General features: G+C 34.8%; 5 protein-coding genes and 1 long non-coding RNA gene across 35 annotated transcripts; 5 read left to right on the top strand and 1 right to left on the bottom strand.

Moving 5' to 3' along the window:
* Positions 1 to 8,577: 8,577 nt before the first annotated feature.
* LOC128238457 (trophoblast glycoprotein-like) lies at positions 8,578 to 14,172 on the bottom strand. The gene has a single exon (XM_052954394.1). It carries the CDS (start codon positions 13,853 to 13,855, stop codon positions 12,662 to 12,664), a length of 1,194 nt encoding a protein of 397 aa, XP_052810354.1. The 5' UTR covers positions 13,856 to 14,172; the 3' UTR covers positions 8,578 to 12,661.
* Positions 14,173 to 17,868: 3,696 nt separating this feature from the next.
* LOC128238602 (uncharacterized) lies at positions 17,869 to 50,201 on the top strand. 2 transcript variants are annotated; one of them, XM_052954697.1, is made up of 17 exons: positions 17,869 to 18,148; positions 18,709 to 18,749; positions 20,804 to 20,925; positions 26,372 to 26,448; positions 27,779 to 27,854; positions 28,797 to 29,033; positions 30,069 to 30,177; positions 32,086 to 33,647; positions 35,010 to 35,138; positions 35,900 to 36,085; positions 36,938 to 37,149; positions 40,486 to 40,674; positions 41,847 to 41,900; positions 42,620 to 42,730; positions 43,507 to 43,609; positions 45,598 to 45,767; positions 47,187 to 50,201. In XM_052954697.1, the coding sequence occupies exons 4-17, from the start codon at positions 26,380 to 26,382 to the stop codon at positions 48,765 to 48,767; spliced, it is 4,788 nt and encodes a 1,595-aa protein (XP_052810657.1). In that variant the 5' UTR covers positions 17,869 to 18,148; positions 18,709 to 18,749; positions 20,804 to 20,925; positions 26,372 to 26,379; the 3' UTR covers positions 48,768 to 50,201. The 2 variants fall into 2 exon arrangements, with proteins under 2 accessions (XP_052810657.1, XP_052810655.1); XM_052954695.1 differs by lacking the exons at positions 17,869 to 18,148; positions 18,709 to 18,749; positions 20,804 to 20,925 and adding an exon at positions 25,259 to 25,437.
* Positions 50,202 to 57,259: 7,058 nt separating this feature from the next.
* LOC128236687 (E3 ubiquitin-protein ligase TRIM33-like) lies at positions 57,260 to 63,641 on the top strand. The gene is made up of 6 exons (XM_052951753.1): positions 57,260 to 57,362; positions 57,924 to 58,832; positions 59,119 to 59,178; positions 59,572 to 59,634; positions 61,024 to 61,086; positions 61,971 to 63,641. The coding sequence occupies exons 2-6, from the start codon at positions 57,935 to 57,937 to the stop codon at positions 62,021 to 62,023; spliced, it is 1,137 nt and encodes a 378-aa protein (XP_052807713.1). The 5' UTR covers positions 57,260 to 57,362; positions 57,924 to 57,934; the 3' UTR covers positions 62,024 to 63,641.
* An 8,273-nt stretch (positions 63,642 to 71,914) lies between these two features.
* LOC128236685 (tripartite motif-containing protein 45-like) lies at positions 71,915 to 90,112 on the top strand. 29 transcript variants are annotated; one of them, XR_008261404.1, is made up of 14 exons: positions 71,930 to 72,034; positions 72,433 to 73,317; positions 73,544 to 73,603; positions 74,232 to 74,294; positions 75,023 to 75,091; positions 76,131 to 76,199; positions 77,240 to 77,308; positions 78,293 to 78,361; positions 79,404 to 79,472; positions 81,624 to 81,692; positions 82,734 to 82,802; positions 83,844 to 83,912; positions 88,691 to 88,782; positions 89,358 to 89,373. XR_008261404.1 is itself a non-coding variant. In XM_052951726.1 (13 exons), exons 2-13 carry the CDS (start codon positions 72,444 to 72,446, stop codon positions 89,402 to 89,404), a joined length of 1,596 nt encoding a protein of 531 aa, XP_052807686.1. In that variant the 5' UTR covers positions 71,915 to 71,970; positions 72,433 to 72,443; the 3' UTR covers positions 89,405 to 90,112. The 29 variants fall into 29 exon arrangements, 28 of the variants coding, with proteins under 28 accessions (XP_052807686.1, XP_052807685.1, XP_052807691.1 ...); XM_052951726.1 differs by lacking the exon at positions 88,691 to 88,782 and having other exon boundaries at positions 71,915 to 71,970; positions 89,358 to 90,112; XM_052951725.1 differs by lacking the exon at positions 88,691 to 88,782 and having other exon boundaries at positions 89,358 to 90,112.
* A 9,224-nt stretch (positions 90,113 to 99,336) lies between these two features.
* On the top strand, positions 99,337 to 99,810 carry LOC128237885 (transcription intermediary factor 1-beta-like). Its single transcript, XM_052953464.1, has one exon. The coding sequence runs from the start codon at positions 99,337 to 99,339 to the stop codon at positions 99,808 to 99,810; it is 474 nt and encodes a 157-aa protein (XP_052809424.1).
* Positions 99,811 to 100,123: 313 nt separating this feature from the next.
* Positions 100,124 to 102,471, top strand: LOC128236692 (uncharacterized). Its single transcript, XR_008261411.1, has 4 exons — positions 100,124 to 100,234; positions 100,516 to 100,575; positions 100,961 to 101,023; positions 102,409 to 102,471. It is a non-coding gene; the product is annotated as an uncharacterized LOC128236692 (long non-coding RNA).
* The last annotated feature ends 2,779 nt before the right edge of the window (positions 102,472 to 105,250 follow it).

The raw sequence follows: 105,250 nt of genomic DNA, 5'->3' as shown, positions 1-105,250 counted from the left end.
AATATGCACACTACATCTTTGTATAAATTTGCAAAATCAAAAAAAATATAGTGTGGATCGAACCATTTCTACTTGTAATATGGTTCAACAGTGAAAAAAGGACACGTACAAATGAAAATATAACAAATCAAATAGAATATATATAAAAATAAACGGAATGATGTCAAATGCCAATTCACTTAAAAATCACGAATTTCAGAAAAATATTTAAAAACTATTTGAACATAAACGTAAATCTGCCAATGTTTTGATAGATGTTACAACATTACAACTTCATGGGCAAGTTTCATAAATACTACCATCCGTATTAATTCGTAAAAGTTTAAGTCGTATTAAAACACATATTGTTATTTATACAATTTGCTGTAAATTGGTCATTCCAAATATAAGAGTTATGTTTTAAAGTTCATACGGCTTTAATAATGTTTTAACACAAATCCATTATTCCTTTGTGTGTTTGTAACACGTTGTTATAAAATCAGATAACCTTCTCAGGTAAAGCAACTTAAATAACAAGTAAATAGAAATACTTCGACAAAAATTAAAGTATCAATATTCAACACGACAAAGCAATTTGTAGACCGGGGGGGGGGGTATTCAATATTCATCTTAAGTCAATCTTATGGTCATGCATCATTGACTTCAATCACGCTATTGGTCAGTTATTAATAACAACCAATCCGATTAGCTACATCGTTCTTAGAACCAATTAAGACCAATATTGAATACCAGCCCAGAGCCAGTATGTGTATGCCACGTCTTTGGTCTTTTACCCGAGTTTGATTGAGAGTTTAGTTTCTTAAAACACTTCGACAAACCTTTTCACAATACGGCCGTCTGACGGAGCACTGTCATAACATTATTTTGGAAACAGGTTTGTCGAAGTGTTTGATGAAACCAACCACCCTATCAAATTCCGGTAATGAAACGAAGGCTAGTTAAGCGGCACAGACTGCCTTTTGTTTCATTTACAATGGTGTAGTTAAAGAAAAGTTATCTTCAAATGATTCAAGTTTTCATTTTATGCAAAATAATCCTTCCTACGAAGCATTTGTGACGAAGTTATCACGTTGTATACACACTCTGAGAGCGGGTATAGCGTTTTTATAAACAGGTAATGGCTTTAGTCTTCGTCGATAAATCTCCTTTCAAAGTGTGTTAATGAGAATGACAGATGACATTGGCAACATATGTCCAACACATGGCGCAACATGTTATAATTGATGAAACGGGTTGTTAATAATAAATCACATGAGCAAAATGATGTCAGCAATAACAGCATTAAAAACAATGAAACAGGATTATAATAATAATAATAATAATAATAATAATAATAATAATAATAATAATAATAATAATTGTAATAATAATAATATAATTTTAATAATATTATTTTTTATTATTATTATTATTATTATTATTATTATTATTATTATTATTATTATTATATTAATTATTATTATTATTATTATTATTATTATTATTATTATTATTATTATTATTGAGGAAAACAACAAAAACAACAAAAACATTTTGATTAAATGATAGGAATTCATAACCTTATTATATATACATTTACATACAAATGAATAAAGGTATCGTTCAAGTATGAAATACACATAATGTCATAGCACTGAAAACTTGAAAACATACTCCCCAGGAAGGGTATGTTCAATATCACCGCAGTAATGAAATTAAAGAACCCTACTGTTACAACAGTACAATTAGCAGGAGATACACAGCAGGGGATTGTTATGCCAAACATTCCTTAAACTATAAAGCAGACAGTGTCGGAATTTCTCCCGATGAATGGACACAATAGATATGATGCCAACGAAGTTGTTCATACTAACAAATTTTATATTTAAGTGGTCAACATTATAGTTGTATTACCCGCTAATTGTGCCAGTCACTGTTTATATGTACCGCTTCACTTGATTAAAATCAATAACAGCTTATAGCTGATTTACTAAAATAAATGTTTTGTAAAACTTGAGCAATACTGTCTTCTCATTTTACAAAATATGATGTTGACTAGTAAAAACAAATTGTCCTTGCATCACCAAAACTGTGTTATAAAAGTACATCCGCATAGATAACACAATACAAACAGAAATGTAAGCTTCACTTTACTATGATTCATCTGCAAACAACTAATGAATGATTCAAACAGATGTATGAATCAGTGCTGTGCCCAGCATCATTATTTGTGTTTTGGGTGTGTGACAACACGGAAAAAAATGATTTCACTGCATGTATTTCAAACGGAATGTTTAAAATACGCAGCTATGCTAGCATCATCGTAAAATGCAAAAGGTATATTCACTGTATAATCCATTTATCAAATATATGGAAAAAAAACCCTTAACATACCCATATCCAGAAGTTAAAGCTGCACTCTCAAAGATTGACCGATTTGACAACATTTTCATTTCTGTCTCAGAATCAGTGATTTTGGCGTCAATACTTCCAATTTACAAAATAACAGAACCCAACTGTTTGGAAAACTGCCGAAAATTTCATTTTTTCTTAAGGCGTTAGTAACGCTTTTAGCCATAAAACATAAATAAATATTCGAACGTAAATATTAAAAACTGCGACCTGCTCTTTTGTCAGCAGTCTTATATCACTGGTGTTCAGACATTTATGCAAAATGTGAATCATTCCAAGACAAAATGATAAAAACAGTCAAAACGGTCAATCTGCGAGAGTGCACTTTTAATACGCAAATGTTCATAGTATCATAACATGTATTCATTTATTAAGTAAAACATTTCAGTGATATCAAAACGATTTAAAATATAAAACAAAATGAAATATAAACATTCATTAACATGCATTTCCTTATTCATTAAAATACAGTACCGACCAGTTTTCAAACGAATTATCATGATAATAGGATAGAAACTTGTACGTAAAGTGGTGCACCTTCATGTGTAGCTAAAGGTTATATGCTATCGTATTTCACTGATAACATTTCAAATCCAATTTATTGCCAAATAAACAGACATTGGTTTAAAGATGCACTCTTCCTCCCATGTAAGATTTACCACAATTAATAACATTGTTTTAATATTCCAAAAAGGATTAATAAATGTCGAAAACAATCATTCTTATGAAGGATACCGAGTTTAAAATGAAAGAAATTAACATAAAATACGATATTTCTACCTTATGAGACTATATATAGTAGACCACAGTAAAAGTTTGAGCATTCACCAATCAATTTATAATTTTGCGATTTCTGCATGTTTTTTATACATGTGTATGTATTGATTTTGAATAAGAGTGTCACTTTAAATCATTCATGAACTACCTACATGTGGACATGTGACTCATACGTACCACCTACAGTAATTCTTTGTTTATTGCAAAAAAACGCAATTTATAACCTCTGAATTGAACTACTTCTACACGTGATATGGTACGATATTCAAATAAAAATGTAAGGACATGTACAAATAAAAATATAACAAATGCATGGAATGTATAGCATAAACAGACATAACACTTGAAGAAAATGGAAGGATAAACATTAAAGTCACATCGTGTGACATTAAAATATGAAAGCTTCACATGATTCAATATATCAAGTATGTTTCTTAAGTAAAATGATAGCTTCTACAATAATAAATGCGATAATATAAACCATCGCCGACTATTTCTTAAACATGGCACGAACGTATGTAATTGTTTTGATAAGTGTTATATAAATATTGCATTCATGGACAAGTTTTAAAATTTAATTTTACCAGTATCAATTTACAATCTTTCAAGTCGTGGAGACAATTTGGTATCTATACAATTCGTTGTAAAGGTACATGCAAATATAAGAGTTGCGCATTGAAGTTAAACGGCTGTGAATGTTGTAAAATTCGCTGTTTATAAGTGTACTATCAATAATAATGGCTGAATTGAGGTTTTATAGCTGCACTCAAACTCCCAAATGCGTTTTACCAGATTTAGTACAAATGTTTTAATATTTCAAAAATGATGAATAAATGTCGAAATCAATGCTTTTTATGAAGGATACCGAGCTTAATTTGAAAGAAAGATGCTGTACTCTCGTTGTTGCGATGTTTGTCGATTGTACATTGCTGTAAAAAAGATTACATTCTCAGATTAAGAAACTTTTAAGAAAAATTATTAGCTCTACTTTAACAGATATCAATGTGTCAATATTCAACGTGACAAAGCAATTCGTAGACGAGCGTGCACGATAGCGTTTTTGTAATGCACCAGTCAATTATAACCACGCCTCCCCCCCCCCCCCGGCCAGGTCCGGGGAATAGCGGGGACTTTGACTTTCGGTCCAGCCAACCCTGGCTAAAATCCCCGCCCTGCGGGGACGAACACATGGTAAAATCCCCGCCAAATGCCCCGCACCCCAGGGACCCTAGGTAAGGCCTATTCCCCGCTTATTTAAAGCGAGGACAAAACCACCGCATTCACCCGGCACTGCGGGGCCACCTGAAAGGTAAAAACACGTCCATTTCCCCGACTATCCCCGGACCTGGGGGCCGTGGTTACAATTGACTGGTGCATAATCAGTACCTGACTTTAAGCTACGTCGACCAATGCCATTCAACATATACAGTCAAAACCCGTCGGCTCCATATGGCTTGACTCGATTTCTCGTTGGCTCGAACTTCATGTTAAGGAGCGATTTTGTTTTTACTCTTTTTAAGCATTACCGCTTGGCTCGATATTCGCGATGCTTGAAGTATTTTTGGTCGGTCCCTGGGATATCGAGCCAACGGGTTTCATTGCCCGTTCTGGTATTTCACTGTTTGGAATCTGATTCAAGAGTTTGCTTCACGTGCCAAAAAGACACATAACAGACACTTAAAGGGACAAGACACCAGATGGTCCAAAAACCAGCAAATACAGTATTTCCTCAAAACAATCTTAGAATTGTTAATACGAGCTAATTTGAAACTGATAATACATGTACATCACTTTACATGATGAAATGAGTATTTTGTCGCTGTTTCAGCTGAGTGTACCCGTTTAAAAAATAGCGCATAATGGTTTATCAGTTTATAGTGTGTATATTTAGAATGTGAGTCATGTGATTAGTACAAATGCATTTACATACGCTATCTTAAACTTTACTGGTATAAGCGAGGTAGACAAACCCAGTAAATTTCGAAATGGAAAAATACGCAGAAATGCGAAATATGCGTGTGTCGTAAGCGATGTGATAAATATCGATGCGTGGCAGAAAAAGATATCAATTTTATGTAAGTTCTTGACAATATTCCTTTTTTTCCGGCAATTGTATCATCTGGTGTCTGTTGGGTAGGTACTTGACAATGGTAGATAATAAATTGGACAAGGCCCAAATATCTCGAAAATATCATTTCTTAATCTCAAGCTCACCTCATGTTCTCCCATAACATGTTATGGTTTAAAAGCACTGATATTTTACTCATATTGAAAGCGCATTATTTGGTAAATAATTTTGAAAAATGTAAACCTCATCGCTCACGTTCTAAACAAAACTTTTTAAGTGTAAAAAAAGAGTAATTTTGTAACTCAAAATTAATAATTTGGACTAAAGTACAACTTTTGCTCTATAACTGTTTGTTTCTAAAAACTATTGACAAACTATTTGTATCAACAAAATTTATGAGAGCATGCGCTTTTAAAGAAAAAAATATATTATCTCCCCTCCATTCAAGGCCTGAGCGCAGGAGGTTTGGATGGTGGTCACCAAGCCGGACAAATCTTTTTTTCCGGGTACTCCGGTTTCCCCTTCACCACCAGACCACACTCTCGCACAACATCGTGCCACGAGAGTGACATAGTATAAGGTGTTATAACTTTCTTCACAATCGTTGTAAAACTAAAGGGAGTCATTTAAAAGTTTGAATCATGCTATGCGGTTATATCGCTGCCCTCCCTATGCGAAAATTTATTATATAGACGCATGACGTGTTTAGTTCGGCCAATTCAGTGAGTTGTTTTCAAGTTTATAAAATAACGTAAAAACTCATTATTATTGTTTTAAATTATAAAATTCTCATCAAGGTTTCTCTGGCTTATTGTTTCACCGTATCTTTGCAATGATTTAATCGCAAAGATGAAGCAAATTTTACAGTTCCCCGTTGCCATATAGAGTCGAACCCCGTTGGTTCGAACTCGCTTGGCTCGATTTCATCGTTGGCTCAAACTGGATTTAAAGGACCGATTTCTTAATACTGATTGTTAAAATTCCCGCTTGGCTCGAATTCCCTGAGGCTCGAGTTATTTTCGCCGGTCCCTTAGAGTTCGAGCCAACGGGGTTCGACTGTATTTGAATTTTAAGCAGTCATTTGTGTATCTTTTCTTTAACAGAATGTGATATTTGTGATCTATGTAGTACAGCCGATTGAGTCTTGAGGAAGGCACCGGAGTGACTCTAAAGAGGACAATATTTTATTCTTTAAAATCAACCGGCGCCGTGGGACTATCCAGATTTCATTAATAGCGGCATTTTGGCTTCAAAATAAATTCGTTCGCGTACATACACAACCAATCGGTGGCATGCATTTCCTTCTTTGGTGTCAACATTCAACCATTCAGTGCTCCTCGGACATTTTTATCGAAAACAACCTCGGAATGCATGCCGGTACATGAGTAGAAGTAGTTCGTAAAATTATGAAATATATTATTAATTAAATGTAGTGTTTTAGCTTGTATTTGTAGATCTAAGTTTAGATTTATTGCCAGTGAAGTGTATTATTGCAAACATAATTAAGATTCCCAAGAGTTAAGTCATTAATTTTAACTGCTAAATTGAAAATACTACGCGATCTACTTGCAGCGTAGTTAAAGTGTACTTATTTCTGACATTGTAAACCGTCCATATACATCCGAGGTTGTTTTCGTAGAAAAAGGCCAAGGAGTTCCGAATGCACATTCAACATGCCTGTGTGAAGTGGCACTGTTAAGCCATAACGAAGATGTGACTACTGGAGCGGGTAGGCCATCATTAAATCAAATATTAGAATAAGGGTTTTCGGGGGAGATTAAATAAACTTAGTCAAAGTATGCGATCGAATGTACAGTGTCAAAACTCAAGACTCTAAGTATCTATCATGTGTTTCCGGTACGGATAGAAAAATCCGACCCGAGAGCACGCGCGTAAGCCGTAAACGAGCCTTGCCGAGTTACCGGCCACGCAGCGTGCCCGAGGGTCGGATTTTCCGATCCGGACCGGATAAACATGATTAATATTTTTTCTTGCATATCTAAAATGATCAATTTGTTGAAAGAACGACGTAGAAAACGAATTTTTCTACATTTCACCAAAAAGTGCGTGCGGCTTTGTTTACTGACGTTATAAAGCGCAGTAATTTTAAATATCTAAAAATCGCGTTTTTTACGATTATGTATTTTCAATTTTAATTAAAAGTCTTGCATACATATACATTACATTGCGCTCAATTGAAATGGCATAATATACTTTTCATAAACCATACAATAAAATAAATAAGAAGTGGCGCATTGTTGCGCGTAACTGATCTTACATGGGGTATGTAAGATGGTTTTTTTTCCAGCACTGGTCACATGACCGGAAACACACGTCCGGTATGCAAGAAACTTCTGTACCGACTATTGTCATGACCGTTAACTCATTTATCTGCCCCTGAAATGCACATTATCCGAGATATTTCGTCCCCGGAAGTTGAAGTGTATTCAGAGGCATTTGAATGGGTTATCAGAAAGGACAATTCTCTGGTTTCTTAGACCGAGACACAATTTTCCTGCGACCTCACATACGAAAACTCCGAACACACTATTTATTAAGCATGACCGTTAAATGCCCCGAACAATGAGAACGACTCTTGTGATAGAACTTAACAGTAAACCGTATACAAAATTACGGAACTAAGACATAGCACTTGCCTAACACTCGTCGTTGTTATAATTCATCAAAAATGTGTAATATAGTACTTTCTCACACATAACACATAACAAGACGTAATTAGCACCACTTTACTTTGATTCGTTTGCCAACAAATGATTGATTCATACAGATCGTGTTATGGATATGTAATGTGCCTAGTCTGAAATAATAAAAGTGTTTTACGGGATTCTTCCAATCCCTAACACGTTTTTTACGGGATTCTTCCAATCCCTAGCGTCTCAACAGGTTTGTTCAAAAACAGGTGGGTTTTGAAAAATATTGAAATTGTATTTAGAGAAGTATTTTATGTTTGAAATAGATTTATATTCATATTTTATCATTTAAGTGCAAAGATATTTTGCACAAAACAAGCATTGAAGGCATTTACCTTTCCATTAAAAAGAAACTTGACTGACACAGACAACAATTATGCTAATCGTAAAAACTCGACCATCTCCGGCAAGCTTCGAGATAGATCTCGTGAATACAATCGTAACAAATTGGCCATGGCCGGAATGTTCCGATTATTGTTAAACTGTGAACCGCAGCCTTGCAGGTGCCCTTCATGTATATATCGGTATGTTTTGACAGTACGGAATGAAGAAAAACACATCAAACTCACAATAAGTCGTTGGATATTTATTTTTTGTGTACGGAACTCATATAAAATAACATAATCTGGCAATATTTCTTGTTTTTATTATATTTTATAGACGCAATATGCTTTAACCCGTAATTCCGATCGGAATAACAAGCCACTTTTGGTACAAAACAAGTTGTACGTAAAGGATTTGCCGTATAAAAAATCGTTAAACAAATCTGTAAAAGTAAAACTATTTGGACTTGCAATGCGCCCAGTACCATTATTTGTGCTTTAGGTCTGTGACAACAACACGGTGAAACATTTGATATCACAGTTTATTTTACAAGCAGAATATTTTAAATATATATCTACGCTAGCATCATTTTGAACAGGAAAACTTAAAATCATTTTATATTCCATCAATTATATATCTGAACAATACAATCAGGGCTATCATTAAAGGAAGATTGGAATTATATTACTCCCTAGGAATGGGTTAAAACTACCAAAATTGATTCCTTGGAAATACAAAAATGTCCATAATTTTGAAGAAAACTTTCCCACTTGAAAGCTTGGAAGTTTATAATATCAAAACCTTGTGTCAATATTACTTTTATGGCTGGGAGTAAGATGGTCATAATTTCAATCAGTCTTTAAGTAAAACAAATTATCATAATATAAGTCTTTGAATTTGGCAAGTTAAAAATTACTTGACTTTTAACATACTAGTTGGAAATAGTGGAAACAGATACTGTATTTGGGAGACTTAAACTTCCACATTTCAGTGAAAAACTTCCAAGATTGGTAGATAGGAAGTTCATACTGGCAGTTTCATATTTTCAAAGGCCAAGTTTAATCCTTTTTTAAGTGACCCCCCTAAAAAAAGAAGAAGAAATATCGTGCTGTGCAGTTTTGGAGGTTTTATTATAGAAATGGACCCTAAATGGCCCTGAGCCAATAAACAAATAAACAGGAAATTGGCCCCTACTGTGACATCAGTGCAATTAGCAGGAGATGTACAGCAGGGGATCATCATGCCAAACATTCCTTAAACTAGGCCTTTAATGAAAGCCCTCAGCCCCTGATGCAATGTAAACATACTTATATAGACATACAATTTATAAAAAGAAGTAAGTTTGTTTTTAAAAATTCAACTGTTGTATGTAAAAACTCTTTCGTTTGATGGGGATTATATGTATAGATTTTAAGATACGAATTTAATACGCAGATGTACAGAGTAGTATTACATGTATGTACGTAATGTATTAAAGCTGCACTCTCACAGATTGAACGTTTTGACAACTTTTTTTATTTATTTTTTTGTCATGGAACGAGCCAATTTATGTGAAAATGTATGTAAACCATTCATATAAGACTGCTGTTAAAAAATTAGTCACAAAATTAATGTTCCTTTTTAAGTTCAAAAAATGATGTTTGATGCTTTTTTCTTAAACCGTTAGTAACGCTTTAAGCCATAAAAGATTAGTTTTCGAAATGACGTATGAAAATCTGCGATCTAATATTTTGTCATCAGTATTTTATCACTGGTTTGCAGATATTTCCGCAAAAATTTGCTCATTCGGATACAAAAAAAAGAAAAAAAAGTTGTAAAAACGGCAAATCTGTTAGGGAGCAGCTTTAAATGGAAGCAAAACAATTGGAATTTTAATACAAAATGAAATATATACAATTATAAACATGAATTTTCTTATCCATAATTAGTGGTTAACATTTTATTTAGTCCGATGGTAAGGCAGTATTTCTCAAGTTTTCCAATATGTCTATTTCAGTAAATCAGCCGTTATTGGTTTGAATCGGGTAATGAATTGGTTATTATGCGACAGTCGCATCGAACCTCTTTTTTTAAAGATGCACTCTTACTCCCAAATAAGATTTACCAAATTAAATAAAGTTGTTTTAATATACCAAAAGGCATGAATAAATGTCGAAAACGATGGTTCTTATGAAGGATACCAAGTATAATTTGAAAGAAAGGTGCAGAAAACACGCTATAATCGACCTTATGAGGCTATAGTAAATCACAGTAAATATTTTAGCATTCACCAATCATTTTAATATTTTTACGTTTTCATCTTTTAAATATTTAGTTACAATTCTGTTATCAGTAAATTTTTTTTTTCATAAATGCATTTTTTGGTAAGTAGTTGAAGGTTTATCACTCAAAATTTATGTTTGTTGTTATACATGTGTATGTATTAATTTTAAATAAGAGTGTCACTTTAAAGTACACCAACCTTCAACCATTAATAAGTGTAGTTTAAAACTGGCTTCAAACGACCGTCACACTCATACGGCCAAAACCTACCATTCGGAGCTCCTTGGCCATTTTTATCGAAAACAACCTCGGATGTACTTGGACGGTTTACACACTCAAAAACGGTACGTTTAAGTCCGCTGCAAGTAGATCGCGTAGTGATTGTATTTAACAGTTAAACTTTATGTCATAACTCTTGGGAATCTTAATTATGTTTGCAATAATATACTTCACTGGCAATCAAGTTAAACTTAGATCAATAAATACAACTCTAAAACACTGCATTTAATTAATGATATAATTCAAAAATTTCCGAACTACTTCAACTGATGAACATCCGAGGTTGTTTTCGAAAAAAAATACCGAGGAGTTCCGAATGCAACACCTGTACGTTAAGTCGCGCACCCAATGTGTACACACCGGTCTCAAATATAGCAGTAAGACCGGTGTGTACACAATGGTCGCGCACCTGTACAGTTTAAGGATGTGCGCTATCGTGTTTCACTGATAACATTTCTGATCTAAATAATTGCCAAATAGACCGACATTGGTTTGAACTATTCATGAATTACATACACAAGTGTAAATGTGACTCATACGTTCTATTTACACTACTTCTTTGTTTAAATTTGCAAAATCTATCAAACCACAATTTATATTATGGATCGAACTATGCCTGCTACTAATATGTTACGATATTCAAATCGAAATGAAAGGACATGTTCAAATAAAAATATAACAAACAAATGGAATTTATAAAATAAAACCAATACATCAAAAGGAAAAAAATGGAATGATACACTTATAATCACAACTTTCAATAAAACACAGTTTTAACACGCACAAAATACATTTAAGGAATAATATTTCTGTACATGTCAAGTTCAGCCAAAAATTGTTTCCTTGGTAAAACGATAGTCACTACAATAATAAATAAAATGGTTTTCAAAAAATAAGGCACGTACTATATGTAAAATGTTCTAATAATGTTACAAAAAGATTAAATTCGGCAAGTTTCTAAACCTAATAAATTGCATCAGTAAATGTGTATAAATTTACAAAACCTCAGGTCATAAAGACATTTCGGTATTTATACAATTCGTTGTAAAGGTTAACACAAATACAATAGTTACGTAAGAATCTTTATCGGCTTAGAGAATGTTGTAAAATTCGCTGTTCATACTGTACCACCAATATAAATCCGTCTGTATAAATCGAGATTGTTGGCTCTGATCTGTAAGCAGATTATAAGGTAACATGCTTGTTACATAATCACACTCTCATTTAAGCATTGTGTGTTTGTAATACGCTGTGATAAATTCAGATTACATTCTCAGATTAAGAAACTTTTAAAGAACATAGATCTACTTCAACAATATCAATGTTTCAATATCCAACATAACAAAGGAATTTATAGATGAGAGTGCGTGATAGCGTTTTAATAAACAATACATGGCTTAAAGCTACGTCGATCAATGTCATTTAACATGTACATGTATTAATGTTAATGACAGATGGTATGTAGGAACATGTGTTCAAAACATGACACGAAATGAAATAACCAACGAAAACAGTTGTTAATAAGCAATGCGCAAATGAAGACAAGTCAAAACAATAAAAACAAAATTACTGAAATCACGGCTCTAAATATATCTTTACATGGGTCCGTGGCAAAAACATTTTGATTAATTGATACGAATAACTGTTTGCAACCACATAAAAATTGCAATTACAAAAAAATACAAAAGAAATGGATAAAGCTATGTTCTATTTTTGTTGAAGCGTTACCTTTACGTAATATATACATAATTTCACATCACTGTATATGTATATCATACGTCCAAAGGAAGCAGAGAGTAACTGACAATATTACCTTAATATGCAAATAAAGCGGTAAATCACAACCAATTCAAACGGTTGCTACTTCTTGCACTGTAGCATACCCCTGGTGGGAGCGGAACCGTATGCTTGGGACGCGTTTGTTCAATCGTTTAATGCATAGTCTTAATTTCTCCCTATTTACAATAATGAAGGCCACCAGAGTTACACCAACCACAGTAAATATGATGCCCGTCACAACTCGAATCCCTGTGTTACTGTGCACTTCGATCATTTGGCATAGAAAATCTTCGGGTTTCAGGTCTAAAATGCGTTTTCCTATATACGAGGAATGGTAACTGTCTCTGCCACAAAGCATCTCATTTTTGTTCACTGGACTTCTAGTTGTGTTTAGCCATTCCCAGGTAGCTATCAATTCACAATCGCAGCGGTATGGGTTATTGTCCAACTTGACTTCTTGAAGTTTGTCATAGGCCTGATGGAGAAGATCAACTTCTTGCATAAACTCAGGGCTTAACAACTTGATGTTGTTATAGGATAAGTCAAGTCTTTCCAAGTGTTGAAAACAGTCAACTTTGTTCGGCATAGACGGTTCCATGAAATAGTTGTGCGACAGATTTAACAGTTTAAGGGAAGTAAGCTCACACATTGAGTTGGAACTTTCCCTTGACAGCACAATGAACTCATTGTATGAAAGATTCAGATCCTCCAACTCGGTCATATCAGTATCATAAAAGATATGTGCCAGCTTGTAAAAAAATATTGAGCCATCTTCACCATCTTCGAACGCGTTACTTAAATCCAGATGCTTCAAATGGGGCATTGAAGTGAAGTAACCTATTTCGCTGTCACTTCTATCAATTTCCCACTGGTTGTTGCTCATAATCAATGTTTGTAAATTCGGAATACAGTGAAAGGTCTTCCCATGGACTGTCGTTATGTTGTCGTTTGACAGTTCAACATACGTCATGTCTTTAAGCACCAAATCAGGGGCGTCATGACAGGATCCAAAGAAATTCTTCTGCAACTCACTTAGATTGGAATGAGTAATTGTTAGAGTTTCACAGTGATCATCTATATCCAAGTACAGGTTAATTATATTGTGTCCGTGTAACTGTGATTCACCGTGGCATTCAACATTCTTCGTCGTACAGATGCACCTTTCAAATCGACCTTTACATGTCGTATTCTCTCCGTGTGAATATTTAAACACAGTAAAAACAAACATGAGTTTCACAAGCTGTTTCAACTTCCACGCCGCCATTTTTTGTTTGTGATGTATTTCGTATATAAATATCTTGTTAAGCCATTTGTGTTACGCTTGAATTAACGTGAACCCAAACTCGTACACACTTCGGCATAGAGTATTAAGTGTATCAACGAACAGGTGTTTCCACAGGTACAGTATTTGTATTTTACCGAAATAGCAAATATTACTCTCAAGTTCCACCACATATAAGTCAATTCACATCATGTTTAATCCGCATATATATATATACACACACAAGATATTCCGATCCAATTTAATAAACAATGCAATGTTTAAGGAGTGAATGTAAATCTTCTGAAGTTTTTATTGGTAGGTCAGGTATAACTAGTGTATTCAAATACGCTGGTCGCCGTAGGCAATATCAAATTCGATTAGCGGCTAGCCTAAAAAACAAGAGCTGTCACAGCACGCTCGACTATTCCGCCCCTTTTCAGTGTAATTAAGGATTGAAAAGTTTTGGCGAAACACGCATGGATCACTGTAAAATTAGATTAGAATGATGCCTGTGAAAATTTGTGTAAAATTCAAAAACATTCAGCCTTTAATGAAATACAGGCCTGATGGAAATAGAATGCAATACATTAAAGGATTTTAGGTTGTATACAATACTGCAAGAGTAACCATATTTTCCCCAATTACAGTGGAGCATTGTTTAAAGTTCCGATCAGTTGGTGGGATATACAATTAATTGGCGGTTATGCACCGAAAAGTAAGAATTAAAATTGATGTTCAGGAACAAAACAATAATACAATTATGCAATTTTAATAGCTATATGCAAAGAGAATATATACTGTATATTGCTGAGATGTGTGCTTACATGCAAACCCTTAACCAGAATTTCTAAGTCAAATAATAAAGGCCTATAATTTGCATTATATTAAAAAAGGTGTTATCTAACTTTATTAATTGAGTAGGTTAGATAGTTGGGAATACATATCTAAAGTTTAAATGCAGTACATGATGCTGAGATATTGTCTTAAATGTGGTTATATGCAAAACCTAGTTTAATGAACGTTTGGCATGATAATCCCCTGCTGTGCATCTCCTGATAATTGCACTGGTGTCACAGTAGGGGCCAATTTCCTGTGTATTCGGTTATTGGCTCAGGGCCATTTAGGGTCCATTTCTATAATAAACCATCCCAAACAGCACATCAGGATACTCAGATAGGAGATCTGATATGACAATTAGGCAATCAGATTAAAATCAATACACTGGGGTTGTGTACAAATACACGCTTTTTTGGTGGGGGGGGGGGGCACTTATAGAATCTATGCCTTTAAAACGCCGGACAACATCGACTAGTATTAAATAATCGAAGATGCCATACTATATTTTGTTATAAAAATAACATGTATGTATATTTTAACAATTTCTATGTTATAAATATCTCAATATTGGCCCATCACATTGAATGGCAAAACAATAAATTAAAAAAATGTGTTATTTTTATACATTCATTGCTCCAACGGAGTTAATGTTTTGACTTGACAAGCGATAATTATATATTTGGTTTCTATATACAGTAAAAAAAGAAAGATGAAAGAGTAGACATTACCATCACCGATTATCGCTAATGTTAGGCGTCCATTAAAGTGACACTCTTATTCAAAATCAATACATACACATGTATAAACTACAAAATTTTGAGTGATACACCTTTAACAACTTACTAAATAATGCATTTATGAAAAATATTAATTACTGATAACAAGATTGTAACCGTCTGTTTAATAGCTGAAAACGCAAAAATATTAAATGTTTGGTGAATGCTAAAAGATTAGCTGTGATCTATTATAGTCTCATACGGTAGTAATACCGATTCTAGGACATTTGCCCCCCCGGATGTTTGCCCCCCTTTTGGACCATCGCGGACATTTGCCCCCCCGCCGTTTTCGAGGGGGCGGACATTTGCCCCCCGCCGTTTTCGAGGGGGGCGGACATTTGCCCCCCCCCGGTTTTATAAGTTTATACCATGATATTAAAAATATATTAATATATAAAAAAAATGAACATTTTTTTCTTTAACTATTTGTTCAATTTACGTGCAAACTGCCAACCGATTTACACCAGTTTGTATGTTTGTCACTAATTACATATAAATACAGATTACACCGTTCAGGTCACACATGTGACGATGTAGGCTTAGGTAAGACAACAATGTAAATCCTTTTATAATATTTTTATTTCAAATCAGAAGTCATATAGCACATTTATAGCACTCATATATACAAGTATATACAGCAAAAAATACGTTTAACAATAAAACAATAACATATTTAGTATACATTAACAGTACATGGATATTGTTATGGATTAAGAAATAATCGTTTTGTAATTATTGACTCATTGATCGAGGTGACAATTTATATATTATTTAAATTTGATGGCTAGAAGTGTAATTGTATAATTATGTTATGCCAATAAACTGCTGCATTGAATTGAATTTACCTGAAAGGGCCGTTGACGTAGTTCCGATCGAAGTAGTCGACTACTGGCTCCAGGACTTCTGTAGTCTGGCTCTTCAGGTACGCCATTCCTTCCTTCACCTGATCCTCTGGAAGGAAGGCCAGTCCGTCCAACATTCCACAGAACTGACGAATGTCTGGGTCCTCCCTGTAGGTGGCCTGCAGTCCTTCCCCTTGAAGATACCTCCATGTTGATTGCGTCAGATGGTAGAAACATCCCTGTAAATATAACAAATGTTTCGATAATTTAACATTGAATATTTGTTAATGGATTATATTTAAAATAATTTAAACTAGAAAATGTGTCCATAGGACACAGATGCACCTTCACAAGTTCACACGCCGAGTAATACATTCAAGAAGTTTCAAGTCTGTACGATCGCGATCGAGATTGCTTTAATTGTTTCTCATTAATTAACTCTTCTTTGATATCATGCAAACAGAGGTAAATAGCGCGATCGAGATTGCTTTAATTGTTTCTCATTAATTAACACTTCTTTGATATCATGCACACATAGGTAATTAGCGCGATCGGGATTGCTTTAATTGTAGTGTTGGATCGCACTTTAATACAAACACATGTTTGGTGTTGATAGTTTGTAAGATTAATAAAGTTATCGCAAATGTCCGCCCCATCGAAAATGGAGGGGGGGCAAATGTCCGCCCCCTCGAACATTGAGGGGGGCAAATGTCCGCCCCCTCGAAAACGGCGGGGGGGGGGGCAAATGTCCGCCATGGTCCAAAAGGGGGGCAAACATCCGGGGGGGCAAATGTCCGGGGGGCAAATGTCCGTTTACCAACATGGCAATCATGGTGTCACTTTTTCTGTTCATAAACGTGATATTTGTCAACAAAAATAAGCGACGTTTACATTATTTTAAGTAGCACTTGCATTTGCCTTTCAAATAACACTATCATAATACGAGACTTGAGAACAAAAACAACAACAACAAACATTGTACATTTTACATTTAATTAACGATTGGAAACGCACTTGTTATATTTCAAAATGTAGGGCCATATGCCGAATGCTATTTAAAGCGTCATCAGGTTTGTATGACACTAAAAACAACAACAGCAACACCACAATACACGCAAGAAACAAGACATAATAATCAAAATAAGAGACTACATTTATGCAGCTGTTATAATCATGAGGGTATACTTTTTAACCATAACACATTATTTATTTTTAAATACATGTGTAATTAATGCAACTGTTAGAGTACGTGTTATAGGGGTATGCTTTATATATACATGTATATCTAAACTTCTCAGGAAATGATTACATGCTTGTTGTGTTTATAGGATTTGAAAAAGTAATATTAATTACACTAAAAATGATACCAATGATAATAAATAGATAATGTAAATATTTAATTAATAATATTAATAAGAAATGGGAAATGATGTACAAAGAATAGTGCGATTTAAAGTCTTAGTGATATCCGGATAGCACATGTTTATACGATGCATGTATTGACTCCTACTATGCACCTATCAATATTTTGCCCCAGGGGGGGGGGGGGCGGCGGGCATACACGGGACTTTAGACAGAAGACAATTCCCGACAGGCGGGAATTTGACACGCCGAATAATTCCGGGTCCCGGGTTTTAGACATAAGACGGATTTTACATCTCGGTACCCGGAGTTGTATAGACAACCGTATTTCGTATCCCGGTACCCGGAGTTTAGACAACTGTACTGTCGCACTAAAAAAATGGCGGACAAACTTTCACACGTTTCATCCTTCTCAGTTAAAGAGATGTGTGAATGGGTGGATAGCATCTCAAAAGATCTCACAACCATATTTAAAGGTACAGTATTAAATATAAACAGGAAATGTTCATCATTACTATAATTTATTTTGGCATATCGTATTAAAGTTCCATTCTATTGCCATGTGTTTTTGCGCGCGCTGTCCTTTACGATTTTGACATAAAGTCCGTTTTGATCAATTTCTTCTTTTGTCACTATGTTTTCAAATGCCCTCTGCTGCAATCTCGTCAAAAAAGCGTCTATATGAGGGAGAGGGTTTTTAAAAAAATGACCGTTTGTCATATTATAACATGAAATTTTCATGTTATAATATGACAAACGGTCATTTTTTCATTGAAAATAATTAACATGATTATCATTATAGACCCACTCATTGACCTCATTCATATTTGGATTACCTGCCCTTGTAATTGGCTATATCATAGAATATTATTGCAATTTTCGATGTTTAATACACTTGTTTGTGCAGTGTTTTCGATATTCCGCCCTAAATATACGTCTGTAGCAGGGTATTAATCTTAATAGCCCCGTAATTATAATATTTATGCATTTATGCCCATAAGAAGAATAAATCGCTTCTTTGGATATCTTTTTTCAGATTTTTTGTTATGCTGCAACAACTATATATTAACAAAAAAGGTAATTAAATGTGAACTCACAAATGGTATAATACTAGCAAAATATTTCAGTACTGTATGCTATGGTGATGGTGTGATAAAAGTAGTGCAAAGTATTCTGTGTTTCGAGCAACCTGACCTTATATACTTTCTTATTAATGAAAATGTCCAGGACTCCTAAAGCTTTTACAAATATATAGGGGGAGGCACTTAATAATACAATTGAACGTGTATATACATCCATCTGTTTATTTTATGGACTGCAAATTAGTCATGCATTGTGAAAATTTTCAAATAATGTGGCACAACTCATTTATGTTTCCAAAATGAAGACACCACCCAGATCCCTACCTAAAAGGTTTGACAAGGTCACCCTGAGACGTTAACTGTCGTCTCCTTTGTACTTTGTCACACACACACTAAGAGGTTACAGGTCAAAAATAAAAAATATGCATGTTTTTGGTGACAAAAGGGTGATGAGATCTCATTAAAAGGGCCTCATCACATCAGATAGAATTGACAGAAATAAAAAATCATGATACTTTTACCTGTCCAACTCAATGAGTCTCAAGAGAAAATGAATTGAAACCATCTACACAAAATTTTGTAAACTAGCCACAATTACCTGTGTGCGGATTTGTTTGGTTGCAGACTGCTGAAACACATGTTTTGCCTTATTTTTATATATATATGTACATTAATCCTATCCTTGCTTAGCTAGATACTAATTACATTCTGATATATGAATGGTATATATTGTAGCATGCTTTTAAAAACTATCTCTGTCTGCTAACTTGTCTTGTCATACTGAATGCTCTGCAGAAGCGCCAGCGGCCAGCAACTTTTCTGGGTATTTACAAAATGTAGCATTTTTTGCCCCAAAAATTGGCTACGTAAATTGCTCCAAAGTTGTGGACTGTCCATTTGAGGGAGTCAACGTGACACAATCATACACTTTTATGACTAAAACTTCCTAGCAAACACAAGACGTTGATACAACATCGGATCTAGGTAGGATCTAGGGTGTGACGTTGGCAACTTAACTTCAATGTCAAAACGGCTTCACATTTAATATGATGATCATCCTGTCATACCGACGTACGACACAAATACAACGTCGCGTTCATGATGTCAGAAATACGACGTCCAATCAACGTATGTTTCTGACTAGTAGACATCTGGTACTGTTCAATATCATTAGTATTCTAAATTAATATTTCTTAAATCGATTTTGAAGCCAATTTCTGTAATTCAAACGCGAACATAGAGCCGATTTATGCCGTGAAAAGTGGAGATAAGTTTAAACATTAATGTACGGTTTCCGATTGGAATTGTTCATACTTTTTTGCATACAAATGCTGTTACAATTTTTAAACATAATCCAATGTTAAAAAAAAACAACTGAACTTTTTGTCTGAGTGTCAAACAGCTTTGATCCAAATCAGACTTGCTGTCTGATCTGGATCCGAGCTGTTTGAATTATCATTGTAGCCGCAAATAGCAGACTAAGTTAATTCAAATGTACACAGTCTCATTTTCACTCATAACGATTTTTCTACAAACCAGGACTTGTCTCTATCTGTTTTCAACTCTTTAATGCTTGTATGGGACTTTTGGCTACTCTATTTATAATGTTTAATTATTATTATTCACATGGCATGGCTTACATGTAAAAATTTATTTGACCAATGTTACAGAGAACTAACAAAGATTTCATCTGCTCTAGCTGTCAATATACTTGATATTTTGATCATAGGTGGATGTCTTAAGTTTAGGATCCATATTCTGTTTATATATGACACTTTATATGTCCGATGGCTATTAAACACTTCAACTTGGAAAAGCAAGCAATATCTCATTTAATTAGCAATTGTTAACAATTAAAAGCCAGTTTAACAGTTTCTCCTCATTTCTGTTTATAATATTGTCATTATGGTTACAGGTAATTAATGTTGTTTCACATCTTAAAACCGTAAATTTGTTCATGTAAAGAATTGTCATTATTGAGTGTTCTGATTCAGAATGATACCAAAACTGTACATGCAACCTTTTAAATTGCATTTGTGTCTATTCCAGAGAATGACATAGATGGCCAAGGGCTTCTGGCAGTGGTGGAAGATGACACATTATTCAAAGAGTTGGTGCCAAAACTGGTTCTTAGGGCCAAACTGAAACAAGGGCTCTTTTCAGAAAAACGGGTAAGGTTCATTTAAGGAAACCCTGTTTAAATCTTAGAAAAGAATAATGGGGATCACCTGTCACTTCAGAAGTATCAGTTATTATGCAAAACAACCCATACTTTTGCTATTTTTGCTATTAAACTAGCTTCGAATGAAGTATTAAACATTTTTGACTTTACAACAGTTGATTGATTGATTGGGATATAACGCCGTTTTTAACAATTTCTCAGTCATATCACGGTGGCCAGTTCACCTACTCATGTGTTTCCTGGTTTTCTCACACCAGTAATTCACACAACAATCTCCCCAAGACGAATGACGTTTGTTGCAATGACTTTTTTCAAAGGTCGGAAAGAAAGTTGGCCTAGCAGGGATTCAAACTCAAAGCCCCTAAATTGGCAACCCGCATTGTTACCGACTGAGCTACTGGGACTCGACGTCTTTACAACAGTATATTTCCATAAATATTTCCTACCGTGAACTAATGCAACCCCTCGTGATGCTGCAATTGTGAATTTCGGTTATCATTCTGCCCACAAGGGTAGCTGTGGTCGAGTTGGTAAGATTATTATATGGAGCTATAATCTGTTTCTTCCATTCCCTAGCATGCATAGTTGGTTTACAGAATCGACAGATTGAGCCATAAAAAATCTAATAAATGGTCTATAATAGAGCAGTATCGTTTAAAGTTTCAAATACATTGATTTGTTTGTAATTGGGTCAATATGGTTAAGGCTATGCCGGACGCGTTTTTTCATCTTTAATGGTATATTTTTGTTTAATTAAAATTTAATTTAATCTATGTGCGCTATATTTAGGTGTTTGTTCCAAATTGATAAATGTGAATTTATTAAATGTTGATTTTGTATGGAAACAGGTTAACATTTGGTTGGAGCACCTCAACAATGTCGCTGCAAACAGAGAAAGGGGCCAGGCAAAGGCTGCAGAGACACGGTCTCTGAAAAAGGTAAAGCATTCACATCATGACAGGTACATCAAGAACAAATGTCTCAACAATAAAGAAGTGGCTTTACATTAACATGTCTGATTTGCTTAAATCGAAAACTTTTAAATTGTAAAGAGAATGTCTGTACAAACTGGAACTGAACTCTAATGGCATTTTTTCACCTCCAAACACAACACCCCATATATCTACCATTAGAATTAAAAACAACCTATTTTGTTTTATTTGTTGTCAAAATATATGTTGAAAAGTTTGGTAAAGTCATGTTATAATTTACTAAAGTTTTCTTATTAGGTAAGCTTTTGTGATCGCACGGTCTCCGTAGTTGTGGTCGTCACGGTTTTATTTATAGCAATTGCTTCAGATGACTCCTGAACCAATGGTCGAATTTCAAAATATTTTCCTTGGGTGACCCTCTACCAAGTCTCAGATTAAATCTTTTCATCTACGTTGAATAATTAAGGTCCCTAGGTCAAATCTTAAAAAAAACGTTTTATACTCTCTACATGCCACATTTAACATCCAATCCTCATGTATGAAATACGGGCAAAATGTGAGTCTACATGAAATGTAGGCTAAGTTTGAATTTGGGTTGCGTGGGGTTAAAAACTATGTATTCGGTCAAATTTTAGTAAAACCTTGTATACACTTCAAAGGCCACATTTTTCACCCAAACATACTGGTATTTTGTCAGAATGTTTGTTTCCATACAACTACCGGTACTACAAGGAACTACTGATACTGTTGCTCCTCCTCTGTCATGGGAATGTCTAAGTCTTTGTATTGTGATCTCAGGCTAGCGATATAGGGACTATTGGCTCTCTTGTTAAATAAAGCTTTGTTTTTCTAGAAAGAGTTGAGGACAGAGACAACTCCTGGTGGTGCTGCCACATCGACTGCGACTATCCATAGAAGTTCCGCTAGGAGCCCAAACCATAGCCAGGCTCAGAGTGCACCAGACAGTGAGTACCCATGCTACTCAGCTTAATAGTTATATATTTTACATATAATATTAGAATATTTATACTCCCAAAAAGTCAGAATTTTATATATATTTTTTTTTTTTTGGGGGGGGGGGGGGGTTATGTAGGAATATGTCCATAACATCTTTTCAGTGCAACTCCTCCTAAACCGCGCAATGACTTTTGTTTGAACTTTACTCAAAAGGAGTACATGATATGTAGATTTTAAGAGTTGTATTGTCTATTCAGCACTATACTTTATGTATGTATAAATATTTTAAGTTTACATAAAACCCTTTATAATACACAGCTGGAATCAAAATATACTTATAAATTACTTTTGTGCAATTGTATACTCAAATCACCATGTACTCCTGCCAAAGCATGGTTATTATCTATCCCAGGTACCACAACCTGCATACTATAAAATCATGCTTAATTGAGTAACTTCTGTTTCAGATATCATGGTAGATGTTTCGAGGTTTGGACGGAGGAGGGTACCAAAAAGATTTGATGAATATATTATGTAAAAACAATAAAAATAAAAATAAAAAATGAAGTTCACAATGTTCTATATATTTTTGATCCTAGTGATTGGTCTATTTTTAGATCACCTAGAGCCAAAGGCTCAAGGTGAGCTATTCTGATCACTGCCCACTTTCATCCAAGTTTTCACAGGAATGTTCCTTTGGTGGACCTCTTTCAAAAATGTACTGGCCTGGCACGGCTTTCACAAAGCATCTCGAGTCGATATCTTGCTAAAACTAAAATTTCAACATTGGATATCTCATTCAATTGTATTGCCACTGCACTAAATTTGTGTCTGCTTGTGAAACTCCCATGTTTCACAGGCAGACAAAATTATTAGCAATAATATTGAGGTCATTATTTGATATTGAAATTTTGAGTTTGAGCACGATCTCGACTCAAGTCGCTTTGTGGAAGACAGGCCTGGTACTGGTTTGTTTTAAATACCAGGGATCATGAAAAAGTAATCTGTTGCCGTGATATAACTGAAATAATGTTGAAAATGGCGTAACACTCACCCCACACTCCTCAAAAAAACACAACAATATTAAAAACAAACACAACAAAACAAACATTTTCTTCAAGCTCTTTCATTTAATATCAAATACAGTGGTGTTTTTGCTCCTGAACAGAGAAATAAGAAAATGAATGCAAACTATTTGTAACATTTAAAACATTTAGAACAAAAAAAAAGCCTACAGAAAAGGGTTAACCAGCTAACAACAAAAAGTTAGTGCATTTTTATACACCAAACTGTTAGTGCATTTTATACATTTATTCTTGCTTGAGGGAACCATGTTACTGATTTTTTTAAAAAGAGGTTTAGTTTCATTATTACTCCAAATGTGGTATTTATATCCCCTGTGATTTCCAAATATATGTTATAAAATTCATTTAAAGGCAAATTGCAAAAGTATCAAGGTATGAAATGCGACAAACAAATATGTGTTGGGGTTGCCCCTTTCTGTAGGACATTTTTTTTTTTTTAAACGGCGCATTCAATGTGTACTTTATCTCTTCACATCCAAATAATTTTATTGACTTTGTCATTGCATGACAGAGATAATAATTGAAGAGACCTTTCTAAAAATGTATACTTTTATATACTTTCTGACATTCTTTTTTAAGTTCCAAAATATAGCAAAGGGTAGTCATCCCTTTGAATATAAAAACAGTAATGCTGAAGTCATTTATTTTATAAAGTTTTGTTTTATTAAACCTAGGAAGTAGGTAGGGAAACGTTTTGATGTGCTTTCCATCAGAATAGATAAAATGGTGCAACTTTTTTCTCCATATATTTAAAAAGCATTGGTTGGAATGAATAAAACAACTGTCATCTGGATGACATTTCTGGCTGGCTGACTTCTAGCTCTTTCATGTCGGGTGAAAAAAAATGCTTATCTGGCAATATTGGCACTAGGTTTGCCTTCATCCATCTATCCCCGGGACATTAGATACACAAAGCATCTCCCACTATGGGGATTTAGACAAAAGTATTGGCTCCAGGGTGGGGAATTAGACACCCAAAAGGAAAACTTGTCTAATTCCCCTGGGTCTGCCCGCCGCCCCCCCCCCCCCCTGGGGCAAAATATTGATAGGTGCACTACTCAACGCAATGTAGCTTTCTGAACAGTACATGAGTTAATCATATTGCAGGATACAACAGCATGAACGTACATCGAGTCAATTTACGACAGTACAGTACTACGATGACAATGATTAAAGTTTTTAGTACTACTTTTAAAAAAAAATGTGAAGGGTGTTCCGTTTTCAAATTAATTGTGTTCTTATATACAAGGCAAAAGCTATAAAATAGAACCGAGATAAGTGTTCCGATTGTTGTCTGCTACATTTATTTTAACTGATTGTTGCTGACCAAAAAAGCTATAAATAGATATCGAACTTCTCCTCGTGATATCCGCCATTTTTGTTTATAATTCGACATTTCTTTCCGGATTGTTGTTGTAATGACCTATAATCGCAGCGTTGACAAAGAAAGATAAACAGATGCCCAGTTAAAATGCATTAGAGCCATCAGATTCGGTTCATTTTGTACTCGGATTCTTCTTTTAGAAGGTAAAATTGGTCATACGGCCTTGAGTTTTTGACCTTCTTTTTGGAGAACTAGGGACTCTTCAACAAGAAAAAGAGCGTCTGCATTAGGTTGCTAGTGAAAATAAAACTTGAAAATGCCCCATTTCTAAAAAAAATCATTAACTTTTCAGGTATCAATTCCAAACTTTTAGACTGTGTGATATTGTTAAAGATTATTCGTTCATTACTTCATTATTTTTATTTAGAAGATAACAATCCTAGTCCATAAAAACATTTCAGAGTCTTTGATGGTAGTTGTTTTCGCAACTCTACGCATCCATATCCCACTTGTTGTTTTCCTTGCAAAGAATGACAGGTCCCAGTGCTAAGTTAATTGAGTGGCAAGGTAACGCCCACCTGCTCGATAGTTCTTTAATGGCAATGCTTTGTTGACAGAAGTTGATCTGAATAATGCACCAGTCAATTGTAACCACGCCCCCCCCCCAGGTCAGGGAAACAGCGGGGACTTTGATGTTCGGTCCAGCCAATCCAAGGTAAAATCCCCGCCAAATGCCCCTGCACCCAAGGGACCCTAGGTAAGGCCCATTCCCCGCTATATTTTGCACAAAGACAGAACCACCGCATTCACCTGGCACTGCGGGGGCACCTGAAAGGTAATACCACGGCCCTATTATGTGAGTCTGTGTACTGAATAATCCTGAATTTGATTTACTGTGTACCTAGTACCTATCCTTGAGCAATGTTCTTTTGAATAGGAAAAATGGACGGTTGAAATTTATGGCAAAGTAGGCTGCTTTATTGGCTAATGGAAAGATCACCAGAAGATGACCTCTTTTGGTTGAATCTCTGACCTAATACAGAGTGACTATGTTTAGGATATATTATTTCAATTAGCAGTCTTGAAACTGGAAACCAATTTATTTTATTTTTTATATTTTATTATTTATTATTACAGATTCAGAAATGCCGAGTACCAGAAACTTAGAGAGAAAAGGGAATGAGCGTATTGTGTCTTCTGCAGTGACATCAAAGGTAGTTACTGAATTACTGTCCAAGATGTGTGAAATAAGTTTTCATAATATGGTACAGGTGTCAGTCACTTCCAAGACCAGTGTGTAAATCCTGGCTTAGAATGTATTTGCTTGTTTTTGACACAATTAAATTTGAAAAAGGTTTTCAAATTCAATTAAAAATGGTTAATTTTAGCAGGTATGTGGCAGTCTGTGCCTTAATTTTTTTTCAGCACATGTCCTTTTGGGCAAGTAATTAAAGAAAACCACTTGCCCAAACACAGTTTTACTTGCCCAAAATAACCAATTCATGCGTAAATATACGAAAGCCAATATTTCAATATAATAATAACGTTCAATCAGGATTTATGAATTGTTGAGGAAGAAGTTATGAAAATAGAGGGATCTAAATTTCAGAAAAAATGCACTTGCCCATTAGGGCAACCACCTGGGAATTTTGACTTGCCCGAAATAGTATTTACTTGTCCCGGGCTTCGGGCAAGCCAGTTACGACGAAGATTGATGTGGTTAAAACTAAACTTGCAGTGGTCGAAATAAGCACAAGCCCGCAAGCCCTGCACTGGTAAAATGTCTTTCGGGCTTGCTCAAATTCTGAATTTTATATAGTAGGGCTTGTTCAAAAATTTGATGCCAATCAATAGTATAATAATTCTGGTTTGTTGATCCAAAATTCTAATTTCGATGACAGAACTTGTTACCTTTGGATGCTACTTAATTTGTTGTCAAGCTATGGCAAGGCTTAAATGAACCTTGTGAGTGAAAAAATATTCTAGGTTGATTTAATGGGCATACCATAGTATTTATTTTTTTAAATTTTGTTTTAATTGAAATGCGTGAGAAATTACATAGTCAGCATGAAACCATGATTTTATTGTCAAATCGTAAAACTCACGGCGAAACCGTAAGACTTGACAGGTATGTTTTGTGAATAATGTCATCCAGTAAACCCGTCGCCAAAATGGTTTCAGCCCTTCAGCTGCCAGGTCATTTACATCCCTGTTTAAATATTTGCTTCAAATGAATATTTTAAATACTTTCTACATGAATATATATATATCTTGGTTTGCCATTTATTGTCCTGATAAATCAGTGGCTGAAATTAGCACCATCCGGCAAGCCCTGCACAGGTAAAATGATTACCTGGCTAAAATCTTAAGCTCTGGATATTATCGCTGGGCTTGTTCCATATTTTTGATAACGCCAAGCACTTTTTTAAGAATTCGGGCTTGTTCATCAAATTTTGATGACTTATAAATTGTTAATATTGTTAAATGTATGTATTTATAACAATTAATTGACTTTTTATGAATGCCTTTTTTTTCTACATCTAGACTGCCAAAAAAGGTACTGATGACAATGCAGAAAAAACACAGCCTGGCGGAAAACAGATGAAAAATGCACCAAGTTGTGAGTTTTGTATATATACATATATGCTTTTGCGCAGTTGATAAAGCTTGTTCCATATATGCTTTTGCACTGTTTATAAAGCTTGATCATGGAACTAAAAATGATGTTTCCCCATTTAAAGAATGGGGCGAGGGCCTTTCTGATAGAAAAAATGCATCATTTTGATTAAAATTGAGATTTCCAATATTGCTTAAAAATGCTTAAAAAGTTAGACAGAAAAAATGAAAGAATATGACAAGATTTTCTATCTTTAAGAATACACCAATTTATTCGGTGATTGGTAGTTCCAGGTTTCTTTACGAAATAAATTCGCAAAATATATTAATTAGGAATTGGGAATTATATATATTTGTTTTAGCATTGGGAAGGGGGTCAAACTTCAGACACAAATTGGTAAGAAATAAACACTGAGTCAGTACATGAATGTCAATGTGATAAATGCTTTTGTAAAGTTTTAGTTTAAACTCAAACAGAAAGATATGTATGTCACGGTTACCATACCTACACATGTGGTGAGGAGGTGTGTAAGCGGTCCGGTAGCTCAGTTGATAGAGCACACCGCGCTGATAGAGATGGGTCCCGGGTTCGAGCCCTGGTCCGGCTGCACACTTTTCTCACCCTGTGACATTTGGCACCCAACGAGGGACCGTGACTGTATATAAATTCAATATACTACCCATTTTTTCGTCGAGATCATGTTTACCTTGTTCTCAGTCTTGTTAATTCGGGGACGAATTCCAACTTGACAGGGGAGTATGTCACGGTATTGTTACCTAATCAGGTGTTGAGAAGGCGTGTAAGCGGTCCGGTAGCTCAGTTGGTAGAGCACTCGCCCTGTTAGGGAGGGGTCCCGGGTTCAAGCCCCGGTATGGCTGCACACTTTTCTCACCCTGTGACATGTAGAAAGTACATTCGAAATTATAATTGTCTTTTATTCCGCAGTTGAGGACCCTAAAATGAAAACAGCAAAGCCATGTAATAAAAGAGTGTCAACAGGCCTACATGACATTCCAAAGAAGAAACCTAGAACTGCAAGTGTTGGTGCAGTTTCATCAGCTCTGGAAGAAGCTGTAGGGATGGAGGTTTTGTCACCGAGAAGGAGTTCTCGCGCCGTCGTTCCTAACAGTCGATACAAAGATATGGTGGATCCAAGGAAGAAATTGACCCCTGCAATATTAGGTGACATTATGTTTGAAAATAATTGTTGATTGCCTATGTATTAATTATACTGCAATTGGACCCTATTTACAATTTTGAAAGAGAATACTGTGAAATTTGACCCCAGTCCTCTCCTGAAAAAGAATATATTTGTAAAAAAAATCACCTCCTTTTTTGTTTTAAATGAGCATTAACCTCTTAACATCAAACAAATGTAGCAATAAAACATACCTGTAGTGATATTTGTGACTTGTCTATAGGTTTCTTTTATTAAAGGTTAGGAAACAAGTTTTGCATTGTATAAAACCTGTTAGTATTTTTCCTTTTTTTGCCAAAACAATGTTATTTTCGCCTATCAAAGAGCCCCGCCACCTTTCCCTTAAAAGTTGAAAAAAACAAAAACACTGGGTTGTTTTTCACAAAAATATTAGCAACATTCATAAATCCAAAAATTTTGTATCATTTTTCTCTTGTGTATTTGTTTATGGACTGTTGTTTATTCATCATGCTAGACATATTTTTGCTAAAAGTAACTGAATGCAAAAGTTCTTTAAATTATTAAATTTGTATCAAGTCACTATTTTCACATTTGCAAAGGACGCTGGCCCACAACACAAAACAGTGAGAATAAACATGATTATGTGGCGATAATTGTAGATTTACCATAATTGGAGGAAATATAAATGTCAGTCTGACTGATTGATGTATTTTCTATCATTAAGATAGAAATGTACAAAAATATCATAATATCATAAACAATACAATAAAATATTTTGCATTTTTTTCAGGAAATACATTTTGTATCAAGTCTGTTTTAGTTGGGAACTTACTGAGTTGATGAAATCTGTGTTGCTAGTTGATGAGTTCAGGCAAAACCCGTCTGAGCCGCGGGCCAAGTCAGATAAAAATTAAAGTGGGTCTTAAAGAAAAATTGCCAAATTCTCTATAGACTTATATTTGAGCTAAGAACAAAAATTATTCAACTTATAATATTATTGATAGTTTATGATACTTCTGATAAGTATTTTATTTTATTCCCGATTCTTTTAATTTCAGGGAAAAAGTCTGACACATCATCAACGAAAGAGTCGAAAACACCGAAAGTCGTAAAACGGGGACAGGCACAAAGAAATTCTCTGTTGGTTGATATGAATATTGTCGAAGAGTATGTTCATTTTTGAATGTTTTCCACAGTTATAAATAGCAGGGCTTCTAAAAGTTTATCTTGTCACTTTTATTGGGGTATTTGGAGATTTGTTAATGACAAACCTTGTTTTTGTATTGCAATTTTTAACCAGTTTCACTATGTGAAAACCTGGTTATTAGAATGGCAAACGTCGTTGTTCGGGCGGGTGGGCGGCGTCAAACTCACCTATGAAACTGAATAACTTTAGTAAGGGTTGACAAACTTGGTCTATAGTAGATAGAAAGAGTTTATGGGTACCTTTCATGGGATTGTGTTTGGGGTCCCTAGGGTCAAGGTCACTGTTACTAAAAATAGAAAAACATTTGAAACTGAATAACTTTAGTTAGGGATGACATATCTTGACTTATCTTGGCTTATAGGAAGAGTTTATGGGTACCTTTCATGGGATTGCTTTTGGGGTCCCTAGGGTCAAGGTCAAGGTCACTGTTACTAAAAATAGAAAAACGGTTGAAACTGAATAACTTTAGTTAGGGATGACATATCTTGACTAAACTTGGTCTATAGGAAGAGTTTATGGAGACCTTTCATGGGATTGCGTTTGGGGTCCCTAGGGTCAAGGTCAAGGTCACTGTTACTAAAAATAGAAAAACGGTTGAAACTGAATAACTTTAGTTAGGGATGACATATTTTGACTAAACTTAGTCAATAGGAAGAGTTTATGGAGACTTTTCATGGGATTGCGTTTGGGGTCCCTAGAGTCAAGGTCAAGGTTACTGTTAGAAAAAAATTAGAAAAACAAACCTATGCTGAAGTTCTTCTGTCAATCATTTAAAACCTGGTTTCGTCGCATTGCGGCTTTTCTTGTTACAGGTTTTATAGAAAATGTTTCAAAAATCAGTCCGGCATGGTAAAAAAACGTCCAGACTGGAAAATAATCGGATTTAAGAAGCCCTGATAAATAGTATACAATAGGTAACTAGTTATGTATTATGGATTTAACTTTAACAAAATCTAAATTCTTGGTATTTTAAATTTTTCATTTAATCAATTGTCAGTGTTTTTTATTAAGGGACGAAATTGAAAAAAAAAAAAAATTCACTGATCTAAAAACTGTAATATTTTGCATCAATATCTTCCAAAGTATTGCTCATGAACTGTTGCTGTTAGAAAAAATGTCAAATAAATGTATTCTAGCATACCATTTACACTCAGCCTCATTTAACAATTATTGGTTAAAAAAATCTTGCTTTCAAGTTAAATTTATCACGATTTCAATTTCAAAATTTTCACAAGATAAGTAGCCTTAAAGGGTGAGAAATAAACTGGTATTATACCAGTATGCCTCAATGTTGAATACATGTATGCAGTGGTCAATATTAACACAAGCCCGCTAAGCTCTGCACTGGTAAAATGTCTTCTGGGCTTGCTCAAATTCTGAATTTTTTATATATCGCATGGCTTGTTCAAAAATTAGATGCCAAGTAAAAGTATAACAATTCGGGCTTGTTCATCGAAAAGTCTAATTTCATGACTGTGTATGTTGTCTTTGTTTACTATTTTACTATCGTATAAGTTTGCTAATTCACATAATTTATTACAAACAAATGACATAATGGGCCCATTGTTCAGAACTGTGTTAAATTTAAGAAGGTTGTTAAGGACATCATTGTTAGCTTTTAAAGATGAAATAGTTTATGACATGCTCATGTATTTTAATAAAGCAAGTACAGCTAAAATAGTTGTCTAAAGCATTGATTGGAATACTGCAGATCATAAGTGTAACATCCAGGGCAAAACATATTTGAAAATCAACAATGATAACATTAACAGTGTTGTTAAAGTTAACAAAGTTCTGAACGGTCAACTCATTGTTTGCATGATGTGAAAAAGAAACCCACAGTCATTAAATATTTTCAAATATTTCAGATCAGAAGAAAGTGAAATAACTGAAGAAGTTGTTACTGAAGAGACCACCATTGACCAAATGGCCCAGATGAATTTCATGGCAGAGGCACTAAAGGCACCTCCAACAGTGGAGAGTATTTCACCTCCAATAGTGAAGAGTTCACATAAAGTCGGTCTTGTACAGATTGTTAGACCTGTAGAAGAGTTAGACAAGTTATCTACAAACAATGATGCAAAATTAGGCCAATCAAATAACAGTTATTTGAAAGGGACCAATGAAGATGTTAAAATAGAATTCTTTAGTGATGAAAAGGCAGAAGTAAATGTTGTTGTTAGTGAATCTCATGCTAAAGATTTCGCAGCGTCAAATGAAGGTATCATAGAACAGTATAAACCTACAGAGAAAATACAGGAAATGACTGATGAGAACAGCTTGGAATTAACTGTTGATGCATTTACAAATGATGCCGGGACAGAAGATGGAAGTCATGATAAAAACGTGGCCCCTATCATAGTTATACCTGGTAAACCTGTTGATTACAATGAATCAAATAGCATTGCTGAAGTTAAGCTGAAATCTAAGACTAAAATTTCAAAAATGTCTGGAAAAAAGATGGTCTATCAACAGGTTTCTAAGAAGGGACAGACAATAATTACATGGCCGACACAAACAGTTGATGGGAAGAAAAGAATTATTATTTCAACACCAGGGGAGAATGATGATGATGAAGATGATGATGTTGATGATGATGATGATAATGATGATACAAGTCATATTCAACAATCTTTTAATGATTATTGTATGCCAAAGGTAGTTAGGTCAATGTCAACACAAATTTCCCCTGAGATATCTGAACTTCAGCCTACCAAAATCTCGTATGAAATTGGTACAACCGGTAGTATTGGTGGTACAAGAACAAGTCCTAGTCAAGGTTCAGCATTGAAACCAGCTCCTAGGGTTATAACAACTAGCCATATTTTACATACTGATAGAAGCAAAGTTGGGAATACTGAAACTCTAAGTTTAGGAACACATGAAAAAATAGTATCTGGTAATGCTATTATTAAAAAGCCAAGAGTGTTTGGTCGACCGAATGTTGAAGTACTCTATGTCCAAAATTTGCAGAAGCCTTTTACCGGTACAAAATGTGAGAAATCCCCGAAAGAAGTTGTTCCGACTTGCACTGCTGAAGTTTATACAACTGTTTCAAATATAAACAAATCAACAGTCAAGGACATCGTTGTTTCAACACCGGCAGATCAATCTCCTAAACCCATTGTCAGCCATTTGTGTGAAGTGGTGGAATACAAACCTCCGGTAAAATCTACTAAAGAAGGGCAAAAATCGTACCAGTATGTTATGATAGACAATCAAATGGTTCGAATGCACAAACCTGGAAATAATTTTGGTCGAATTGTTGGACCGAACTTGTCATCGGAAGACGCTAGTTCTAGTCGGACCTCAGCTCAATCCGTATTAGCGCAGTTGGTTGGCAATGTTCAACAGCAGCCCAGTATGAATGTAAGCCAAGTCCAGCAAGTGCAGAGCAGTTTGTCAATTCCAACTGGTGTATCCAAGAGAGGTATAGATTTTTAGCATTATGAAGCGTTTTTCTGCTTTAACGCAGTGCATTCTCACAGATTGACCGATTTGACAAATTGTTTTGTTGTCTCAGAATCAGCTGATTTTCGCATCAATGCTTTAAATGCAATCATATAAGATAATTCACAATAAAATAGAACTCAATTGTTTGGAAAACTGCCAAAAATTTCATTTTTCTTAACATTAGTAGCCCTTTTAGCCATAAAAGAACAATTTTTTATCGAACTTTTAAAAATAATTAAAACTGTTCTTGCTATCTAATATTTTTTTAAGCAATCATATATCACATGTTTTCAGACATTTATGCAAAATTTTGCTCATTCGAAGACAAAATACGGTAACAATAAGAGCTTGTCAAACAGTCAATCTGTGATCGTGTAGCTTTCAATATCAAATACTTAAATTAAATGTCAGGGATTTTTCACCTTTTTAACAGAGGCCTTCACCTATTTTCCAATTGAAAAAAAGTATATTTTTCCAAACTTTGTTTACACACACTTTCTTGAATTCAAATAAATGAGCTTAAGAAGAGTCTATGGGAAACCCTTAATTTTTACAAATTTCAAGTGTTTAAGCATTAAAGTTTCCCAAAATAAAAGGCTTCTACCGATTTTAAGCTGAAAAAGCCTAAGTGTAGTAGATAATTATGTACATGTAGGTTGTAGTGATGCACATTATGTCCTTAATTAAATGGTGATTCATGGCACTCACTCATGGTTAACCAGAATAACTTGGTAAGCAAAGTTGCTAAATACATGACTGTGTGCATGTTTACATGTTTATTTTATTTAAAGAAGGGTTGACAAAGTTTGATTGTGTGATAAAATGCATACAGGGCTAAGACACAAGCTGTTATTTTACAGCCCCTTAGCCATAGGTATATCATTATACATTGAAACAAGCAATTTCTCTTCTTATGATATTATCATAAGAAGCGACATTGTTTGTTTCAATGTAAGATAGCAATATATTACACACTAGGCCTAAAAAAAAAATACATTTGGTTCCAGTTACCCGACCCTACCTACGGAATAGGCGCCGACCCTAACGTTTTTATAGTCAGTTTGAAAAAAAAAAAATGAAAAACTAAAAAAAAAAAATTTTTTTTTTTTGCTTTTCAATATGTAGTTTAAAACCTTAATTGCTTATATAGAAGATAACTTTAACACCATTCTCCAATGATGAAAATGACATTCTTATATAAAGCCTAATAAAAAAAAAAAGCCTACCTACCCTACCTATTTTTGAAAAGGATGTAACCCTAACCAAACAATTTTTTTTTAGGCCTTATATTTTGCCCTTATTTCAATAAACTCAGTAAACTCTTATATTGGTATTTCAGTGGTGCACGGCCATATTGCATCCTCTGGTTCCCATTCTTCCGAATCGCAGGAAGTAATTGAGATATCCCATGATGCCTTCTCACGAGAGGTGTATGGTGACGGGGAAATCATAGTCGATCCTTTTACTGGTAAGGAAAGTTTTTCCTACATGTTATATTGATAAAAAATTACACGCACAGACACATTGCAATTCTTCAGAACCCTAGAAGTAGTTGGGGATATCCTATGATGTTTTCTCACAAGAGTTGTATGGCTGTTAATATACAGAAATCATGGTCAACCCCTTAAGTTAACTGGTAAGTCAAGTTTTTATACTAATCTTTCTATATAAACACATGCACTGACCACATTGCAAGCTCTGGGTCCAATTTATAGAACCTCAGGAAGTAGTCGAATCCAGAGATGTCTCATGATGTCTTCTCAAGAGAGGTGTACAGTGTCGTGGAAATCAGTCAACCCCTTAGGGTGTGTAAGCTTATTAAACCCCGCTCTGGTCTTGCCCATGTGGCGAGTGCCCCAATAAGATTGTTAGTCATTATAGGTTTTTGGAGCATAGTGCACAGACAGAATGTAACCCTGGTTAGAGCTACCCTGGTTCTTCAACGTGCACCAGTGTATATCACTGTCACATGGGACCCCCATTTTTTTTGGTGAACACTGTCATCTTAAAGTGTCCAAGTGCCTAATACATTTAACATTGGAATTATTATATAACTTTAACTGAATGTTCACCTCAAATATGTATCTATAGGCTTATTGAGCAATCTTTTTATGCAGTTAATGACAGATTTGCTTTCAAACTTAGCTGCATTTTACAGAAGTTTGTTAACAGTTTTGCCTTTACTCTTTTGATTGAAAAAGAAAAATTTTGTTACATGATTTATTTCAGGAGCGAATGTTCAAGCACTCTATGTCCAAAATTTGCAGAAACCTTTTACCAGTACAAAATGTGAGAAATCCCTGAAAGAAGTTGTTCCGACTTATACTGCTGAAGTATATACGACTGTTTCAAATATAAACAAATCAACAGGCGTAGAACATGGTCACCAAACTGAGGGAATAGCTGAAAATGAAGGTACCGGTATATATATATATATGTTTGTGCAATCACTTGGATCTACATATTATAATTTGTGTGATACTTGGCTTGACTTACTAATGCAAGCCCTGAGATAGAAATTTAGTTCTCTAGCAAGCTTGGTAATCATCCAACTTGTGCTAGGCATGCAAGCTTGTTTCTTATTTAAACCACTGGTACAGTGTAGAGAAGAAACTCCTCTTAAAAGGAAATGCAAATTATTGCCCTTGATTGAGTCGGAAAATTTATCAATTCACTTGTAAAAATCTATGAACAAAGTGGCTCAAGTGAGGCTTTCTTACAGACAGTGCAACAAACCTGTTCAGTTTAAATTGTAGATGGAAATGGCTTACTTAAACAGCATTAGAAATTTCGAAAATGTATGTTATGATATATAGAGAATACATGGCTGAAGCATGGATGGAAGAAGTTTTCCGTGAAAAAGATAGTTTTCATAGCAAGCGGAATAAACTTCCTTGGTCTAGGCGCTAGCCATGTATTTTATTTACCCTGCAACTTTCATATTTATATTCTATTTTCTTTGTTTTAAAATAGCATTAAATGTTTTAATCAGAAACATTTATGAGTCGTCATAAGAAGTCAGACAAACTTCTTTTTTAATGCATTAAAGTCAATATAATAATTTTTTAAAATAAATGCACATTATCATATTTATCTCATACGCCACATAACACTGCTCTACATATCAACAAGTGTATTCGGTAGGCCTCTATTTAGTCACCAGAAGGGTTAATGGAAGGATTTAAATTGTAATGTAAGTAAGAAAGAAAAAAACAATGTATCATGAATACCACATTTTTCGGAAATATTACCATTTTCTATCCACAGAACAAGACCCTCACCAGAGCATTGAAGCCACCGGAAATGAGCAAAGTACCATCGAGAATCCAGCAATTTCTGCCGACCAAGGGTCAGTCGTGTGTATCGAGGGCCTGGATGAAAACAACATTCCGGAGAACACTAGAATCACTGTGGAGTCTTTGGCTACGGGAGAGGAGGCAATTATATTCCATATTGATGACCTCGAGGAGACTGAAAAGGTAATGGCATGCCAGGAAAACAGAATGTTGGGTTACTTGTCTGCTTTTGAGAAAATATGGTGAAGCTTCATTGAATAGTCTTGGTTTTGTCTTTCTCTTTTCTTTTTTTTTTGAATGTCGAAAAAATTCTTTAATGATGGCCATTGCTGAGAAACTTTTATGGTTTAGTAAAAGTTTCATTGTTTAGTTCACCCAAGAGGACATTCTTTGCTTCTAAAAAGATAGCCCTACATGTGCTCTTTTTCAATGCCTCTTTTTATGTTCTGGAAACAAATTAAATGTGTTCCCATCAGTTACCAGCGTTCATCTCAATGAAGCTAAAACAGATATAAACTTACAAAGAAACCTTTTAAAGTGATACTCGTATAAAATTTAAACGCAATACATTCACATGTATAACAAACATAAATTTTGGCTGATAAACCTATAACTACCTAATGAATAATGCATTTAGGGGAAATATTAATTTCTGATAGCAAGATTGTAACCATGTATTTAATAGCTGAAAATACTCAAATATTAAATGACTGGTGGGTCCTAAAAGATTTACAGTGAACAACTCAAATAATCGTCTCATAAGGTAAAAATACTGCGTTTTCTGTATCTTCACAGTATCCTTCATGGTTAAGTGAAACATATTGCATATCATAAACTGAAACAAACAATTATCATTTGCATGTATATAATAAGTTTAGCAGCGTAAACAGCCTGTTATCTTTTATATAATTTGATGGTGTACAGTGGCAGATTAAATTTATTATGCCCCCTTTTGAAAAAAGTGGGGTATATTGTTTTGCACATGTCGGTCGGTCGGTCGGTCTGTCTGTCTGTCGGTCGGTCGGAATACCAAATGGTTTCCGATCAATAACTTGAGAACGCTTTGACCGAGGGACCTCATACTTGGTATGTGTATTGGTCATCACCAGCAGATGAACCCTATTGATTTTGAGGTCAGTGGGTCAAAGGTCAAGGTCAGTGTGACCTTTACATGAAAAACGGTTTCCGATCAATAACTTGAGAACGCTTTGACCCAGGAACCTCATACTTGGTAGGTGTATTGGTCATGACCAGCAGATGAACCCTATTGATTTTGAGGTCAGTGGGTCAAAGGTCAAGGTCAGTGTGACCTTAACATGAAAAACGGTTTCCGATCAATAACTTGAGAACGCTTTGACCCAGGGACCTCATACTAGGTAGGCTTATTGGTCATGACCAGCAGATGAACCCTATTGATTTTGAGGTCAGTGGGTCAAAGGTCAAGGTCAGTGTGACTGTAAGCTGAAAAAAGGTTTTCTGATTGTCCATATTTTATTTAAGTGTCCAAATCCTACTAACAATTTGGCTCCCAAGGGGGCATAAATGTTTCACTAACATCTCTTGTTGGCTATAACTTATTAAACACATATTTGTTGCAAATGGTTACAACAACGACACCACAGCATATCCTTAAACCAAACATCAGCATTGTGCCGACTAGTGATGAAACGATTATCAAGTACAATAGATAAATCGTCGCTGATATTTTGGCAACAATCAATAGTAGTCGTCCAAAATGGATGTTGCAAATGGACGTTGCCAGTGTTACTTCCGCTAATTTTGCATTGTTTTAAATGCAGTTATTTACATGTACTTGGTCTGGTATGCATCATTTTGCAACTGATATGCGATTATTATGTATGTGTTTTGTTGTTGTGTTCTTTCGTTAAGTTATTTAAGTCGGTGAATGTTTATAGGGAAATTAACTTACTGTTTCCAAAAAGCATAGTTTCACATTTACTGATTCCAGTTTGAACCATTTAAATGATCATGATGATCAAAAGAATATAATGAACTGTCAATTATTGTCCAATAGTAAATCGAAATGTATGATCCCATTTGAATTGATTATCGATAGCAAATGGAGTCTGATCTCAAAACACTAGTGCTGACTGAATTAAGGAATAAGACACTCATAACCCAACATGTTCTTTCATGCTTAGTGTCAATTTCAATGCCTGTTACCAACTGCATATTAACCTACATATGTTAGTATATGAAAAAAGCTCAAAGAAAATCAGAAAAATGCCATTTAGTTTTCAATACATAATATGCTCCTGTCTTGAAAATATGTGACAGAATTTCATCTAAAATATGCCGCTGAAATAATAATTATTTTAACACATTACAAAACCAAGATAAACACAAAAGCTAACAAACGCAATAAATACCAACAGATCATGTAATACAATTAAGTTTTCTTAAAAGTTAAAACCAACGTGTAAAGTGGTCAAAAGCTCAATAGAATCAATCAAGACTCCTGATTCAAGAGCAAGGGAGAGTAAAATAAAATAAATATACTGCAGTCTCTGAACACAGGTTGCCTCCCTTAGACTGTAAAGTCACTTTACATATCTAGTTTAAACATAATAAACATTACAATGATTGTGCAGAAAGGTATGATAACTTATGATACTAAGTCACTCTCGTTAGCAGGATGTTGTGCGAGAGTGTGTTCTTGTGTTGCGAGGGAAACTGAGTTTTCTGAAAAAACCAACTTGTCCAACCAAACTTGCATGCGACCAGGCTTGGAATCGAACCTGGGTCGCCTTGGTGAGAAGCAAGTGCGCTAACCACCACGCTAACTGGACAACATTATCTTTGACTATTCAACAAAATATGGAGGTCTATTATTCATGTACTAGTCATCATCCTCAAATCATATTGAAGCTTTAAGTCTTAAAAAAATTGTACAGGGCTTTTTCAGCAAAAATTGGGAGAAGGTCTAGCCTTTTCATTTTGGGAAATTTTAACACATGGTTGCTTTAAATTGGAAAAAAAAATCAAGTGTACCAGCTGCTTAAAGATAACCCCTGTGCAGACCTACAAACCTGTAATCTTGTTTATATGCATTAAAATATGGTTAAAGAAAGTAGTTTAAAGATCACCCCTGTGCAGGCTGACATGACGGATGGGAAAACTTGTGCAGTGTTGTAATACTGTTAACTTGTATAAAACCTATTCCATCAAATCATTTCAGGATTTAGTTATCTCCAAACTACAACAAGTCTCACAATCCTATGCTGTACCCCAATGTAGTGTTAATATCACCCCTGTGCAGGCTGACATGATGAAGGGGAATAGTGTTGTATTACTCTTAACTTAGTATTAAACCTATTCAATCAAATCATTTCAGGATGTAGTTATCTCCAAACTACCCCAAGTCCCACAATCCTCTGTTGTGCCCTTAAGCAGTGTAATGATCACCCCTGTGCAGGCCGACATGACCAAGGGGAAAACTTGTGTAGTTTTGTAATACTTTTACCTAGGTATTAAACCTACTCCATCAAATCATTTCAGAATGTAGTTATCTCCAAACTACCTCAAGTCCCACAATCCTCTGTTGTGCCCTTAAGCAGTGTGAAGATCACCCCTGTGCAGGCATACGTTGTTGAAGAAGATGAGGATGACACAAAGGGAGCCAGTGCTACCACACAAACTGAGGAGACAGACTCAGAAACAGATGACGATGAGGAGGAACCAATTGAGGTAAGACTGCTTGGGACCTGGGGACCGTTTCAATAGAGATCTTTAATAGTCAATTTAAGTCTTAAATTGAAATTGTTGAAGAGTCATAGCTTCATTATTTTGCCATAAACTTCTGTAAATTGAACTCTAGCCAACACTGAACATGGACACAAAGTTGGGGAAATACCCTTTTCATTGTATTGCCATTAATGAAATTTATACAATAACGATTTTTTTTTTTTTTATTGAAATGGCCCCCAGGGCTTGAATTCATAAAACTTATTACATATATTTCAATTCTTAACTTTAATCAATTCTTTGAAATTATCATAGTCAAATTTAAATATTTCAAATTAGAGATTTTACATAAAAGTTTTGATTAGCATTTACAATGTAAGTATATAAAAAATAAATGATTTTTATTTTTTTTTCAAGAAGAAATATCATATATCAGAAATATGACTTAATCTAGGAAAACACTTAGAATTTGAGAAAACAATATACTTACCGGCATATTTTTTTATAATCTGATTAGGAGGTATAATAATATTACCTTACATCCAATCGGGCAGCTGAAAAATCCTTGCTTAGTTTGTCTTTTTTCTGTTGTAGGTTTTTGATTTATGTTGTGCATGCAGACAATCTTTTATCCAAAATGTAAATATGTACGGTACTCTAAATGGTTAAGTCATAATGTGTTGTTATCTTATAAAGTTTGATTTTCCCTTAAATGTGGAGGCATCTATGACATGTGTTTATGCTGATATGAATGCGGCTCAAGCCCCATTTCCATGGTAGAAACAGTCCTTTCAAAGGCTTTAAAAAATTAGCCTTGCCCCCAGGGTCTCAAACCCACAATCTGTTTGGAATTTCTTTGGAACATATTTCAATTTTGCTATTACAACAGTAACCTTTTAAGCTGATATTTTAAGATTAATATTTTTTGAGATATTTTATCAGCCTTGGTGTTGTCGGCTTGCAAAAAATTTAGCCTTGGTTGTAATTCATACTCTGCTAAAAAGTTTATCACATGTAATTTAGTGTTCTTGTTGCCAGAGACAATACATATGGCCCATAACTAGAGCTCTAATAACTTTTAAGTTATGCCCCTTTCCAGCATAAAGAAAAGAACAACACTTGTGAATGCTCTTTTGTTCAAGATAATTTATCATTTCTTCATGTGTTTTTTTCAGGTTGATATGGAAGGGGGTGGCTATGAGTTGCCTGTGATAAGGCGAGGCAGAAGGGTAAGATCAACAATAATATTCATGGGTTTTGCCTCTATCCGATATTTTCATGGGTTTTCCCCTCTTTAAAATATTCTGAAGGGGATTCCCCTCATAAAATATTTTACACAGAGAAAACATCAAAGATTGGACAAGTGTCAAAGCCATGGTTAGCTTCACTGCAGTGAATACCTATACTTGACAGTTGCACCATTTGCATTATGAGGTATAACCAAGTATTCGGATTTTAACTTTATTTGCGGGTGCTATGTCCGTCCCCAAAATGACGATGTTCAAAATAGTTACTACAACAAGTCAATATGATTTTTTCTATGTTTTATTTTGATGGCACATGCATAATATAATAGGAAATGAAGTGTAAGTCTAATATTAATTTAGTTAAATAATGTGTTGGTCATTTTTTTTATTTTGACGGACACTGGTGCACTTTTAATTGGAAGATGTCATATATTATACTATAGAACAGTTATGCATCAATTGAATAATTTTTAAAACAGAAAAAGGTTGTCATACCTATATTACACAGAAGCCTGACAAAACATCCCACAGACAAAATGTAAATGTCAAATGTCAAAATGATATGGGATGTTTTGTCCATGGGATGTTTCGTCCTACATTCATATTATACTATGGATAAACATGCTCATCCGCTAGCTTTTTTACAAATTTATACACGTACACAATCATGTCAGTTTGTCATGCACAAATATTTTTTCCAGCCTGAAGGCACTGACTTACAAGAATATGTTATAGTCCAGTTACCAGAGGGCTCAGTAGTGAAAGAGCCCCAGGCTAGGTCCAGAATACCACCACCTATACAACAAATACAGGTATTGAAGAGGGGAAGGGAGGTCATTTGTGCTAGCAAATGATTCTTAATAGCTTGAAGGGACTCATTCATGTTTTGTAAAATGTTTTGTTTTTTTAAGATGACGGTAGAGTAGTGGAGTAAGATGAGAAGGTTGACAGCGGCACAAGAGGGTAGAATCAGGAGCTCTGTTTCTGAGCAGACTCTGTTGGATTTGCAAATATTGCTCGGAACATGTTTGATAATGCTTTCATTAAGTGTGGCAAATCATCAGGATTGTTAAAACTAAGATACAGACGGCTGGAACCCTTCAATAAATGTTATTATATATGCTCAAATATTGTCTTTGAAGTCCATGATTTTGAATAGTGTTAGTTACGCTTTTCAACAAAAGGCTTCAAGGTTAGATTATTCCTCAGGGAATGTAAGAATCCTTGTGGGCGAGCAGTTTTGATGTCAGTTTTTCTATTTGTTTCTTGACTGTACTGGCGTTGCCTTTGGTCAAAAATGAAACATTAAATCTTGCTCAATGAATGAAACCATTCCAGAGGTTTGATTATATCTAAGACGACTTATCAATAGTACACCACTAGTTTTTAGTCATAGAATTGAAGATTTGCTTATTTATATATAACATAACAGACTTATTTAAAACTTTTATATGCAAATTATATATTTTCCACTCTTAAGACTCTAACTTGCAAGAAAATGTGATAGTGAAGTTTCCATAGGGCTTAGACGTTAAAGAGGCATAGGCTAGGTCCGGAGTACCACAATTGTTTTTTTTTATATCTCCAGGACCCAGTCACAATGGATGATGATGGGCTGTACACGTGTGTTGACTGCAATCATAAGACGGACAAAAAAAGCAATTGGTTTAAACATAGGAGAAAGCATCTAGGTAAGGCCTGCTTTATTGACTGATAAAGTGTGTAATTTCTGTCCACTTTTTTTGCGGCTTAAAGGGACTAGACACCAGATGGTCCAAATTTTGGCAAATACAGTATTTCCTTAAAACAAGCCTAGGATTGTTAATGTGAGCTAATGTGAGGCAAAAATACATCACTTTACATTTCGAGTACAAAAACTATTTGGAGAAAACTTCGAAAGATGAGATCTTGGAAATTCAAAACTTCAAAACCTTGTGTTGATTTTTACAGTTTTTAATTAAATGAGGAGTTTAAATTTCATGGAGTTGGCATTTTATTTACAAATTATATCATATTTTGACAGAATTACTTTACAAAAATGGAGAAACTCCTACACTTGAGCTTTCATGTTGGTAGAAAAACTTCAGAACTTCCATTTTCAAATTCTTACTGGAACCCCTTAAATGTATTTTACCAAGTGAGCACCAAAAATTGTACCTTGTGAGTGGCTTTGCCATGATATATTAACTTTTGATTATCACAAGATAAAATTAAATACTTCTATCTGACAATAAAACAATTCATATTTGAATTTCATGTTTGTAATTCATCAAAATAGATAATTGATCTTTAATTGGAACATTGCAAAAAATATTAGCCAAAATGACATCATACCGGAAATGACGTTATTAAAAAAAATCCAGCACTGTCTGCAGTTACATTTTTTCCCCAGTATTATAGGCTAAAATTAGGGCTATTTCATTTAAATATATAACCCGGGGGAAAGCACTTTTAAATTATGCCACCCTTCTACAGAAGTAAAATTACCCTTGTGGGATCCAAATTAGCGAAAAAAGACACCCATAATTGCCTTAACCCCCAGTGGGTAAAATTACCCTTGTGGGATCCAAATTAGCGAAAAAAGACACCCATAATTGCCTTAACCCCCAGTGGGTAAAATTACCCTTGTGGGATCCAAATTAGCGAAAAAAGACACCCATAATTGCCTTAACCCCCAGTGGGTAAAATTACCCTTGTGGGATCCAAATTAGCGAAAAAAGACACCCATAATTGCCTTAACCCCCAGTGGGTAAAATTACCCTTGTGGGATCCAAATTAGCGAAAAAAGACACCCATAATTGCCTTAACCCCCAGTGGGTTGTATGTTTTACTGGAATAGCCCTTAGAAGTAGAACAGTGAAACAATATTTTGATAAACCTCACTGTTGAAATAGTGAGTTCATCAGGATATAATCAACTGTTATTGATAAAGAAACACCAAAGCACAGCGCTATAAACATGTGCTGTAGGTAATTTATGACGACTTCTTAAGTAAATGCTAAGAAATTTTATGAAAGCTATTATGTCTTTCATAAAGTTAGATGTAATACTTTGAAAATAAATTGATTTAAATTTTATCTTTTATTTCATGAATACTAACCTTTTTTGTATGACTTGACAGTTCATGACTTAAAAATTATATTTTGGAGTTTAAGACTATGGTAGTTTTGTGTGACATAATCCAGTTCATAAGCCCAAGGATAAATCTGGAAGCCTTTACAGTTTTGTAGTAAAATGGCCCAAACAGTGAAAGCCCTCGGGCATGTAGCAACTAGGGTTTTTGAAGTTCAGGGTTAATTTTGAAGTCAGGATAAATCCTGAAATCCGGATTGAAAGCTCTTAACATCAGTAAAGATTTTTTTTTTGCTTTGACATTTGTAAACATCAAAATAATCAGCAAGTACCAAATGACTTTGGAAACAATTTTAAAAGGAGTCTGAGCCCCTTTTCTCTGATTTTGGGCATGTATCCCTCATACTAAAACAGGCCACCGGCTATGTTTTTAGATTATCAGCTCTTAAAGAACCCCTGATCAGCCAAGAATAGATTTAACCAACCTATGAGCTTGTGGAGACTCTTATATATATTTAGAGAATATTAAATGAGGAAATGATCAAACTAGTGCCGCAAACTAGCTACAATTTGAAACTACTTATCCAATATTTTGTCCATTTTTTAGGTATAAGACCTCATGGCTGCCCTAAATGCTCGTACAAGGCTTCAACCAGCAGTAACCTGAAGAGACATATGCAGATCCATGATGATGTGAGAAACTTTGCCTGTGTACTGTGCGGGCTTCATTTCCGACAGAAAATACACCTCGAGAGGCATATCAAATACAAACATTCGGTGAGACAGCGGGTTGTATTTGTTGCATCGGAGGGATTGTTGAAAATTTTGTTAACGTTAACAATATGATTAACAACAATTTATTGTTAACTATAAAATTTGAAAAGAGCTCAAAGATTTAAAAAAATCAACAAGAACATCTGAAACCATTGTCTCAACTCTCTAGTCTTAAAAGAATAACTGCAGATTATAAGTGTATCTTTTAATCTTTCAGTGCAGTAAAGATTTGAAAGTTTATAATGATGACTTCAACAACGTTATTAACTTTGACAAAGTTCTGAACAATCGGCCCAATGTCTTGAACTTGTCTGAAAACATCTTAAGTAACAACAGGGTTTAAAGATGTACAGTTTTGTTCTTATCACAATTACAATGTAAGATACAATGGCACATTCCGTCAGAACTTTGTTAAAATCAATGTTGTTAACGTTTGTTGTTAACTTTAAAATCTTTACTGCCCTGAAAGTTTAATGGATACATTTGTGACATTCAGTGTTCAGTACAAAATTTGAGACAGCAGTTTCAGCTGTATTGTTTTATTTAAATATAATAAGCACTTTCAAATTTTCCACATTCAAAAATTAACAAAGTTCTGAACAATTGACCCATTTTTCATGTTTAATTCAAATTATTTTTTTCTGGAGAAAAGGGTGAAACATTATATATAAATGCATTCAATGCTTTATGCGGGACTAGCTTGATTTAAAGTTACATCCTCTTCATTGTGTTCATGACAGTTAGCAAGTTCTTCTTAGCAGGAATTGTCGTTCTGTAAAAAAAGGAAAACATTTTAATTGAGTAATCTAATTAGAATTCATAATAGAATACAGTACACGTGTATATTTCCACACATTACATTACATATAAAAATATATACATCAATGAAGATTTACATCAATGAAGTAAACTATAATAACCATGATCCTTTTTTGTTATTAAACATTTGCTCAGTTTTATAAAAAGAAATATATATTTTAAGTTATATACATGTTTTTACTGTCTTTGATTTCATTAAGAATAACCAAAAGATTTTAAGTGAATGAATAGTAAACTTATGATTGATTCTATTTACCAATTATATACATTCACCTATCAAAATATATTAGATTAAATGCATGTGTATCTCATTGTACATGTCTGTGTGTGTGTATACATGAATTACCAAAGGAAATCACAGAAAAGCACAATATTGATCTTTTAAATCAGTGGTCGAAATTAACACAAGGTGAAGCCTGCAAGCCCTGTACTGGTAAAATGTCTTTCGGGTTTGCTAAAATTCTGCATTTTATATCTAGCAGGGCTTGTTCAAAACTTTGATGCCAAGCTATAGTATAAGAATTCAGGCTTGTTCTTCCAAAAGTCTAATTTCAATGACTGGTTAATGATCATGTTAATTAGCCCCATGTTTATTTTTCACAGGAAAAGAGGGTCAACTGTCCACTTTGTGAGTTCACATGCTCGAGTGAAAACCCAGAACTCAAGGTTCACATACGCAAGACACACATGCCCATGGATGGAAGCATGGATGCATTTACGTGTGACATTTGTGGCCTTATGACCATCAGTAAGAGAGACCTCAAACAACACTTGAAGTTTCACAAGAAAGGGCCGGAGTTGAAGCTGTTTTGTGAATATTGTAGCTTTGTCACAGACTGTACGAGTAGGCTGAAGCGGCATTTGCTGATTCATACAAAAGAGAGGCCATTTCAATGTGGTTTGTGTCAGTACAGAGCAACTCAGAAGGAACATGTACTAAGGCATATGAGGACACAGCATAATGTTGAGGTCGAAACGCGGCAGAAGTTGAATCTGCTGGATATCAGAACGATTACCAAAGAGGATAATGTAATCATTCCGAAAGATGCATCAGCAACTCCAGTGAATTCCTCAAAATACAGACACTGGATTAGTGATAAAAGTGATGCAAAAAGTCCTGACCAAAGCTTTGGACCTTTCGAGCACTCTGATTATTCTAGCCAAGAGAAAATATTTGCATGTAACTATTGTTCAATGAAGTTTTCTAGGCTGATAAATCTATACAAGCACCTTTATGCACAGCATGAAACAGTAATGCCAAGCTCCACAGAAAGTGGCCATCAATGCGTTGTATGTGACTTTGTTACGAATTCAAAGAAGAACCTTCTGGTCCACATGAGAAAGCACAATACTCAGGATCATTCACCACCGACTCATGTTTACTCATGTGTGCTTTGTCGATATATGAACCCACGACGACGGAATCTCTTTCAGCATATGAAGAAGAAACATGGTATTGAGATTATTATGAAAGAAGATGGGTTAAATTGCTTTGTCAACATAACTTTGGACTCGAAAATGAACATTGGTGAGGGTTTTCCAATTAGTGCGACGGAATCTGGCGTAATTGCTTTGTCTGAGATAGTCAAAACTGAACCAGTGACAGTAAGCACAGATGCCTTACAAATAATGACGGATATAAATAGTGATAAGATCTCATTTCATAACATAATTTCTCTTGAAGATATAGGTACATATGCAAACGCTCACATTGAGTCACAAGGATTGATTTCACCAAGTGTCAGTGTGATGGAAAGTGATGTAAAGTCTCATGATGCTGCAGAAGCTATTGAAGGTCTTCAGGCACTCGCTGAACAAGCTGGAATACTAGAAACACAGAATGTAGACCATGATATGACATCAGAGATTATCACCACTGAAATTATGAACGAGGGAGAGATATCTATTGTTGCTGAAAACGATGACGATGATTCTCATTCGCATGTTTTGCAAATCTCTCATGAAGAAGGGGAGAATGTGACTTATCAGAATATTGAAGAGCTTCAAAGAGAGGTAATTCATGGAGGGGAAGTAACTATGGAGAAAAATGATGAAGGTCTACAGCTGTCTGTGGAGCAAATAAACGAGTTATCATCAGGGGACTATGTGGAAATAAATGGTGAGGTTTACAAGGTGGAAATTGCGTCTGGATCCAATGACAATAATATTGTGCAAAATATGTAAAAGGAAAAAAACGAAAGATGTGAAAGCAGAAACGTTCTATCTGTATCATTATTTAAGGTCAATAATGAATTAGATTAAAACTTTGCACTGTCACCCTTGAAAATGTGCTTTTTGTTTGAGTCAAACATTTGAAAGAAAGAAATAGTGTGCTGCAGAATTGTTTTGTATTATTTAATTTATTTATTTGTTATATAGCATATATAATATTTAAAAAATGGATTTCTTGTTTAAAATGAAATCAAATTATATTGTTTAAGCAGATGATTTTAAATATTGATCACACAATGTTCCTTCTTTTGAGTGTAATACAACCGGTCATAACCATATTATCTTATGTTACACTGGTGTAATATAACTTGACCTTAACCTTTTTTGCCTTACTAATGAGGCGTCAAACTATTTACTGATAAATGAATAAAATATTTATTTCTAGCTTGAAAAAAATAACCTTAAGTTACATTATGTAAATGACATTTGATACAGAATTGTATGTACAGACAACTTATAATGGAAAAGTTAAAATTTTGGCTAAAGCCTCGCTATTTTATATTAATTTTGGTTAACTTGTTTCACATTTTTTTAAAGTTTTATTAAAGAGCAATTTATGTAAGATTGAATAAACATACTGGTATATACAGTCGAAGCTCACAAACTCTGTTATCTTGATGTTCTGGTTATGTTGGACCTTTTCTTTCTCGATTATTTTCAGTTTAATTTTTCATTTCATATTTTGGTTAAAGATGCACTCTTACTCCCAGATAAGATTTACTACAATGAATAATTTTGTTTTATTATTCCAAAAAGGATGAATAAATGTCGAAAACAATGGTTCTTATGAAGGATACCGAAATTAATTTGAAAGAAATGAGCATATTATTTATTTCTACCTTTAGACTATAGTTAATCACAGTAAATCTTTTAGCATTCACCAATCATTTAATATTTTTGCATTTTCTGCTATTAAATACACGGTTACAATCTTGTTATCAGTAATTAATATTTTCCATAAACTCATTATTTAGTAAGAAGTTAAAGGTTTATTAGTCAAAATTGATGATTGTTATACATGTGTATGTTTTGATTTTGAATAAGAGTGTCAAATTAATATATCAAATGTTCGTTATCTCAAAGTATTTTCCGAGGTCCCAACGACTTTGACATAACAAGTTTTGACTGATGAAGTTCGGCCATATATTATTTCTCATTAGTCTTAGCTAAAAAAGCCTTCTGTAATAAAGCACTTGGTAGTATTGTAAGAACAGTCTTCGGTCAATGTTTTATTGGTATGTTCTAAATATCACTTGTTATGTATAGAAAAACACTAATCTAAAACATAACTGTTGGTCATGGCGATAAATAGCAAGTTTTGCATACATTTTATGAAACAAGGGAATAATGTGACTTTTCCAGAAGAAATAAAATCTAGAAAATTTGGTTCCATAATCTTTGTTAAGATATTCAATGTACACTGGTGTGAAATCCCTGATGACCCCATATCATTGTGCCATATCATTTTTTAGAGAAAAAAACATGCAAAATAAAGCTTTGAGTTTTACCAAGGGGAAGAAACTACAACATATTTTAAAAGTAGTTCTTGAAGTTGATATTTTCACTTCTTGCTTTACAGTGAAAATATCACCGTTGTTATTTTTCTTGTTAAACTCCATATCTCATCTAAAAGCATGAAATAGTTTACAAACACTCATTTTCAGCCTTCAAAGATTCCAAGTCAGATTTCAGTTGAAATAAAGAACATCAATACAAACTTTTATGTATGTTTGGTCATTTATTTTTCATAATAGTACTCTGAAACATAGGCAATTCCCTTTCAAATCATACCAAAATTATATCAGGACAGGTCATCAAGCATCAAAGTTTAGTATTAATTTATCGCCACTGGCTCAATATATTGACAGGCTTATTTGTTGATTTGAAACCTTAAATCAAGGGTATTCACCTTAAAATGTCAACGATAGCAGCAACTGGATCACGCTCAGACTTTCTGAATCAATACAGAGAGCATCGAGAAGTTGAGATTGCGGCATGGGAAGAGTTCACCATGGGGCTTATCTCAACCTCAACTTGTCAAGGGAAGAGAATTTAAACCTACCATTGTCTTTGGAGTAGGCAATTAAACTAGGACAGTCACTTATAATGAAATTGCAAAAATCATGTGCCTAAACGTGAGAAACTATCAGATTACATTTCATGGCGGTTATTATTATTATGCTGGAGTGGTTTTGTTCCGTTATTTTTCATGTCAAGGCTGGCTATATATTATGGATTGGTTATATGAAGTAAAGTTGAGACCGGTTGTCACGAGTTCCATACTAAATTTAGTGTTGACGCCCATGGCACCGCCAATGGGAACGCCGGACGGGTTCTGACTTAATCATTGAGAAAGCCAAACGACCGCATAAGTTCCATTACTAATACAATTAAAATTACAGGAATAAACCCAGGCCCCAATATCACGAAAATACTTAAGTCAAATCTCAGTCTCAACTCCTTTTTACACATTACAGTTTGACATTCATGATTAAAAATTGCTCATGTTTTACTACTTTCAAAAGCACATTCTCACATGCATTATGATGATTAACAGAATTGTTCATTATTCTAAAAAACATTTATAGAGCACAAAATGTACTAGAGTAAAACTCAAAAATAATAAATTGGACTCAAGTACAATTTTTGCTCTCATTTTTTATGCCCCCTTTTGAAAAAAGTGGGGTATATTGTTTTGCACATGTCGGTCGGTCGGTCGGTCGGTCGGTCGGTCGGTCTGTCTGTCTGTCGGTCGGTCGGTCGGAATACCAAATGGTTTCCGATCAATAACTTGAGAACGCTTTGACCGAGGGACCTCATACTTGGTATGTGTATTGGTCATCACCAGCAGATGAACCCTATTGATTTTGAGGTCAGTGGGTCAAAGGTCAAGGTCAGTGTGACCTTTACATGAAAAACGGTTTCCGATCAATAACTTGAGAACGCTTTGACCCAGGAACCTCATACTTGGTAGGTGTATTGGTCATGACCAGCAGATGAACCCTATTGATTTTGAGGTCAGTGGGTCAAAGGTCAAGGTCAGTGTGACCTTAACATGAAAAACGGTTTCCGATCAATATGTTGAGAACGCTTTGACCCAGGGACCTCATACTAGGTAGGCTTATTGGTCATGACCAGCAGATGAACCCTATTGATTTTGAGGTCAGTGGGTCAAAGGTCAAGGTCAGTGTGACCTTTACATGAAAAACGGTTTCCGATCAATAACTTGAGAACGCTTTGACCCAGGAACCTCATACTTGGTAGGTGTATTGGTCATGACCAGCAGATGAACCCTATTGATTTTGAGGTCAAAGGTCAAGGTCAGTGTGACCTTAACATGAAAAACGGTTTCCGATCAATAACTTGAGAACGCTTTGACCCAGGGACCTCATACTAGGTAGGCTTATTGGTCATGACCAGCAGATGAACCCTATTGATTTTGAGGTCAGTGGGTCAAAGGTCAAGGTCAGTGTGACTGTAAGCTGAAAAAAGGTTTTCTGATTGTCCATATTTTTTTAATGCATGCACAGATGATTGGGATTGATGTATAAATGTTTGTATAGAAATGATTTTCTTTTATGTTACTATTTTAGTTGGGCATTTATTTGCCTTCTTAAGTTATCATAAGTAAAGTGCATCTTATGCAATTTTGGAGAAAATTTGCCTCAAGCTCCTCTATCCACTAAGTGCCATGTTTGTTTCAAACTAAGATAGATGATCATCAAGGATATATTTTCTTCAGTAAAGTTTTAAAGTAAGAGTATTGTTCTGATATTTGTCTTATATAGTAGACAGTAGAAATTTATATGTCACTAAATGCATGAGTTGAAGTATCAGTTTTCAGTGAACATCTAGTTTAATTATGCCCCCCTTCGAAGCAGAGGGGTTATATAATTGCTTTGCACATGTCGGTCGGTCTGTTGGAAGACCAAAGCTTGTCCGAGTGATAACTCAACAATTCCCGGACCTATGGTCATCAAACTTGACATGAAGATTAGGTATGACCAGTAGATGACCTGCCTCATATGCATCCAATGACAAATCAGCTGTCATTTCAGTCCATGCATATTTCATTCAATTGTCCAAATATTTCTGGCAACTTGGCGCTCAGGGGGCATAATGTTTGACAAACATCTCTTGTTTTCTTTAAAATATTGACCAAATTTTATAATCAACATAATGAATGAGAGAAAGCGATTTTAAAAAGGGTAAAACATTTACATTTTTGAATCATGTAATGTTGTAATTTGATAAAAAGAGTTGAGACTGTGATTGAGATTTGACCTAAGTATTTTCGTGATATTGGGGCCAGTTGTCAAACAAACCCGGTTAAGAGGTGCAAAGCAAGCGCCCAAACGACACTTAGCTAGAGACACATACATATAAACACCACATACATCGCAATTGTTTTACGGAGTGAACTTGTGTTTCACTGACTATTCCTAGGCGACATGAGTGTATGGGGATGGGCTCATTGTCAATTATCTTAGTTATGTACCTGACTGTTATACCTGTCCAACATTTATCAATAACTACAAAACTAAAATTTAAAAAAAAAAGAATATCCAGCTTATCGGACAGTCAGTTGTAAAAACGCATCACACAAATACTGATGCTATGGCCGTGATTGATGCTAGGACGTATAAGATTTCCAGACCATTCGTTAATGTTCAATGACTATGGTCTGTCTGAATTAGCTGTGGTAAGAGCCAAGTGCATTCCATCCCGGTCAGAAAATCAATACGACATTAAAAGTGTTTTCTGTTGTCATTTACAAGTACTTTTGGGTGAGACAGGACTTTTTACGTGTACTGTTATATATACTGTTAAAAAGTGAAATATGTGGTCACACCGGCGCTTCTTTTAAGCTAGCTGAACGTCAAGCTACAGGAGTCCATCATGTACGGACTTAAATAAGGCATGTAGATGGCCAAATTCGGAGGACGGTTGATGGTTATGGTAAAAGAATGAACACATTCAAAAAACAAAACCTCTTACATACGACCAGGTTGCCGAGCTACGTGCCAGCCTCATTGACACAATACACAACACTTGACAATACTGTCCAGCTGTTCATGTGATCATCTGTAAAAGATTCAAGCATCTGTATTCAGCAATACCTGCTCTGAACATCATCAGTGAATTGCCTTGTTTGCTTGAATATGATAACGAAGCCAATTTGCTTCGGCAAAGGAAACATATGAAAACCATCGCAGTTGTTAAATAAACTAGTCACAAAAAAGTTTGACAACCCAAGAGATTTTGTAAAGGTAGCGGATGGTTTGTACAAGCCAGCTGAAAACATGGCCATTGATGAAAATGAAGTAATGAAATTACTAGATGCCAGTCTATAAATTCCAAATCGCATGATCCGAGTAATTGAGCAATAACAGTAACACAATTGTAAACAGTTACAAAATTGATCAACAAAAACAAGTCTTCGGAAGCCTTAATATTACAAACAAGACAAGACAAGCTGAAAAATGTTCCATCAGTAAAATGGAGCAGAAAAACGAACAAAAGGCAAGGCACTCATATATTATCAAGAATGGAAAATACCAAAAGGAGTTCGAAGTGAAAGATCACGGATTAATGGTGTAAGATGAATGTCATTTTATCAGGGGCAGCCCAGATGGTACCATTTCGTGCACTTGTCATAAATACACATTACCCGAGATTAATTGATTGAATGTTAACAGTGTCTGAAGGAATGTCAAAAGGCAAAATTAAGTACATTCAGAAAATCAACGAGCGTATGTCCTTAAAGGTAGATACAAGAGATGGATAGTATACATAGGCCCAAGTTTTGATGGGCATAACAAAAACTCAGAATTGCCATTTTGTTGTATGACCAACACGAGACATTGTCACAATAAATGTTTATTCTTGTAACTTGATCAAAATTGGCTTGTTCCCTTTAAATTAAATTCTTAGACAGTTACTGTATATTTATGCTTTATGAATGGCATGATTGCCATCAAGTTTCCAGTTGTCTTCATTTTTATTCTTTAAACCATGTATTGTAAATGTACATTATGTTAACATAATTGCTTCACTTGGCAAGTCATTTCAGCTTGTGTCCATGCTTGTTGTTGCTATTGGAGGTATTGAAGTGACACTCTTATTCAAAATCAATTACATACTCATGTATAACAAACATAAATATGACTGATAACCCTTTAACTACTTACTGAATAGTGCATGTGTGGAAAATATTATTTACTGATAACAAGATTAAAACCGTGTATTTAATAGCAGAAAGCGCATTTTTTTGAAATGATAGGTGAATGCTAAAAGATTTATATTGTGGTCTTCTATCGTTTCATAAGGTAGATATACCGTGTTTTATGCTTATTTCTTTCAAATTAAATTCGGATTTTTTCATAACAACCTTTGTTTTCGACATTTACTCATCCTTTTTGAAATATTAAAACGATATTATTAATTGTGGCTAATCTTTTTTGTGAGTAAGAGTTCATCTTTAACAATATGTACTTTTAAAATACTAGGGACTTACATTGTTTCCACATTTGTTTTTTATTTGTTCATATATAATATCATTGTATGTAAATATTCATTTTTTACTAATTATGGTATTTTAAGAAATTGTTTATTGGTAATTTATCTATCATTCAACCATTTATAAAAATACTGACTGTTGACACTACGATGGCTGTGTTACTCTTTTCCCCATTCTTTCTTTGTTTCATTGTGTCAAAGATTTACAAATTTCGTTTTGGGGTAATGTGAAGTAATACTTGTCATTGGAAGTGTTACCCAAAATTTGTCTAAACAGTAGAATGTGTCTGAGAGTACATCGAGGTGTTTTGATGCCTGCCTTAAGTCCAATAAATGTACTAAACTTTGTAATAAAAGTTTGCCACGCCACTTGAGCTAGGAACTCGTTAAAAGTTACAGCGTTGTAAATTTAGAAGGTATTAAGGTGACTGATGCCCAAAGCTTCTCATTTTTCCATTAGTAATAGTAAGTCAAATGTTAATGTATTGCGATCCTATATAATTTGAAAGAGTAGGACCACTAAGCCAGTGAAGATTGTTCACTCTTAGTCTTGACATTTGAACTAACCAATATTTATAAACATCCACTGCCTTTTCATTGACAACTTCAGTTTTTAAAAGTATTACGGTATTTTTATTTTCTAACAACACCCAAACACACAGTTTTCCGTAGTGACAGAGATTCAGTACTGGTTTGACTGAAAACATCGAATACAACACGGGTGGTATTCTTCATTCACTATATATTGGTCAGTTATAAATAATAAGTAATCCGATTAGCTACATCTTTCTTAGATTCATTTTAAGACTAATATTGAATACCAGCCCTGGGTATGCTCAACAGACAATCCCAGTGGATGAAAATTAAGTAGGACAAACGAAATACAGTTTACACAGTAAACGTTATTAACGAGGATAAAGCAAATACACTTATAGTTTAATATATCTAAAAAGATGAGAACAACAATTTCAATACAATCAGCAAGAAGAAATTGTTAAACTTATGTACTTTAGGTCCTTATAATCATATGTAAAATATACTGAACGTTTTTACTTCCTACTTTTCTCGGGAAGGTAAACAAATTAAATCTAATATGTTCTACAAATAACATCGTTATCAGAACGTTTACTAGTTAAATGCAAGATACAACACAATTTCGCAACATGGTGACAATATATTGGCAGATGAAAGTATGTGAGGTTGGCATATCACTGCAACAAAACTCAGCGACGAATATATGGCAATTGAAAGTTAGTGAAATATAAACAAATAACAAAAATCTGTTCCACAGTTACCTGTATATTCATACTAAATACATGCTCCATGTTGAATAGAGGCATCCTAATTTTGGGTCATGATTTTACCTTTACGGCGTAGGACTAGTGGACTTCACATAGTCATGGCCTTTGGTCTCCCAAACCGCATCTGGAAAATGCAATACACACTGCACTTTTGGTCGGCCTGGTTCAGATGTTGAATGTTGCGCCTTCTTTCTATTGTCGGATTCATACCGTTAACTTATTCCAAAAACCTAAATAGATATACAAGAAAATAAATGAAAAAGACATACCATTTCTAGTAGACAGTGTGTGTGCACAAACCCAGAGGTACTGACGACGGAGCCCACTTTGTTTAACGTTTCTTGGCTGTTTCTTGGGAAGATAATTGGCACATAGGCAGCACTCTTGGTACTGCTAGATCTTAATCCTTAAAGTGACAGTCTTATGCAAAATCAATACATACACATGCATAACAAACATAAATTTTGAGTAATAAATCTTTAACTACTTACTAAATAATACATTTATGGAAAATATTTATTACTGATAATAAGATTGTAACCGTGTATTTAAAGTGATACAGGGTACCGGATACCGGACTCTAGGACCACCCAATTTATTAAGCTTGTCGAGGGAGATCACTGCGTTGGATATTGAGTGGTTATGCTAAATAGGTCATGTAGGCAAATTCCTCCTTCAAAACTTTTGAACAATGCGGAAATGAAGTTATTGATTTAAAAGAGAAAAGGTAGGATTGTTTTTCTCATATTGCAATGCGAAGCAACCATTTGACGGTACAGTCCACTTTAATATTTAAATGATAAGATGTTTATCTTTAAAAATAGAAAACTGTTGTAAAATGTATATTTCCAAATATTTAGCAATATATGGTCTACTAGGTTAACTTGTACGAAGATTGCAAATATGTTAGGACATCACAAACACAATACAATTTTCATAATAAATAAGTCGTTCCCATTGTTAATAAACTCCGATAGAAAACAATGTATCCAGTTTTAAACTGGGTCACTCTGGGACACTAGTTTGCTTAGTACACAATTCTTACGCATTAAAGCCATATATGCATTTGATTATTGATTTAACAGATACTGTATAACAAATCTTATCTGTTACAGTATTAGTTTTCTCGTTAAGGTGTGTAAAGTCTGATCTGTTTTATATCGAATTTTTTTTTGTAAAATGTCTTCATAAATCGACTGAACAATTAACCGCAACGTGATATATGTTATATATCAATCGATAAAGTTGCTCTCGTTGCTGGCCTGAAACGAAAACATTTCTGCTATAGTTTGAATCACAATGGAGGTATCCGGTAAGAAACTCCGGTCGAATGCATCTCTGCCGTACGCGACCTACTGCCAGCCCTGCTCTAATGATGGGGAAATCCTCCCAGCCGAGGCTTACTGTACTGTCTGCAAGGAGTTTATTTGCTCTACTTGCACAAATATTCACAAGAAACAAAAGATTTTGAGGTCTCATGCACTTTTGGATAAGAAAAGCATGCCTACAGCTATGAACGTTCCGTCATTTGTACCACAAAGCACATTGCCTTGCGATGTCCATCCTGAAGAGTTTATTAAGTACTTCTGTCCAACCCACCAAACACTCAACTGCGGACATTGTCTAGTTAAAGATCATAGAACATGTCATGTTGACATAATCTCTGAAATATCAAGGGGCTTTAAAGATTGCAAGGAGTATGAAGACATCAGCAAAGCATTTTCCCAATTGTCTAAAACCCTTGAATGCTGTGCTGAAGACGCTGAACTCAAATTGAAAGTAATAAAAGAGCTTGCTGAAGATGAAGTTTCAAATTTACAGGAATATCGCGCTAAGGTAAACACATACTTTGATGAGAGGGTCAATGCCCTTATGACGATCATAGAGAAAATGAAAAATATAGATGAAGTACGTCTTCACTCCATAAAACCCAAATGCGATGACCTTAGAGCCAAGGTTGAAGAAATCGAATCCAAACTTGCAGAGCAGGAGAAAAACAGTGCCCATTTGTTCATTGAAGTCAAGAAAGCACAGAAACAGGTAGAAATTTTGCAGTTAGGCCTGGCTGACATTAATAAAAAAATGACTTTTCACCGCTACCACATACGAAAGGACCCTGCGACAGAAAGACTATTGTCATCCAGCACGGGCCTTGGTACTGTTGAAGAAATAGCGAGTAGCGGAGATAGCACATCGTGTAGGTTTTATTGGTGTATTCATTTTTATGAGCATACTTTTGCAAGTAAAAAAACACCTATGTACGTCCGTTGGGACAATTTTGAACATTATAATCAAGATACTTGGCTAAAATAAAAACATATTCGCAAAACGTCTTACCTCTTCTTAAAAATCGTTAATCATTTGAAGATACACTCAACTGTCATTTTGTAGTATAGTATTCGTCTTGTTAAACGTTTCTTAGTTTTTTTGTTATTTTTTCATTTAATGTATTTCATGATGCGATTTATATTTTATACTTTCAGTCGGCAACGATGTGAGAGGGTGTATTGGAGAAATGGTGAATCTTCATGTGTCGACAGAGGGTGAGATTAAGAGATTCTATGCCAAAATATAAAGAAAAAAATAAGGTCACATTAAAGCTTCTTATTTAATATATATATTTAGATATTTGGCTTTTGTAGTCTTATTTGCAGTATGAGTTTATATGAGCGCTTTATAGTACATGGTTAAGTTATTGTAACGAAATTATTTTAACTCTAAAACAATCCCGACCGTATGCGACCGTAAAACGTTTTACCTCTTATTACTTGAGTGGGAATTATATGAAGATATACGCAACTGTAAGTTTGTTTGCCACTTTTCGTCTTAAGCTTGAAGTTCCTCTGCCATCTCACAGGAACCTATACATGTATGTCTTAGAGTGTTTATGTTTTCATTTGTCGTATTTCATGATGTGATTTATATTTGTTTCTCAGTCATCAAAAGTTCGGATGAGTATGTTCGAAAAAAGACGAAAACTCCTAATGTGAAGAAAAATGGTGAGATTTAGCTGTTTTGAACCAAACTGTTTTTTACTAATTATAAAACAATTAAGGCATCATTCAAGCTTCCTACTTTAGATATTTAGATATTTTGCCTTTGTAGTCTTGTACATATCAGTACTAGCGCATATGAGCGCTTTCTTGTAAGTGCTATTGATAAGCTATATTGTGAAAGACCTTTAAATATTATACCAAGATCCGTAAATAACTTCTGTAACACCTTATCTAAAACCATTGGGCCATTTTCCGCCAAAATGCACATGAACGAAGGTTTCCTGCAAATAAGGTTTTGCGACCAAACACACAGGTTGATTTTACGATTAGAAGAAAAAAATTAGTCTTGTCCGAGACGCAAGCAAACCCAAAGTCCATGAATAAAACTGGTTCCCATGACAACTAGAAAAAAACAACATCATATTCTCAGAGATACAATGCCTAGACTTCTGAGCGTTGTCTAGTATAAATCACTGTACATTTTATACCAACATACGTGGTGATTGCACTTTCAAACAAAATGCATCATGAATGAAGATTCAAATTGCCGTAGAAGACATATATGTACATTAAAGCTGCACTCTCACAGATTGACCATTTTAACAACTTTTTTTTATTTTTTTGTCTTGGAAAGAGCAAATTTTTGCGTAAATATCTGCAAACCATAAATATAAGATTGCTGACAAAATTTATATCGTAAATGTTCATATTTCGGTTCGAAAATTAATGTTTTATAGCTTTAACCGTTACTAACAGTTTAAGAAAAATGCATAAACATCATGTTTTGAACTTATATATAAACATCTGCGGTCTGATCTTTTGTCAGCATTCTTGTATTACTGGTTTCCATGGATATTCGCAAAAATTGGCTCATTCCAAGACAAAAAATAAAGAAAGTTAACAAAACGTTCAATCTGTGAGAGTGCAGCTTTAATAATTATAGAAAAGAAGGCAAGGGAACATATTATGGATAGAGAAAAAAAATGATTACATAAACAATCGATAAAGTATGCACGACAAATAGTTTTCTATAACAAACATATATTTAAACTATGAAATTAAGCTATCTCTTTTAAATCCAATGCAAGGAAGTAACGAAAAAAAAAACTATATTAAAACTCATTTTAATCTTTGAGTGCATTTATTCTTTGTACGTTTATTCAGACAGTTTGGAACGTAACAAAATTATGACAGTTGACTTGAAAAAGAAACGTTTTACCCTTTCTTGACAATAATAAACTATGTGAAGATATACTCAACTAATTTTGTGTGCTGCTTTTTGCCTTAAGCTTGTTGTTCCCGTGCCTTCCCATAAGAAGTTATAACGTAGTTCTTTGTGCGTTTTTGTTTTCATTTGTCATATTTATAATGAGATCTAATCGTTTTTCTCAGTCAGCAACGATTGGGAAGAGTATGCTCGGGAAAAGACGTATACTCCTATTGGACCGATACAATGTGAGGTTTATTTGTTTCTGCTTTCTACAAAATATAATCTACTTTTAATTAATAGTCGAGGTAGCATGCTAGCTTCCTATATTAGGTATTTAGATATTTTGCCTTTGTAGTCTTGTTCATATCAATAATATAATAATATTAATCAGGTTATTTCATATTGGCACTTGTATGTGTCCGAGGTATTGGCATGAGCCCGAATATACTGCTTAATACCGAGGGCAAAAAAACTCGGCCAAAAGGAAATCACATAATTAATGAATGAGTATTTAATTAGTTAACTATTTAGTATGCGACGTCATTTTGGTTAAACCATTTTAATATCTTACCTTATTATTGATATTAATACTACGATTTCCCCGGTATCGCGTCAAATTCGTCATAGTTCATTAATAAAAGCTCATATGAGCGCTTACAGTAAACTGCTATTGATAAGCTATCTAGTGAAAGGCCGTCAAGTTTTGTATACAACCGCTTAAAAATCTTCGAATAAAATTTGACCATCAAACACACAAAAAGCCATGTTGATATGAAAACTAGAAGAAAACCGTAGTATTGCCGAGAGTTTTGGGTTAACCAAATATGAACTACCATTTATTTTATGACAGCAATACTTTCATGTTCTTACGTTCTAAAAAGCAAAATGTGTACATTCCCATTTTACATACGACTCATGATGGCGTGAACACGTTCGAGTCAATGCAAGTTAATAAATAGTGTACAGTACAGAAAGAACACTATGACATAATTATGGCTTCTTTTGACCAATTGTCGTTAAATAAGATCCCAGTAAGTGTTGCGGTGACATGTTATGATTCATCATCACTTAACCACTTTTATCGAAAAAATGATGCCGATATAAACTAGAGTATCCTTCTCTTTTCCAGACAAACACAGGCAAAAGAAACACTGGCATGACATGTATGGAGACGAATTATGATCAAAAGCAGTTGATATGTGGCTATGTTCTTTGTACTGAATTTATATGTTCTTGACAATCGGATAGAAAGTATGCACAAACTGTTTATATGTAGATATCTTCTTAGGTTGTTTCTTAGCCTTAAAACACTAGCCTTAAAACAAACCTTAGTTTCCTCTAACGTACTAATTACCTTCCCCATGCTTGATACAAAATGCTATTTTTCACCTTTATACCTTAATTGATATTTTCGTGATTCAAACTTAACAAAGTTTTATGTAACAAAATTCAATTAGCATCAATCTGACAGAATTTATGATGATCCAAATGTTGAAAATATGGCAACGTCCCGGTCATTATGGTGAAGTAGACGCTTTATATCTCCGGACACAATTTTCTATTTTTCTTATGTACTTTTACATCAAAGGTGTTCGAATTATGAATGAAAGTGTGATAGATGGACTTGTTTAAGGATAGTTGTTCAAAGTAGGTGCACACTAAATCCTGTAGTTTGATTTGACTCATATTAACTTTGTATACCTGATATTTTTACCTACGTCACGCTTGAATTGTCACAAGTATAAATAAAGCATTGGTCAATACAACAGATTACCACCCACGCACGGTGTTTCAAAACTACACTTCACGACAAAATAAAGGCTAACCATAAGTGTGCACTCTACATCAATTAGTGCTGGTACTGAGAAAAAGAGAATCGCAGCATCGCCAATAGATCACGAAGAATTTAAAAAGACTCGTATTGAATCTAATGATAGTGAATGCACCATATCTGACGATGAGTCTAAAGTTTTCCAGTTAAGCGAAAACCAACTCACATCTTTGGTCAACAGCATCGTTACTGGCGTATTATCAAGTCTCCAGCAAAAGGTAGTTTCCTTAAAGCACCTCGTGGAAAAGCCAGTACTCTCGAAACCAAAATATCTGCCCTAGAGGAAAAGATTTATATCCGTTTGAGTAAATAACGACATATCTTATCAATACTGTAGGAATAACTGCTTGAGGATAGCTGGTATCGTGGAATCTCAGGGCGAGTTCACAGACATAATCCTTGTGGATCTGATCAAAGCCACTGGAACTGAAATTTCACTTGATCAGAAAGTTCGCACTCCCATGCTTGGCAAACCTAGGACCATGGGATCCCGCCAACCGGCTTACGAACCCCCAAGGGATAATATTATTAAGTTTATATCCTACAGGTTTCACCAACAGGTCTACAAGTTGCATACCAAACTGAAGAGCGCTGGATACAAAATAACCCGTCGTTTGTTCAAGGATTGAAACACCTTATGCCTTCGAGTCTTTCAAGACGTGAAAGGTCTTAATAACTTTACTTTGCTTTGCCGTGCAGTATTCTATGTAGTACTACAGTGCAAATTATTGATCAATTTATAAACATTTCATTGAGTTGAATTTATTTATAAACATTTCATTAAGTTGAAGTTATAATTATAATTTAATCCCATTTTACGCTTTCGATATCTAACCAAACCACACGTTGTTTTCATTCTTTTATTGTAATTTAGTTAATAAACCATTCTTAATTAAGTCTATATTAAACAACGACTTGTTGGGCAATGAAGTTTACTGTATGGTATATTGACATAAAAACTTGATTTTATCATGATATTATTTTTATTGATAACATAATTATATGTTTTCTTAAACGTTGCTAAAGGACAATAGTTTCATATACTGACCATGAGCTTATTTTTACCGGTATAACTTAATTTATTGCAATAGCATTTTGCACCTTTTCGAGCATTATTTTTTCTTTTTATTAATTGTCCGGAGTTTATCCGGTAATCATACCATTATTTATGTACGATCTGCTTAGCTGTATTGTTTTGTTTTCATGCTTGATTCACTGCCCCTGTTCGTGCCTTTTGCTTCCATGTATGTCTCCATCCAGAATCATTCAAACCGTTACACAAATGGCCTTTTATCTATTGTGGATATATCTCCACCCCCTTAAATACAAATAAGTTAGTCGGAAGGCTTTAGTGTTTCGGTATTCTTGTCGGGTACATGTACTATCTCTGCCACACTGTAAGTATTCGTCTGGGTTTTTGTTAGTAATGTTAGTTCTCATTTCAGGCGGTATTCAATTAAACCCAAGCCCATCTGAACATAATGTATCTGCAAACACTCTTCTGAATCATATGCTCACAGTCTTAGTAAAGGGTTAAGCATTATGCACTTGAATATTCAAAGTATTTATGACCTAAAATTGACATTCTTGAGGTAGAAGCCGAACCATATGATATATTCATTTTCACGGAAACATGGTTATCAGATCGAGTTTCTGACTACGATTTAATGATTCCTAATTTCTCCCTACTATTTCCTAACGATCGTGTCGAATTGGTGGCGGTGTAGCTATATATGTTCGACAAGGAATCCATGCTTTGATGCGACAAGACCTTAGCATAAATGGTCTTGGAGCTAGAATGGCTTGAACTCAAAGTCGTAAATTACTTGTTGCCGTTTTACATCATATCTTTCCGGTAGGAAACAATGAGTCGTTATCTCGAATTCTTCCTCATCTTGGTCTGATGTGCTTGCGGTAGTGCCTCAAGGCTCTATTCCCGGACCTTTTCTTTTTCTCATCTATATAAACGACATGGTTGATGATATCCAAGCTAACGTTCGTCTCACGTAGAATTGCCAAATTGGGTTTAGAAATGATGATTTTTCATCTTAAACGAATTATTTTGTCTTAGTCAACATCATTTAATACAATGTGTATCTTACTTAACTCCAAAGCAGATATGCTGTAACATCACCAGAAGGCTGGTTATAGCGAACTGAATGCGCACCACTACATGCAAAATACGACAATAATTAGATGAATGGTGTCACTATTGCAGACGAAATATGCAATCTACTTACGTACCTGCTTAGCCTTATTTGATGATTCACACTTGTCCTTGTATCAAAGCATATGAATTAATTAATTTTGAAAATCTAATTACACATTTTCTGAGAAAATATTACATTCAAAAAACAAAATAACACATCAGGAATAAATGCATTTGAAGTATTTGCTATTTAACATTAGCATTAAAGAAAACACAAATTAAGAAATCAAAAACAACAATCCTCATACACTCGCTTAATATGCATATTAACAACTTACCAAAGTGTTTTAACATCGGAAATTAAGTAAATTCATAAAGTTTCGACAAATACTTGTCCCGTAAATTATGATAAAATGTCCCGTAGATTATACACTACTACACGTATGTTTTCACATATAACTTGAACCGAGAAAACAGTTCGTATTACAAAATACAACTCCCTGAATATATTTCTGATGATACAAATATGCAACAAATCTTAAACAGCAATATCCCGTAAATTAGGACATAACGACTCAAACAAACACTGTTTTGTTGTTCCATAAACAGAATAACTTCATCTGGTACCACAAAGATTCGTCCACCTTTTCCAGTCGCCTTTGGATCCTCAATTCTTTTATATATTTGATCTCTGTCAACCCAAATTTTATCAGACTTTGTCGGCCATTTAAATATCTGTACAGCTTTACCACTGCTTGTCATAAAGTTAATATGTACCGAATCATCTTCATTATCAATTTCAAGCACCTGTCCAATATAACATGTGCCTTCATATTCTGCAACAGCAAAGTCGGTCACACTGATTTCAACTTTATCCTCATCATCACCACTACGTATCTCAGCATCTTGTGGTGCTGGCAAATCAGGTGTGTCATCTCTATATTTCCTTACACAGTTAAAATTCAAAGTAACTTTGTCCCATTTACTATTGGATTCAGCATTAAACCCATCTTCTCCAAAACAATCTTGACAGACACAGCTTGTTGTTCTCATCAACAAGTGATTTTTTTTCCTTCTGAGGCAACTGCGTGTACTGACATTATACCTTTCACGGGCTTTATTTTTTTCTTTCGCCTTTCAATTTCTTTTGAGCTTACATCATATTCTTCCTGTGTTACCATCAGGTACTCAATCTCACTCTGACTACATTTGGCCCAAGCATAAAAATCATTCGCATCTTGTATCACTGCTTTCGACTGCTTTACAGCCATATCCGCATTCCTTTTCGCAGTCCCACCGACACCATCATACGCACTTTTCCCATGTCCACTCTCAAAGTAATGCCAGCTTCCCTTGCACCCGTGGGTACGTTCAAAGTTGTACACCAAATCGAAAATTGACCTATTTCTTTATTGTGATGAAGGCGAATCAGTCCAAAAATGCACAAATTCCAGTCCTGGTACTAGGTGTTTAACTGATTGTATTGTTTTCTGTATTATGGCGGAAACCATAGAAGCATTGGCTAAGCACTTCAGACACAAATACCATGCTTTTGTGACAAAGTGTGTTGTTGTCTCCGTTGTAATAGATCAGTGTGGGATGAAGGGTAACCATTGAAGAGTTCCAATATGCCGATTGTATCTCTTCAACTGACTGGCAAGTGTAATTTTCGCTGAAGTCCATTTGTATAAGTGCATGGTTTCTTGGACGGTTTTATTTCATCGTCTTCACTGAACAATACTGTTCCTTAACCTTATTTACATGTTCCTTTTATTTCATCGTCTTCACTGAACAATACTGTTCCTTAACCCTATTTACATGTTCCACAAACTCTGTAAACTCTTTCTTCATTGTGTCAACAAACTCTTGACATGCCATTTCTATATCAACAATTCGCATTCTTTCTTTTCCGGACTGCATTTTCACCCTCTTCCATTGCTGGTATTTCACCCTCTCTTGCGAAATTGCAGATAACAGTTTATCCAGCTCTTCAGGTTGACTTTTGTACATATCTACAAAGATGTCTGGACTCGTACACGATGTAACACTCATATTCTTTAGAGACCGTAGCTTGAAACTTATATTCTGGTGTTTCACACACAGACATATGCTTCTAGACGCGAAATTCAATTCACTAAAGTCAGTTCTTTAGGCCTGTGTCTGCAGAATGATGCCTTTGATATTCTATATTCGTTTTCTGCTATGAATTTCAGATGAAGATTTTGCATATAATCGTTCAATATCCTCTTTGTTTTCTTCTCTCTGCCAACAGTAACAGTATCTCCTTTGCCTGGCATTACACGGGAATTATCGCCTCTCATTAGGAATGCATATACATCACGTTTTACTTTCTCTGCTCTTGACCGCATAATCTTTGTGTTGGTTCTTTTGTTGTTGATCAATTTTCTTCGACCGAGGGCAGTCATGTCTTGAAGATATTTTCGAAGTCTATATTTCTTGACTACCTTGCCAATAATGATTGACTTTAACTTTCTAATTTCATTTGGGGTTTCAGCAATGGTATTGTTCTTGTGTTAAACATTCAGCATAGATCAATTTCAATCTTACTTCTGTGGCCTGTTCTGGGTGTATTCCACAACATTTCAATAGTGAATCTGTTTTACTTCTAGGAGTTGTCGCCTTCTTGCCTTTGGACTGTTCAAAGCGTTCAATTCTTTTCTGGGGTGTTTTCAGTTTCCTCTTTAATGTTTCATTTTGGTCTTCTAGCGTTTCTATTCGTTTGTATGTTCTTTTCAATGCGCGTGACTGCCTTTTCTTTTTAGTTCCTCGGTTACTTGGTCCAGGCATCTGTTTGTAAAACGGCATTTTTACTGTCAATACATCTTCACTTATTGTACTTCTTACACCGTTATCATCTTCTTCATTAGTCATGGCGCGATTTCCAATATTTGGACTATTTTTACTGGTTGGCGCTTCGCTAACAGTGGGCATCTCGCAGTTCCCATCACGATTTTTCTTGTGTTTGTAATAGAACTTTTTGGCATTCTTTCTATTCCTTTCACGTCTATTTTCCGCTTGTTCATCTGCTAGAAGCTCTGTAGGTTTATAGTAGATTTTGACCCTTTCCCTCTCCATTTTCAGCCATTTGTCACCTAACTGCTCTTTTTTCTATGCACTGTACTCTTTCATGCGTTCTGCCTTTGACTTAGCGATCATGAAATTGAGAGAGGAGTACTATTTTACCTTTAACCAATATAATAATAATGCAAAAAACCACATATTCTTGCCATTATTTTGTATTGTAAGATAGAATATAATCAAACGTATGCTTGCTGTATTAAATAATGTTGGTAGTAATATACTGAGGTATTATATTTGTACATTAGATGCTTATTGTTTGTTTCTAATTTACTCTAAAATTATTCTAATTTACGGGACAATGATGTAACCAGCTATATCATTACGAGTTTTCACCTATATTAATTTGTATTGATATTTCAATATTTAAAATATATTAAACTTTAAGAATAGTCTAACTTCGTGTCTAAATTCTATCTTACTAACTGCAATTCACCATGACAAACTATACACAAGCTTTGAGAGTGTGTACATGAAAATGAATCTTTAATTTTAAAATTATTATTTAATGAATTTCAGAATTTGACCGGGAATATAACAGCATTATAGCATGCAAATACCAGTTTATTGTCTGTATGGCAACCGTAATGAAAAGGAAATGTATTTTCTTAAAGCAACTGTCGATTGAATCCATGAGGGTATACACTTCTAATCTACGTGACATTTGTTCTAATCTACGAGTCCAACGTTCGGTATGAAATTACAGATAAGAATGTTTCATTTTGCATTCTGATCTTGGTATATATTTATCTACAGCATGTCAGTCAACAAACAAACATCAGAATACAAGTTTATCGTCACAAGATAATTATAATATGCAAGAACGGAACTTACCCTATTTAAACTTCCCCGAACTTGTACATTTCATCAACAATATGGCGACTGATCACGTGAAATTGTCCTCCGGTTGCTTACTAAAAGATGAAATGTGGTCTAAATAACGAAAAGGATGTAAATTAAAATGGAAATAATGAGTTTTCGAAGGGGTCTGTCTCGTAAATTATGTCCCGTAAGTTATATTTTCAAGAGAACAACAACTTTCAAATTATTACCAAGACTATATTTTCGAAACATATGGATTTCACTTACCATTTCCGTAATCAAGTATATGCAGGCGACATTTTACAGCTGGCATTGATATAAGGTGCCGGTGTATGCAAATGTTGTCATTTAAAACATGAAATTCTCGTAGAATAGAAAGCATTTTATCATTTTCCAAAATCTGAAAAACGTTGCCTATTATAAGTTTGTTATCAACGTTGGTTTAGAAAACATGTGTGTTTTCATTTGTTCCAAGTTTGAACTTTTCAAAAAACACAAAATTGACATCGGACCTGTACATGTACTACGTTTGGTATGACATTTTCATTTGGACTCGTAAATTAGACATGATTTGGCGACATATTGTGATTGAAGAAAACAAAAACGAAGTGCGGTGAAATTAAATATGTTTCTGTTTTTATTGAAGCCGCTACATCAAGTTTTTCACAAATAAATTGCAATTCAAAGCTACAACAATTCATATATGAACTGAAATATAAAACAAAATAAGAAATAATGGCTGGCGACATTTACTTTTTTAAACACTCTACACACAGGTAATGATATGTTAGTCTCTTGAAATGGCCAATTGAATGCTAACGACACTAATTGGCAATTCTACGCGAGACAGGGAAGACAGTAGAGATATGCAGATGATACTAGCCTGTACATTGTGGTCGAGACACCAGAAGCTTCAGCTGCTGTAATCGATGCTGATCTTCAGAGACTACTTGGTCAACTAAATGGCTTTTCACTTTCAATCCTTCCAAAACAGAATCAATTGTTTTCTCTAGGAAACGTGAAAGAGGGATTCCTCCCCCTTTGTTTATGCACAATATTCTAATTAAAAGTTTTCATTCTCACAAACATCTTGGTGTCGGCCTTTCTGATGATGCTTAAAGGAACGATCATATCACTTCCGTTCTCGACAATATTTATGCGAAAAGCTACAGAAACAAGCTCAGTAGCAAAAAGTTTAAACATAAACCCGGTTTAATGACACTGGGTAAACGACAAAGACATAGAACATAAAATCACAAACAAGAAACATGGAAGAACAGCACAAAACTCCACAAACAGCACAGTGCATACATATATATATATATATATATATAAACTAGGTATGTTTATCAAGTATCAAGAATTGTTAGGTACCGCCTTGGAACGTTCAGAAAAATGTAAATTTACTGGGAGATTGGGTATCATGCGTTCCCTTAAATTTATACTTTCTCGTGCGTACCTTGAAAATTGAATATTAGCTTCATAAGACCACTTTTGGAGTATGGGGACGTTCTCGAAAACAACAGCTAACTTACAGAGTGAACTCGAGGTAATTCAAACGGAACCAGCGAAGATAGTTACCGGTGCCACTAAACTGTGTAACATACAGGGTCTTATTGCTGATTTGAAGTGGAACACCCTTACAATTAGAAGAAAAAACATAGGCTTGTTCTTTGTTATAAGATGAGCAAAGGCATGCCAACCAAATATTTATCGTCGTTGATTCCCACCCAGTCTCAGGTCAGATATCTACTTAGAACTTCTGAACACGTTACCCTACCAGCGTGTCCGTCCAGTCATATGCATCAGCATTTCTTCCTGTGACAGTCCGAGATTAAAACTCCATTCCAATAGGAACAAGGCAATCGGCAACAGTCCAATGTTTTAAAAACAAATTTTAAACACACTCGACAAAACCGTCTCCACTTTACAATGTCGGTTCGCGCCGCAACCAAATCATGCATTGTCGTCTAAGACTTGGGTGTAGCTCGCTTAACCATAATCTTCACAGAAAAGTATCATTGACTCTCCTTTATGTACATGCATCGCAATTGAAAATGATTCCCATTTCCTCATGATAAGACCTTTATACTCCACCAAGAGAAAGCGATGTTTTAATGACCGTCCTTGTGCACCAACCATTTATAATTCACTTTTTTGTGACGATCGCCTATTTTTGAACAAAACAAGGACATATTTCTATGTGTACAAAGGTTTCTATCAAGTTCAAGGATATTCGATGCTTGATCGGGTCCGTTCGAATAGTGTACTGTGTCGGGGGTAGTATGTCATGCATGAGATGATAAACCTATTATGTAGCTACATGTGTTAGAAATGATAACAGCATACAAGCAAATATATCACACATCTTATTTCAAGCAATTTTCGTACACCTTGAACACACCTAACCTAGACTAACGCCTATGTATATAACCCATGTGTGGGGCGACTTTGTAGTGTTGCGAGTGTGTGTTGTTTCGACTACTGTTACCTGAAGGATCCCGAGTATTTTAATGCCATTGTACCAGCATTTGGGCTGCTATCAATTAGACAGTAAGGTGGCAGAAATGTTTGTGTAGTATGTTTCTTGAGCAACCGAAACTATATGAAACATTTTGAAAGAGGACAAAGAAACTAGGCATGCAGTTCCATATTTTGTCCAGAAACGTTTAAAGATGTCATAAGATTTAAACAATAAAGTGCGCGAGAAATGTGAGAAATTATATGTGTGTGGGGGGAGGGGGGGGCGTCGTACAGAACTTGACTCTTTCTCTTGAAATGTGTTTGTCTCGAAACCTTCCGTGTTACAAGTTGTGTTATTTTTAGGAGTTTTGATTATAGAAAGGTAGTAAATATTGGCATAACTTATAAGAAAAAGCATTTGAAATTCCATGTCACATTTACTCACATTATTAGTTCGGAACCAAGCACTTGCATTATAAGCGAATTATTATCTTTGTAAATAAATTGTGTTCTGAAAGTCATTCTTTGTGACTTTATGTATGTTAATTGACTGTTTCCTCCTTGTGGCAATCATAGTGATATACACATCATCATAAAAAGCGTAAAAGTGTCACTTATTTATTTCCTAAACCATTACTACTTCTTCAATACCTGTTTAACGAATCAATGTTATCGTATCATTTTATAAACCAACAATTCTACGTTGTGACGGAGTTGAGCCAGTGTGAGTATAAGTGTACCTGTATTGATTAAATTATAGGACAGGTAAGCAACTTTCTCTTTCAAAACTCGCAATGCAGAAATGGAATTCATGATTTAATAAAAAAAGGTATGAACTATTCTCATATTACAATTCGTAGCAAATATTCGGCTGTATTGCCCAGTTTTAAGTTTAATAAAGATATGAATTTCATTTCTATAATTAGAAATCTATTGTAATATAAGTCGTACTCATTCTTTATAAACTCAGGTGGAAAATAATGTCGAATGTTATGCAAACCTAATTTCTTACAGTAAACATGTTCGAATTAATCACGCTGTGTTTAAATTTGATTTGTTATACGTGTATATGTACGTATTTGTATATCGAATAATAACTATTCTATATCATGCATTGATAAACCGATAGTTTTATCAAACCTGTTTTAAAATTCATGATCCATTTGTGGTGTATCCAAAGATAGATTTGCTCTCGTAGTAAATAAAACGAGTGCAGTTCTACTATAGTTTGACGTACAATGGAGGTATCCGGTAAAAAAATCCAGACAGATGCCTCTGTCCTGGACACGACGTTCTGCCAGCCCTGCTCCCAGGAAGGGGAAACCCTGCCAGCCGAGGCCTACTGTACTGTCTGCAGGGAGTTCATGTGCTCTGTTTGCACAAATGTTCACAAGAAACAGAAAATGTCGAAGTTTCATGCACTCTTGGATAAGAGTTCTATGCCGACAGCTATGCAGGGAGAGTCAGATGCACCACAAAGCACCGAGGCTTGCAACATCCATCCTGAAGAGTTAATCAAATACTTCTGTCCAACCCACCAGTCACTCAACTGCGGACATTGCCTAGCCAAAGAACATAGAACATGTCATGTTGACATCATCTCTGAAATATCAAGGGGCTTTAAAGATCACAAAGAGTATGCAGACATCAGCAAAGCAATTTCCGAATTGTCTAAAGCTCTACAGCACTGTGCTGAAGAGGTTGAAACCAAATTGAATTTAATAAAAGAGCTGGCTGAAGATGAAGTTTCAAATTTACGAGAATATCGGGACAAGATAAACACATACTTCGATGACAGAGAAAATGCCCTTCTTAAGTTCATTGAGGAAATGAAAAGTATCGATGAAACACGTATTCACTCCATTAAACCAAGATGTGATGACCTTAAAGCCAAGGTTGACGAAATGAAATGCAAACTCGCAGAACAGGAGAGAAACAATACCCAGTTGTTTATTGAAGTCAAGAGAGCTCAGAAACATATCGAAATTCTGCAGTCCGGGCTGGATGACATAAACAAAGAGATGACTTTTCATCGCTACACGCTGCGAAAGGACCCAGCCATGGAACGAATGTTGTCATCAAAAACGGGTCTTGGTACGGTACACGAAGAAGGTAGGTGGCATATTTGTGTGCACGTCCATTGCTAATAATTAACAGACTAACACAAACAGAGCGTAAAATGTTTTACTTCTACTTAATGATTGTAAATCTTGTGAACATAAACACACCTTTACCTTTGTACCTCAAATTTCCCATAGGTAGGTTGACAAACATTTCTAAGTGTGTTTTAGTTTCATTTGGAATAGTTATGATGTGATAAATATTCATGTTATCTCAGACAAGACCGATTTGGGACGGTATCCCCAAGAACAGAATGAGCCTGAGGCGATGCAAAAAGGTAAGGTTAAGGACCTTCTATTCTAAATTATATTCTATAATAATATATGATAAAAAAACGAAATTAATTATTCGCATTTTGAGTCCTTTAAATTGATATATGGGCTGATTTGAGCGCTTTTAAATAGGCATAACAAACTATACAGTGACCGACCTTTATCCCTCATTCGTCGTGATTAAAAACGATGGGCAATTTTCAACCAAATCTACAAGAATGCGTTTGGTCGTTTTTGGATTACTTTCAATAAATTTTTGCCATGAAGACCATTGGTGGCTTAAGACATCATCTTTTAAGAAACCGAAAGGCCAAAAACAGAGTTATATGAAGTATAATATACCATTCTTTTTTATTAAACAGTGCCTTTATCAACTTATATACCTACTGTATTTAATATTTATGTTTTAAACATTAAACTAATGATACCGGAACTTAAAACGTGTTACCTCTGCTTAATGATTTAAAAAACCATACGAAGACATACTCAACTGTAACTTTGTTTGTCGCTTTTCGGCTTAGGCTTGAAATTTATCTTTCTTTCCATACGTAGGTGTATGATTATTATCGTACTGAAGTGTTTTGGTTTCTTTTGAAATATGTTATGATGCAATTTATATTGCTTTTCTTTCAGAGAACGAGCATTGGATTAATAAACGTCAAAATGATAAGGAGATTTGTAAGACACAAAACGAAGGTAACATGCTAGCTTCTGTTTAAGAACTTTTGTAATTTTGTATATAGATGAAGAGCTGATATGACCGCAAGAAATACAAGTAGGCATGGTCAGCTATATGGCATTCGGTTTTTATTTGTAGGGTTCAAACTTTAAAGAAAGGCAATCTGTTATTTAATAAAAAAGATGCAAAAAAGAAGCAGATTTAGCGAACCTTAAAAGAACGCAGCTTTACTCGAACTTTAATTAGACAAAAATAACGCACCTTCATATACAAATAGCGCAGCTTTGAAGAAAAGCCACAGCCTTCTAGAGAAAAAACGTAGCTTTATCGCAGCTTTTTTAAAAAAAAAACAAAGCTTTTGTTAAGCTTCTTAAAATAAGTTGCAGGTAAGCGATAGCTGCGTTTATTTTTGGCACGGGTATTATGGACAGAGTAAAATGATTACTTTTTATATGAACATAATATTTATGTATATAAATATATCTTTGTTTGTCTGTTAAAGGCAGTTTTGAATATTACATAGTTATGATAAAGGACTTTACACATAAATGGACCTTGAAACATGTTACCTCTACTAAATGATTGGAACTCATATGGAGACCTACTCAACTGTAACTTTGCTTTAAAATTAAGCTTGAAATTCTGCTGACTTTCCATACATAGGTATACGACTATTTATTTACAGAAGTGTTTTCGTTATTTTTGAAATATGTTATGATGCAATTTATATTGCCTTTTCTTTAAGAGAGCAAGCATCGGGGATATGAATCATGTCAAAAGCAAATGGAGGAGATATGTGTCATGTCACAAGCAGGTACGATGCTAGCATCTTTTTAAGAACTTCAGTAGTCTTCGAAATTGCTTTAGAGCTGATATGAGCGCTTACAAGTACGCGTGGTCAGCTATATGGTTCTCGGCCTTTATTTGTAGGGCCAAAACCTTAAAGAGAGAGAATCTGTTACTTAAAAAGAGACAGCTTGAGCTAAGCTTAAAAGAACGCAGCTTTAGCGAAACTTTAACTGGATTAATTGAACCTTCGTATACAGATAGCGCAGCTTTGAAGAAAAGCCGCAGCTTCTTAGAGAAAAATAGCTTTATCGCAGCTGATTTTAGAAGCGCAGTTTTTGCTAAGATTTTTTAAAAAAAGTAACAGCTAAGCAAAAGCTGCTCTTATTTTTGTCACGGGTATTATGGGCAGAGTAAAATGATTATACAACCGAACAGTATAGGGTGCATATACTTGATAGATATATTTTTATAAAGTCTATATATTTTACGTACAAGGCCAAAAGTTTTGAGTTTTATTTAATATACCTCTAATTCCTCCTCCATTTAGTCTCGAGTTTAGTGTTTCTTTACCCTGGTTAATACCCGATACAACAAACACACATGAACTTGAATACCGGATATCAGATAAAACACTGACGTCATTTCACCCAGTGTTTTATCGATGACGTACTCGATGACATTAAAACATATATTTACATGATGCGAAAATAGCTGTTATTCAATTCAATCAAAACGATGAAGGGGAAGTAACAAAAAACACATTTTGATAAGAACATAATATTTATGTATATAAATATATCTTTGTTCGTCTGTTAAAGGAAGTTTTGAACATTCATGGTTATGATACCGGACTTTACACATAAATGGACCTCGAAACATGTTACCTCTACTAAATGATTGGAACTCATATGAAGACCTACTCAACTGTGACTTTGCTTGAAACGTTTCGGCTTAGGCTTGCAATTCTGCTGAAATTCCATACGTTAGTATACCACTATTTCTTTACTGGTGTTTAAGTTACTTTTAAAATATGTTATGATGCAATTTTGTGTCTTTTCTTTCAGAGAGCAAGCATCGGGGATATGAACCATGTCAAAAGCAAATGGAGGAGATATGTGTTATGCCACAAGCAGGTACGATGTTAGCATCTTTTTAAGAACTTCAGTAGTCTTCAAAATTGCTGTAGAGCTGATATGAGCGCTTACAAGTACGCGTGGTCAGCTATATGGTTCTCGGCCTTCATTTGTAGGGCCAAAACCTTAAAGAGAGAGAATCTGTTACTTAAAAAGAGACAGCTTAGGCTAAGCTTAAAAGAACGCCGCTTTAGCGAAACTTTAACTGGATTAATTGAACCTCCGTATACAAAGAGCGCAGCTTTGAAGAAAAGCCGAAGCTTCTTAGAGAAAAATAGCTTTATCGCAGCTGATTTTAGAAGCGCAGTTTTTGCTAAGCTTTTTTAAAAAAGTAACAGCTAAGCAAAAGCTGCTCTTATTTTTGGCACGGGTATTATGGGCAGAGTAAAATGATTATACAACCGAACAGTATAGGGTGCATATACTTGATAGATATATTTTTATAAAGTCTATATATTTTACGTACAAGGCCAAAAGTTTTGAGTTTTATTTAATATACCTCTAATTCCTCCTCCATTTAGTCTCGAGTTTAGTGTTTCTTTACCCTGGTTAATACCCGATACAACAAACACACATGAACTTGAATACCGGATATCAGATAAAACACTGACGTCATTTCACCCGGTGTTTTATCGATGACGTACTCGATGACATTAAAACATATATTTACATGATGCGAAAATAGCTGTTATTCAATTCAATCAAAACGATGAAGGGGAAGTAACAAAAAACACATTTTGATAAGAACATAATATTTATGTATATAAATATATCTTTGTTCGTCTGTTAAAGGAAGTTTTGAACATTCATAGTTATGATACCGGACTTTACACATAAATGGACCTCGAAACATGTTACCTCAACTAAATGATTGGAACTCATATGAAGACCTACTCAACTGTGACTTTGCTTGAAACTTTTCGGCTTTGGCTTGCAATTCTGCTGAAATTCCATACGTTAGTATACCACTATTTCTTTACTGGTGTTTAAGTTACTTTTAAAATATGTTATGATGCAATTTATATTGCCTTTTCTTTCAGAGAGCAAGCATCGGGGATATGAATCATATCAAAAGCAAATGGAGGAGATATGTGTTATGCCACAAGCAGGTACGATGCTAGCATCTTTTTAAGAACTTCAGTAGTCTTCGAAATTGCTGTAGAGCTGATATGAGCGCTTACATGTACGCGTGGTCAGCTGTATCGTTCTCGGCCTTTATTTGTAGGGCCAAAACCTTAAAGAGAGACAATCTGTTACTTAAAAAGAGACAGCTTGAGCTAAGCTTTAAAGAACGCAGCTTTAGCGAAACTTTAACTGGATTTATTGCAAGTTTTATCGCAGCTGTTTTTAGAAGCGCAGTTTTTGCTAAACTTTTTTAAAAAAGTAACAGCTAAGCAAAAGCTGCTCTTATTTTTTGTCACGGGTATTATGGGCAGAGTAAAATGATTATACAACCGAACAGTATAGGGTGCATATACTTGATACATATATTTTTATAAAGTCTATATATTTTACGTACAAGGCCAAAAGTTTGGAGTTTTATTTAATATACCTCTAATTCCTCCTCCATTTAGTCTCGAGTTTTGTGTTTCTTTACCCTGGTTAATACCCGATACAACAAACACACATGAACTTCAATACCGGATATCAGGTAAAACACTGACGTCATTTCACCCAGTGTTTTATCGATGACGTACTCGATGACATGAAGACATATATTTACATGATGCGATAATAGCTGTTATTCAATTCAATCAAAACGATGAAGGGGAAGTAACACAAAACACATTTTGATAAGAACATAATATTTATGTATATAAATATATCTTTGTTCGTCTGTTAAAGGAAGATTTGAACATTCATGGTTATGATACCGGACTTTACACATAAATGGACCTCGAAACATGTTACCTCTACTAAATGATTGGAACTCATATGAAGACCTACTCAACTGTGACTTTGCTTGAAACTTTTCGACTTTGGCTTGCAATTCTGCTGAAATTCCATACGTTAGTATACCACTATTTCTTTACTGTCGTTTAAGTTACTTTCAAAATATGTTATGATGCAATTTATATTGCCTTTTCTTTCAGAGAGCAAGCATCGGGGATATGAATCATATCAAAAGCAAATGGAGGAGATATGTGTTATGCTACAAGCAGGTACGATGCTAGCATCTTTTTAAGAACTTCAGTAGTCTTCGAAATTGCTGTAGAGCTGATATGAGCGCTTACATGTACGCGTGGTCAGCTGTATCGTTCTCGGCCTTTATTTGTAGGGCCAAAACCTTAAAGAGAGACAATCTGTTACTTAAAAAGAGACAGCTTGAGCTAAGCTTTAAAGAACGCAGCTTTAGCGAAACTTTAACTGGATTAATTGGACCTTCGTATACAAATAGCGCAGCTTTGAAGAAAAGCCGCAGCTTCTTAGAGAAAAATAGCTTTATCGCAGCTGTTTTTAGAAGCGCAGTTTTTGCTAAGCTTTTTTAAAAAAGTAACAGCTAAGCAAAAGCTGCTCTTATTTTTGGCACGCGTATTATGGGCAGAGTAAAATGATTATACAACCGAACAGTATAGGGTGCATATACTTGATAGATATATTTTTATAAAGTCTATATATTTTACGTACAAGGCCAAAAGTTTTGAGTTTTATTTAATATACCTCTACTTCCTCCTCCATTTAGTTTCGGGTTTTGTATTTTCTTTACCCTGGTTAATACCCGATACAACAAACACACATGAACTTCAATACCGGATATCAGGTAAAACACTGACGTCATTTCACCCAGTGTTTTATCGATGACGTACTCGATGACATTAAAACATATATTTACATGATGCGATAATAGCTGTTATTCAATTCAATTAAAACGATGAAGGGGAAGTAAAAAAAAAATACATTTTTATATGAACATAATATTTATGTATATAAATATATCTTTGTTCGTCTGTTAAAGGAAGTTTTGAACATTCATAGTTATGATACCAGACTTTACACATAAATGGACCACGAAACATGTTACCTCTACTAAATGATTGGAACACATATGAAGACCTACTCAACTGTAACTTTGCTTGAAACGTTTCGGCTTAGGCTTGCAATTCTGCTGAAATTCAATATGTTAGTATACCACTATTTCTTTACTGGTGTTTAAGTTACTTTTAAAATATGTTATGATGCAATTTATATTGCCTTTTCTTTCAGAGAGCAAGCATCGGGGATATGAATCATGTCAAAAGCAAATGGAGGAAATATGTGTTATGCCACAAGCAGGTACGATGCTAGCTTCTTTTTAAGAACTTCAGTAGTCTTCGAAATAGCTGTAGAGCTGATATGTGCGCTTACAAGTACGCGTGGTCAGCTATATGGTTCTCGGCCTTTATTTGTAGGGCCAAAACCTTAACGAGAGACAATCTGTTACTTAAAAAGAGACAGCTTGAGCTAAGCTTTAAAGAACGCAGCTTTAGCGAAACTTTAACTGGATTAATTGCACCTTCGTATACAAATAGCGTAGCTTTGAAGAAAAGCCGCAGCTTCTTAGAGAAAAATAGCTTTATCACAACTGTTTTAAAAATCGCAGTTTTTGCTTAGATTGTTTAAAAAAGTAACAGCTAAGCAAAAGCTGCTCTTATTTTTGGCACGGGTATTATGGGCAGAGTAAAATGATTACACAACCGAACAGTATAGGGTGCATATACTTGATAGATATATTTTTATAAAGTCTATATATTTTACGTACAAGGCCAAAAGTTTTGAGTTTTATTTAATATACCTCTAATTCCTCCTCCATTTAGTCTCGGGTTTTGTGTTTCTTTACCCTGGTTAATACCCGATACAACAAACACACATGAACTTCAATACCTGATAACAGGTAAAACACTGACGTCATTTCACCCAGTGTTTTATCGATGACGTACTCGATGACATTAAAACATATATTTACATGATGCGATAATAGCTGTTATTCAATTCAATTAAAACGATGAAGGGGAAGTAAAAAAAAAATACATTTTTATATGAACATAATATTTATGTATATAAATATATCTTTGTTCGTCTGTTAAAGGAAGTTTTGAACATTCATAGTTATGATACCAGACTTTACACATAAATGGACCACGAAACATGTTACCTCTACTAAATGATTGGAACACATATGAAGACCTACTCAACTGTAACTTTGCTTGAAACGTTTCGGCTTAGGCTTGCAATTCTGCTGAAATTCAATATGTTAGTATACCACTATTTCTTTACTGGTGTTTAAGTTACTTTTAAAATATGTTATGATGCAATTTATATTGCCTTTTCTTTCAGAGAGCAAGCATCGGGGATATGAATCATGTCAAAAGCAAATGGAGGAAATATGTGTTATGCCACAAGCAGGTACGATGCTAGCTTCTTTTTAAGAACTTCAGTAGTCTTCGAAATAGCTGTAGAGCTGATATGTGCGCTTACAAGTACGCGTGGTCAGCTATATGGTTCTCGGCCTTTATTTGTAGGGCCAAAACCTTAACGAGAGACAATCTGTTACTTAAAAAGAGACAGCTTGAGCTAAGCTTTAAAGAACGCAGCTTTAGCGAAACTTTAACTGGATTAATTGCACCTTCGTATACAAATAGCGTAGCTTTGAAGAAAAGCCGCAGCTTCTTAGAGAAAAATAGCTTTATCACAACTGTTTTAAAAATCGCAGTTTTTGCTTAGATTGTTTAAAAAAGTAACAGCTAAGCAAAAGCTGCTCTTATTTTTGGCACGGGTATTATGGGCAGAGTAAAATGATTACACAACCGAACAGTATAGGGTGCATATACTTGATAGATATATTTTTATAAAGTCTATATATTTTACGTACAAGGCCAAAAGTTTTGAGTTTTATTTAATATACCTCTAATTCCTCCTCCATTTAGTCTCGGGTTTTGTGTTTCTTTACCCTGGTTAATACCCGATACAACAAACACACATGAACTTCAATACCTGATAACAGGTAAAACACTGACGTCATTTCACCCAGTGTTTTATCGATGACGTACTCGATGACATGAAAACATATATTTACATGATGCGATAATAGCTGTTATTCAATTCAATCAAAACGATGAAGGGGAAGTAACAAAAAAACACATTTTTATATGAACATAATATTTATGTATATAAATATATCTTTGTTCGTCTGTTAAAGGAAGATTTGAACATTCATGGTTATGATACCGGACTTTACACATAAATGGACCTCGAAACATGTTACCTCTACTAAATGATTGGAACTCATATGAAGACCTACTCAACTGTGACTTTGCTTGAAACTTTTCGACTTTGGCTTGCAATTCTGCTGAAATTCCATACGTTAGTATACCACTATTTCTTTACTGTCGTTTAAGTTACTTTCAAATTATGTTATGATGCAATTTATATTGCCTTTTCTTTCAGAGAGCAAGCATCGGGGATATGAATCATGTCAAAAGCAAATTGAGGAGATATGTATTATGCCACAAGCAGGTACGATGCTAGCATCTTTTTAAGAACTTCAGTAGTCTTCAAAATTGCTGTAGAGCTGATATGAGCGCTTACAAGTACGCGTGGTCAGCTATATGGTTCTCGGCCTTTATTTGTAGGGCCAAAACCTTAAAGAGAGACAATCTGTTACTTAAAAAGAGACAGATTGAGCTAAGCTTAAAAGAACGCAGCTTTAGCGAAACTTTAACTGGATTAATTGGACCTTCGTATACAAATAGCGCAGCTTTGAAAAAAAGCCGCAGCTTCTTAAAGAAAAATAGTTTTATCGCAGCTGTTTTTAGAAGCGCAGTTTTTGCTAAGCTTTTTAAAAAAAGTAACAGCTAAGCAAAAGCTGCTCTTATTTTTGGCACGGGTATTATGGGCAGAGTAAAATGGTTATACAACCGAACAGTATAGGGTGCATATACTTGATAGATATATTTTTTATAAAGTCTATATATTTTACGTACAAGGCCAAAAGTTTTGAGTTTTATTTAATATACCTCTAATTCCTCCTCCATTTAGTCTCGGGTTTTGTGTTTCTTTACCCTGGTTAATACCCGATACAACAAACACACATGAACTTCAATACCTGATAACAGGTAAAACACTGACGTCATTTCACCCAGTGTTTTATCGATGACGTACTCGATGACATGAAAACATATATTTACATGATGCGATAATAGGTGTTATTCAATTCAATCAAAATGATGAAGGGGAAGTAACAAAAAACACATTTTTATATGAACATAATATTTATGTATATAAATATATCTTTGTTCGTCTGTTAAAGGAAGTTTTGAACATTCATACCTATGATACCGGACTTTACACATAAATGGACCTCGAAACATGTTACCTCAACTAAATGATTGGAACTCATATGAAGACCTACTCAACTGTGACTTTGCTTGAAACTTTTCGGCTTAGGCTTGCAATTCTGCTGAAATTCCATACGTTAGTATACCACTATTTCTTTACTGGTGTTTAAGTTACTTTTAAAATATGTTATGATGCAATTTATATTGCCTTTTCTTTCAGAGAGCAAGCATCGGGGATATGAATCATATCAAAAGCAAATGGAGGAGATATGTGTTATGCCACAAGCAGGTACGATGCTAGCATCTTTTTAAGAACTTCAGTAGTCTTCGAAATTGCTGTAGAGCTGATATGAGCGCTTACAAGTACGCGTGGTCAGCTATATGGTTCTCGGCCTTTATTTGTAGGGCCAAAACCTTAAAGAGAGACGTTCTGTTACTTAAAAAGAGACAGCTTGAGCTAAGCTTAAAAGAACGCAGCTTTAGCGAAACTTTAACTGGATTAATTGCACCTCCGTATACAAAGAGCGCAGCTTTGAAGAAAAGCCGAAGCTTCTTAGAGAAAAATAGCTTTATCGCAGCTGTTTTTAGAAGCGCAGTTTTTGCTAAGCTTTTTTAAAAAAGTAACAGCTAAGCAAAAGCTGCTCTTATTTTTGGCACGGGTATTATGGGCAGAGTAAAATGATTATACAACCGAACAGTATAGGGTGCATATACTTGATACATATATTTTTATAAAGTCTATATATTTTACGTACAAGGCCAAAAGTTTTGAGTTTTATTTAATATACCTCTAATTCCTCCTCCATTTAGTCTCGGGTTTTGTGTTTCTTTACCCTGGTTAATACCCGATACAACAAACATACATGAACTTCAATACCTGATAACAGGTAAAACACTGACGTCATTTCACCCAGTGTTTTATCGATGACGTACTAGTTGACATGAAAACATATATTTACATGATGCGATAATAGCTGTTATTCAATTCAATCAAAACGATGAAGGGGAAGTAACAAAAAAACACATTTTTATATGAACATAATATTTATGTATATAAATATATCTTTGTTCGTCTGTTAAAGGAAGATTTGAACATTCATGGTTATGATACCAGACTTTACACATAAATGGACCTCGAAACATGTTACCTCTACTAAATGATTGGAACTCATATGAAGACCTACTCAACTGTGACTTTGCTTGAAACTTTTCGACTTTGGCTTGCAATTCTGCTGAAATTCCATACGTTAGTATACCACTATTTCTTTACTGTCGTTTAAGTTACTTTCAAAATATGTTATGATGCAATTTATATTGCCTTTTCTTTCAGAGAGCAAGCATCGGGGATATGAATCATGTCAAAAGCAAATGGAGGAGATATGTATTATGCCACACGCAGGTACGATGCTAGCATCTTTTTAAGAACTTCAGTAGTCTTCGATATTGCTGTAGAGCTGATATGAGCGCTTACAAGTACGCGTGGTCAGCTATATGGTTCTCGGCCTTTATTTGTAGGGCCAAAACCTTAAAGAGAGACAATCTGTTACTTAAAAAGAGACAGATTGAGCTAAGCTTAAAAGAACGCAGCTTTAGCGAAACTTTAACTGGATTAATTGGACCTTCGTATACAAATAGCGCAGCTTTGAAAAAAAGCCGAAGCTTCTTAAAGAAAAATAGTTTTATCGCAGCTGTTTTTAGAAGCGCAGTTTTTGCTAAGCTTTTTAAAAAAAGTAACAGCTAAGCAAAAGCTGCTCTTATTTTTGGCACGGGTATTATGGGCAGAGTAAAATGGTTATACAACCGAACAGTATAGGGTGCATATACTTGATAGATATATTTTTATAAAGTCTATATATTTTACGTACAAGGCCAAAAGTTTTGAGTTTTATTTAATATACATCTAATTCCTCCTCCATTTAGTCTCGGGTTTTGTGTTTCTTTACCCTGGTTAATACCCGATACAACAAACACACATGAACTTCAATACCTGATAACAGGTAAAACACTGACGTCATTTCACCCAGTGTTTTATCGATGACGTACTCGATGACATGAAAACATATATTTACATTTTTATATAAATATAATATTTATGTATATAAATATATCTTTGTTCGTCTATTAAAGGAAGTTTTGAACATTCATAGTTATGATACCAGACTTTACACATAAATGGACCTCAAAACATGTTACCTCTACTAAATGATTGGAACTCATATGAAGACCTACTCAACTGTAACTTTGCTTGAAACTTTTCGGCTTAGGCTTGCAATTCTGCTGAAATTCCATACGTTAGTATACCACTATTTCTTTACTGGTGTTTAAGTTACTTTTAAAATATGTTATGATGCAATTTATATTGCCTTTTCTTTCAGAGAGCTTACTTAAAAAGAGACAGCTTGAGCTAAGCTTTAAAGAACGCAGCTTTAGCGAAACTTTAACTGGATTAATTGCACCTTCGTATACAAATAGCGCAGCTTTGAAGAAAAGCCGCAAATTCTTGGAGAAAAGTATAGCTGTATCGCAGCTGCTCTTATTTTTGGCACGGGTATTATGGGCAGAGTAAAATGATTACACAACCGAACAGTATAAGATGCATATACTTTATACATATATTTTTTATAAAGACTATATATTTTAACCTTAAACTTAAGCTTTCATCTATACATTCAATACAAGACAACGAAATTCTGAAAGCATAAACTATGACCTTCTATTTATAAATGGTATCGTTGTAAACAAATGTGCATTTGTACTTCCGTTGGATCAGATTTGAACATTATAATCATAATACTGGACTTTACAAAAATGAGCCGTAAAACGTTTAACCGCTATTCAGTGATCGCAAATCATATATACCAACCTGCTATTTTGTTTGATACTTCTCAGGTAGGTGCATAACAATTTCTTAGTGTGTTTTAATGTCATTTAAATATGTTGAATTATACAATTACTTCTAAGTTTTGCAAAATGACAAATGAGCTTAAGTGAGCTCTTTCAAGCAGACATGACAAACTACTTGAGATACTTTTTCTCTCATCCGCCGTAAACAAATTCGCCGGCGAATTCGAAGTTTTACAAGAATGTGTCTTCGTCGTCTTTGAATTACTTTAAATAATGTTTAGCCTTGAAGAGCACTGGTTGTTATGACAACCAGAGACAAGCATCATCTTGTCAGAACGTACAAGGACAAAATATTTGAGTTTAATTAAATATACAAAATGTACGTCTTATTCCTTCTCCATTTAGTCTCGGTTTTTGTGTTTCTTTACCCTGGTTAATACCCGATACAACAAACACACATAAACATCAATACCGGATATCAGGTAAAACACTGACGTCATTTCACCCAAGGTTTTACCGATGACGTACTCCATGACGTTAAGGCAGATTGTCCAATTCAATTCAATATAAACGATGAGAAGAAATAAAAAAAAAAAACAATTTTTTATGAACATAATATTTATGTATATAAATATATCTTTGTTCGTCTGTTAAAGGCAGATTTGAATATTATACTTATGAAAAAGACCTAAAAACAGTAGGGTCGTAAAACGTTTTACGTCTGTCTAATGATTGGAATTCATATGAATACATACTTAACTGTAAGTTTGTCATATTTCGTCTTTGTCTTGAAATTCTGCCTGCTTTCCATACGTAGGTATACAAGATATCTTTAATAATGTGATTCTGCGCTTATTTTTGACATGGGTATTATGGACAGAGTAAAATGATTACATAAACAATCAGTATAGGGTGTGCATACTTAAAAAATGCAATTTTATTAAGTCTTTGTATTTAAACCTAAAACTAGTTATTTCTATAATTTAATACAAAAAACGAAGTTTAGGCAGTATAAAATATAACGTACTATTTTATAAATAATATCTTTGTAAACAAATGTGCTTTTGTACGTCCGTTGGAGCAAATTTGAACATTATATTTATGATACTGGACTTAATAAAAATGAGCCTTAAAACGTTAAACCGCTACTCAATGATCGCAAATCATATGCAGATATACCAACTTGTAATTTTGTTTGATACTTCCAATAGGTATGTGCATAACTATTTCTTAGTGTGTTTTGATTTCATTTAAATATGTTAAATTAAATATTTTCTTCTTAGTTTTGTTTATTGATAAATGAGCTTAAGAGAGCGCTTTCAAGTGGACATGAGAAACTACTTGACCTACCTTTATCCCTCACCCGCCGTAACGAATTCGCCGGCGAAGTTTTACAAGAATGTGTCTTCATTTTCTTTGAATTACTTTAAATAATGATTAGCCATGAAGAGCATTGGTTGCTATGACAACCAGGAGACAAGCAGCTTATTGTCAGAACGTACAAGGCCAAACGTTTTGAGTTTTATTTAATATACATAATGTACGTCTAATTTCTTCTGCATTTATGCGTGGTTCTTGAGTTCTTAACACTGGTTAATACCCGATACAACAAACACACATGACCTTCAATACCGGATATCAGATAAAACACTGACGTCATTTCAACCAGGTTTTTACCGATGACTTTCTCGATGACATTAAGGCAGATTTCCCATGACGCGATAATAGCTGTTATTCAATTCAATAAAAATGATGAGGGGGGAGAAACAAAAACACAATTTTATATGAACATATTATTTATATTTATAAATATATCTTTGTCCCTTTGTTAAAGGCAGTTTTTAACAGTATTCTTATGATACCGGACTTAAAGCTGCACTCTCACAGACAGAACTTTTTGAAACTTTTTTTTATTTTTTTCTTGGAACGAGCCAATTTTTACAAAACAACCATGGAAACCAGTTATATAAAACTGCTGACAAAAAATTGGATCGCAGATTTTTATATTTAAGATCAAAAATTGATTTGTATGCATTTTTCTTAAACCGTCAGTAACGGTTTTAGCTATGAAACATTAATTTTGCAAACGGTAATATGAAAATATGCGATCTGATCTTTTGTCAGCAATTTTTTACCATTGGTTTGAAGATTAAAAAAAGTTGTAAAAACGGTGTATCTTTAAGAGTGCACCATTAACACATAAATGGACCTCACACGCGGAACCTTAATAATTGGAACTCATCTGAAGATATAATCAACTTTAACTTTGCTTGACTCTTTTCGGCTTAGGCTTGAAATTCTGCTGACTTTCCATACGTAGGTATACGACTATTTTTTACTGAAGTGTTTTGGTTTCCTTTGAAATATGTCATAATGTGATTGTTTTTTTTTTCAAAAACCGAGCATTGGGGATATGAAAGTAAAAATTAAGCGGAGCATATATGTAATATGAAAGAAGCAGGTACGATGCTAGCTTCTTTTTAAGAACTTAAGTAGTCTTCTGAATTGCTATAGGGCTAATATGAGCGCTTACAAGTAGGCGTGGTCAGCTACATGGCACTCGGCCTTTATGTGTAAGGCTTAAACATTGAAGAGAGTCAATCTGTTACTAAACAAAGAGGCAGCTTGAGCGAAGCTTAAAATTAATCATATGTAGATATACCAACCTGTAATTTTGTTTGATACTTCCAATAGGTATGTGCATAACTATTTCTTAGTGTGTTTTGATTTCATTTAAATATGTTAAATTAAATATTTCCTTCTAAGTTTTGTTTATTGATAAATGAGCTTAAGAGAGCGCTTTCAAGTGGACATGAGAAACTACTTGACCTACTTTTATCCCTCACCCGCCGTAACGAATTCGCCGGCGAAGTTTTACAAGAATGTGTCTTCATTTTCTTTGAATAACTTTAAATTATTTTTATCCATGAAGAGCACTGGTTGCTATGACAACCAGAAGACAAGCACCATCTTGTCAGAACCTACAAGGCAACAAGTTTTTTTGTTAAATATACTCTTCCATTTATTTTATCAAAACTATACTTTGATATCTTACATACCTAACATGTTGATGCAGTTTTGAATATCTTAATTGTTATGCTAGATTAAAAACCAAAAAATATCCGTAAAACGTTTGACCTTGACTAAATGGTAATAAATGATATGAAGATGTACTTCAGTACGTATATCTATGTTTAATATTTTTCGTCTAAGGCTCGATTTCCTCTGCTTTCCAATATCTTAGTTTGCAAGTACATGTGAGTGTGTTGTTGTTTTCATTTGACATTTGTTAAGATGTATTTTTATATTGTTTTTTTTCGTGGAAAATACAAGAATAAAGCCTTCTTCAACATATCAGAGTAAGGAAATGCAGCGACCACAATACGAACATCCGAGTCTGGTTGTTCAAGACCGCAAGGCTCAAGGTTTTGCATTTTATGAAATATAATATACCATCTATATAATTCAAACAATACATCCATGTCCGCACGTTGTCATAAAAGAAGAATGTTTCAAATAATAAGTTAAAATGGTCAAGACAATAGTAAATGGATTGAGAAAAATATGAGAACATAAACAAGAAATATAGAATACAAATACATGTGTACTAAACAATATTTTTTATAAAAAAAATCTGTTAAAAAATCGAACATAAGCTGATGCGTATAAATAAATACAAAGAATGTGTGTATCAAAAATGACAATTTATCAATACAATATACAATACAATGCGGATTTACTTTATGCAATACAACCATTGTTGGAACGGCATTTACATTTCCTCTGTAGTTACGAAGAATGGAGGAGTGAGAACTTTAGAATCAATGAAAGAAGTGCAATGAAGCAACACATGCATGAACTTATGGCCTCTTCTGATCAATTGTCGATTAACCAGATTCCATTTACTGTTGCGGTGGTGTTTTACAAATGAAAATTACATTATCTTCTTACCTAATATTATTGCCTATATAAACTTTTGTATCTTTCTTTTTTATTTCAGCCAGATCCAAACGACGTAACCGAATGCGTAAATTCAATGGAGATTAACAGTGATTCAAAGCAGTTGATATGTGGCCAGAGTGTGTTTGTCTCTTTATGTATTGACATGTATTTCAAAATTTGAATCGGATGCCTGTTATTGAGCTTTAAGTTAAGCCATTGATTATTCTTCATTTTGTACGCATTTATAAAAAAGACCTTTTTCTGCAACCCTTGTCCTGTTTTTTTTTATATTCTGTAAACATGATTTATGTCGAACTCAAATTTTATAATTATCTAAACAGTCACATGTGACAACATAGTAATAATATAAACTTAATTAATCCTTTTTAAATATGAATTTAATGAAGTGTTATTTATTTCTATATAACACTTCTTTAATTGTACTTATTTGTATAGTATGAAATGAATTTTGTATGTCTGTCTTTCTAAGAGACCAGGAGCTGTGCAACAGTTTTATGATATATTGTATTTTCAGATGATGTCTTACATTGTTTCTTAAAACAATTTCAGATTAAAATTTAGTCTGTATCCTAAAAAAACAAATCTAGCTATTCAATTTTAGCATGGACATGTTTGGTGAGGCTCTTGACATCTGCATTATATTATTGTAATATATCAGGCGGCTTCGTACTCTTATGCACAGTCTCAATCAATCTGATACTGAAACTTTCATAATATACTAATTAAACACATACATATATATATATATAGCATGTTTATTTATTCTGCAAAATAAAAATGGTTATAGTTTTACCTTCTGTTATATCCCCCCACCCCCGAGGGCATGCGCCCCGTTCATCCTTTCCGGTAAACCATCAAAAGCTAATCGCTCTCACAGCAGTGAAACAAAAATGAACGAGACTCAAACGAGCAAACACCATAAAAAGACCACAAACGCATTAAAAAGCTTTACCGGTAAATGATGGCATTGATACCTTGGAATGGTCAATGGAACACGAGTTCATTGGAACACGAGTCTTCTTTGGGTTGAAGTTAGTTTAAATGGCAAAAACTCACCCTTGTCCCAACATTTAATAATAATTATAACATTGCAAGCATCATCAGAGACAGAATCAACTTGAAAACAATGACGAACTTAATATAAAAAACAGCAAATCAGACGGTCCTTGGTTCGATCCCCATTCAGAGTTTTCACTATTGACGTCAGGGAGAGCCCTTTTAAGTTATGTATGCGGACTTGGTTCTGTTTATTTATGTCGAGTGGCTTCTGAGATGTGACTTGTGACGTTAGACTTGTAAGTTGCAACTTGAACAAATGGAATACTAAATGAAAAAGAAATGGTTAGCGAGTGCTGCATTAAGTGGCATCTTCCTTAATAATCTTTGAATACTATAAAGTCACCAATCATTGTGGAATATTTAAAACAAGGGTTTAACTACAGTCACATTATTTTGTATTTTTAATGATTGTCTAAACAATAAAAGGCTACGACGGAGCATACGATATAAAATGGGGATGTATGTTTATGTTTTAGTTATAATGCCAGCAAACCTTTTGGATGAAATCCCTAGTGTATTATTTGTTAAATGATAGACTAACCTGAACCAAATTCACTAATTCAATAAAAATCAGGCTTTTATATCCCAAATGAATTATAGAAAATCATGACGTCAAAAATGGTTCCGCGCAATTATCTTTACAATTGTTCTTAAATTCTCCTTTCTTTAAAATTTGCTGTTTGAAAGTGCTCTAAAATTGCATATGGGTGCTGCAAGAACAGTTAGACATTTGTTTAATGTTTCAATCAGAGGTTTGCAAAGTAATTGTTTTCTTGGCATCAACAAAATAACGAACCCCATTGCAAATTGCAACAACATTATCTCACCGACATTTGCTAATAAGCAAACATGCTGCGTTTTGGAAAAGCAACGGCATGGTACAGCAAGAATAATCAATATACCTGTATGAACTGCTCTACCTAACACATTTCAAAATAATACTACATCGAGCATAATCAATGTACCTGAATAAACTGCTCTACCTCACTTATTTCAAAATAAAACTGCATCGAGCATAATGAATGTGCCTGAATGAACAACTCTACCTCATATATTTCAAAATAAAACTACATCAAGCATAATCAATGTACCTGAATGAACTGCTCTACCTCACACATATCCAAATACTACTACATCAAGCATATTCAATGCACCTGAATGATCTGCTCAGAAGTTGATCATTTTTCAAAATAAAACTACATCAAGCATGGTCAATTTACTTGAATGAACTTACTCTACCTCACATATTTCAAAATAAAACCTCAATGAAAATTGACGCATTGAGAAAAACAGATTCTCTGATATGCATCAATATTAGTCTTACCTCTAGTAAATGCCAAAAGGCCGGGAATCTCGTCCTGTACGCATTGGCCAGAAGCGAATTAGCTCTCCACTGTGCTGGGCAACAATTTTTAGTTGCAAAACGTTATCACACTTACAACGTTTCAGTATTAGTTAGGAGTGTGTGACTAATAGTTTTGCAGTAATAAGCGACAAAAGCAGAAACAAATCAATTTTCAGTGATGAACAAGTCATCATTTAGTTTAGGAATGGATCCGGCTTATATTGAATAGGGAACATATCGCAGCGTTTTACTCTTTAGGTGCGAACTTTCAATACGAGGAATTGCTGCTGCATGCATTACGCATTTTCCTAAGACTCTACCAACTCAGTTTAAAAAAATATTTGAAGTAACCCAAATAAACGGTATACTTGGACATATACTGTTTTGCGGACTCGTCATTGAAAAGGACCATGACCGCTTTATTTCGGCTAAGTTATTAATACAAGTAACATGGTGTTCCACTTTCGGTAAATTAATTGCGAAAATATAACTGACATCATCTGAGCCAATGTTGCTGTTGTCGAGGTATTCATATGCGCCACAAGCACGTGATTTGGAATGCGCGGAAAAGTAACAAAAGCCATAAGTTAAAATTCAAAATTCAAAATTCGAAAGCTATAGGTTATAAGTCAAAAGTATCACGTCAGGAGACTTAAATCAAAAGTATCACGTCAGGAGACCTAAGTCAAAAGTATCACGTCAGGAGACCTAAGTCAAAAGTATCACATAAGAGACCTAAGTCAAAAGTATCACATTAGGAGACATAAGTCAAAAGTATCCCGTCAGGAGACCTAAGTCAAAAGTATCACGTCAGGAGACATAAGTCAAAAGTATCACATTAGGAGACCTAAATCAAAAGTATCACGTCAGGAGACCTAAGTCAAAAGTATCACGTCAGGAGACATAAGTCAAAAGTATCACGTCAGGAGACCTAAGTCAAAATGATCACATTAAGAGACCTAAATCAAAGTATCCTGTCAGGAGACCTAAGTCAAAAGTATCACGTCAGGAGACATAAGTCAAAAGTATCACGTCAGGAGACCTAAATCAAAAGTATCACGTCAGGAGACCTAAGTCAAAAGTATCCCGTCAGGAGACCTAAGTCAAAAGTATCACTTCAGGAGACCTAAGTCAAAATGATCACATTAAGAGACCTAAATTAAAAGTATCCTGTCAGGAGACCTAAGTCAAAAGTATCACGTCAGGATACCTAAGTCAAAAGAATCATGTCAGGATACCTAAGTCAAAAGTATCACGTCAGGATGCCTAAGTCAAAAGTATCCCGTCAGGAGACCTAAGTCAAAAGTATCACGTCAGGATACCTAAGTCAAAAGAATCATGTCAGGATACCTAAGTCAAAAGTATCACGTCAGGATACCTAAGTCAAAAGTATCCCGTCAGGATACCTAAGTCAAAAGTATCACGTCAGGATGCCTAAGTTAAAAGTATCATGTCAGGATACCTAAGTCAAAAGAATCATGTCAGGATACCTAAGTCAAAAGTATCACGCCAGGATGCCTAAGTTAAAAGTATCATGTCAGGATACCTAAGTTAAAAGTATCATGTCAGGATACCTAGGTCAAAAGTATCATGTCAGGATACCTAAGTCAAAAGTATCACGTCAGGAGACCTTAGTCAAAAGTATCACGTCAGGATACCTAAGTCAAGAGAGGCCTCCCCAGCTTTCATATTATGAGTAACTCATAATTCAAAGCTCTAATTAAAGTTTTATAAGAAATAGAAACAAGAATACTTCGATGGTTTTAATGGCGTAAATATATAATGTCATAGCACATAAATGTCCCAACGTGTAGCTCCTTGCAATCTTTTTTTGTTCCGAATTCACCTTGTTTTGATGACAATTTTACTTCCATGGCGGATACCAACAATATTTCTTTACTTATGCGTATGTATGGTACCAAAACGTCAATATGTATTTATCATTTTATAAATCAAATATTGCTCGTCCATTAGTCCAGTTTTATCACACAAAGTTTGCAAAACAATATTCTGAAGTTGGTGATTACATGCCAATAATGCATTTATCCATGCGAATGTGTGTTCCATCTATAAAAACACCAACGTCTTCTATAATGAAAACACATGTTGAATGATATTAAATGTTCAATTTGAGTTTGTTCTGTCATAACGATAATCTCTACATGTTATATAGATGTATCGTGTTAACGTTGATATTATACATCGCCTGTTATTTCTGACATACAACTTCTCTCACATTTTTCAATTTGACCACATGACCCTGGTATACGCCTTATATTTTTTGACTCACTATATATTATATAAGTGATAAATGTGTTATTAAATAAAAACCAACAACAATCTAAGAATTACATTTACTGTATTTGAGTAAGCATCCGGACAGTCAACTGAATGTTCATCAAAATACATAAATAATAATATAAAAATAAAAAATATTAAATATGTAAATACATTTCAGAAATATAACACAACAGATGTTTCATATAATCAATTAATGATATCATTTCCATATACATAAACGTTTGAAATATATATACAACTTATTCAAATTTGTATTAAATATCCTATACATATAGGCAATCACACATGATCAATACACACACAAGGTTCATATAAATGATCAATTAAAAAAAAATTAGTTCTTGCCAGTCTGACTGTCCATAGATGAATGAGCAATTCACTGACCAATACAGCATTTCCTCGTGCTGACCTACAGCGCCACCTGGCGTTCGTTACACTTAACCAAGGAATTTAATTTTCTTCTAATTCGTATACTCAAACTTAGAAAATTACTTTTCTTGATAACGTGTTTGAAATGTCGGTCCGACTGAGTTAATGCCATACGTGCCGGTATTAAATGTATGTGTAATGCTTTCCTGTTTTGCATCAACTGCGTTGAAATAATCTCTGTTTCGTTCTTGATCATGACATGTTCCTATCGTGACATGTTGCTATGCCTTGGACGGATGTACATAAATGTGGCACAGTAATATGTTTGGTTGCTGCGATTCAGAAAAGTAAGTATTGCATGTTAAGTCTGTTTACTTTTTTATGAATGCATATTATAAACAATGTTGATGTTAATGTTTCCATTTTCCATTAAATTTGATATTGAGTAAAGTTTGTTGTAACTGATTTAGGCAAGATACTGTTAATTTCGAAATGAATATAAATTTATTTCTTCCTTGTATGTATTAGTTCTCATTTTTATATTAAAATAACAGCTTCTTTATACCCCGCGTAATGCACCAGTCAATTTTAACTACGGCCCCCGCCACAAGGTTCGGGGGTGGGGGTATTCCGAGGAAAGCCGGGAAAATGGGCCGTGTTTTAACCATCCAGGTGGCCCCGCAGTGCCGGGTGAATGCAGTGGTTTTTTCTTCGTGTTAAAAATAGCGGGGACCGGGCCTTACCTAGGGTCCCTTGGGTGCGTGGGCCTTCGGCGGGGATTTCACTAGCAGTTCGTCCCCGCAGGACGGGGATTTTACCCGGGCTTGGCTGGACCGAAAGTCAAAGTCCCTGATATTCCCCGGATCTGGGTAGGGGGCGTGGTTACAATTGACTGGTGCATAATTGACACACGAACAAAGCGCATGATCTACCGTGTTTCCGATAACTAAACATTGACGTTCTGCATTATAACGGATACATATGCAATACTATTCATAACTTAATCGATCAATAAATTTATCAATCAATCAATCAATCAATCAATCAATCAATCAATCAATAAATCAATCATTATAACAATAAAAAATGTCTCTGCTTATATCAGATTTTACATCAAAAACCAACAAAACAAAAAGGAAATAATAAAATAAACAGTCAACAGGGTAACAGTCAACAGTTTACGTTGCGTAAACTTTGTTAGGATACATATAGAGTTGGAAAAGTTGGGGACAATATAGTTTATACAATGTCATATCGTAAAATGTTTTCACTGCTGTGATGCTGCAATGAAATTAAGTATTATAGTTATCTAACTTCCGAGAGTAGGTTTTAAGGAAAAAGGAGATACAGCACGCTCAATGGTTACATATGTTAGCCTATCTCTTTATTTATACGGGAAGTGGTGGCTTAACTGTAATTCAGAATAGAAAGAGCGGTCGAGTGAGACTGTGCAGAGCGCTAACCGGTCAGTATTCGGTATTCGGGATTCAAGATGTGAATGTTCAGGATAGCTTTAGATTGCAACTATGGGTTAATAAGCGCTATAATCCTGACTAAAACAGTTGGCGGTCGGATGAAACTGCGCAGAGCGTATCACGTTCAGAACTTTGTATTCGGGGTTAAGAATGTGCATTATGTGTTCAGGGACGGAGATACGCTCTGCGGCTGGTGACCCGACCCTCAACTTTTTTTCTTCCGGACTTCTTTGCTATTGCAGCCAGAGTTGCATTCTGGAGCAATGCGGACAGTTTCCGCAACATTTTGCGCACACCATTGACCCCAATATTGAGTTGGGACCGAGATACGCTCTGCGGCTGGTGACCCGACCCCCAACTTTTTCTTCCGGATTACTTTGCTAGTGCAGCCAGAGTTGCATTCTGGAGCAATGCGGACAGTTCCCGCAACATTTTGCGCACACCATTGACCCCAATATTGAGTTGGGACAGAGATACGCTCTGCATCTGGTGACCCGACCCCAACGTTTTTCTTCCGGATTACTTTGCTAATGCAGCCAGAGTTGCATTCTGAAGCAATGCGGACAGTACCTACAACATTTGTTCTGTATTCGCTCCTTGTCCATCATTTAAAGGAAACTTTGCGGGTTTTCTTATATCCAATACTTAGCATTGAGGACAAACAGTGGATACTTCTGATATTTTATATTGGCTCTGCTCGAGCAGAATAAAGACCAGGCTATTAAGGAAAATGGTGCAAACATCGTACTGCATTAGTCTGGCTTTATCATGGATTCTACAGTAAATCGACTTACTTTCCTTTTAAACAAAATTTGTCAATCTCGTGGTGAGGGGAAGGAAGTGAGGGCTTTTTTTTGGTGATATATTTAAGGAATTTCAATGGAGTCTGGCATGGGGCCTAATCACAAATTGTCTTCTTTTGGCATCAGAGGGAATTTTCTGAACTGATTTACATCATATCTTTCCGGTAGGAAACACATAGTCGTTATCTCGAATTCTTCCTGATCTTGGTCTGATGTGCTTGCGGGGGTGCCTCAAGGCTCTATTCTCGGTCCTCTTCTTTTTCTCATCTATATAAAGGACATCGTTGGTGATTTTAAAGCTAGCCCTCGTTTATTTGTAGATGATACTAGCCTGTACATTGTGGTCGAGACACCTGAAGCTTCAGCTGATGTAATTATTGCTGATCTTCAGATACTATATACTTGGTCTGCTAAATGGCTTTTTACTTTCCCTTCCAAAACAGAATCAATTATTTTCTCTAGGAAACGCGAAAGAGGGATTCATACCCCTTTGTTTATGCACAATACTCCAATTTAAAGTTTTCATTCTCACAAACATCTTGGTGTCTGCTTTTCTGATGATGCTAAATGGAAAGATCATATCACTTCCGTTCTCGACAAAACATGAGAGATTGGGTATCATGGGTTTCCTTAAATTCATACTTTCTCGTGCGTGCCTAGAAAAATGTATATACGCTTCATAAGACCACTTACGGAGTAGCGGGAAGTTCTCTAAGCAACTGTAGTGCTAACTTACAGAGTGAACTCGAGGCAATTCAAACCGAAACAGCGATGATAGTTACCGGTACCACTAAGCCGTGTAACATACAGGATCTTATGGCTGATTTAAAGTGGGTCACCCTTGCCATTAGAAGAAAAAACATAGGCTTGTTCTTCTTGATAAGATGATCAAAGGCATGACACCGAATATCTATCGTCGTTGATTCCCGCCCAGACTCGGGTCAGATATCCACTTAGAAACTCTGAAAACGTTACCCTACCTGTTTGTCGCATCCAGTCATAGGCATCATCATTTCTTCCTGCTACAGTCCGAGATTGGAACTCCCTTCCAATAGCAACAAGACAAACGGGAACAGTCCAATCTTTTAAAAACAAATTTCAAACTAACTCGACAAAATAATCTCCACTTTACAATTTCCGTTTGCGCCGTAACCAAATCATGCATTGTCTTTTAAGACTTGAGTGTAATTCGCTTAACCATGATCTTCACAGAAAAGTATCAATGAAACTTGTGTACATGCATCTCAATTGAAAATGCTTCCCATTTTCTCATGATATGACGTTTATACTCCACCAAGAGACAGCGATGTTTCAATGACCTTCCTTGTGCACCAATCATTCATAATTCACGTTTTGGTGACGATCGCCAAACTTTGGAACAAAAAAGGACATATTTCTATGTGTACAGAGGTTTATATCAAGTTCAAGGAAATCGGATCCGTTCAGATAGTATTCGGTGTCGGGGACAGTTTGTTTTGCATGAGATGATAAACCTTTTATGCAGCTATATGTGTAAGAAAGGATAACAATATATAAGCAAATATATCACACATCTTATTTTAAGCATCTTGATCGGATTTGAATATTATTAGTTTATTGAACTAAATAACTATTAGAAAAGGAAATTACAGAAGTTTTTAGTTAGTTGTATTTAAATCCTTATTATTTGTGTTGTTGTTAAAATACCTGGTATATGTAAATTTGAAACAAATACTGTTTAAACTACATGTTGAAAATACATTGTGTCAGTGATATTTTTGTCTGTTAATTTGTGCCTTTTTAAACACGTGTTAACTTACATGTTGAATAAATAGTTCGATATGATTTAACATGCAACCTGCACCTTTCTCATTCTCAAAAGTCGGGATGTCAAGTTTAGGTTGTTAATTTTGTGTGATTATATTTTGAAATTCTAGGCCAGTCGTTAATGATGTTCCTCTTTTACATTCAGGCAAAAAGGTTTTCAAAACCCGTTCAAAATCAACAAAAAAGGGTCAAATGTCATATGTGTCTCATAAACAATTGAGTGGAAAGTCAAGGCACACTTCTTGGTGCCAAAATATAAAAATAATATCTATATAGTGTATTTTCTTACTGATGTCTATATTTTCAAATACTACCTAAGACAAATAGGTACTGCGAGAAGTAAATTACATTGTGTCATAATGTACGTGGTGTGTCATTGCTGAAGACATGAAGTTGGTTCACACTAAACGATCACCTTACTAATAGTCTATAGAAAAGTCTCGTTATTTCTTTCTTTTCTCTTTTAATAGTAATCTAAGATGAGCCCGGGCAATTGGTTTTGTTAAAAGCACTGGAACATTTGAATTATTCATTGACACCACTAAAACCTATCTCAGATATTTTGTACGATGCAGTGTCTATTGATTACAACCAAATTTGGTAAGAAGGCCTGGTAACAACTCTATTTAAATCGTATATGCCTTCAAGTATGAACTTTCAGATAACAGTTACCATGGCATGTGGTTGTAGGGTTAAATGTTCAGCTAGGGGGTATTGTATTGCTTTTTTCATTTCAAACCAGGCTAAATATTATGTAGGGGTTAAATTTAGTAAAATTGAGACTGCTTATCAAGTTTCGTACTAAGTGTAGTGTTGACGTTCATGTACATTAAAGCTGCACTCTCACAGATTCGAACAATGGCGGTATCCGGTAAAAAACTCCAGACTTATGCCTCTGTCCTGTGCGCGACTTTCTGCCAGCCCTGCTCCCAGGACGGGGAAACCTTGCAAGCCGAGCCCTACTGTACTGTCTGCAAGGAGTTCATGTGCTCTAACTGCACAAATGTTCACAAGAAACTGAAAATGTCGAAGTTTCATGCACTCTTGGACAAGAGTAGAATGCCGATAGCTATGCAGGGTGAGTCAGATGCACCACAAAGCACCGAGACTTGCAACATCCATCCTGAAGAGTTAATCAAATACTTCTGTTCACCCCACCAGTCACTCAACTGCGGACATTGCCTAGCCAAAGAACATAGAACATGTCATGTTGACATCATCTCTGAAATATCAAGGGGCTTTAAAGGTAAAAAAGAGTATACAGACATCAGCAAAGCAATTTCCGAATTAACGCTCTTCAATACTGTGCTGAAGAGGTTGAAACCAAATTGAATTTAATAAAAGAGCTGGCTGAAGATGAAATTTCAAATTTACTGGAATCTCGCGCTAAGGTAAACACATACTTCGATGAGAGAGAGGGTCAATGCCCTTATGACGATCATTGAGAAAATGAAAAATATAGATGAAGTACGTCTTCACTTCAAAAAATCCAAATGTGATGGCCTTAGAGCCAAGGTTGAGGAAATCGAATCCAAACTTGCAGAGCAGGATAAAAACAGTGCCTATTTGTTCATTGAAGTCAAGAGAGCACAGAAACAGGTAGAAATTCTGCAGTTAGGCCTGGCTGACATTAATAAAGAGATGACTTTTCACCGCTACCACATACGAAAGGACCCTACGACTGAAAGACTATTGTCATCAAGCACGGGCCTTGGTACTGTTGAAGAAATAGCGAGTAGCGGAGATAGCACATCGTGTAGGTTTTATTGGTGTATTAAATTTTATGAGCATACCTTTGCAAGTACAAAACATCTATGTACGTCCGTTGGGACAATTTTGAACATATAATCAAGATACTTGGCTCAAATAAAAATACATCCGCAAAACGTCTTACCTCTTCTTAAAAATCGTTAAACATTTGAAGATATACTCAACTATCATTTTGTATTATAGTTTTCGTCTTGTTAAACGTTTCTTAGTGTGTTTTTGTTTTCATTTAATGTATGTCATGATGCGATTTATACTTTTTACTTTCAGTCGGCAACGATGGGAGAGGATGTATTGGAGAAATGGTGAATCTTCATGTGTCGACAGAGGGTGAGATTAAGAGATTCTATGCTAAAATTTAAAGAAAAAAAAATTAGGTCACATTAAAGCTTCTTATTTAATATATATATTTAGATATTTGGCTTTTGTAGTCTTATTTGCTGTATGAGTTTATATGAGCGATTTATAGTACATGGTTAAGTTATTGTAACGAAATTATTTTAACTCTAAAACAATCCCGACCGTAAAATGTTTTACCTCTTATTTCTTGAGTGGGAATTATATGAAGATATACGCAACTGTAAGTTTGTTTGACACTTTTCGTCTTAAGCTTGAAGTTCCTCTGCCATCTCACAGGAACCTATACATGTATGTCTTAGAGTGTTTATGTTTTCATTTGTCGTATTTAATGATGTGATTTATATTTGTTTCTCAGTCATCAAAAGTTCGGATGAGTATATTCGAAAAAAGACGAAAACTCCTAATGTGAAGAAAAATGGTGAGATTTAGCTGTTTTGAACCAAACTGTTTTTTACTTATTATAAAACAATTAAGGCATCATTCAAGCTTCCTACTTAAGATTTTTAGATATTTTGCCTTTTTAGTCTTGTACATATCAGTACTAGCGCATATGAGCGCTTTCTTGTAAGTGCTATTGATAAGCTATATTGTGAAAGACCTTTAAATATTTTACCAAGATCCGTAAATATCTTCTGTAACACCTTGTCTAAAACCATTGGGCCATTTTCCGCCAAAATGCACATTGAACGAAGGTTTCCTGCAAATAAGGTTTTGCCACACAACACACAGGTTGATTTTACGATTAGAATTTTTTTTTAGTCTTGTCCGAGACGCAAGCAAACCCAAAGTCCATGAATAAAACTGGTTCCCATGGCAACTAGAAAACAACAACATCATATTCTCAGAGATACAATGCCTAGACTTCTGAGCGTTGTCTAGTATAAATCACTGTACATTTTATACCAACATACGTGGTGATTGCACTTTCAAACAAAATGCATCATGAATGAAGATTCAAATTGCCGTAGAAGACATATATGTACATTAAAGCTGCACTCTCACAGATTGACCATTTTAACAACTCTTTTATTTTTTGTCTTGAAAAGAGCAAATTTTTGCGTAAATATCTGCAAACCAATAATATAAGATTGCTGACAAAACATTAGATCGTATATTTTCATATTTCCGTTCGAAAATTAATGTTTTATGACTTAAACCGTTTCTAACGGTTTAAGAAAAATGCATAAACATCATTTTTTGAACTTATATATAAAAATATGCGGTTTAATATTTTGTCAGCTGTCTTGTATTACTGGTTTCCATGGATTTCGCAAAATTTGGCTCGTTCTAAGACAAAACATAAAAACAGTTATCAAAACGTTCAATCTGTGAGAGAGCAGCTTTAATAATTATAGAAAAGAAAGCAAGGAAACATATTATGGATAGAGAAAAAATGATTACATAAACAATCGATATAGGATGCACGACAAATAAATTTCTATAACAAACATATATTTAAACTATGAAATTAAGCTTTCTCTTTTAAATCCAATGCAAGGAAGTAACGAAAAAAAACCTTTTATTAAAACTCATTTTAATCTTTGAGTGCGTTTATTCTTTGTACGTTTATTCAGACAGTTTGGAACGTAACAATATTATGACAGTTGACTTGAAAAAGAAACGTTTTACCCTTTCTTGACAATAATAAACTATGTGAAGATATACTCAACTAATTTTGTGTGCTACTTTTTGCCTTAAGCTTGTAGTTTCTGTGCCTTCCCATAAGAAGTTATAAAGTAGTTCTTTGTGCGTTTTTGTTTTCATTTGTCATATTTTATAATGTGATCTAATCGTTTTTCTCAGTCAGCAACGATTGGGAAGAGTATGGTCGGGAAAAGACGTATACTCCTATTGGACCGATACAATGTGAGATTTATTTGTTTCTGCTTTCTACAAAATATAATCTACTTTTAATTAATAGTCGAGGTAGCATGCTAGCTTCCTATATTAGGTATTTAGATATTTTGCCTTTGTAGTCTTGTTCATATCAATAATATGATAATATTAATCAGGTTATTTCATATTGGCACTTGTATGTGTCCGAGGTATTGGCATGAGCCCGAATATACTGCTTAATACCGAGGGCAAAAAAACTCGGCCAAAAGGATATCACCTAATTAATGAGTATTTAATTAATTAACTATAACGTACGTTAGGTCATTTTAATACCTTACCTTATTATTGATATTATTGTTAGGACTGTCCCGCTTTTGCGTCACATACGTCATAGTTACAACTGCTATTGGTATGCTATCTGTTGAAAGGCCTTTATCCGTCAAGTTCTGTATACAACCGCTTAAAAATCTTCGAATAAAATTTGGCCACCAATTACACAAAAAGCCATGTTGATATGAAAATTAGAAGAAAACCGTAGTATTGCCGAGAGTTTTGGGTTTACCAAATATGAACTACCATTTATTTTATTACAACAATGCGTTCATGTACTTACGTTCTAATGAGTGGTAAAAGCAAAATGCGCACATTCCCATTTTACATACGACTCATGATGGTGTGAACACGTTCAAATCAATGCAAGTTAATAAACAGTGTACACTACAGAAACTATTACATAATTATGGCTTCTTTTGACCAATTGTCGTTAAATAAGATCCCAGTAAGTGTTGCGGTGACATGTTATGATTCATCATCACCTAACCTCTTTTATCGAAAAAATGATGTCATTTATAAACTAGAGTATCCTTCTCCTTTCCAGACAAACATTGGCAAACGAAACACTGGCATGACATGTATGGAGACGAATTATGATCAAAAGCAGTTGATATGTGGCTATGCTCTTTGTACTGAATTTATATGTTCTTGACAATCGGATAGAATGTATGCACAAACTGTATATATGTAGATATCTTCTTAGGTTGTTTCTTAGCCTTAAAGCACTAGCATTAAAACAAACCTTAGTTTCCTCTAACGTATTAATTACCTTCCCCATGCTTGGTAAAACATGCTATTTTTCACCTTTATACCTTAATTGATATTTTCGCGATCCACAAACTTTACATAAAGTTCTATGTAACAAAAACAATTAGCATTAATCTGACAGAATTCACATATAGTATTTTGATGTATTTGATGATCTAAATGCTGAAAATATGCCAACGTTCCGGTCAATATGGTGAAGTAGACGCTTTATATCTACGGACACAATCTTCCAATATTTCTTATGTACTTTTACGTTAAATGTGTTCGAAGTTTGGATGAACGTGTGATAGATGGACTTGTTTAAGGATAGTTGTTCAAAGTAGGTGCACACGAAATCCTGTAGTTTGATTTTGACTCATTTTAACTTTGTATACCTGAGAATTTTACCTACGTCACGCTTGAATTGTCACAAGTATAAATAAAGCATTGATCAATACAACAGATTACCACCCACGCACGGTGTTTCAAAACTACACTTCACGACAAAATGAAGGCTAACCATGAGTGTGCACTTTACACTAATTAGTGCTGATACTGAGAAAAAGAGAATCGTATGGCGAATAGCATGGCTATTAGATTACGAGGAATTTAAAAGGACTCGTATTTAATCTAATGATAGTGATAGTGATGATAATGATCGTATCTGACGATGAATCTAAAGATTTCCAGCTAAGCGAAAACCAACTCACATCTTTGGTTAACAGCATCGTTACTGGCGTAGTTTTAAGTCTCCAGCTAAAGGTCGTTTCCTTAAAGCACTTCGTGGAAAGTCATTACTCTCGCAACCAAAATGTCTGCCTTAGAGGAAAAATATAACAACCTTTTGAGTGGATAACGACATATCTTATCAATACTCTACGCATAACTGCTTAATGACAGCTGGTATCGAGGAAGCTCAGGGCGAGTTCACTGACAGCATCGTTATGGATCTTATCAAAGCCATTGGAACTGAAGTTTCACTTGATCAGATAGTTCGCACCCACATACTTAGCGAACCAGATCCATGGAACTCTGCCAACCGGCTAACAAACGCCCCAGGTTTCACCAACAGGTCTAAGAGTTGCGTATATAACTTAAGTACGCCGGATATAATAAAGAAAAACTGACCAAACAACGAGCTGAACTATTCTTCAGAACCTGCCGTTTGTTCAAGAACAAACTTGTCGATAGTGAGTGGACCTTCGACTCAGAGGGCTTTAGTGTTTCGTTATTCTCGTCGGGTACATGTAATATCACTGCCACACTATAACTATTCGACTGGGTTTCTGTGAGTAATGCTATTCCTTATTTCGGGCGATATTCACCCAAACCCAAGCCCATCCGAATATAATGTATCTGCAAACACATTTTCTTCATTATAGGCTCACTGCCTTGTTAATGGGTTAAGCATTATGCACTTGAAAATCCAAAGTCGTTAACCTCAAATTGACAGGCGAATGTAGAAGCCGAACCATATGATGTATTCATTTTCACGGAAACATGTTTATCAGATCGAGTTTCTGATTACGATGAATGATTCCTAATTTCTCTCCACCACTTTCTAGCGATCGTGTCGAATTATTGGCGGTGTAGCCATATATGTTCGACAAGGAATCGACGGTTTGACGCGACAAGACCTAAGCATCAATGGTATTGGAGGTAGAATGGCTTTAACTCGAAGTCAATGATCGCAAATTACTTGTTGCTGTTTTACATCATATCTTTCCGG

This window comes from Mya arenaria, chromosome 6 (genome assembly GCF_026914265.1).
Source record: "Mya arenaria isolate MELC-2E11 chromosome 6, ASM2691426v1".
NCBI classification, from domain to species: domain Eukaryota; kingdom Metazoa; phylum Mollusca; class Bivalvia; order Myida; family Myidae; genus Mya; species Mya arenaria.
Note: the sequence above shows the minus strand (reverse complement) of the source record. Positions and strands in the feature narration are given on the sequence as shown.

Coding starts and splice junctions, on each gene's coding strand:
- LOC128238457 (XM_052954394.1), bottom strand. CDS start 13,855: ATGGCGGCGTGGAAGTTGAAACAGCTTGTGAAACTCATGTTTGTTTTT.
- LOC128238602 (XM_052954697.1), top strand. CDS start 26,380: ATGCCGAGTACCAGAAACTTAGAGAGAAAAGGGAATGAGCGTATTGTG. Junction 35,139..35,899: donor CATAGTCGATCCTTTTACTG/GTAAGGAAAGTT, acceptor GATTTATTTCAG/GAGCGAATGTTCAAGCACTC. Junction 37,150..40,485: donor ACCTCGAGGAGACTGAAAAG/GTAATGGCATGC, acceptor AAATCATTTCAG/AATGTAGTTATCTCCAAACT.
- LOC128236687 (XM_052951753.1), top strand. CDS start 57,935: ATGGAGGTATCCGGTAAGAAACTCCGGTCGAATGCATCTCTGCCGTAC. Junction 58,833..59,118: donor TAGCGGAGATAGCACATCGT/GTAGGTTTTATT, acceptor TTATACTTTCAG/TCGGCAACGATGTGAGAGGG. Junction 59,635..61,023: donor TCCTAATGTGAAGAAAAATG/GTGAGATTTAGC, acceptor CGTTTTTCTCAG/TCAGCAACGATTGGGAAGAG.
- LOC128236685 (XM_052951726.1), top strand. CDS start 72,444: ATGGAGGTATCCGGTAAAAAAATCCAGACAGATGCCTCTGTCCTGGAC. Junction 77,309..78,292: donor ATGTGTTATGCCACAAGCAG/GTACGATGCTAG, acceptor CTTTTCTTTCAG/AGAGCAAGCATCGGGGATAT. Junction 79,473..81,623: donor ATGTGTTATGCCACAAGCAG/GTACGATGCTAG, acceptor CTTTTCTTTCAG/AGAGCAAGCATCGGGGATAT.
- LOC128237885 (XM_052953464.1), top strand. CDS start 99,337: ATGGCGGTATCCGGTAAAAAACTCCAGACTTATGCCTCTGTCCTGTGC.